The sequence below is a fragment of the Bufo bufo genome, chromosome 8, assembly GCF_905171765.1.
Source record: "Bufo bufo chromosome 8, aBufBuf1.1, whole genome shotgun sequence".
Classification (NCBI taxonomy): Eukaryota; Metazoa; Chordata; class Amphibia; order Anura; family Bufonidae; genus Bufo; species Bufo bufo.
In genome coordinates, this window is record NC_053396.1 from 41,752,673 (window position 1) to 41,896,851 (window position 144,179).

General features: G+C 43.5%; 1 protein-coding gene across 1 annotated transcript; it reads right to left on the reverse strand.

Moving 5' to 3' along the window:
* Positions 1-5,272: 5,272 nt before the first annotated feature.
* TNFSF8 (TNF superfamily member 8) lies at positions 5,273-102,156 on the reverse strand. Its single transcript, XM_040406038.1, has 4 exons — positions 102,086-102,156; positions 23,351-23,401; positions 16,794-16,844; positions 5,273-6,292 (listed from the first exon to the last, which is right to left on the reverse strand). The coding sequence occupies exons 1-4, from the start codon at positions 102,117-102,119 to the stop codon at positions 5,892-5,894; spliced, it is 537 nt and encodes a 178-aa protein (XP_040261972.1). The 5' UTR covers positions 102,120-102,156; the 3' UTR covers positions 5,273-5,891.
* Positions 102,157-144,179: the final 42,023 nt, after the last annotated feature.

Sequence of the window (144,179 nt, forward strand, 5' to 3'; positions counted from 1 at the left end):
CGTATGTGTTGCGTTTTTCTTGCGGACCCATTGACTCGAATGGAGCCACGGAACGTGATTTGCGGGCAATAATAGGACATGTTCTATCTTTCAAAGGAACAGAAAAACGGAAATACGGAAATGGAATGCATACGGAGTACATTCCGCTTTTTTTACGGAACCATTGAAATGAATGGTTCCGTATACGGATCGCAAAAAAAGGCCCGTAAACGAAAAAAAATAAAAAACCTGGTCGTGTAATAGAGGCCTTATGCTTAAGGCGTCCCGAGGGCATTCCAGTTGCATCCGGAGAATCCATACTGCAGAAGTGAAGCTAGCCTTAGATATTCATTTAAATACCTCTAACCCCTTAAGCTACAGTTCCCAATGCAATGCACTCATTGTACCCTGGCACCTACAGCATTATCTGGATTCTGGAAACAAAGCCTGGTCATTTTGATTTTTAAATTTATAAATTGATCCACACCTTCTCCAATGGAGGTCACCTACTCTGTCTACCTCTCATCCTGGCAAATGCGGTATAAATTGTTTGAGCCTTGAAATTGTGTGAGGGCTGGCCATGCAGTCACATAAAAGAACTACAAGGACAGCATTTCTTTCAATCTAATGTGTATCTACTGAACATATTAATAGGAGAATTATGTCATTTCAGGCACCAAGCATCTTATAAAGGTTTTCCCATTAAAGACCTTAAAGTATAACTCTTGTTTCGGATTATTTTTTATATAGTTTAACAGGGCCGGATTGGGAACTTAAAGTGGGCCTGGATAAAATGCTAAAAGTGGCATTGTTTTGTAGCCAGGTCCAGAATGATGGAAGGCGGGGCCAGCAATACCATATTGTGGCACACTATACCACCCAAAAGAGCCAAATACCACAGTTTATCGCAAAATACTGCCAGCAGGACAAAATGCATCCCGAAAAACTTCCACTGGCCGGCTAGGAAGAGGTCCCAGGCGGCCCCCTGGGCATCAGCCCACTGGGAAGTTTTCCTGGCCAATCCACCCCTGTAGTTTAAAGGGGTTCTCCTGGAATTATTACTTTATAAAAAAATATTTTCCCAAATATCTCATCAGTTATAATGGCTCATTTTGTCTGGGGAGCAATCATTAGGAGAAATAAAATGGCTGCCGTCCTATTAGTACACACAAAACCTGTCCTAATCACACAGCAGGACATAGCCACATCTCCACCTCCTCTCTGCACCTCATGTCTCCTCATGAACTCCAGTCCTACAGAGATTCAGCTGAAGATCATATTAAACTGTATTCAGGATCATGATACCTGACAAGCAGAGCAGAGAGGAGGATGAGGTAGCTCTTTAGATCAGTGTTGTGAAGTAACTTGTCCTCCTGTGTGATTAGGACAGGTTTGTGTGTACTAATAGGACGGCGCCCATTTTATTTCTCCTAATGATTTGCTACCTAGAGAAAACGAGCCATTATAACTAATGAAAGGTATTTGAGAATTTATTTATAATAAAGTAATATTTACGTATTTTCATTTTCTTAATTCCTGGAGAACCCCTTTAAGGACAGAGATGTTAAACGTTTTTGTAATATACTTTATTAGGGAAAGATGTTTCTTTGTTCCAGAAAATAGGATGTAAAGAGTCTTCTTAGCAAAGCTCTAACTGAGCATTTCTAAGAAAAGCCTGTCTTCAGTGTTTTACTAAGCCCTGAAGATGTGAGCCTGCTTTTTGTCACTACCCAGTCCCTGACTATATTCATATGCCTTAACTATCAATGCCCATCATCTTAAAGCAGGGATGCTCAAACTGCGGTCCTCCAGCTGTTGTAAAACTCCCACCATGCCCTGCTGTAGGCTGATAGCTGTAGGCTGTCCGGGCATGCAGGGAGTTGTAGTTTTGCAACAGCTGGAGAGCTGCAGGTTAAGCATCCATGCCTTAAAGGCTATATACACCTTTAGGGGGCATTTTATAATTATTATTATTGCATTTTACTAATTTTGAGCTAAAAATATTTTTTAAATTGGTCTTTTTTCTGTACAGAGCTGACATGCTCTAGTAGCACCCTTTGGATTTTCTGTCTTCTCTGTCAGACAAGGAGAACACCGGCTTCTTATCTCTGCTCTATGACCTCCTAAACACTCATTATAGCTCAGTTCCTATCTTACTGATAAGAATGTGGATTAAATAAGTGTTTATGACCTCTGAGTAGTTTAGAGATAAGGGTTATTAGATGACCGGCACAAAGTGAAAGTGCCAGTCAGACAGCTAGAAAAACAGATAACCCTTTGTGACAGAATGTCTCAATATTTTTAATAAAGGCCAATTGAAAAAAAGATTTTTAGCCAAAAATGAGTAACATGCAATCATAAAAAAAAATTGCCCCCGAAGGTGTACATAGCCTTTGACTTTTTACACACAGACAGATCTTCAGCGCTCAGTAGGACATTGAGAATTGATGGCAGACACTCCTTAGCAACTCTCAGTTAGAGCTTTGTTAAGAAGACACTTTGAACTGAAATGATAGTTAAAGAAGACCTTTCACTAGAATAAAACATCTAAACTAACTATACAGACGCGTAGAGCGGCGCCCAGGGATCCCCCTGCACTTACTGTTATCCTCGGGCGCCGCTCCGTTCTCCGGTTATAGCCTCCAGTATCTTAATAGTTAGGCTCCACCCAGGGGAACCTGCCGGCGTCTCATTCTCCCATGCTGTAGCGCTGGCCAATCGCAGCGCTCCGCTCATAGCCTGAGAGGCTTTTTTTTCTCTCAGGCTATGAGCTGAGCACTGCGATTGGCCAGCGCTACAGCACCAGAGAATGAGACTCCTGGAGGTTCCCCTGGGTGGAGCCTAACTATGAAGATACCGGAGCCTATAACCGGAGAACGGAGCGGCGCCCGGGGATAACAGTAAGTGCAGGGAGATCCCTGGGCGCCGCTCTATATGTCTGTATAGTTAGTTTAGATGTTTTATTCTAGTGAAAGGTCCTCTTTAAGCTTTAAAGTTGAATTGCCAGTATTATAAGCAGCCCTAGTTAAAAGGTTCCTGCCATAAACTACTTTTCACTCTAAAGTGTATTACTCTAGCAACTATTCCTCCTTGGATTGATTTAAAATTTAGCTCATTTGCAGTTTTCTCTTATCCCCCATGGTTGAATCCTACTTCCTGGTTTGTCATGTGACTGCTGTCTCATCATGCCTTAGGGCAGTGACATGTGTCCTCCTGACATCAGCAGGACATGTGACACTAACCACGCCCTTTGTTCTTACCAGTGATGCTTGTGCGTTCTACATTACAAGGCTCCAATGCAATACGTAACCTACAGCAACTGAATATTAAAAGGAATTTGCCACAGGTTGCAATGATAGGCAAATAGCTTTAGAATAAGGCAATTCTGATAAATGTTGATATTTGGGGAAAGTAATAAAATAGCGATATCTGTTGGGCAGGATACATTTATATTAGTGGCACAATACTTTAAAAGCTAAGTCCAGAGGATGACTATGACCAACAGCACAAAAAATACTGGAGGGGATTTGTTATTAAAAAATTGTGCCAAAAACCTATATATATTCTTTTCACCACATTTATCTGCCAGTTAAAACCAGATAGCAGCACATCTTCTATTTTCTAATCTGTTTTTATTCTATGATTGTAGATTTTTTAAATTCTATATTCTGAACATGATTATGGGGGCGGCCATCTTGTCTGAGCTGTTCTTAACAGCATTTAGGAAGCATTAAAAAAATTGCTTTATGGCACCTCATTGACTTCTATGGGAGACTTTTCTAGGCATGCTCTGTGACCTGTGCAGAGGTCATTGTACAAGAAAAGAATATATTTAGCCAAGCTAAAATTGACTCTGATAACAAGTTTCAGTGTTATCTCATGCCATCTTGTGACAAAAGCTATTGAAAAATATTGAAAGAGTTAGTTATCCTGTTTGTGAAATGTTTTACTTAATGTGTTAACTATCAAGTTAGCTCCGCTGCATCTGTAAACTCTGACAATCACCTATTGTTAATGGAGGATCCTGTCTTATCCATACACAGAGGTGATATCATTACAGGCAGGATTAGAATGACAGATAAACTGATAACTGCAGTAAAGCGATCTGTACAAACCAAGAAGTGGCGCCAATTACTAGGCTTAGTGGCCAGTGACAAAACTGCAGGATTTTTTGCTTTAGTTGAAGTATAAAAAGTAAAATGGAAAATTAAAAATAACATCATCAAATATTATTAAAAAAATATATTAAAAGTGAGTTAAACAGCAGGTCATTTTATGATGACACGTTTCCTTTGAGTGTTTTAGACATTATTTTTCCCCTTGTCCAACATGGCGGCATGGCTTAGCAGGAAAAGGGCTTATGATTTGACAATGTGCCCAAAAAAAATGTAAAAATTTTGTCACAAAACTTTGGCGTAAAATAAGTGAACTTATAGTTGGTATAATCTTAGGCTAGGCTAGATTTATCATCCAGCGTCAGCCACTTTGAAAATCTGGTTCAGTTTTCGATTGTCCTGTCTACGGGAGGAATTTATCATCAGGGTATATGTTGAGTTTTCCTTAGTCTGCATTGGTTTTACTTTGCAACAAATTTATCAAATGTCGCACATTATTTGTTAAGTTTGGCACATCTTTACTCCAGTTACTCCAGTTTTTTGCATGCCCCCAGTGACTTTTTTTTGCAAGGTGATAAATCTGTAGGGACACTAATTACCGTAGCTAACCACACTCACTTTTCTAAACACATTTCTAAAGTAAAGGGAGCAGTGTAAAACTGCTTTCATTTACATAGAAAAGTCTCACATTTTGGTGCAAAATGGGACTTGCTCCAAATTTTGTCACTTTCCTACATACTTTGATACATTTACCCCTTTAGGTGACATTGACTAAATCTTAGACAGTATTAGTAAATATTCCCCGATGTGCTGTTTGCCTAATAGTCTTCACAGAGGGTGCTTATAAGTCCAGGATATTCAGGACTAGATCACTAACTCCCCTCCCCCTGCTCCCTATCTTCTAACATCTGACTGGGGAACGGACCCATTGACTTCAGCTATAGCTAGCCCTGCCAGATGAGGGTAGCTACACATTGTTTGTATTACACAGTGTTTCTTTAAATGAATTACTGACCTTTTAACATACTACAATTATAATATACATGTCTAGTACAATATTGTATGATAGACATACTGTATATCTTACGGTTCAGCACTGGGGATCAGTAGGTACTCAGTGTGTCACCCTATGATACTTTCATACTTGCATATGGCACTATATTCTGAAGATCCTGAGAACTATGTTTATAGGGCATAAGAGGTATGTTTTATGGGTACTGTTCTATGGTTCTATAAAATTGTATAGAATTGTAATGTGACCGGATACATAAGGCCTATGCAAGATAAAGTCATAGATATGATATGTCCTTAGTTTAGTTAGTTTAGTTAGTATGCTGTACATTGACATCTTGCAGCTCTGACTGTAATGAAGAACACTGCAGGCTACATTTTCAATAAAATATACACAAGATACCCACATAATGTAACTGTGAAATTAGGGCTATGCAACAACAGCAGCAAAAAAGGGGATAAATGATCACATAGATGGTAGATTTCCTACTTGATAAATACAGCGCCAATCAAAGGAAGCACTTCAAGGAGCTGCCGCTTTAAATAAAATCCAGTTATATTTTGCATTTGATTATTCTGTGTATCCCAATCTCTACTATTGCAAACAAAATAGAAACTTAAAGGGGATTTTTTTATGGCTTCCACCTCTGTCCATATATTTCATCTCATACGGATGTCATAGACATCATAGATAACCTCCTCTATGAGCCAGAATGGATATTACTGCATGTATTTACCTATTAAACCTTATAAATATAGTCAAACTTATAAATCATTTGTTTTCTTTCATTTATATTGTATCTTGAATGCCTCAAACAGAATACTTTCAGCTAAATGCTCTTCATTAAGCCATTCAGGATGTCTTGTGTGGACAGACAAATTGTCAGAAGGGTTTAGCTCTATGTGAAGACTAAGATGTTGATCTTTGTAGATCCTGCAGTACGAACTATTGGTCGGTAATACAGTAGTCAGCACTTCATATACTGCTATTCCGTTCAAGACCAACTTGGTGTATAAGTCAAAGTCATGTGTCTCTAAACATTTATTAATTATAAAGTGAAGTCGGCAATTAATAAAATATAGACCTTTACTTAGAATAGTGAGATTTCCATCTTGGTATTTCATTCCATTTCTTAGGCTTCCTTCTTTCCACAAGATCAGGTCGGAATTTGTTTTCTTGCGACCCCCTAAATGAAAAAAAGTAATTCAGCAACAATTAATCAGGAACATATACATTGAAGTAGGTGTATAGCACTGTATGTTCATTCCCGGATGATAAGAACTAGTAGAATATCTTGAGGATGTGTATTGGACTGTTTAGTGGACTGTCTAGTTCAGGGGTGCACAACGTTTTTTGGTCTGGGAGCCGCATTATCACATTGCTCTATTTCAAGGGGCCGCAACAAAAAAAAAAAAGTTAATCACTGCTTGTGTGCATCAGCCTATTACCCCAGGCGAAGCAAAGTGAATGGGGAGGAATGATCGCTACCACGGTCACTGCTCCCTCATTCAGTTCTATTGAATATCGGTAGCCCATCCCTGCTGACGATAATCATACATCTTTCATCCAGACAAAATATGCAAATCAGCCAACAAACGAGTGATTCCTTGTTTATCAGCTGATCGGCGGCACAATTATACCGGAATGAGCGCTCCTATGAAGACTTGTTCCCAGTAATTGTCACGAATATTGTGCAGTGTAATGATTTTTAACACATTCCTGCAGCATGGCCTTGAAATAGAAGATTCATACTTACCTGCTTCCTGCCTCTGTCTCCATCTTCCGGTCCCGCTGGCTATGGGTATAGTCGCATGCTCCGCTCCAGCCAATGACTGGCTTCAGTGGTGATGTGGCCACAAGCAGGGTTTCACCGCTGAAGTCAGTCATTTGCTGGAGAGGTGCTCCGGGACCGGAAGATGGAGACAGCGAGACAATAACCAGTAAGCACTTTCTTTCACCGCAGAGGTCAGCGCTCACTGGTTATTTTTCGCGGCTCGGATGTGGACCCATTCACTTCAATGGGGCCACGAAAGATGCAGACAGCACTCTGTGTGCTGTCCACATCCGTTACTCCATTCCACAAAATGCAGAACACACGTGGCTGGTATCCGTGTTTTGTGGACTGCAAAACACAGCACTGTCGTGTGTATGGGGCCCTACTAGTGGGGAACACACTTATTGGTTAACCCTTTAATGATCAGGCCTGAAAAGGCCTTAATGACCAGTCACTTTTTTGTGGTTTAGCGCACGGGGTTCAAACACTTATAACTTTTATTTGTTGGACTACCAAAATAACTTGCAGCTTTTTATTATCGTATTTTTCGCTTCATAAGATGCACCTGATAATAAGACGCACCTAGGTTTTAGAGGGGACAATAAGAAAAAAATATTTTTCATTAGATCTCAGATCAGGCCAGCAATCAGACAGCAAATGTTAATGAGACCTCATCTGACAACCCGAATTAGACCCCCCCATGCCTCAGATCAGCCCCCCATGCCATTTATGAGCCCCCATGCCATCTATGAGCGCCAGTGCCATTTATGAGCCTCCATTATGAGCCCCCATGCCATTTATCAGCCCCCATTATGAGCCCCCATGCCATCTATAAGCCCCAGTGCCATTTATGAGCCTCCATTATGAGACCTCATGCCATTTATGAGCCCCCATTATGAGCCCCCATGCCATCTATAAGCCCCAGTGCCATTTATGAGCCTCCATGCCACAGATCAAAAGAAAAAAAAACACTTACCTCTCCTGCTCTGGATTCTGCCGCTCCTCACCTCCAACGCGCTCTGTCTTCTTCCTGCTGCGGCTGTGATCCGACGCGCACAGCGTGAGGTCACATAGCGCCCTCAGGCTGTGCGCAGTCACAGCACAGCCGACAGCTGAGGACCAGGAAGCAGTGAGTACAGAGCCTTCACAGCTTCCTGCTTCTCCGGTGCTAATGAGCGCTTCCATAATGGAAACGCTCACTAGTATTCGCTTTATAAGATGCAGGGCCATTTTCCCCCCACTTATGGGGGGAAAAAGTGCGTCTTATAGAGCGAAAAATACGGTATATGACACAGGGCTTTTTAATATATTTTTTCGTTTTATATTAGTTTATTTAATATTTTTTGTACAGGAAACTGTACAAAAAAAATTATTTAAGTTATTTTTATTCAAACTATAGCTCATTCTTTAATTATGCAAATTATTATAATTACTTCCCCATTTTGTTTTGGATCGTTTTATTATATAATATGTATAGTTTCATGTGAATGGGGTGATAATAGTGATGGTTTTGGTTAATGTGGGTATTTTTTTTTTCATTTATGTATTTTGTAATTTTTGCTTATTTTTTTTACTTATTTTTAAATAGATTTCTGCTACAAAAAGACCCTTGGGGGACACTGACTTTTTTTATTTTGCACATTTTCCTTTTTTTTCCTTTTGTTTGTATTTTATTTATTTTTTTATAATCACTTTATTACTTTTTTTAAAATATTTTTTTGCCACATATATCCCCCAAGAGGTCATAAAAAGGTCATTGGGGGACAGTAAACAATTTTATTTTGCACTTTTTCCTTTTTATAGTATTTTATTTTTTTACAATATTTGTTAAAATTCTTTTTTATTTTAATATATTTTGCAACACTATGTATTTTTGTAACAATGTATGTATGTTAAAAAGACCTCTGAGGGACACTGACTTTTTCTTCTCACTTTATTCCTTTTATTTGCATTTTTTTAATTGTGTTTTCAATTTTTTTTATTTTTTTTACTTTTTTTTTCATATCCCTCTCTCTTTCTCTCTCTCTCTCTCTCTCTATATATATATATATATATATATATATATTTATATATATATACAGTCAGGTCCATAAATATTGGGACATCGACACAATTCTAACATTTTTGGCTCTATACACCACCACAATGGGTTTGAAATTAAACTAACAAGATGTGCTTTATCTGCAGACTGTCAGCTTTAATTTGATGGTATTTACATCCAAATCAGGTGAACGGTGTAGGAATTACAACAGTTTGCTTATGTGCCTCCCACTTGTTAAGGGACCAAAAGTAATAGAACAGAATAATAATCATAAATCAAACTTTCACTTTTTAATACTTGGTTGCAAATCCTTTGCAGTCAATTGCAGCCTGAAGTCTGGAACGCATAGACATCACCAGATGGTTTTCCTCCCTGGTGATGCTCTGCCAGGCCTCTACTGCATCTGTCTTCAGTTCCTGCTTGTTCTTGGGGCATTTTCCTTTCAGTTTTGTCTTCAGCAAGTGAAATGCATGCTCAATCTGATTCAGGTCAGGTGATTGCCTAACATTCCACTTCTTTCCCTTAAAAAACTCTTTGGTTGCTTTTGCAGTATGCTTTGGATCATTGTCCATCTGCACTGTGAAGCGCCGTCCAATGAGTTCTGAAGCATTTAGCTGAATATGAGCAGATAATATTGCCCAAAACACTTCAGAATTCATCCTGCTGCTTTTGTCAGCAGTCACATCCAGGGCCGCTGATAGAAATCATGGGGCCCCGTACAGCATACATGATGGGGCCCCCTTCAGCTCCACCCCCTGATCCCTCCTTCAGCCACACCCCTGGCCCCGCCCTTGGCCCCTCCCCAGACGCCGCCTTGAAACAACATGCAGATTTGTCTACAAGTGATATTTATTTTTCTCCAGCCAGTTATAAGTTTTATTATCCAAAAAAACATAAGTAATGTGGATGACACTTATGGGGGGATCTGTGGATGACACTTATGGGGGGATCTGTGGATGACACTTATGGGGGGGGGGTCTGTGGATGACACTTATGGGGGGGGGGTCTGTGGATGACACTTATGGGGGGTCGTCTGTGAATGGCGCTGTTATGGAGGGGATCTGTGAATGGCACTGTTATGGAGGGGATCTGTGAATGGCACTTTTATGGAGGGGATCTGTGGATGGCACTGTTATGGAGGGGATCTGTGGATGGCACTGTTATGGAGGGGATCTGTGGATGGCACTGTTATGGAGGGGATCTGTGGATGGCACTGTTATGGAGGGGATCTGTGGATGGCACTGTTATGGAGGGGATCTGTGGATGGCACTGTTATGGAGAGGATCTGTGGATGGCACTGTTATGGAGGGGATCTGTGGATGGCACTGTTATGGGGGGATCTGTGGATGGCACTGTTATAGAGGGGGATCTGTGGATGACACATACCGTATATAGCATCTTATGCTATGTGTCATCCACAGATACCCCTCCATAACAGTGCCATTCACAGATACCCTCCATAACAGTGCCATCCACAGATCCCCCCCATAACAGTCATCCACAGATCCCCCCATAACAGTGTCATCCACAGATCCCCCCATAACAGTGTCATCCACAGATCCCCCCCATAACAGTGTCATCCACAGATCCCCCTCCATAATGGTGCCATCCACAGATCCCCCCCATAAGTGTCATCCACAGACCCCCCGGCCCCCCCCATAAGTGTCATCCACATGACAGACCCCCCCTCCCATAACAGTGCCATCCACGGATCCCCCGCCCTCCCTATAACAGTGCCGTCATGACGTCATCCATATAGATCCCCCCCCGCCACTCACAGTAGTATACATTAATAAATCAGTGCAGCCGTGCAGGCTGCAGACAGTAACTTTAATTTTAGCACAGGCACAGCGCTCATCTCTTTACTAAAATACTACCTTACATTCAGCTCCTGCCTCCTCCCTCGACCCTCCAGCCTCCAGTAACAAGTGCGGGCGGCAGCGCTCACTCACTGACGTCACGCGCCTGCGCCGCCTAGTGGGAGGAGCAGGCGTGTGACGTCAGTGAGTGAGCGCCGCCCCCACACTGCCTGCTGTTACTGGAGCCAGCCCACTGACAGCAAAAAAATTAAAATGGCTCGGGAGTCGGCAGCCCGGGCCCCCCTGCCAGCCGGGCCCGGTACAACTGGGCCAGCTGTACTGGCCTATCAGCGGCCCTGGTCACATCATCAATAAATACAAGAAAACCAGTTCCATTAGCAGCCATACATTCCCACGTCATGACACTACCACCACCATGCTTCACTGATGAGGTGGTATGCTTAGGATCATGAGCAGTTCCTTTACTTCTCCATACTCTTCTCTTCCCATCACTCTGGTACAAGTTGATCTTGGTCTCATCTGTCCATAGGATGTTGTTCCAAAACTGTGAAGCCTTTTTTAGATGTCGTTTGGCAAACTCAAATCTGGCCTTCCTGTTTTTGAGGCTCACCGATGGTTTACATCTTGTGGTGAACTCTCTCTATTCACTCTGGTGAAGTCTTCTCTTGATTGTTGAATTTTACCACACATACACCTACCTCCTGGAGAGTGTTCTTGATCTGGCCAACTTCTTCGGTCATCCACCACAATTGTTTTCCATGGTCTTCCGGGTCTTTTGGTGTTGCTGAGGTCACTGGTGCGTTCCTTCTTTTTAAGAATGTTCCAAACAGTTGTTTTGGCCGCACCTAATGTTTTTGCTATCTCTCTAATGGGTTTGTTTTGTTTTTTCAGCCTAATGATGGCTTGCTTCACTGATAGTGACAGCTCTTTGGATCTCATCTTGAGAGTTGACAGCAACAGATTCCAAATGAAAATAGCACACTTGAAATGAACGCTGGACCTTTTATCTGCTCATTGTAATTGGGATAATGAGGGAATAACACACACCTGGCCATGGAACCGCTGAGAAGCCAATTGTCCCATTACTTTTGATCCTTTAACAAGTGGGAGGCACATATGCAAACTGTTGTAATTCCTACATCGTTCATCTGATTTGGATGTAAATACCCTCAAATTAAAGCTGACAGTCTGCAGTTAAAGCACATCTTGTTAATTTTAATTCAAATCTGTTGTGGTGGTGTATAGAGCCAAAAATGTTAGAATTGTGTCGATGTCCCAATATTTATGGACCTGGCTGTATATATATTTTCCACATAATTTGTCCACAAAAGGTCCATGAAAGACCTTGGGGGACATAGACTTTTTTTTGTACTATTTCCACTGTAACTGGAGCATCCAAAGGAGCCCCAGTTACCGGGGAAACCAGGCTGCTGGGTGGAAGGGGGGCTTTGTACAGGGCAGAACCGATCAGGGTACTGAACCTGCAGCTCTGCGCTCCTCTGCCCCTTAGACACCCTGCGATCACACGATTGCTGGGTTTAAACTGCAGAGCATTCCTTGAGGAGAAGGCAGAATCGCTGATAAACTGCGACTGCCTTCTCCTCGGCTCCCCCACTCTCAGTAATAGCCGCGGACAGTGCAGGAGCTGTCATCCTTCACTGTGGGGCACTCCAGGAAGAAACACCTCTGATTGCACGATTAGCTGTGTTTCTGTCCAGCAGGATGGGTGCCGCAAACCATGGCTCTGGGGGCCGCATGTGGCCTGCAGGCCGCAGGTTGTGCACCTCTGGTCTAGTTCTTTATGGGTAATAATTAGTGTTGGGGGAATCAAAGTTATTGAAGTGGAATTCCAACAAAATTTCAGGAAAAATTTGATTTGCCATAAATCCAAATTTTCTCGCTCTTTGTGGTTGCGAATCATTTTTTTTCTAAAATGGATGCTGCACATGTTAAAAGGTGGAGAAAGAAGCCCGGGAATAAAGGGTTCACCCATAATGTCATGCAGCCAGTCAGTCAGCAGATAGCCAGCCCCTGTGATGTCCCAGCCCTATTAAACGCTCATCCTGCCCGGTCTCCGCCATTTTTCTGTAAATTTAGTGAAGAGAGAGAAGTAACAGGCGCTAGAGAGAGTGATTAAGAAAGCCTTTAATTGTAAAATATTGGATAGGAAGAGTTCAGAGACAGATTAGGGACAGTGTAGGGAGATCATAGGAAGACTTTATACACACTATAGGGAGAGTATAGGGAGAGTGCAGGGTCTAATTGAACAGTGTCCCCCTTGGTTAATAGATAAGCCATTCTATTACACCTTGATGAACTAATTTGGATGAAAAAGCTGTCTAATACTACTGCTAGTGTGGTGTCCACATTGTTTTATACATACATAATTCTATAATGCCCTGATTCTCTAATTGGGGTTAAAAAGTGGCCTAATACTACTGCTATAGGGGTGTCCACAATGTGTTATAGATAAGTCATTCTATAACGCTTTGATTTTGTAATTGGTTTGAAAAAGCGTTGTTTTTTTTCTCCAGTTATTTTGTTTTACACCTTGCTTCAAGTAATTCCATTAGGTCTGATACTGTAATTGGGGTGAAATAGCAATCTAATACTACTGCTATTGGGGTGTCCACATTGTTTAATACATAAATAAATCCATTAGGCCTTGATTATGTAATTGGGGGTAAATAGCTCTCTATTTGTACAGTTATTTGTTTTCCCACGTTGTTTTATAGATAAGTAGTTCCATTAGGCTTAGATTCTCTAAGTGGAGTGAAAAAGCAGTCTAATACTACTGCTATTTTACACTTACAGTTACTGTTACAGTACAACATGTCCGACAGATAGGTGCCACGGCCTTCCAAGAGAGCGGCAGTGGCAAAAATGTTTCTGGAGCTGGCAGAAGTAGCAACAGAAGAAGGGGGAAGGGTAGCAGCAGTTGCAGCAACAAGTAAGAGCTGCCAGTGTCATCCAGTGGTTGTGTTTTGATCATCAACCCAGCTGGCCCTAAATGGTTCACTCGTCTTCAACATCATCTCAACTGACATCAGACACCCACAATGGTCTGGGAAAACCATAGCCATAATGTTGTGGTACAGCCTGAGGCATCTCCTAGTGGCCCGCAACCCTACTCCTCGTCATGCATTTCATCAGCAATCGATCACAAAAGATAACAGTGATTGCAAAAAGATAACAGTATGCGTGCACTCATCCTACAGCACAGAAGCTGAACATGCTCCTGGTCAAGATGCTGGTACTACAGTCCCTCCCTTTCCATGTGGTTCACTCTACACCTTTCCTAAGCCGTCATTACTTCTCCAAAATGGCTGTACCAGCCCTGCACATGTACTGTATGTTGAGCAGAAGGTGGGCTAATCCTTGAGCCTGTTGGTGTCTGCTAAAGTTCACGGCAGCACTAACGTGTGGAGTTGCAACTATGGTAGACAATATCTGTCCTTTGCGGCCCACTGGATAAATGTGGTGTAACGGATCTCCTGGCACCCCGACCGGGTACCTCCGTTGATTGGATGCTCCTAGTGCTTTCCGAGGACTCCAAGCACTCCACTTGACACCGTACGCACTGCAGACCCCACAAACCGCCAAAGCTTGGTTGAGGTCTCGCCGTCTCCTACCCACCCTGGACCTACGACAAGGCTCCAGGCTCCAGTGGGTGAACCTCTCCTAAAACCAGAGAGCAGGAACAGCTCTTAAAAGAGCTAGTAGTAAAGCCAGGGGAGTATAGCAAATCTTCAGCGTATAGCAATCCCCCAGTGTTGATCAGTTACCCAAACACCAGCCTCAACATGATGAAGGATAAAACAGGCACAATACATCCCCATAATGCATCATGGTTTCCTCCTCTCTGCCCTGGAGACACCCGAGGAGTAATCCAATTATCTCTCAAGACAAAGGGAAATCGCCAATACACATGTGGGGACAACAGGACAGAAATCACCATTTAAACATGCAATGTCACAACCCTTACAGTAAACACAGACATTTAACATATCCCCAGATAGCTCAAGTCTGAGTGCATATTATTAGGTGAATAGCACTCAGACTACACGAATACAATAACATTAGCTATCTGGGTACCCTCACATAACATAAAATACAATTCCAAAGACAGATTTAAGCTGTGCGGCCGGTCTGTCTTCTCCTTTAAAGTTAGTATGGGCCATAATCCTAAAGGCAAGAGGCTGGTAGCCAGGCCCCTCCGAAACCCAGTGGCGAGGTTAGTTTCGCCACATGTGGTTTCTGCCCAGGGACACCAGCAACTTGACCAGGTGACACCAATGCCCTCTCTGCGTTCTTAAGCTGTGATTCTTGCGACAATGTCCTCCTCTGCCGCCTCATCCTTAACCTTGTCCTCTGCCTCCACTGAAGGCAAAATTCAGGCAGGCAGCCATATTTACTGAGGGCTTAAGGAGGTTTTTCCAATGCCATTGACCGGTTTCTGCAGACCGGCCCATCACAGCTCCGGATGGTTTTTTAACCATTTATGGATATGCAGGAGGGTCGTACAGGGGTGACGGTGCCGAACTAGTCAGCACCTGTCTCCCCCGAGGTCATGCAAGGGACACCAGTGTTTGGGGTCCCCTGCCTGTGCTGCAATTGGCTGGAACAATGCTACAGCCAATGACAACGCTATAGCAACACAGAAAAGGGCTGAACCTCTTTGCAGGCAGACATTCTAGCTGGTGACTGCATGCAGAGAGGTTCTGTGCTCCTCTGTGCTGTTTGTTGGCTTGCTGGAACTTAGGGCGCACCACCACAGCTTTTCCTGCTAAAAGAGAGAAGAAAAAAAGAAAAAGAACATCTGGAACTGCTACATTGATTATTTTTTTCATTTGCAGCAGTTTCAGATCCCTAAACTACCCCCATCCCCATCCCTGTCAATACTGTGCTCATTTGCATCTACTTATTTTTGAGGAAAAATAAAATAAATTGTGGGAAAAAAGAACTGCAGTTAGGGCTCAGGCCCACGAATGTAAGGGCTCCATGCCCATGCTGCGCTCCGCAATGCACAGGCACCGACCGTGGGGCATCCGCATGCAGATCGCAGACCCATTCATTTGAGTTTTTTTGCGGTGCGGAGGCACGGCCAGAAACACCACAGAAGCACTCCGTAGTGCTTCCGTGGGGTTCCGATCCGTGCTTCCGCACCGCATCTCCGGATTTACGGACCCATTCAAGTGAATGGGTCCGCATCTGTAATGCGGAATGTACGCGGCTGGTGACCCGTATATTGTAGAACCGCCATATGCACCGTAAGCACGGAGCCCTTACTCTGTGTGTTTCGGTCCCAGAGATCATAGTGCTCCTGGAAAGAAAGCTGGGATGCGGTGGTCACAATTAATCACAGTATATGTGGGGTTAAATGTCCATGATCAGTAATGTTGCCAATCACAGACTTTTCCTCTGGGTGTTTGCTATGGTGTTCGTTCAGCTCCTGGGAGGGTGCCATATTTATAGACCCGACTTGTTCTGTACATGTACAGTGGATCTCAGGAAGGGGATCATTCAATCTCCCTAACTAAATGTATCCTCCCTAACGCTATCCATTGAATTTCTCAAAATAGTGTCAGCCATCAGAAGACAGGAAAGATAAAGAAAGAGGATCACTTTACCCCAGGTGGTGTGCATTTGCAGGCGTTTGCCAGCCACAAGCAAACATTTTTCAGACCATTAAAATAAAAAGAAACAAAAAAAATCCTACATTGCTCTTGAGGAGCCTGTCTGCAGCCATGCATTTACCCATAACCATATATCCTGTTGTCACTTTAAGATTAGTGATAGTGGCTTGGCCATAAAGAGCTGGAAATGAATTACATACAGTCCTAGAAGACCCCAGAATGTCATCCACAACTTTTCAGTGCAAATGGAACATTTTAGATTTGGTTCAAATTTATTTGGCCCAAATTGAATCACCCAACCGATTTGGCTGACTTGAGTCTGACTGGAATTTCAAGAAAGTCACTCGTCACTAGTTTCATGGTATTTTTATGGCCACACTTTGCATTAATTTTTTTTTTTTAAATATTGAACTTACATTTGAGTTGTACATAGGCTACGCTATTACAAGGATATTGATCACAGTTACCTGAAAGGAAATGAAAGATATAAAGGTTAAATTGCAATTATCAAAAATCACTTTCATATAGAGCAATGGTATCTTCTCAAACTTCAGGGTCTGGTTGTCATAAAAAGATATGCAAATACATAATGGGAAAAAAAACTAATATGTAAATAATATTAAATATACAAATTACTGAATAAGCACATCAATAAAAATACAGTATATACTGTATACAATATGTGGGAAATTTATGAAGGTTACACGCCAAAATTTTGCGACTTTTGGCTTTGTACGTCACTTTTAGAAGTGGAGTGAGAAGGTCTGTTTTGGAAAAGAGATCACTTTTTAAGGTGCATTTATGATGTGCAACATTGGTCGCACAAACTGTTGCAAAGTACAATCACCTAAAAAGGCAAAACCATATTACCAAAACCAAAGGCTGACTAAAAGTGCCAGAAAAAAGTGATAAATGCTCCTCCCCCCAATGTACTTATTTAGCAAATCTCTCACCAACAAGACCTTATGTGATTCTCTATATCAGGGATGCCCAACCAGCGGCCCTCCAGCTGTTGCAAACCTACAACTCCCAGCATGCCTGGGCAGTCCACAGCTATCAACCTACAGCAGAGCATGGTGGCAGTTGCAGTTTAACAACAGCTGGAGAGCTGCAGGTTGAGCATCCCTGGTCTATATTATAGCTTCTTTATGGTCCCAGGGTAAAATTAGAAGGAATTAGCATATAATTGATAATAACTAACAGAAAGTTTAAGAGAAAGTAACTAATAAAAAATATGTTAAATCTGTGGTGCTTGTAGCTTTGGTGAGAGATTACCTTAAAGGGACACTGACAGGCGAAATCAGCATATATAGTTATATATATATCACATTACAGGTCTTATAGAGTCTTTTAAAAGCATATAACTATCCCCCCTGTCCACCTTATAAAGAGCGAAATATAAAGTTTTATAACCTGCTTCTTCGGTCAGCAATCTGCCCAAGGGGCGGCGTTTCATGTGAAAATGCGCCCAGCCAGCCTTCCCAACTGCCGTTCTTAAGCCCCGCCCAGCTCATCATTATTCACTTCGCTGGGCGGCGGCTAGAACTCTCCCCAGTCCCGATCCTGCGCCTGCGCAATTCAATCCTCCCGGCATCGTTCATGCCCAATCTTCTGCGCCCGCGCCCCGCCGTGCCGTCGGACGCACTATAATTAACCCCTTATATGATGTGAGTGAGCAGCGCTCTGAAGCGCTGCTCTGAACAGTGCATGGCTGAGGCTGCAGCTGCCTCGAAGACGCAGGCTGGTGTGTGTACGCAGGCGCGATCTAACGGCACAGCGGGGCGCAGGCGCAGAAGATTGGGCATGAACGATGCCGGGAGGATTGAATTGCGCAGGCGCAGGATCGGGACTGGGGAAAGTTCTAGCCGCCGCCCAGCGAAGTGAATAATGATGAGCTGGGCGGGGCTTAAGAACGGCAGTTGGGAAGGCTGGCTGGACGCATTTTCACATGAAACGCCGCCCCTTGGGCAGATTGCTGAACGGAGAAGCAGGTTATAAAACTTTATATTTCGCTCTTTATAAGGTGGACAGGGGGGATAGTTATATGCTTTTAAAAGACTCTATAAGACCTGTAATGTGATATATCTAACTATATATGCTGATTTCGCCTGTCAGTGTCCCTTTAAGCTTGCTCAGCGCCCAGCCGGATTACAGTACTGTGATAGGCTGGTGGCGCAGCACCGGGAATAGGCATCAGAAAGAGGAAAGGCTTGTAATGAGGAGGCCAATGAATGCTTTTCCTATCAGACTAAGGGCGCATTCACATGAACATAGTGTTTTGCGGTCTGCTAAACACGGATACCGGCCAGTGTGCGTTCCGGTCTAAGTTTTGGGGTCTGAGGTCTGTATTTATATTGTGGCGTACAGCGTTCAGCAGTCTCTACCAGTCCCATGGAGTTGAATGGGCAGCATGATAGCTCAGTGGTTAGCACTGGTGCCTTGCAGCGCTGGGGTCCTGGGTTTGAATCCGACCAAGCTCACCATCTGCATGGAGTTTGTATGCTCACTCATGTTTGTGTGAGTTTCCTCTGGGTACCCCGATTTCCTTCCACACTCCAAAGACATAATGATAGGGAACTTAGATTTTGCGCTCCACTGCGTACAGCAAGTGATGATAATGTATATAAAGCGCTGCGCAAAATGTCAGCGCTATATAAAAGGTGAAAATAAATAATGTAGTAGCCTTGTGCATGCTCAGCATCAGCTCCATTCATACAGGAGGACAAAGAATCTTCATAACCATTGGAGGTCTAAGGAGTCAGAACACCAATGAACAGACATTAATTCCCTATCTTTTGCATAGGTCATAAGTAGTGTCGAGCGAAGCCGGTTCGGACTGCTCTGTCCGAAGTCAATTCATTCCTAAACTTCATTCATAATATGCACGCCGTACAGCAATTACATTTCAAAATCCGAATCATTAATGACCATGGCGCAAGCCACAAACCCAAGTTCAGATTTGGATTAGAAACATTAATGTATGCACAGAAACTAACTGTAGCGGCACAGGCATGAGGCTAAACAAGTCTCGCGTTTCTGGTGGCGATAAGATTGCCTTAATGGAACCCATACACTGTAATGCGGTACAGAGCGCATATTATGAACGGATTAGATTCGAATAGGGCAGTCCGATCCTGATTCGCTCAACACTAGTCATGAGTTTAAATCTCTAAGTTTAAAGCCCTTCAACCTCTTCACAACATGCGACGTAATGGTATGTCACATGTCAGGCCTTTAAAGATGGTGCCCACTCAGGAGTAGAGCGAGCAATATAGAAACCGGGTGTCTGCTCTTTCACACAGCAGACACCCAGGACTATCTCCACAATCGGCGGTAATGCCGATTGTGGACATTTAACCCCTCAGATGCCATGGTCAAATGTGACACAAGCATCTAAGAGGCTGAAAACCCTGGAATTTTGTGCTTGCTGGGCTGGAACACCTACCTTGCGAAGAGATTGGGAAGCATTCCATTGAAGTAATAAGCCACAGCCTGTAGGCTTCTAGGCTTATTACTTCTATATTACAATTCAGGCCAGCATGTGGCAGCATTGAATTGTTGTATACAGATCTTTGTATATGGTAACGCTTCTATATTGGGGTCCTCAAAGTGTAAAAAATAAAATACAAATTTAAAAAAGTTGAAAGAAAATTTTTAAGTGTGTGACAATTTAAGGCTACTTTCACACTCGCGCTTGGTGCGGTACCGTCATGGATCTGCACAGACGGATCCGTTCAGATAATACAACCGTCTGCATCCGTTCAGAACAGATCCGTTTGTATTATCTGTAACATAGCCGTCTTGAACACCATTAAAAGTCAATGGAGGACGGATCCATTTTCTATTGTGCCAGATTGTGTCATAGAAAATTGATCCATCCCCATTGACTTACATTGTGTGTCAGAATATGACAATGAGAAGAAAAATTTTTTTTTTTCAAAAGTTGTAATTTGTTTCAGTATTAAAACACAAGAAAAACTATACTACGTAACCAGGGGAGACCAAAGACAACATCAGGTAAGAGGGGACTTATTTTCTAAAAAAGGGTGGGAATTAGGTAATAAAATGTATTTAGAAAAATTATCACTGTCAAATCATTAACAGATTTAACAGTGATCATTAAGATGAGAATACCCCTTTAACCACATAGGGAACGCCATAAAAACAAAACCCATAAAGCTGTGGCAGAATTGCTTTTTATATTATACAACATTAAATGGTGCCATTAGAAAGTACAACTTGTCCCACAAAAAAACAAATCTTCATACAGCTATGTGAATGGAAAAATAGAAAAGCTATGGCTCCAAAAAGGCAAGGAGTAAAAAATGAAAATGGAAAATCGGAAGGGATTAATTTTGGGGTCGTAATTATTCGGCCTGTGACTGCACCTTTTAAAATGTGTTACTAAAAGCACATTTAGATGAGCATTCAGATGAGCAGCAGAGTGTCAGGAAGGTAGCGTTCCTTCCCAAAAGTCGGCTGCTTGTTAAGTGGAGGCGACGCACTGCATTTACATACATTGATCCCCTCCACAGTATGAGGATGATTCTGAACAATCGCTGCTGCTATCATTTGTCCCCATACAAAATCATTGCTCCAGGGCTGCAGAGTGCTGTTTGGACAACACGATCTGCAGCTCAGGAATGATGATTGAGGTGCCTAAACCTCTGATCACTTCACTCAATGAATGAGCATTTCCCTTGTTCATCGGGTTACCTGTTGTTTCTTCACACGGGCAGATTGTTGGGAACGAGCGTTCATAGGAACGTTCGTTCCCGATAATCAGCCCTGAATATTGGGCCATCTAAATCCAGCTTAAGCAATTGATTCTGCTGGGAGCAGAGGAGAAGGGAGTTTGATTGAGGGATTTTCTGCATAATCTGTCTAGGGCACCAAATTACCTTGTCTCCTTTACTGCTCAAGAGGTATCCCCATCGATAAGACATGCCATAAATGTCTGATACATTTGGGTCCCAACTCTGAGATTCACTCCTATCTGAAGAAAAGGTCCTGAAGTGTATGGAGAGCTAGCCACACATGTAAAGCCCCCCTTCATTCACTTTTATGAGACTCATGAAAATAGCCAAGCTCTGGTTCGGCTATTTTTGGAAATCCTATAGTGCTGAATGGAGTTGTGGCTATGCATTCACTCCTTGCTCCTCATTCACTGCTATAATATATTATCCAAGCCAAGCTCATTCAATGGATATTTTCTAAATTCCCAGAGCAGTTAAAGGAGCAGAAGTGCACCTTCATGAACACAACACTTGGCTATTAACAGCAGTCCCGTAGAGATGAAAAGAGCAGAAGCGTGCATGCTTGACCTAGTGTTTCGTTCATTTAAGGGGGACTTTGGGGTGTTGGGTCCCCATTCAGTGATTGTGGAGGTCCCAGTGGTCAGATCCTGACTGATCTAATAGTTATCCTCCATCCTGGGTATAAGATATACCTTAAAATAATCAGAATACCCCTTTAAAGGGCTTGTCTGGGTTCAGAGCTGAACCCGGACATACATCCATTTTCACCCAGGCAGCCCCCCTGACTTGAGCATTGGAGCAGTTCACTTCTTTGCCCTGCGAGATTTAAAAGCATTTTTTGGAGATTCGGTGACATACCGGGCTCTCCATGGGGCTGCCAGGAAGCCCGGTGGCCTCACTGTCACTGATGGGCGGGCTTTAGCGCTGCCCTAGCTAGTAAAACGGCTAGGGCAGCGCTAAAGCCCGCCCATCAGAGCCGGTGACGTCACCGGACACAGTGCCGGGCAGAAGCTTCCGCCCGGCAGTGTGTGATTGTAAACAAAAGAGCCCTTGCCCTGCGCGATGTTCAAGTCAGGTGGGCTCCCGGGGTGAAATTATGGGTATGTCTGGGTTCAGCTCTGAACCCAGACAACCCTTTTAAGTATAAAAAAAAGTTCAGTGCTAAAATACAGTAATCTATTCCTGCTCAAAAGGCATGTGAACACTATAAGAACGTGTTGTCACGTGTCCTACACTAGTGATCGGATGTATTTGTTCAGAGGCCATATGTGTTTCTTCAGACGACGTACAATGTAACAATTAGAAACTTAAGGAGCGTGAGAGCACAACATAATTACATTATCTATGGGAATAATAAATAGTGTTGATCGCGAATATGCTAATTGCAATTTTTTTTAAAGCGAATATCAACACTTCGAGAATTTGCGAAGATGTAGAATATAGTAATGTATATATTCGTAATTGTGAATATTCTAGATTTTTCCATCAGTAACCTCCCTTCTTGCCTGTGGGCCAATGAGAAGGCTGCAATATCTTTGTCTGAGCTTAGCAACATCCCTAACAACCAATAGGAAAGTTGTCTACCTGTTACTATATAAGAAACTTCCCAGCAGCCATTTTCTGCCGTTTTATTTGGCAGTTCTGAGAGAGAGAGCAGTGACATTGCTGTGCTCTGTGCTTTCATCTGGATCCTATTCCTTATCCAATTACATTAGATAGTTAGTTAGCTCATATATATATAATACAGATAGTTAGTAGGAGATAGTCAGTGTAGATTAGATAGTGATATAATGTAGCTGATAGGTTCCAGTGCAGGGTGTTAGGTAGTGTGATAGGAATTACTGTTTCTCTGCTGTCCATACATACATGCTACAGACATAGTGCACTAATCAGTAATATCTACTCAGACCTGATAAAATGTGAAGTTGCATGTATTGCGCCAAAAATATTTGCATCATTAGTGCCGATTTGCACAATCGCGAAAAAAATGACTGGGGATCAGAAATTCTAGAATTCGTGAATTTATTGCGAATATTATGCGAAAAATTCATGAAATATTGCGAAAACGAATATTGCCTATGCCGCTCATTAATAATAAATATCTATATTGGCATGATAATTCATGAGGATAATAAGAAACAACCCTTAGTATCTTTTATAGTCACACTTTGCCTTTACATTTGCCATTCCGTTTTTTTTATTTATATTGAACTTACATTTTAGTTGAGCAGAGGCTGTGATGTTACAGGGATATTGTACACATGTACCTGAAAGGAAGTAGAAAATATTCAGGTTACAATTAAATTATGTAATATGAGATGATGTTATAATGGAAAAAAAAAAACTGTTTATATTATTTAATAAATTATAAAGAATGTCTGGTATGGGAACGCATCCAAACGAAACGGCATGCATTCTGGTGCACTGCATTCCGTTCATTTTATTTTTGTCCCATTAACAATGAATCGTTTTCCTGTGGTATTGAGATCCTCTGCCGGTGAAAGTAGCCTTAGGTGGAATTCCATCGAGCTAGAATGTTGCAGACCAAACGATGCAAAGGCAGACCATTCTGTAGCTGCAAGTTACAGTTACTTAACAACATAAAAATGACTGAAATACACAGACTCTTTCCTGGACATGGCCATCCCCTTCTGTAAGCCACAATACTTTTTTAAAAAGATTGCACCAATTAATGTATCATGTGTGCCAAGCAGGGGACATGTGTTATTTACCCAAATGCAGTGCAGCCATGATGTCCTGCCATTGACACTGTGCCCAGATGTAGTTCACGGGGAGACCGCTTTGGAATATTAGGGTACTTTCACACTTGCGGCAGAGGATTCAGGCAGGCAGTTCCGTCGCCGGGACTGCCTGCCGGATCCGGCAATCCGGACGCAAACTGATGGCATTTGTCAGACGGGTGCGAGTTTGTCTGACAAATGTATTGAAATACCGGATCCGTCTCTCCGGTGTCATCCGGAAAAACGGATCCGGTAGGAATTTTTTTGGCCTTTTTAAAGGTCTGCACATGCGCCGGATCTATTTTGACGGAACACTTAATGCCGGATCTTAATGCCGGCACTAATACACTTCAATGTAAAATAATGCCGGATCTGGCATTCCGGCAAGTGTTCAGTATTTTTGGCCGGAGAGAAAACTGCAGCTTGCTGCTGTATTTTCTCCGTTCAAAAAATGTAAGAGGGAATGAACTGATGCATCTTGATGCATACTGAACGGAATGCTCTCCATTCAGAATGCATTAGGATAAAACTGATCAGTTCTTTTCCGGTATTGAGCCCCTGTGACGGAACTCAATAACGGAAAACAAAAACGCTAGTATGAAAGTACCCTTTAGCTGCTTGATGCACTGATCCAGAAACTGATCCAGTGACCCATTGTGTGGATACTCTCACTCAGGTTAGTCAGTTCTAAGACAGCATGGCACCACTTCAGTTTACACACAAAAAAGTAGGTAGGGGGACAGGAAGCAATGCACTGGCCTGTGTCTGTTGGGGATGGGAGGATGTCCATTTAGGAGGATGTTGAGTAGGTGGATAAGCGTCTGATGTGATATCAGGCTGGCCAGATTCAAACATGGAGGTGTCAATAGGACCCGGGCCTCGTTGCTGTGGTGCAGCATTGCTGTTGCAGCACAAAACATTGACCCAGTGGGCTGTACTGTACATGTACTGTCCCTGTTCGTTACAGATGCTCCACATGTCCATGAACCTTGCCACACAGCAACTATTCAAAAAAAAGTGGCTCGCATTCTTGAGCACATGAGAGTACAAGGCAGACATGGATATTACTTTAAAAATCATGGCAGCTAGGTATTTTCTATAGAGGCTGAGCACATGCCATCAGTTCTCTAAAAGCAGTATGGTAGCAACTGCGCTGGCAGCAGCTTGCTGGGCACATATAGTGGTTTCCGGGCCACACATTCCTATATCAATGACTGATGTGGGAGTGGATTATGTAGTATCTGAAAGGGAAAAGCAATATTTGGTGATGATCTTGACAAGACACCATACTGCTTGTTGATGCGGCAAAAGAAAACCGGGAGAAGGAAGAAAGTCTTGTTCTAATTGCCGGATAGTGTTGATCACGAATATTCGAATTTCGAATTTTTATCGTGAATATAAGCACTATAGCTATATATATTTGTAATTTCGAATATTCGGGAAAAAAAATTTCCCTTTTTTTTTTTTATTAGATTTTTTTTTAAATCAGTACACATGATCCCTCCCTGCTTCTAGCTTGTGGACCAATAAGAAGGCTGCAATATACTTGACTTTAGGAGTAGTAGTGTTTACAAATTTTGCTCTATTTTCGTTTTTTCGAATATTCGCTATATTGCTATATATTCTTGTTTTAGAATATTCCGAATATTCGAAAAAACTAAGTTATAGCAATATAGCGAATATTCGAAAAAACGAATATAGAGCAATTTAGCTAATATAGTGCTATAATCTTTTTTTTTTATAGTTGTCATTTTTTTCCATTCTGAACTTCAGATGAGAAAAAAATTACAACTATTAGACAAAGAAGATTATAGCACTATATTAGCTAAATTGCTCTATATTCGTTTTTTTTCGAATATTCGCTATATTGCTATATATTCTTGTTTTAAAATATTACGAATATTCAAAAAAACTAAGTTATAGCAATATGGCGAATATTCGAAAAAAAACTAATATAGAGCAATTTAGCTAATATAGTGCTATAATCTTCATTGTCTAATAGTTGTAAGTTGAAAAATTCGCAAACAAATTCGAATTACAAAATTCGAATTACAAAATTCGCATATTACACAATCATTACCTTGCCGATTTTTTGGGAGTTAAAAAAAAAAATCGCTAATTTTCGAACTTTCGAATATTCTACAAATTTTCTACAAAATATTCGCGAAATATCGCAAATTCGAATATGGCTCCTGCCGCTCATTACTATCGCCGGACACTTCTATTTTCCCATTGGATCTAGTGATGCCATCTCATGTGTGGCAATAGTGCAGTGGTGACCATGTTTGTGTTTTAACCTCCATGGCTTATTTTCATTCTGCAGATACTGCATAAAGCAATGGTATTGACCGCAGACACTGGTGGGAAAAATTGTCATATGGGAGATACCCACACAGTGCTTTCATCAGCTAAACTTGGCCGAGAGCAGGGACATTTCACCTGCGCCAATGGTATTAGCAGCAACACCAGCTCCTGAATAGAAGCAGATCTGGCCCTGGCAGTTTTTTGGGATGTTTTGGCTGGAAGCTGTCTCTTCTCTTAATTGCCGCCATGGCCACCACCCTCCTCCTCTGATGTCACCTCCTTCTCATTACCTTGATTCCAGGTCCTGTCCAACACACAATCATCATCATAGTCCTCACCCTCCCCTCCACTTTTATTAGACTGTGACATATCATGGGCTCCTTGGCCCATCACAATTTCCTACTCTTTATTTGCCTCAAGTGCCACTGTCGCCACGGCTACCCATGCTCCTACCACCACCACCACCATGACTACAAATACCACTACTATTACTACTACCACCAATCAGTTATGTATTTAAGTCATCGGGTCCCTTGCCTGAACCTCCTTCTCTTGGCATTCCAAATGCTGATTCTTCTCACACAACAGGAAGACTATCTTGAGTATTTCCCATAGCCCATGGGGTATTATTGGCTTTTCTTAAAAAGGCGCATTACTAGGATGGTCAGTAAAAACATAGATGATGCCAATGAAAGACTTCCCTTGGGCTACAAGATGATGCAGCAGGAGGAGCATGCTGAACCCTGGCTCAGAGGCACAGTGTAAGACATTGACATCCTCCTGCTGCTGTGACTAAGAGTCTTAAAACATAAGTGGGCCTTCTCGTCCACAATGTCATCCTTTTTGTAATCAATAATAATCTGGTGCCTACCAAAAGCAAGGGAGAACTGCGGCTTTCTGCTACTACTGGCCGGACCACTGGTGCCAATTGCGCTGCTACTTTTGTTTGCACTACTACAGCCATCCACACTCTCATTTATGTTTCATTTTCCACTCTGTCATTTACCAGACGTTTTATCATGAAGCCTCTTCACACAATGATAAGTCACAGGTTTGGTACACTGATTATTAAATGAGAAAACTTTGCAACACGTTTTCGAGAAAAAGAAAGCACAAATGGACAACTCCTTTAACTAAAATAGATGCTGCTGTTGTTAACACACTAAAATATGCTTATTTGCACATTTACAGACTGGAAAAAGATTGCAACAGGCTTTTTGGAAAAAAAAAATACAGGCAAAGTTGGACATCCCCTGAGTGTGACAAAAATATATGCTATTACACTCAAGAATCCAGTGCACAAGAAAAATTAAATTGCGGCACTCACCTTCGGATGTAAAAAAAACTTTCTTTATTCTTCCATTATTAAAAGCTGGGTCAGCGGGACAGACAACATAGAATGCAAATGTAAAAAATCGGCAACAGCCGTTTCGCACTTGTATGCGCTTCCTCTGGCCTCTGTCTGTATGTGTGTGCAATGCAGGTCTTAATACCACACCTGGTGCTCAACATGCCCACAGATTAGGTCATCACTCCCTACACTGGGAGGTTACTAACAGTAAAGACCAGAGTGCACCACATATATCCACAGACCCTTTACACAAAAGAACGCCAACCTGATATCCAAAACCAACACAGAAAGACAATCTACAAAAACACTCCAATGTCCAATTTGTCATTAAGTCCCAGGGGTCCCGTCGCTTCGGAATGGAGTATTCACCTTCCTTCTCTCCTCAGTAGTTCCCGCTCTCTGTCGCTCCCTTGCGGTGGAGGTGGCACTACCTCCACTCCTACAAAACTCAGAACTCTACGATCTCCACCGTGGGCCTCATTCACATGTTGTATGAGATGGGGGAACCCTCTGCCAGTATTTAAGGTATTTAGATGTTCATGGAACCTCTCAAACATACTGCGGATGGTTTTCCCAATATAGAATCTCCCGCATATACAAGATATTATATACACCACAAACTTCGTTCGGCAAGTAATCAATGTGTTCATCCTGTGCCTCGAACCCCCAAAGGACAATACGTTCCACTGGGGGTTAAAGGCACAGAACGAACAATTTCCACAGTGTCTATTGCCCTTAGGCTGATGGCTGTCTAGCCACGTAGTCGTCCCACGTACAGTGAAGCGACTATGAACCAACCTGTCCTTCAGAGTATGACATTTTCTAAACGCAATTAACGGGCGAATATCCCTTATACTCTCCAAGCCCTCGTCCTGCTTCAGCGACTCCCAGTGGGTCCTCACTACTTTTTTTATAAGAGCCGCCATCGGACTGAACTTAAATGAGAAAACAAAAGTAACACGACCTTCTTTTTTAACTTGTCTTTCTGCAGATTTTTCTGAACTCACATCAGTAACCCTAGAAAAAGCCTCATTCAATAGGGCTGAGGGATAGACCCTAGCAGACAGGCAGCCCCTTAGGTCCAAAGCCTGTCTCCTGAAACCCTCCTCGGTCCCATTGATGCGCCGCAGTCTGACAAACTGACCATAGGGGGACAGCCTTTTTTACGTGAATCGGGCTTGCGATAGCCCTCGGCAACCAACTCTCCCCCCTGTGTGGATATGAGGACATCCAGAAACACTAACTTGTCACCTCCATATTTGTATGTGAATTTCATGTTCATGGCATTTACGGTGTTAAGATGTTTAACGAAATCCATAAAAAGGACCTCTGTCCCTGACCATGCCATGAACACGTCATCCACATACCTCAGGTATAACTTAATATAAGGGAGGAAAGGGTTGGTTGTGGAGTAGATTTAACGATCCTTGAACCTTGCCAAAAATAAATTGACAGGATTCCCCATCGCCGTACCAGACTTTTGAGTGTACCAGGAATCCCCGAAAACTAAGGCATTATTTTTCAAATCCAGGCCTAAGCCTTCTCTGATAAAATTCAGGTAGGCTTCTCTTTTATCCATATTTTTTAAAATCATGACTACGGCTTCTATGCCTTTGTCTTGGGGGATTCAAGTATATAGGCTTTTCACGTCTAGGGACACCAACGGTACTCTCCCTGCCACACAAAGGATTTCAGTGTCCGGAGGAGATCAGCAGTGTCCCTGAGGTATGAAGGGGCCTCACTGACCATAAGCCTTAGCAACCAATCAAGGTATTTTGAGAGTGGTTCGGTCACCGACCTGACCCCCGAGACAATGAGTCTGCCCGAGGGCCGGGTCGGCGACTTATGGATCTTTGGGAGGAAATACCACGCTGGCTTTCTGGGGAACAGTGGGAGGAAATATTCAGCTTTTTTCCTAGATAATATACAGTACCTCCCACAACCTGTCTGTGCAAAAAAAAGCGTTGTGTGTTCTGGATCTTAATGGTCGGATCTGACTTAAATTTTACGTAGACGCTCATGTCTTCGAGTTGCCTCCTCGCCTCTTTAACGTAATACTATTTTGAGAGCAGAACCACGTTACCCCCCTTGTCTGCCGGTTTTACAACAATGGGCCAGATTTATCATTACTCTGACAGCTCACTGCACTTTAACATATGGCTAAAGTCAGTTTTAGCCAAGTCAGATTTATGATCGGCCCTTTAAGACTGTAATAAATGTGGTTTGACGGTAGCAGTAAGCAGCTTTACAAAAGTCGCACATCTTTACGAAAAAGTCGCACATCTTTACGAAAAAGTCGCATGTTCTATTAAAAAGTCTCATAAGATAAGCATGGTCCTCACTGGAGTGAAATTGCGACTTTTTTGTGACTTTTTTGCGACTTTTTAAATAGTCCCAATAGTTAATCTGTCTAGAGATTCATTTACATAAGAAAACACGCCCACTTTCAGAAAACTGGCGAGCATAGTGCAGAGCAGAAAAAAGTCGCAAATTTGTGCGCAGTTTTAACGTTTGGGACTTTTTTGGGGACTTTTTCACTCCATTATTCTGACCTGAGCTAATGATAAATCTGGCCCAATGTCTTCACAATTTTTCAACCAACTATTTTTGCCTGTGCGGGGATATACCAGTGCTTTAACATCTTCTAACACCATTTTTTGGAAAACTTTAATGCTGCTCCGGCAGACAAGGGGGGATTAAATGTGGACTTAAGGCCACCAGTAAAAAACTCCCCAGGAACTTCACAAGATCTACCTCCTAGATCCGACTCCATTAACCCCCAGTGGGACGGGTTGTCCTTTGGGGGTTTGAGGCACAGGGTGAACACATTGATTACTTGCCTAACGAAGTTTGTGGTGTATATAATATCTTGTATATGCGGGAGATTCTATATTGGGAAAACCATCCGCAGTATGTTTGAGATGTTCCGTAAACATCTAAATACTTTAAATACTGGCAGAGGGTTTCCCCCGTCTTATACAACATGTGAATGGGGCCCACGGTGGAGATCGTAGAGTTCTGAGGTTTGCAGGAGTGGAGGTAGTGCCACCTCCACCACAAGGGGGCGACAGAGAGCGGGAACTACTGAGGAGAGAAGGAAGGTGGATACTCCGTTCCGGAGCAACGGGAACTCTGGGACTTAATGACAAATTGGACATGGGAGTGTTTTTGTAGATTGTCTTTCTGTGTTGGTTTTGGATATCAGGTTGGCGTTCTTTTGTGTAGAGGGTCTGTGGATATATGTGGTGCACTCTGGTCTTTACTGTTAGTAACCTCCCAGTGTAGGGAGTGACGACCTCACCTGTGGGCGGGTTGAGCACCAGTTGTGGTATTATGACCTGCATTGCACACACCGACAGAATGAGGCCAGAGGAAGCGCATACAAGCGCGAAATGGCTGTTGACGATTTTTTACATTTGCATTCTATGTTGTCTGTCCCGCTGACCCAGCTTTTAATAATGGAAGAATAAAGAAAGAAAGATTTTTACATCCGAAGGTGAGTGACGCAATTTTCTTTTTCTTGTGCACTGGATTCCTGAAGATATTGCCTGTCAATGCAGAGCACCACCGGGTGTTTTATTACATTATATATGCTTTGGTTTGCATTTGTGACGCTATCAGTAGAAGACTGTCATGACATCCACGTAGTGCCACTCAAGCTTTTTCTACGGTCTGATATATGCTATTACACTGTTGCGTTGACACGCTATATTACGCTTGCTGCAATACACACTTAGAAACAACATTTTTGGGAAACAGAAAAATTTGCAATTGGACATCCTTTGGCTGCAATCAAACTATACACTGTATATAATGCCCTAAGATAGTGGAGCATAGGATGTCTGAGAGACCTGCTGTAATTTATATGGAAGCAATTACATCAGTACCTGAAAAATAACCTTATTACATAAAATGCAATCCATGTAAGTACAGTAATAAGTGCCTAAAACACCTGCTGCTGACCTCAGATCAGCAATTGTCCCATTACTGTTCCCCACAAACCTTTCATGTAATGCATTGGGAGGACTTATTAGGATGCACACATAGCAGACAGGACTGTAGGAGACCTCCTCTCAATGCATTCTAGGTTCAGTTTGTGGATGCACATGGGGGATAAGGAGGGTGAGTATCAACATATAAATTACTGATCTGAGGTCAGTATTAGAACAACTTATGTTGAAGTGACTGATCAACAGGGGTCCGACCACCGAGACCTTAACTGGTCATGAAAATGGGGGCGGTTTTGCTCAATTCAGCTCTATGGGACTGCCATATATAGCAGGGTACAAGCGCTTGGCTATCTCTGGCTTCCCCTACAGAGTTAAATAGAGCAGCAGCATTCATGCATGTCTATCTCTCCATCTGTGTAGGGGAACACAGGCCCCCTTTCTCATGATTGGCCACAGCATTTGGACCTCTGTCAAGAAGACAGGATAAGATATAGGTTGTTGTAATGGGACAACCCCTCTAAGAGAGCTTGCAGGAAGTGACAGATTCCCTTCAAAGGGGTTTTACAGGTTCAGAGCTTTCATGCTCCGATGCTCTTCCCTGCCCTGCGCTGTATCGTGCAGGGCAAGGCCTTTTTTGTTTACATTGGCACACTGCTAGGCGGAGGCTTGCACCCAGCAGTGTTCCTGGTGACGTCATTGGCTCTGATGGGCGGGCTTTAGTGCTGCCCTAGCCGTTTTACCGGGCCTCCACCTGGCAGTCCCTATGGAAGGCCCGGTACATCACCGGATCTCCAAAAAATGCCTTTTCCCTGCGCGATTCAGCATCATATCAGGGGGACCGGAGGGGCGAAGATGGGGATATGTCCAAGTTCAGCTCTGAACCCAGACAACCCCTGTAACAGATGCACCTGACTGCAATCCTGCTTACGCTGCAAACAAATGCTTACATCTCATTACAAAATCTACAAGGTTAAAACATTAAAGGGGATTTCTGGGATTTTGATACTAATGACCTATCCTCAGGATAGGTAATCAGTATTTGACCGGTGGGGATCCGAAACCAAGGACCCCCGTCAATCCGCTGTTTAAGAGGGCACTGATGCTCCTGTGAGCTCTGTGGCCTTCTCCATACTTACCAAGCACATCACTGTACATTGTATGTATCACTAAAGTGAATAGGGCTGACCGCGATACCAAGCATAGCTGCTATACAATGCATGGCGCTGTGCCTGGTAAGCTGCAAGGAGGCTGCAGCTCTCACAGGAGCGCTGGTACTTCTCGAACAGGTGATCGTCAGAGGTCCCAGGTGTCAGACCACCACTGAACAAATAATGATGACCTATCCTGAGGATAGGTCATCAGTATCAAAATCCCGGAAAACCCCTTTGATAGAACCCTTTCTTCCAAGTGGAGTAGGTAAAAGGGTCTTCCAGGATTTTTTAATGATGACCTATCCTCTGGATAGATTATCAGTATGTGATCGGTGGGGGTTTGACACCTGGGACCCCTGTCGATCAGCTATTTGAGAAGAGACAGGTGCTCATAGTAGTGTCGTGGCCTACTTGCAGCTTAGCCTAGGCCATGTGACATCACGTTCATTGGTCACGTGGTCTCGGTGCAGCTCAGCCCCATTGAAGTGAATGGGGCTGAGCTGCTATATCAAGCACTGCCGCTATACAACGTATGACACTGTGCTTAGTAAGCTACTGCGAGTGCCTGTGCCTTCTTGAACAGCTGATCAGTGGGGGTCCCGGGTGTCGGGCCGAATCAATCAGATACTGTCCTGGAACAAAGTCCTGGAAAACCGCTTTAAATGCTGCAAATTGATTATTTATAGGTGAAATAGTGAATCAACTATCGTATGTATCAGGATTTACATTTGATAAATTAAATAACTGGTGCACTTAGATATTGCAAACCTTTCTTTAAAATGTACATCAAATTCACAGTGTAGTTCACATTCACAGTTTATGTAGAAGTGGAGCACTTACCATGTGGGTCAAAACAGTACAAAAATGCAATGGCAAAACAGTCTATGGTCGATGAAACACAGAGACAAGACTGAGACACATCATGGGCAACTATGATGTTTTGGGGGCATTCCCCTTCTGCAGGCTCCCGAACACTGCCCTTGCAAGTGATGTGTCTCAGTCTATCTCTTTCTATCATCGATCATATGGAGATTTTCCATAGGATATCAGTCACTGTCTTGGACTTTTTTCGTATCCTGGGTGCGGCGTTGCTAGGTTAAAACATTCGGGCCTGGCCCTGAATGTACTGCCTGCCATACAGATACAACTGTTGTGCCCTCCTCAGGAGGGCAATGCAATTGAATCTAATACCATGCAAGAGCTGATGACATCACAGTCCATGTGATCAGTGCTGAAGACAGTGGTTGAGAAGGACCTGCAATGATGTCACTATCATGTGACCAGTGCAGGAGAGGATGGCGCTCAGCAGTGAAAAGGAGAAGTCCTGGGGAAGAAGCTGTGGTGAGGTCTGCTAAATGAGGAGAGGTAAGTGAAGGGATAGATTCTCAGTGTGAGAGGCAGAGTAATGCTGGGAGTTGTGGTTATTTAACTTGTACTGTATGTTAGTGCAGAAGGGAGGAATGTTATTTACATAGGACTGTATGTTGGAGTGATGTTATTTACATGGGACTGAATGTTGAGGGGGTGATGTTATTTACATGGGAATGCATGTTGAAGGCGGCTGAGGGAGGGGGTGATACTGTTTTTTGGAGGTGGTTGAAGGAAGGGAAGTGATGTTATTTACATGGGACTCTATATTGGAGGGGGCTGGAGAGATGGTGTGATGTTATTTACATGGGACTGTATAGTAAAGGGGCTGAGGAATTAGAATTTCTGAGTACAGGAAGGGAGGAGTATAATTACAGGGGGCACTGCAGTGGGCATTCTAAATACTGGAGGCACTTCAGGGCAAGCATTATAACAGTAGTGGGCAATATAAATACTGGGGGCACTGTAGGGACATTTTTAATCCAGTGGACACTATAAGCATTCTTATTAGTACTGGCTTTATAGGAGGGACTTATAGTACCGCCTTATTTCTACTAAGAGCTCTGTTTATTAAGAGCTCTCTTTATTAACACTGGTGGAACAATAGGGGGGCCTTATTTCTACTCGGAGCTCTGTGAGGGTATTAGTAATACTGGAGGGCTCTTTTACTAATGGAGGCACTCTTGAGGAGTATTATCACTGCTGGGGCACTGTAGGGGGCAGTATTGCTAATGAGGGCATTCTAGAAGGGAATTTCTATCGGTGTGACTTTGAGGAGCACTATTACTATTGGGGGAGACTATCTGTATGCACTCATTTTTATTCAGGATAGTATTTGGAGGTATTGGGGAGCACAGCGAGCAGCAGGATAATGCTGTCGGGACTCGAGGTCGGGGGATGATGATAGAAATGTGAGGAAGCTAAGATGTCTGTGTGTCACACTCTGCACAGACGAGGCACTGCTGAAAGAAGTTGTCCGGACCGAATGGAGAGGATGAAAGAACAGATCTACATCAGAAGAGACATCACATGGGAGGCTCTGGATGTGAGAGGCATGTGCTGCTGTATAGCATGTATAGTAAAATGCAGTGTTTTATTGGGGCACTGTCAGGACTCGAGGTTGCGGGATGATGATAGAAAAGTGAGGAAGCTAAGATGTCTGTCTGTGTGTCAAACTCTGCAGAGATGAGGCGCTGCTGAAAGAAGTTTTCCGGACTAAATGGAGAAGATAAAAGAAAAGATCTACATCAGAGGAGACGTCACCTGGGAGGCTCTGGATGTGAGAGGTGTGTGCTGCTGTATAGCATGTACAGTAAAATGCGGTGTGCGGGGGGAGGGTCGACTTAGAGAATTGGGCCATATTCATTGGGGCTTGGGCCCTGGATCTTTTGAGACCCGAGCAATGCACCTGGTTCGTGGTATTCATGTATAAACTGGGGATATGAACTACTTTGTGAATTTGATATGTAAAGAAGAGTTTGTAGTATTTGAGCACACCACGGGTTTGATTTATGAAACCTCTATGAAGGATAAGAGAGGACCTTGTGTGTCTGGCTGGTCAGTGAATACTTACTTCTTGTTATTTTTCTATCAGAATTGAATTTATAATTTGCTTATTAGAAGAAGATACAGAAGATTTTGTCTATTATTTTGAGGGACATTAAAAACTCTGCATGTTGTTTCTTAGCAACAGACTACAGATTTTTGCTTTCCTAGTAACTGTACAGTCGTGGCCAAAAGTTTTGAGAATTACACAAATATTAGTTTTCACAAAGTTTGCTGCTAAACTGCTTTTAGATCTTTGTTTCAGTTGTTTCTGTGATGTAGTGAAATATAATTACACGCACTTCATACTTTTCAAAGGCTTTTATCGAAAATTACATGACATTTATGCAAAGAGTCAGTATTTGCAGTGTTGGCCCTTCTTTTTCAGGACCTCTGCAATACGACTGGGCATACTCTCAATCAACTTCTGGGCCAATTCCTGACTGATAGCAACCCATTCTTTCATAATCACTTCTTGGAGTTTGTCAGAATATTAGTGGGTTTTTGTTTGTCCACCCGCCTCTTGAGGATTGACCACAAGTTCTCAATGGGATTAAAATCTGGGGAGATTCCATGCCATGGACCCAAAATGTCAACGTTTTGGTCCCCGAGCCACTTAGTTATCACTTTTGCCTTATGGCACGGTGCTCCATTATGCTGGAAAATGCATTGTTCTTCACCAAACTGTTGTTGGATTGTTGGAAGAAGTTGCTGTTGGAGGGTGTTTTGGTACCATTCTTTATTCATGGCTGTATTTTTGGGCAAAATTGTGAGTGAGCCCACTCCTTTGGATGAGAAGCAAACCCACACATGAATGGTCTCAGGATGCTTTACTGTTGGCATGACACAGGACTGATGGTAGCGCTCACCTTTTCTTCTCCGGACAAGCCTTTTTCCAGATGCCCCAAACAATCGGAAAGAAGCTTCATCGGAGAATATGACTTTGCCCCAGTCCTCAGCAGTCCATTCACCAAACTTTCTGCAGAAGATCAATCTGTCCCTGATGTTTTTTTTGGAGAGAAGTGGCTTCTTTGCTGCCCTTCTTGACACCAGGCCATCTTCCAAAAGTCTTCGCCTCACTGTGCGTGCAGATGCGCTCACACCTGCCTGCTGCCATTCCTGAGCAAGCTCTGCACTGGTGGCACTCCGATCCCGCAGCTGAATCCTCTTTAGGAGATGATCCTGGTGCTTGCTGGATTTTCTTGGACGCCCTGAAGCCTTCTTAACAAGAATTGAACCTCTTTCCTTGAAGTTCTTGATGATCCTATAAATTGTTGATTGAGGTGCAATCTTAGTAGCCACAATATCCTTGCCTGTGAAGCCATTTTTATGCAACGCAATGATGGCTGCACGCGTTTCTTTGCAGGTCACCATGGTTAACAATGGAAGAACAATGATTTCAAGCATCACCCTCCTTATAACATGTCAAGTCTGCCATTTTAACCCAATCAGCCTGACATAATGATCTCCAGCCTTGTGCTCGTCAACATTCTCACCTGAGTTAACAAGACGATTACTGAAATGATCTCAGCAGGTCCTTTAATGACAGCAATGAAATGCAGTGGAAAGGTTTTTTTTGGGATTAAGTTAATTTTCATGGCAAAGAAGGACTATGCAATTCATCTGATCACTCTTCATAACATTCTGGAGTATATGCAAATTGATATTATAAAAACTTAAGCAGCAACTTTTCCAATTTCCAATATTTATGTAATTCTCAAAACTTTTGGCCATGACTGTACGTGTTAACAATATCATTTTCTCAGCCTGTGTTAAAGGGAATCTGTCAGCACCTATCTCAGTCATTGGCGGATTACAATAGGGGTGCTTGGGTCGGCAGCCCCGGGCCCAGCATCGCCGACCCGAACGCCCACATACTGCGGCGGGGCACGGGAGTGCATAGTTCCCTGCCCTGCCACGATCACTGCATAGGCTTCAGGCCTGAGGCCTATGCAGTAGTGAAATCTCGGCACAGGCAGCCTTGATGACATCATCGCGCGCCTGTGCCAGGACGCATCACAGTGACGTATGCGTGCCTGCCATCGCACGCCTCGAAGTAGGTGAGTATTTAGCTTCTTTTTTTTTTATGTGCCAACTTTGGGGGACATGGGAGGGGTACACACAGGAACACATGTGAGGAGACAGTACATCGGGGAGGAATTACTATAATGGGGCTGACTGTATAGGGGAAAATTACTATGTGGGGGGAAATTATTATGGGGGATTACTGTGTTGAGGGAAATTATTATCGGAGGGATTACTATGTGGTGGTAGTGTGCTGACAAATTATTATGAGAGGGATTAATTTGTGGGGGCAAATTATTATGGGAGGGATTACTATGTGGGGGCAAATTACTATATGGGGCAGTGTGAGGGAAATTACTGTGTAGGGGGAGTGTGGGGGAAACTACTGTGTGAGGGCAGTGTGGGGGGAAAATTACTATATGGGGCAGTGTGGGGGAAATTACTGTGGGGGGGAAACTACTGTTTAGGGGCAGTGTGGGGGAAATTACTGTGTGGGGCAAGTGTGGAGGAAATTAATGTGTGGTGGAAATTATTATGTGGGGGCAGTGTGGTGAAAATTACTGTGTGGGGGCAGTGTGGGGGAAATTACTGTGTGGGGTAAGTGTGGAGGAAATTTCTGTGTGGGGGCAGTGTGGGGCAAATTACTATGTGGGGGAAAGTACTGTGTGGGGGGAAAGTACTGTGTGGGGGCAAACTTCTATATGGGGGCAGTGTGGGGGAAATTACTGTGTGGGACAGTGTGGGGGAAATTACTTTGTGGGGGCAGTGTGGTGGAAATTACTGTGTGGGGCAAATTACTATGTGGGGGAAGTTACTGTGTGGGGGCAAACTACTATATGGGGGCAGTGTGGGGGTAATTACTGTGTGGGGCAAGTGTGGAGGAAATTTCTGTGTGGGGGCAGTGTGGGGCAAATTACTATGTGGGGGAAGTTACTGTGTGGGGGCAAACTACTATATGGGGGCAGTGTGGGGGAAATTAGTGAGTGGTGGGCAAATTACTATGGGGGGATTACTATGTGGGGGTAGTGTGGGGGAAATTACTATATGGGTCAGCGTGGGGGGGCATATTTTGGGGGGTACTATGCAGGGATTACTACCTGGAGCACAATATAGGGTGTTATTACTGGGGGCACTCTAGGGGACATTATAACTGCTGTGGACACTACAGGGACATTACACCATTACATTCTACTTTACACCAGTTTGATAAATGAACCCAATTATGTCTACTAGGGTCACTAGGGAGTGGCAGCAGGATATCATTGTCTGGACACCTGGATGGGGAGGTTGATGGAAAAATTGAGAAATCTAACTTTTCTGTGTTACAAGCTCTGTAGAGATGAGATGGGGCTCAAATAATTTGTCATGGTGGTCTGGGTCAAACAGAGGAGAAGAAAAAAGAGAAGTTTTACATGACAGGAGATGTCCCTGGATGTAAGAGTTATGTGGTGCTGTATTCGCCTCCAAATCTTTTTTTATTATAATTATATGTATTTTAAATTTGGCGACCAAATTTTTCAGTTTAGGAGCCAATTTGGGATAATTTGGGGTATTTTCTTTTGCCTGAAGATGGCACATAGCCTAGGAAGAGACAGTGGCGCTCATGAAGCAAAAAAAACTAAATTAAAATGGAGGGAGGGGCCCAAGTTGGATAGACAGCCCCGGGCCTATCATGCACTTAATCAGCCCCTGATCTCAGTATTAGTGCTCATGCACATGACCATATATATTTTGCGGTCTGCAAAACCCAAATCCGCAAAAAATACGGGTGATATCCGTGTGACGTCCGTATTGCATCCGTTTTTTTGTGTGGATCCATTGTAACAATGCCTATCCTTGTCTGCAAAACGGACAAGAATAGGACATGTTCTATCTTCTTTGCGGAGATGCCATGCGGACATGCGAAAACAGAATGCACACAGAGTAATTTGCGTTTTTCTTGTGGACCCATAGAAGTGAATGGTTCCACATATGGGCCCCAAAAAAACAGACACGGAAAAAAAAATATGTTTGCGTGCATGAGCCCTAATGGGGTTGTCTCACTTTAGTAAGTTGCATTTATCATGTAGAGGAAGTTAATACAAGCCACTTACTAATGTATTGTTATTATCCATATTGCTTCCTTTGCTGGCTGGATTTACTTTTCCATCACATTATACACTGCTTCTTTCCATGGTTACAGGCCACTCTGCAACCCAGCAGTGGTGGTCGTGCTTGCATAGTATAGGAAAAAGAGTCTGCTTCTCTGGTGGCTGGGACCATGGGAGCGCACATAGGCTGGTGCTTTGTCCTATATTGTGCAAGCACGACCACCACTGATGGATTGTAGTGTGGTCTGTAACCATGGAAACGAGCAGTGTATAATACACACCTGAAGAATAAAAAGACAATAAAACTAAAACTGTTGAGCGAATCCAAACTGTTGAGAGTATCCAAAGTAGACTTTGATCCAAAATTCTGGGAAAATTCGATTAGCTGTGAAGCCAAATATCTTGTGCTTCGTGATAACGAATCAATTTTCCCTGAAATGGTGTAAAAAAAAAATATATAATCACTTTGTCCATATGAGCGTGAAATCTTGTGCGCATTGACGTGTGACATCACCACGTCGACCAGTGTGATGACATCTTTACATACTGTGTGAGATTTCGCATGGCATCTTTAATCAAGAAGACCACCATGGCCTCATCGCACTCAAATGGATATGGTGAGTATTATTATTATTTTATATTGTTTTTACTTATTAACCCCTGAAAGTACAATTTTTTTTAATCTCAGATGCAGCAATCAGTGATGAACACGGCATCTGAGGGGTTCAGTGAATTCCCCGTCATTGCACCAACTACTTCCAAAATTTTTTTGTGAAATTCAGCGAAGCAGCCAAATCGAATTTTTGTAAACTTTGCTCAACACTAACTATGACCACATGGGGTGGATTTGTACAGGTACATTCCTGCCGTGCCATGATTCCTTATATGTGTAGCACAGTGATGCCATGCAATTTGCTGCAGATTTGCCATGGATTTTACCCTATGCATTGCAAAGGGTGAAATCCGCTATGGAAATCTACAGCATAAATTGCTGCAGATTTAAAATCCTCATGCCAGATCAATTTTCACTTTGGATTTGATCCACACACAATACCACTAATCCACTTAGCTACGGATTTTCTGCCATGTGTCAACGCACCCAAAGAGTTCGGCAGAAGCGTAACTATTTAGGAAAGGTGACTAAATGTTTTTAATGTGAGGGATTTTCTTTTCAGCAAAAAGATCACGTAATAATCTCTGTGGAATAAAACGATTTGAATAGCTGTAAGAAGCACAGTATAAAAGGCACGACGCATCTAGAATACTCCTTAACATTCAAGGCAGATCTCATTCTTGTTTTTGCAGGTTTAATCTCATGAAACAAAGTTATTATTTCATTGCACTGTTGATCTCAGACTGAGGTTTTGCCACCTGTTTCTTTAATTCAATGACGGGAGTGAAATCTCTGTGGAAATTGACTGCAAATTTCGATTGAAAAAAAAAAAAAAAAAAAAAAAAGTAAGAAAGTGACTATTTAATGTAATAAACATCTCCCCCTGCTGGACTCCCACCAGAAATAACACCATTGTATTTTCCCCTGTAATCATAATTGTTTTTGCTTTTGTCACTTATGAAAAGAACTGAACAGTGAGAAAGGAAGCCATTAGTGCTTAGAAACCGCTCACACACAAAAGAATGAATGATACCAAGCTAAGAAATTGTGCGCCTCCAGTATTATCTTTTAGAAAATGTGATTTTAACAGTCGAGTTATACCAATATTATTTCAGAAAAGTCTTTTTATAGGCAAGTTCATAATTAATTGCATGCAGTTTTTGCTTTGAGGCTTCAGTTTCTGTCTGGTATTGTTGGCTAAAATAAAATCTAAACTGATGCAATATTACAAAAATGATCATAATTTGCCATTTGATTGGCTTAAGATCTATAACTGGACCCCACTTACCATGTGCCATTTATAAAACTAATGTATTTGCCCCCCTTAAACTCCAAGTCCTTGGTGTGACTGATGGCTCTGCATCCATCCATAATTAGGCCCCTGTAGGGGACAACAGACTAGAATGCAAGACATTAGGGAGACAGATGAAGGAAAGAGAATCATTGCACCAATGTGAATGAGCCCATGGCAAGTAAAGGGTGTGTCCAGTGGAACTCTTTTTTAAGGGCCAGGATAGGTTAAAAATATAAAAATAATCATTACAACCTTAATGACCCCCTACTGTTGCTGTGCTAATGCTGCTCTGGTGTGCACTGCTGGCTTGATACATAGGAAATGGCTAGAAATGCTGCTCAGTCACTCACTGGCTGTGGCTCATCACTGTGGCCAACGGTTGGCCTAGTGAGCATTTACAGCCATTTTCTGTGTGTCAAGCTGGAGCCAGGATGTAGAGAGCAGCATGGACTGGAGAAACATCAGAGCAGCAGTGTCAAAGGGTTGTTAAGGTGGCTATCCTGACCCTTTTTAAAGTTTTTTTCCAAGACTTTTCCACTGATGACCTCTGAATACCCCATCAGTATCTGATGGGTGGGGGTCCAATACCCGGGAAACCTGCAAATCAGATGTTTGAGAAGGCAGTGCCACCATGGCCTTCTCTCAGCTCACCAAGCACAGCACCGTACATTGTATAGAAGCTGTGCTTGGTATCGCAGCAAAGCCCCAATAACTTCAATAGGGCTGAGTTGCGCCTAGTTCATGTAACCGATGTCACATGGGCTTGGCAAAGCTAGGGAAGGCTGCGGCACTACTGCGAGTGTAAGTGCTTTCTCAAAGAACTGATCGGCAGGGGTCTCAGGTGTTTTACCCCCAATGAACAGATATTGATTATACCAGAGGAAAGGTCATCAGTAAAAAAAAACTCTCAGAAACTACTCTCAGCTCCTTTAAAGCTCTGTCACTAAAATCAACCCTATTAAACCAGACATACTTTCTGATAGGGCTCATCATGCTGATTCAAACAGTACCTTTCTTTTGTCTGTGTGCTAAATAGCTGCAAAGAAATATGAGTTTTTATTCATATGCAAATGAGCACCTGGATGCGGGGCTCAACCCATTGAGATGTAGAATATAGTGCTATATTTTCATAATCGTGACTATTCTAGATTTTTTTTTCATCAGTAACCTCCCTTCTTGCTTCTGGGCCAATGAGAAGGCTGCAATATCTTTGTCAGAGCTTAGCAACATCCCTAGCAACCAATAAGAAAGTTGCCTACGGTTTTACTATATAAGAAACTTCCCAGCAGCCATTTTCAGCTTTTTTTTTGCAGTTCTGAGAGAGAGAGCAGAGACATCATTTGGATCCTATTCCTTATTCAATTACATTAGATAGTTAGTTAGCTCATATATATATTACAGATAGTTAGTGGGAGATAGTCAGTTTAGGTTAGATAGTGATATAGTGTAGCTATAGTAGTGTAGATATAGTGTAGTGCAGGGTGTTAGGTAGTGTGATAGGAATTACTGTTTCTCTGCTGTCCATACATACAGTCAGGTCCATAAATATTGGGACATTGACACAATTCTAACATTTTTGGCTCTATACACCACCACAATGGATTTGAAATGAAACTAACAAGATGTGCTTTAACTGCAGACTGTCAGCTTTAATTTGAGGGTATTTACATCAAAATCAGGCGAACGGTGTAGGAATTACAACAGTTTGCATATGTGCCTCCCACTTGTTAAAGAACCAAAAGTAATGGGACAATTGGCTTCTCAGCTGTTCCATGGCCAGGTGTGTGGTATTCCCTCATTATCCCAATTACAATGAGCAGATAAAAGGTCCAGAGTTCATTTTTTCAAGTGTGCTATTTGCATTTGGAATCTGTTGCTGTCAACTCTCAAGATGAGATCCAAAGAGCTGTCACTATCAGTGAAGCAAGCCATCATTAGGCTGAAAAAACAAAACAAACCCATCAGAGAGATAGCAAAAACATTAGGCGTGGCCAAAACAACTGTTTTGAACATTCTTAAAAAGCTCAGCAACACCAGAAGACCCGGAAGACAACGGAAAACAACTGTGGTGGATGACCGAAGAATTCTTTCCCTGGTGAATAAAACACCCTTCACAACAGTTGGCCAGATCAAGAACACTCTCCAGGAGGTAGGTCTATGTGTGTCAAAGTCAACAATCAAGAGAAAACTTCACCAGAGTGAATACAGAGGGTTCACCACAAGATGTAAACCATTGGTGTGCCTCAAAAACAGGAAGGCCAGATTAGAGTTTGCCAAACGACATCTAAAAAAGCCTTCACAGTTCTGGAACAACATCCTATGGACAGATGAGACCAAGATCAACTTGTACCAGAGTGATGGGAAGAGAAGAGTATGGAGAAGGAAAGGAACTGCTCATGATCCTAAGCATACCACCTCATCAGTGTAGCATGTTGGTGGTAGTGTCATGGCGTGGGCATGTATGGCTGCCAATGGAACTGGTTCTCTTGTTTTTATTGATGATGTGACTGCTGACAAAAGCAGCAGGATGAATTCTGAAGAGTTTCGGGCAATATTATCTGCTCATATTCAGCCAATTGCTTCAGAACTCATTGGACAGCGTTTCACAGTGCAGATGGACAATGACCCAAAGCATACTGCAAAAGCAACCAAAGAGTTTTTTAAGGGAAAGAAGTGGAATGTTATGCAATGGCCAAGTCAATCACCTGACCTGAATCCGATTGAGCATGCATTTCACTTGCTGAAGACAAAACTGAAGGGAAAATGCCCCAAGAACAAGCAGGAACTGAAGACAGTTGCAGTAGAGGCCTGGCAAAGCATCACCAGGGATGAAACCCAGCATCTAGTGATGTCTATGCTTTCCAGACTTCAGTCTGTAATTGACTGCAAAGGATTTGCAACCAAGTATTAAAAAGTGAAAGTTTGATTTATGATTATTATTCTGTCCCATTACTTTTGGTCCCTTAACAAGTGGGAGGCACATATGCAAACTGTTGTAATTCCTACACCGTTCACCTGATTTGGATGTAAATACCCTCAAATTAAAACTGACAGTCTGCAGTTAAAGCACATCTAGTTCGTTTAATTTCAAATCCATTGTGGTGGTGTATAGAGCCAAAAATGTAGAATTGTGTCGATGTCCCAATATTTATAGACCTGACTGTACATGCTACAGACATAGTGCTGTGATGTCACAACAATACTTAGTGCACCAATTAGTAATATCTACTCAGACATGATAAAATGTGAAGTTGCATGTATTGCGCAAAAAATATGCGAATCATTAGTGCCGATTTGCGCAATCACAAAAATAATGACAGGAGATCATGAATTCTAGAATTTGTGAATTCATTGCGAATATTATGCGAAAAATTCACGAAATATTGTGAAAACAAATATTGCCTATGCCACTCATCACTAAAAATAAAATATACATATTACTGCTTTATTCAAACAAGCACAATATATGATTATAAATAGAGATGAGCGAATCGAAGTTGACAAAGTGGAATTTGATCCGAATTTCAGGAAAAATTCGATTCGCACCAAATCCAAATTTCCTGCTTTGTGGTAACGAATCAAATTTTTTCCTAAAATGGCTGCTGCCCATGTGAGGTCATGGAGCAAGGAACTCTGGGAACGTGGGATCACCCATAATGCCATGCATACAGCCAATCAGCAGCCAGCCAGCCCTGTGATGTTACAGCCTGTGAGTGGTCACTCTTTTATTGGGGTCACGCTCACAGATATCTTCACAGACAATGGATTTTCATGTTCAAACTGTGCTTTATTGTGGCAAAAGAACAAACATAAACAGTACAAAATAAAAGCCTGCCCGTCTGGGCACTAACTAAAACATAAGTCGTGTCTCTCTGACTCACCTACAGTATACATCACAGTTCACACAATGTTTCAGGTGCGGCTTTCTCAGCCCAATAGTCCATCAATCCCCAGGCAGCAGCACGGTCAGGATATCTCCCAGCCTCGTGGTCTCTCAGCCTTGCCCAGCTGAGACAACAGAGCCTCACCAGGCCTCTGTTTGAACACTCCCCCCTTACTGGGAGGTGCTTTATGCCAGCCTGAATACCTCCAGCTGGTCTCACCTGTGGTGGAATAGGGGTGTGGGCTGCACTGTCCACTCCTTCATTGCCTCTAACCTGTGTGAGATCTGTCACTGTCTCACAAGCCCTATAAATACTGTAGCCTTAGCCATCTTGGATTCTGCCATTTTCCAGTGTACTTAGTGCAGGGAGAGATGTCCGCAGGCGCTAGGGACAGTGCTAGAAAAAAACTGGTGAACAAAACGTAGATCACCATAGGGCATACTTGCATATTCTCTTGGGTTGTTTAGGACGTACACGGATTTCATAGGATCCAGTAGCCTAGAAATGAGAGAATTTCTCAAAAATTCAATTCGGGCCTTTCGCTGAATTTTCCAAAAAGATTCAATTCGATCCGAATTTATTTGTTGCAAATTGCATTAAAAAACAGCTTTTTCCTGGCTGCAGAGAGCCTGTATAGTGGTGTAGAACACTGTCGTTCAGTAAAACACATAGGGAGTCTGCTGTGGTAGTGAAACAATACTGTGACTCAGTATGACACGCAGATGACAGGCCTCGCTCTTAGAATCACTGCACGCTTCACTAACTCAAGTGTGAACTCAGCCTTACAGGTCAATGTTAGTGCCAGGTATAAATAACCGTGCAGATGCCCAAGATCCTACTACAGCATGAAAGAGTGCACTCCTTTTACACCTTCGTCAGCTGATTCCACATAGATTTCTACAAAACCTGTTCTATTAAATGCTTATACAAGTAGAGCCCCACCTGACAGAGTGCAAGAGGTGTCAGCAGTACGTTTGTGTTGATGCCACTGATTATTTTGCCCTTCCTCTGATCCGTCAGAACAATAACCCCCAAAACACGGATCCTGTCTGTTGAGCATCCGCCTTCACTCAGTAAGCAGTTGATCAGTAATCCATCAGTATTACTAAAGCCAAAATAAAAACAGGAGTGGATCCAAAACAGAGATGACACGTGAATGGGATATTTGCATATCTTTTGTGTTTTGTATCCACGCTTTTAGCTACCAAATCATAAGCCAATTCTGGTGCAAAATAGGGCCCATGTCATACAGGCCTTACAGCTGCAACATAGATAGGATCCGTTGTGCGTCTAATTTTTGCTTCCTTCTGACAGTTCAGAAGAAGGGTCAAATAAACTATGATGGCAACCAGGCCAAAAAGGCTAAATAGTGGCCCAGTTATGTAGTGGGGAGGGTGGGAACAGCATGAGGAGACCACAGAGTGGCCCAATGACAGACTGGTGAGGTGGCAGCAGCATGAGGAGACCACAGAGTGAAACAGTGATAAAGTGGTGAGGTGGCAGCAGCATGAAGAGACCACAGCGTGGCCCAATGACATAGTGGTGAGGTGGCAGCAGCATGAAGAGACCACAGAGTGATGAGGTGGCAGCAGCATGAGGAGACCACAGAGTGGCCCACTGACAGAGTGGTGAAGTGGCAGCAGCATGAGCAGACCACAGAGTGGCACAGTGACAGAGTGCGGGGGTGGTGGGAAAATAACAGTACCAGCTGAAGATGGTGGGTGGCAGTAGGATCAACTGGTGTGGCATCAGGCGGATGGCAGCATCAGAATAGTAGCTGAAGCAGGTAGCCAGAAGAAACAGGTCTCTTTTGACAAAGTTTAGGTGTGGCACCATGGATGATCTAGTCTGATGCATCAGACACTGGTGTTTAAAAAACCTGGCTGATCCATGGTGTAACTATGCCCCCTGTCGCACTAAACACCAGCTCTGATGTCACACTGCTGGCCGGGCAGGAAAGCTTGTCTAGGGCAAACTCAGCCAGTTGCGGCCACAAATCGAGTCTGGCTGCCCAGTAGTCCAGTGGATCTTTGATGTGGGGTGGCAGGGTGCACTCCAAGTATGGTTAAGGTTCTGCTTTATGTCTACCTGCTGCTGCTGGTGAGTAGTTTCTTCAGTAGGCGGGTGAAGAAAACTGCTCATCAGCGACTCTAGGCTTAATTTGCTGCTGATGAAGTTAAAACTGCTGCTGCCCCCCCCCCCCCACCCAGCAGCCATGGCAGTGGAACATGAGTGCAGAGGGCCCCCGCAGTCAGACCTGCGTGAGGATGGACAATGGCGCACATAGGCAGCGGCCAACTGTTTACATAGGATGTCTCAATATTAGTTCAGTTTGTCCTTCCTCTCAGTAGGTGTAAAAAAGGCCCCCATTTTGGACCGGTAGCGAGGATCGAACATGGTGGGGAGCCAGAAGTCATCCCTCTGCTGAATGGTGACAATTCGGCTGTCACTATGCAAGCAACTGAGCATGCATCAGGCCATTTGCGCAAGAGACTCGGAGGAACTCCCTGTCTATATCTCCACTGCATACTGCCATGGTGTGTCTGGGTCATCTTCCCTCACCCCATCTTCCTCATCGCCCTGGAGCTCCTCCGGCTGCTCCTGCTCTTTCTGCTCCTCCTCTCCTGTCACCTGTGTAGAAAAAACAGCCATTTCTCTACACATTGCTTGTGCTCGAATGTCCTCCTCCTCTAGTTCAGCCCCCACAGGGCTCATGTGGCCATCAGATAGTCGCCACGTCTCCTGTCCCCTGGCCAGCCAGATTTAGCAGCATCTGTTCCAGGACATGAATCAGTGGAATGATGTTGTTCATCTAATAGTCCTGGCGACTGACAGTTTGTTGTGGTTGGTGCAGATGTCCAGGACTCCAGGTCGATTGAAGTACTCGGCCCTGGAGGTCCTGCCCATCTGCTCAAATTAGAGAAGGAGGGGATTGGGATGGAAATGGTCTCCAGACAGATTCTGTTCTTTTTGTCTTTCATATGATGTTGCTGAAGAATGCTAGCCTTGAGATAAGATGCTGCAGAAGCACGTAGTAAGGAAGAAAGAATGCAGACAGGCAGTGAAAGACATCAGGAAGCTAATAAAAGGCGTAGACATGCCCTTGTATTCTTTGCTGACCGTGCCCTGATCACTGTCCCCAAAGACACCCACGTTGTTAGGGATGGCTGGTCAAGATTAGGAAACAGGCAATTCGGTATCGGCTGTGCCCCTAAACATTTTAGGAGATTCAATTCCGGCCCCAATGATATCCCTCACTCTGGGTGATAAAGAAGTAGTCCCGTTTTTGATTGATAATGGAGCAATCAAGACAGTTGTGCACAGCAAATATGTCCAGTCCTTGGGTAGAAGTGGATGGGAAAGTAGTACACTCCCCTTTTAACAGAACCCACCCGGATTGGATTTGCTCTTACCCAAGAAGTGCTTGCCCGGTTGCTGGTCAGTGATATCCCAGTGATAACCCAGTGATAACTCTTGGCTAGGGGTGTCTGATGTCACTTGCATTGAAGTCAAAAACCGAGTTAACCATTCAAGCACCTGTCAATACACCCCGTAAATGGCTGCAGTACAATGTCACTTCACCACAGAACGGCAATTAAGATTCATTCTTTTTCCTATTAATACACCCCAAAAAAAGAAATATAACAATCACAATTCACCGCAGAATGGCTAATAGGACGCACGTATATTTCCTTTTAATACACCATGTAAATGGCTGTAGAACAAAGTAACTTCACCGCAGAGCGGCAATCAAGACATATATTTTTTCCAATTAATAAACCCCCCCAAAAAATTGAACAATCACAATTCACTTCAGAACAGCTAATATATAGGACGTATATTTATTTCCTTTCAATACACCCCGTAAATGGCTGTAGTACAATGTAACTTCACCGCAGAACAGCAATTAAGAAGTATTAATACACCCCAAAAAAAGAAATATAACAATCACAATTCAACACAGAATGGCTAATAGGATGTACGTATCTTTCCTATTAATGCGCCACGTAAATTGCTGTAGTACAATGTAACTTCACCACTGAACGGAAATTTTGACATATTTTTTCTTATTTTTCCTATTAATACACCCCCCATAAAATGTAAAACAATGTCAAATCAGCGCAGAACAGCTAATAGGATGTATGTATCTATCCTATTAATACACCCCCTAAATAACTGTAGTACAATGTAACTTCACCACAGAACGACAATTAAGACATATTCTTTTTACTATTAATAAACCCCCCAAAAAATTAAAACAATAAAAATTCACAGCAGAACAGCGAATAAGACGTACGTATCTTTCCTATTAATACACCCCGTAAATCGCTGTAGTACAATGTAACTTCAACGCTGAACAGCAATTATGACATATATTTTTTCATTTTTTTTCTCCTATTATTACACCCCCCACAAAAAAGTTAAACAATGGGGGAGTTGCAGAGAGCGATGAGGAGAAAGCAAAGCTATTAAATATTTTTTTCTCCACTGTATTCACTAAGAAAAATAAGCTGTGAAATGCAGAATGTTAAAGTAAATTCTCCATTAAAAGTGACCTGTCTGACCCAGGAAGAAGTACAGCAGCGTCTTAAAAAGATTAAAATAGACAAATCGCCAGGACCGGATGGCATACACCCCCGTATCCCAAGAGAATTAAGTAATGTCATAGCCAGAACCTTATTTCTGATATTTAAGGACTCTACAGTCATGGCCAAAAGTTTTGAGAATGACAAAAATATTAGTTTTCACAAAGTTTGCTGCTAAACTGCTTTTAGATCTTTGTTTCAGTTGTTTCTGTGATGTAGTGAAATATAATTACACGCACTTCATACGTTTCAAAGGCTTTTATCGACAATTACATGACATTTATGCAAAGAGTCAGTATTTGCAGTGTTGGCCCTTCTTTTTCAGGACCTCTGCAATTCGACTGGGCATGCTCTCAATCAACTTCTGGGCCAATTCCTGACTGATAGCAACCCATTCTTTCATAATCACTTCTTGGAGTTTGTCAGAATTAGTGGGTTTTTGTTTGTCCAACCGCCTCTTGAGGATTGACCACAAGTTCTCAATGGGATTAAGATCTGGGGAGTTTCCAGGCCATTGACCCAAAATGTCAATGTTTTGGTCCCCGAGCCACTTAGTTATCACTTTTGCCTTATGGCACGGTGCTCCATCGTGCTGGAAAATGCATTGTTCTTCACCAAACTGTTGTTGGATTGTTGGAAGAAGTTGCTGTTGGAGGGTGTTTTGGTACCATTCTTTATTCATGGCTGTGTTTTTGGGCAAAATTGTGAGTGAGCCCACTCCCTTGGATGAGAAGCAACCCCACACATGAATGGTCTCAGGATGCCTTACTGTTGGCATGACACAGGACTGATGGTAGCGCTCACCTTTTCTTCTCCGGACAAGCCTTTTTCCAGATGCCCCAAACAATCGGAAAGAGGCTTCATCGGAGAATATGACTTTGCCCCAGTCCTCAGCAGTCCATTCACCATACTTTCTGCAGAAGATCAATCTGTCCCTGATTTTTTTTTTGGAGAGAAGTGGCTTCTTTGCTGCCCTTCTTGACACCAGGCCATATTCCAAAAGTCTTTGCCTCACTGTGCGTGCAGATGCGCTCACACCTGCCTGCTGCCATTCCTGAGCAAGCTCTGCACTGGTGGCACTCCGATCCCGCAACTGAATCCTCTTTAGGAGACGATCCTGGCGCTTGCTGGACTTTCTTGGATGCCCTGAAGCCTTCTTAACAAGAATTTAACCTCTTTCCTTGACGTTCTTGATGATCCTATAAATTGTTGATTGAGGTGCAATCTTAGTAGCCACAATATCCTTGCCGGTGAAGCCATTTTTATGCAAAGCAATGATGGCTGCACGCGTTTCTTTGCAGGTCACCATGGTTAACAATGGAAGAACAATGATTTCAAGCATGACCCTCCTTTTAACATGTCAAGTCTGCCATTTTAACCCAATCAGCCTGACATAATGATCTCCAGCCTTGTGCTCGTCAACATGCTCACCTGAGTTAACAAGACGATTACTGAAATGATCTCAGCAGGTCCTTTAATGACAGCAATGAAATGCAGTGGAAAGTTTTTTTTGGGATTAAGTTCATTTTCATAGCAAAGAAGGACTATGCAATTCATCTGATCACTCTTCATAACATTCTGGAGTATATGCAAATTGCTATTATAAAAACTTAAGCAGCAACTTTTCCAATTTCCAATTATTATGTAATTCTCAAAACTTTTGGCCACGACTGTATACTGACAGGGAGTGTTCCACAGGATTGGCGCATAGCAAATGTGGGGCCAATATCCAAAAAGGGTCCAAAAACAGAGCCCGGAAACTATAGGCCGGTAAGTTTAACATCTGTTGTGGGTAAACTGTTTGAAGGTTTTCTAAGAGATGCTATCTTGGAGCACCTCAAGGGAAATAAGCAAATAACGCCATATCAGCATGGCTTCATGAGGGATCGGTCATTTCAAACTAATTTATGAATGTCGTATATATGGACTTCTCCAAAGCATTTGACACTGTACCACATAAAAGGTTAGTATATAAAATGAGAATGCTCGGACTGGGAGAAAACGTCTGTATGTGGGTAAGTAACTGGCTTAATGATAGAAAAAAGAGGGTGGTTATTAATGGTACACATTCAGATTGGGTCACTGTCACTAGTGGAGTACCTCAGGGGTCAGTATTGGGCCCTATTATCTTTAATATATTTATTAATGATCTTGTAGAAGGCTTGCACAGTAAAATATACATTTTCGCAGATGACACTAAACTGTGTAAAGTAATTAACACGGAAGAGGACAGTATACTACTACTACAGAGGGATCTGGATAGACTGGAGGCTTGGGCAGATAGGTGGCAGATGAGGTTTAACACTAACAAATGTAAGGTTATGCACATGGGAAGGAATAATGCAAGCCACCCGTACATACTAAATGGTAAAACACTGGGTAACACTGACATGGAAAAGGACCTAGGAATTTTAATAAACAGCAACCTAAGCAGTAAAAACCAGTGTCAGGCAGCTGCTGCCAAAGCCAATAAGATAATGTGTTGCATCAAATCACTAGTCAGAGTACTGTGTACAGGAGTACTGCGTACAGTATTGGGCTCCTGTGAACAAGGCAGACATAGCAGAGCTGGAGAGGGTTCAGAGGAGGGCAACTAAAGTAATAACTGGAATGGGGGCACTACAGTACCCTGAAAGATTATCAAAATTAGGGTTATTCACTTTAGAAAAAAGATGACTGAGGGGAGATCTAATTACTATGTATAAATATATCAGGGGTCAGTACAGAGATCTCTCACATAATCTATTTATCCCCAGGACTGTGACTGTGACGAAGGGACATCCTCTGCGTTTGGAGGAAAGAAGGTTTGTACACAAACATAGAAGAGGATTCTTTACAGTAAGAGCAGTGAGACTATGGAACTCTCTGCCTGAGGAGGTGGTGATGGTGAGTACAATAAAGGAATTCAAGAGGGGCCTGGATGTGTTTCTGGAGTGTAATAATATTACAGTCTATTGCTACTAGAGAGGGGTCGTTGATCCAGGGAGTTATTCTGATTGCCTGAATGAAATCGGGAAGGAATTTTTTCCCCTTAAGGCCTCATGCACACGACAGGTTTTTTTTGTGGTCCGCAAAAACGGGTTGCATAGTTCCGTGATCCGTGTCCGTTTTTTCTTCCGTGGATCTTCCTTGATTTTTGGAGGATCCACGGACATGAAGGAAAGTAAAAAAAAAAGTCGTTTTGGTTTCCGCCTGGCCGTGCGGAGCCAAACGGATCCGTCCTGACTTACAATGCAAGTCAATGGGGACAGATCCGTTTGACGTTGACACAATATGGTGCAATTGCAAACAGATCCGTCCCCCATTGACTTTCAATGTAAAGTCAGGAGTCCCTATTTTACCATCGGATTGGAGTTTTCTCCAATCCGATGGTATATTTTAACTTGAAGCGTCCCCATCACCATGGGAACGCCTCTATGTTAAAATATACCATCGGATTTGAGTTATATCTGAAAACTCAGATCCGACAGTATATTCTAACACAGAGGCGTTCCCATAGTGATGGGGATGCTTCAAGTTAGAATATACTAAGAACTGTGTACATGACTGCCCCCTGCTGCCTGGCAGCACCCGATCTCTTACAGGGGGCTATGATCCGCGCAATTAACCTGAGGGGTTAATTGTGCATATCATAGCCCCCTGTCACGGCCATGGCTATGACCGTGACTCCTGTACCGCATGCGGTTGTCAGCGGTTTTCTTTGGTGTTCAATCACAGGTGAGGGCTGTGGTATTTGCCTCACCTGTGGTTGCCGCTGGCAACAGTGTGTATGTGGCAGCGTAGCAGGCTGAGCTGTGCCATTGCAGCTCGCTACGTTGTGCATGCGGTTTTGAGTTGTGTGTATGTGTGCACTTCCTTTTTATGTTATTGTGTGCACGTCTCCTTTAAGTGGTGTTTTCCCTTCCCTGGTGTTGGAAGGGTTAATCTCCTTCCTAGTGTGTGTGTGCACTGGGTGTGTCCGGCTGTGGGGTGTGGCTTCTTGGCCTATAAAGCCTCACTGCTTTTGCAGGCCTTCAGGTTGCTTCAGCCATGCTTAGCTGAGAGCAGCCTCCTGTCTTTATTACCTGCCAGTAAGAGCCACCCCCTGTGGTCATAACCATAATGTCTCATTAAGTTATTTCTAGTTATGTGTGATGTCCGTGTGATGTTTTATATGTGATTTTGTGCAGCTATGGATCTGGGTCCCTGTGTGGGGATGCGATTGTGATCTGCACCCTGCTAACACAGGGATCCAGTCAGCAAGGCTGTGGCAGGTAGGTGGAACTCTTTGTTCACCTGCCATATCCATAGAGCTGTTTATGTCTCCCCTTTTCCTGCAGCTTGGCCGTTGAGACTCCTGCTCCTCCGTGTCTAGGAGGAGTGGGCTTGTCTTACTCAGCTCCTAGGTGAGGGTCATCTTGAGGGCTAGCAGGGACTTTTAGGTTCCGGAGCGTTCCCTCGAAAGAGGGTAAAGCATGCACTGCTGTCTACGGATGGGGTGCATGCGCGTTCTCCGGAGGGAGAGCGTTATGGGGCTTTCACCATTTACGGCGCGGTGAGTGGCATTCCCAGCTCACCGTTGTCCGTGTTGGTGTCCCCTTTTTGTTTGTCTTTCCCCTCCCCCCCTCCCATTGTTTCTTATGCCTCACCAACTTTCCCCTTTTGTTGTTGGGAGGGGCTTTGAGGGGTGGGAGTATGCATCCCTCGAAAGAGGGTGAAGCATGTACCGCCCTCTGCGGAAGGGTTACATGCGCGCTCTTCGGAGGGAGAGCGTTCTGGGGGTTTCGCCTCTGACGGCGCGGTGAGTGGCGTTTCCCCGCCTTCCCTTCACCGTTGCCTCATTTGGCGTCCCCCTGATTTTATAGCACTAGGGTGTTTGTTTGGTGTGCGAGTTGCACACCTTCGAAAGAGGGTACAGCATGCAGTGCCATATCCTTGTGGCCTGCATGCGCGTTCTCCGGAGGGAGAGCGTTCCTGGGGGTTCTCCGTTAACGGCACGGTTGGTGGCTTATTCCCCGCCACCTTACCTTCCGTGTCCGTGTTGGGGATCCCTCGTCCCTCTCCATGTTCCCATCTCTGGTCGTCTGCTGGCAGCACTCCGTAAGTGGTCCGGCTGCGTGCTGGTTAGGAGTGTCTGCTGGCAGCGACTGGAGTGGGGACGTGAGTGGAGAGTCCCCTCGTCCACTCTCAGTGGTTCCATTTCCGTGTCGCTGGTGCGGGCTGCAGGCCTCGTCGGACTGGCTGTGTTGTGTGCTGGGAGAGGATGCAGCTGACAGCGACTTTCTGGGAACCGTGTCTGAGAGTGGACGTCCCCTTCTCTCATCCCCTTGTGTGAGTCCCTCACGTGTCTTTTTTTTGGTGGGGGGGCTTTGAGGGGTGGGAGTGTCACGGCCATGGCTATGACCGTGACTCCTGTACCGCATGCGGTTGTCAGCGGTTTTCTTTGGTGTTCAATCACAGGTGAGGGCTGTGGTATTTGCCTCACCTGTGGTTGCCGCTGGCAACAGTGTGTATGTGGCAGCGTAGCAGGCTGAGCTGTGCCATTGCAGCTCGCTACGTTGTGCATGCGGTTTTGAGTTGTGTGTATGTGTGCACTTCCTTTTTATGTTATTGTGTGCACATCTCCTTTAAGTGGTGTTTTCCCTTCCCTGGTGTTGGAAGGGTTAATCTCCTTCCTAGTGTGTGTGTGCACTGGGTGTGTCCGGCTGTGGGGTGTGGCTTCTTGGCCTATAAAGCCTCACTGCTTTTGCAGGCCTGCAGGTTGCTTCAGCCATGCTTAGCTGAGAGCAGCCTCATGTCTTTATTACCTGCCAGTAAGAGCCACCCCTGTGGTCATAACCATAATGTCTCATTAAGTTATTTCTAGTTATGTGTGATGTCCGTGTGATGTTTTATATGTGATTTTGTGCAGCTATGGATCTGGGTCCCTGTGTGGGGATGCGATTGTGATCTGCACCCTGCTAACACAGGGATCCAGTCAGCAAGGCTGTGGCAGGTAGGTGGAACTCTTTGTTCACCTGCCATATCCATAGAGCTGTTTATGTCTCCCCTTTTCCTGCAGCTTGGCCGTTGAGACTCCTGCTCCTCCGTGTCTAGGAGGAGTAGGCTTGTCTTACTCAGCTCCTAGGTGAGGGTCATCTTGAGGGCTAGCAGGGACTTTTAGGTTCCGGAGCATGGGCCCTCCTACCATCAAGGTTGGCTCATGTAGCTAGGAGCCAGGGTCAGGTTAGGGATGCGTTTAGGAGGTGACCTGCTCCCTAATCCTGTCTTCATGGCCAAGCAGCCGTAACATCACCGGGCTTCACACGGCTGAGGATTTCCCCCATCCTCAGCCGTGACACCCCCTGTAAGAGATCAGGTGCTGCCAGGCAGGAGGGGGCAGACCCCCCTCCCTCCCCAGTTTTAAATTCATTGGTGGCCAGTGCGGGCCCCCCTCCCTCCCCTGTATTACATTCATTGGTGGCCAGTGCGGCCTCCCCTCTCCCCCCCTCCTAATTAAAATCCCCCCCATATACTATGGCCCCAGTTGTGCCCCCATCTTTATATTATGGCCCCAGTTGTGCCCTCATACATATACTATGACCCCAGATGTGTCCCTATACATATATTATGGCCCCAGTTGTACCCCCATACATATATTACGGCCCCAGTTTTGCCCCCATACATATACGATGGCCCCAGTTGTGCCCCCATACATATATTATGGCCCCAGTTGGTGGCAGCGGAGAGTTCTGATCGGAGTCCCAGTTTAATCGCTGGGGCTCCGATCGGTAACTATGGCAACCAAGACGCTACTGCAGTCCTGGCTGCCATGGCTACTTAGCAATTTTAGAAGCATTATACTTACCTTGCTGTCTGTGGCCGGCCGGGCGCTCCTCCTACTGGTAAGTGAAAGGTCTGTGCGGCGCATTGTCTATAGCACAGACCTGTCACCTACCAGTAGGAGGAGCGCCCAGCCGGTCACAGACAGCGCAGGTAAGTATAATGCTTCTAAAATTGCTAAGTAACCATGGCAGCCAGGACTGCAGTAGCGTCCTGGTTGCCATGGCTACCGCTCGGAGCCCCAGCGATTAAACTGGGACTCCGATCGGAACTCTCCGCTGCCACCAACTGGGGCCATAATATATCTATGGGGGCACAACTGGGGCCATCGTATATGTATGGGGGCAAAACTGGGACCGTAATATATGTATGGGGGCACAACTGGGGCCATAATATATGTATAGGGACACATCTGGGGTCATAATATATGTATGAGGGCACAACTGGGGCCATAATATAAAGATGGGGGCACAACTGGGGCCATAGAATATGGGGGGGATTTTAATTAGGAGGGGGGGAGAGGGGAGGCCGCACTGGCCACCAATGAATGTAATACAGGGGAGGGAGGGGGGCCGCACTGGCCACCAATGAATTTAAAACTGGGGAGGGAGGGGGGTCTGCCCCCTCCTGCCTGGCAGCACCTGATCTCTTACGGGGGGCTATGATACGCACAATTAACCCCTCAGGTGCGGCAGCTGAGGGGTTAATTGTGCGGATCACAGCCCCCTGTAAGAGATCGGGTGCTGACAGGCAGCAGGGGGCAGTCATGTACACAGTTCTTAGTATATTCTAACTTGAAGCGTCCCCATCACTATGGGAACGCCTCTGTGTTAGAATATACTGTCGGATCTGAGTTTTCACGAAGTGAAAACTCACCTCTGAACAAGCTTTTATGCAGACGGATCTGAAAGTAGCCTAGGGACACGGATCACGGACGCGGATGACAATCTTGTGTGCATCCGTGTTTTTTCACGGACCTATTGACTTGAATGGGTCCGCGAACCGTTGTCCGTCAAAAAAATAGGACAGGTCATATTTTTTTGACGGACAGGAAACACGGATCACGGACACGGATGAACAACGGTGCATTTTCCGAGTTTTCAACGGACCCATTGAAAGTCAATGGGTCCGCAGAAAATCACGGAAAATGGAACAACGGACACGGATGCACACAACGGTTGTGTGCATGAGGCCTAAGTGGGGAAAATTGGCTTCTACCTCACATGTTTTCTTTTTGCCTTCATCTGGATCAACTTGCAGGATAACAGGCTGAACTGGATGGATAGATGTCTTTTTTTGGCCTTATAAACTATGTTACTATGTTACTATGTAAAATCAACGCAGACCGGCTAATAGGACTTACGTATATTTCCTAACAATACACCCCATAAATGGCTGTATCACACAGAACTTGCACCCCAATAACAAGCAAGGTTTGCTGGAATTACTGATGTATCTTATAGTGCAAACAACCTAAAAGCATCAATATAACTGCAATTTGGATCCCCAATTAGTGCAGCAAGGTGTAATAGAATTACTCCTATTACCCAGGCTGTACATTCTCCTATTGCACTCGGTTCTCCTGTTATAGTGTAAATGATGCCTCCCTATCCTTTCCCTACACCTTGAATAATATTTCCATGAACTTATAAATTGTTTTTTCAGCACAATGAACTCTTTTCTTGAACTGTCCCTAGCTCCTGCTAATGTCTCTCCCTGCACTAAGTACACTGGAAAATGGCAGAATCCAATATAGCTATCAGCTGAGGCTATTTATAGGGCTGTGACATCACAGGGGCTGGCTGCTGATTAGCTGCATGCATGGCATTGTGGGTGATTCCTCATGTCCTCACATGTGCAGCAGCCATTTTAGGAAAAAATGTGATTCGTTTTACGAAGTCTGAGGAAATTCAGCTTCGGTGTGAATCAAATTTTTCCTGAAATTCGGATTGAATTCCTCTTCGATTCGCTCATCTATATCTGAGCCCCCCTCCCCCACCGAGTTTCCCAGTATTCATGTGTCAAAAATTCCCAGGCAAAGAAGAATGTACAGCACAACTCCCCGGATTTCTGTTGAGTTCCCTTTTTTTTTTATTAAGTGGCAGAAATTTTTTATAAATAAAAACTTTATAATCTGTATGACTTTGTATTGACCATTACATAAACCCAATGTACCCAACTGCATATGATCCAGACCCCATAGTGCAGATTAGATGTAAGAGAATAGGGCAAAATAAGGGGAATAAAGGAGTGCCACTGTGTAGGAGAAATGTCGAATGGGTATTTGTCCAGTCATTCTCCAGATTGGCAGGGGTTCTCAGAGGTTGGAACTCCTACTGATCAGAACATTATGGCACATCCTGGAAATATCCTAATTATCAGTATATTAAGAAGATGCTTATCATATCTTCTACATCTTATTTGCCCTTGTGTGGTGCAGTTATATATTCTAAAGCATTTTTTGGCTTGTATTAGTGAGAAAAAAGGGCTTATTAGCCGTTGTGTGGTGAAGTGCTAAAATTACAGCACTTTTTGTCATGTATTAATGGCAAAAGTAAAATAGATTTGCTGTTTAGCGGTGCAGTTATATGTTCTAAAGCCTTTTGTGGGCCACAAAAGGCTTTAGAACATATAACTGCACCGCTAAACAGAAAATATATTTTACTTTTGCCACTAATACACGCCACAAAAGGCTTTAGAACATATAACTGCACCGCTGAACGGCAAATATATTTTACTTTTGCCACTAATACATGCCACAAAAAGCTTTAGAACATATAACTGCACCGCTGAACGGTAAATATATTTTACTTTTGCCACTAATACATGCCACAAAAAGCTTTAGAACATATAACTGCACCGCTGAACAGCAAATATATTTTACTTTTGCCCCTAATACATGCCACAAAAGGCTTTTGAACATATAACTGCACCGCTGAACAGCAAATATATTTTTCTTTTGCCACTAATACACACCACAAAAGGCTTTAAAACATATAACTAAAGTGGGAAAAAAGGGCTTATTAGCCGTTGTGTGGTGAAGTGCTAAAATTACAGCATTTTTTGTCATGAATTAATGGCAAAAGTAAAATAGATTTGCTGTTTAGCGGTGCAGTTATATGTTCTAAAGCCTTTTGTGGGCCACAAAAGGCTTTAGAACATATAACTGCACCGCTAAACAGCAAATTTATTTTACTTTTGCCACTAATACACACCACAAAAGGCTTTAGAACATATACAGTTGTGTTCAAAATTATTCAACCCCCACTGAAATTGAGTGTTTTGGCCAGTTTGACATTGATTTTGATCATTTCAGTCATCTTGTTTACAATTAAATCAAAGAGGCACTTGTAAGTCAGACAAATATAACATAACATTTATAATGAAATAACCACAAATGTATTTTCTGTGCTCACATCATTATCAGTTTTATTCAACCCCCAAGTGACATTCAATCTTAGTACTTAGTACAACATCCTTTTCCAGTTATAACAGCTTTTAAACGTGAAGCATAGCTTGACACAAGTGTCTTGCAGCGATCTACGGGTATTTTCGCCCATTCTTCATGGGCAAAAGCCTCCAGTTCAGTCACATTCTTAGGCTTGCGGGCTGCAACTGCTTTCTTTAAGTCCCACCAGAGGTTCTCAATCGGATTTAAGTCTGGTGACTGCGATGGCCACTTCAAAATGTTCCAGCCTTTAATCTGCAACCATGCTCTAGTGGACTTGGAGGTATGCTTGGGATCATTGTCCTGTTGAAAGGTCCAACATCTCCCAAGCCTGAGGTTTGTGACGGACTGCATCACATTTTCATCCAATATCTCCTGGTACTGAAGAGAATTCATGGTACCTTGCACATGCTGAAGCTTCCCTGTACCTGTAGAAGCAAAACAGCCCCAAAGCATGATTGACCCCCCCGCCATGCTTCACAGTAGGCAAGGTGTTCTTTTCTTCATAGGCCTTGTTCTTCCTCCTCCAAACATAGCGTTGATCCATGGGCCCAAACAGTTCTAATTTTGTTTCATCAGTCCACAGAACACTATCCCAAAACTTTTGTGGTTTGTCCACATGACTTTTGGCATACTGCAGTCGATTCTTCTTATTCTTTGGAGACAGCAAGGGGGTGCGCCTGGGAGTTCTGGCATGGAGGCCTTCATTACGCAGTGTGCACCTTATTGTGTGAGCTGAAACTTCAGTACCCACATCTGACAAATCTTTTTTCAGTTTCTCAGCAGTCACACAGGGACTTTTTTCCACTTTGCGCTTCAGGTAGCGCACAGCAGTCGAAGTCAGCATCTTCTTTCTGCCACGACCAGGTAGCGTTTCAACAGTGCCCTTTGCCTTGAATTTGCGAATGATGCTTCCTATGGTGTTTCATGGTATGTTTAACATCTTTGCAATCTTCTTATAGCCATTGCCCTTCCTGTGAAGAGAAATCACCTCTTCTCTTGTCTTCCTGGACCATTCTCTTGACTTCACCATGTTTGTAAACACACCAGTAAATGTCTAGAAGGAGCTGAGTATCACAGTCCTTTTAAATCTGCCTAAATGGTGCTTATTATGCTTGATTGCTGCTCCTTGACATCCACAGGTGTTTTCAATACCTGATCGAAAACACTTGAATGAACCTCTGTTCTTAAGAGTGGTAGTCTTTAAGGGGTTGAATAATTGTGTCAATGAAGAAATCACAAAAAAAAACATTTAATACTGTATTACAAAAACAATTGATGTCATTTTAGTTGCATTTGGTTCTTTAAAAAGTCCTTGTAAGATTTCAGTCTCAACACAATTACAAATGTACACTAAATTCCCTAAAACCCTTTACAGCATTGGGGGTTGAATAATTTTGAACACAACTGTAACTGCACCGCTGAACGGCAAATATATTTTACTTTTGCCACTAATACATGCCACAAAAGGCTTTAGAACATATAACTGCACCGCTGAACGGCAAATATATTTTACTTTTGCCACTAATACACGCCACAAAAGGCTTTAAAACATATAACTGCACCACTGAACAGCAAATATATTTTACCCCTAATACATGCCACAAAAGGCTTTTAGAACATATAACTGCACCGCTGAACGGCAAATATATTTTTCTTTTGTCACTAATACACGCCACAAAAAGCTTTAAAACATATAACTGCACCGCTGAACAGCAAATATATTTTACTTTTGCCCCTAATACATGCCACAAAATTGTATTGAAGCTGGAAACAACTGAAATTGAATATGGAAAGTAATAGCAAGTTAAGTACAATTGCTTAAAGAGTAACTAAACTTTTAATTAAGTTTTTTGTAAAATGTCCTTAAATGCCCTAATAATACTTTTTCTATTATACATTAAAACTGGCATAGCACATGGTTACAGGGTACCCATGTGCTATACCACAGCATTCAGTAAACCTCTAGGGGGGGGGCACAGGGAGGAGAAGCAATGTGTGCTCCTGCCCGTACTCCGTGTGATGCGGTCCCATTCATAAAGTGTATACTCTGTACTCTGTACACCGCTGAGAAGTCAGTAGTGTGCAGAAAAGTGGATATAAAGAGCACAGGAAAAGGCGCACTTTAGGGAGAAAAAACTCTATAAAAAATCCATTAATAAAGCTTGTTAGAAAAAGTATTAGTAGGGCATATAGGACATTTTACAAAAAACTTAATTAAAAGTTTAGTTACTATTTAAATAATTCTTAAAGACAGAAAATCTGAGATTGGTACTTGTAAAACTGTGTGGTGCAAAATCAAAAGACTCTTCTGTAATATATTGACATAAGGTTGAATGGAAAACAGACAAAAATCTGATCTTTTGTTGTATTGTATTAAATATCACAGGTTATAAATTAGCATAATTCTTTCATGAGCAGCTTTGAGATTTCTCTTTAGAATGAATATGCATATCCAACCTAAAAATTAAAAAATCTACCTGAAAGACTTACCAGCCATTTTTTTCCCTTAACCTATTCAGGGTCAGTTTTAAAAAATGTCCTCAAAATTTTTTAGACTAGAAAGATAAATCGTGACAATTAGTATTTCTACCACTAGATGGCGAAACTTCATACAACCTAATATGCAATGAGACCAATGGAGCAGGTGTATATTATGTTGCAAACATATTTCCCCTACTGACTAAACCTAGAATTGCATATTAAAAAAATTCACCACAATCTACTACAGTTTAATGAGTATGTCCTAAAAATGTAAAATAATTAGTAATTTAATGTCAGTTTGTTATCTTTCTTTTACATTTGCTCTGATCTCTGCTTCTTGCCTTCTGACATACACTGTTTATAGGGTTATACAGCTCATTTATTTAGCATACGCTCACCAGAAGTGCATAAAAAGTAAACCAGATGTTTAAGCAGGTTTTAAACTTAATATCATTTTTTATAAAATATTCACAGAATATGAGATGTATTTTTGTTTGGAAAGGATCTGCCTGTTGGAAACACAACTAGTAACAATAAGGGGTGTCCCGTGTCCTTATTTTCATAAGATCAGAAACTGGGAGGAGAAGACCACAGAGAGGGAGAAATAGAGAAAACTCGGTAGAAAACTGTCAGTCATCAGCAGGTGGGCGGGAGAGCAGGAATTTATAAATAACCAGGACTCTTCTCAGTTGGCCGTGACTCTTTTCCAGGCCCAGTCTGCAATGATTGTGATGTTGGTTCTCAGCAAGCACTTACTTTTAACTTTTAAATGACAGACCGCTGAAATCAACTCACCTATCTCTACTTTATACTGCTGTTAGTAGGGGCAGCATAAAGTTGATGACAGGTTCCCTTTAAAGTCTATCTATGAAAACCTCCTTAGGCAGAGAGCTCCATAGTCTCACTGCTCTTACAGTAAAGAATCCTCTTCTATGTTTGTGTACAAACCTTCTTTCCTTTAGACATTGAGGTTGCCCACTTGTGATTTCTGCAGTCCTGGTTAGAGATGAGCGAATAATTGAAAAGTTTGATTCAGTTGATTCAGCAAATTTTACCCAAAAATTTGCTTTATGAAGAATTACTTTGACACGAAGCACATTTTTTTGTAAGTAACAGGAGCAATCACAGGGAGCTGCGATAGCGTCGCCCCCGTCATTGTACCTCTCAAATGCGGAGTTCATACATGATCGCGGCATCTGAGTGTAAAAATTGTGTAAAATTAACAATTCAATTTTTTTTTATCAAACTTACCGCCTCCATTTGCTCATGACGGGCCGGCTGCCACCATCTTGTTTGAAGATCTAGAGCGAAATCTCGAACGGCACGAGATTACGTCATCACAACGGCCGGCATGGTGACGTCATACGTCACTATGCACGGGATTTCGGTCGAGATCTTCAATCAAGATGGAGGCGGACAGCCCTTCGGGAGCAAATGGAGGAGGTAAGTTTTATTTATTTATTTATTTTTTTACACTATTTCAGGTTAAAACGATTCGCTGACACGAAGCACGAGGAAATTCGGCTTTGAGGCAAATTGAATTTATCCCGAATTTCGGATTGAATTCCACTTCGAGGGATTCGATTCGCTCATCTCTAATCCTGGGTATAAGCAGACCATTGGTTTTTACCTACTCATATATTGTCTTTTTTTATGCTTCAGTTTTTTTTTTTACCAGATCAGGAATGGGGAGGTTTAGGTTAAGGGGGAATATGGACTCAGAATGTTATTTTTTTATGTTGATTTTTGTATGTTTGTACTATTTAATTAAGATTAAGCATCAGAATGGTAATGGTACGGAATCTATTTTCTCAGCATTCTGAGCTAAAAGTATTGGCCAGACAACCCTTTAAACAATAAATGCAATTATAAATGATAAAGATTAGTATTTGCGGTTTTTATTATTTTATAAAATATAAAACAATAGCCTCTTATTTTAGTAAATAGGCAATTTATCATTGACACAACACCACTGTGTCAGCAGGTATGGGACACCAAACCATTAGATCTGACAAGTCTTCATATTTCTGGGCAATGATAACATAATGATGTGTAAGGAAACTGATAGTAAACCACAGACCACAAAAGTGATAGTAAATGAAGCAAACATGGTGTGAAGTGAATTGCATGTCTACATGAAGTGCATATGATGCAGTATAAGCAGATGGCATGATTCATCTTGTAGTGGTTGCTATCATCTGCACATCATATGTTTGTTATCTGCTGTTCATTGTTTTACCATCAGTTGTCATGTCACTGTAAGGGTGGGTTCACACTAGTGTTATGGAGTCCGTTATGGCTTTCCATTATAACAGGGTTATAACGGAATCCATAGGATGGAATGAAAAATGGAAGCCTTTAAGAGGCATTCCGTTTTGCTCCGTCCTAATAGAAGTCTATGGGAAAGCATAACGGATCTGCCTGGTTCCCGTTATGCCACATGGAAAACAAAGTCCTGTCGACAGGACTTTGTTTTCCATCTTGCATAACGGGAACCAGACAGATCCGTTTTGATTACCATTGACTTCTATTAGGAAGTCAAACTGAATGCCTTTTAAATGCGTCCGTTTTGCATCCCGTCATAATGCAAGTCTATAGACAGCAAAACTGATACGTCCTTCCGTTTTATGGATTCCGTTATGTTCCGTTATGACCCTGTTATAACGGAAAGTCATAACGGACTCCATAACGCTAGTGTGAACCCACCCTAAGGCTGCTGTTACACATACCGGCCGCTACACAGATGAGTGGCAGGCGTGATTGCAGGTAACATTGCTAATGAAAGAAGTGGTAACTCATTGCGGCTTGTTAATGGCTGTGTGTTTTTTCAGCAAACCGCCCAAGGCATGAACAAACTGCAAGACTACACCATGTCTCTCATTAGCAATCTGAATGGCCCTGCTGATTTTGGCCACATTTTGGCCAACATTCAGCAATGCACCAGCACCCTGAGGCCTAGTTCATACTCCAATGTTTTGGTCAGTGATTTCCATTAGGGATTTTGAGCCAAAACCAGATGCAGGTTAGGCTACTTTCACACTCGTGTTTGGTGCGGATCCGTCATGGATCTGCACAGACGGATCCGTTCAGATAATACAACCGCATGCAGCCGTTCAGAACGGATCTGTTTGTATTATCTTTAACATAGCCAAAACGGATCCGTCTTGAACACCATTGAAAGTCAATGGGGGACCGATCCGTTTTCTATTGTACCATATTGTGTCAGTTAAAACGGATCCGTCCCCATTGACTTACATTGTGTGTCAGGACGGATCCGTTTGGCAAGCAGCGTTTTGGTGTCCGCCTCCAGAGCGGAATGGAGGCGGAACGGAGCCAAACTGATGCATTCTGAGTGGATCCTTATCTATTAAGAATGCATTAAGGGCAAAACTGATCCGTTCTGGACCGCTTGTGAGAGCCCTGAATGGATCTCACAAACGGAAACCAAAACGCTAGTGTGAAAGTAGCCTTAAAAACAAAGAACAGGTGCAGATCTTGCCCTAAGGCCTCCTGCACACCAACGTATTTTTTTGCGGTCCGCAAAAACGGGTCCCGTTTTTCCGTGATCCGTGACCGTTTTTTCGTCCGTGGGTCTTCCTTGATTTTTGGAGGATCCACGGACATGAAAAAAAAAGTCATTTTGGTGTCCGCCTGGCCGTGCGGAGCCAAACGGATCCGTCCTGAATTACAATGCAAGTCAATGGGGACGGATCCGTTTGACGTTGACACAATATGGTGCCATTTCAAACGGATCCGTCCCCATTGACTTTCAATGTAAAGTCCGGAGTCCCTTTTATACCATCAGATCGGAGTTTTCTCCAATCCGATGGTATATTTTAACTTGAAGCGTCCCCATCACCATGGGAACGCCTCTATGTTAGAATATACTGTCGGATATGAGTTAGATCGTGAAACCTCATTTCCGACAGTATATTCTAACACAGAGGCGTTCCCATGGTGATGGGGACGCTTCTAGTTAGAATATACTACAAACTGTGTACATGACTGCCCCCTGCTGCCTAGCAGCATCCGATCTCTTACAGGGGGCCGTGATCAGCACAATTAACCCCTCAAGTGCCGCACCTGAAGGGGTTAATTGTACTATCATATCCCCCTGTAAGAGATCAGGGCTGCCAGGCAGCAGGGGGCAGACCCTCCCCCCTCCCCAGTTTGAATATCATTGGTGGCCAGTGCGGCCCCCCCCCCTTCCTCCCTCTATTGTAATAATTCGTTGGTGGCACAGTGTGCCCCCCCCGCCCCCCCCTTCCTCCCTCTATTGTAATAATTCGTTGGTGGCACAGTGTGCGCCCCCCCCCCCCCTTCCTCCCTCTATTGTAATAATTCGTTGGTGGCACAGTGTGCCCCCCCCCCGCCCCCCCCCTTCCTCCCTCTATTGTAATAAATCGTTGGTGGCAATTATTGGCCCCCCTCCCTCTATAGCATTAACAACATTGGTGGCCAGTGTGCGGCCTCCCATCTTGCGCCCCCCCCCCCCCCCCCGATCATTGGTGGCAGCGGGTTACTAGCAATAGTACAAGATTCATACTTACCTGGGAGCTGTGATGTTCGTGTCCGGTCGGGAGCTCCTCCTACTGGTAAGTGACGGTTCATTTAGCAATGCGCCGCACAGACCTGTCACTGTCACTTACCAGTAGGTGGAGCTCCCGGCCGGACACGAACATCGCAGCAGCAGGTAAGTATGACTCTTCAACTATTGTACTATTGCTAAGTAACCATGGCAACGAGGACTGTAGTAGCGTCCTGGTTGCCATGGTTACCGATCGGAGCCCCAGCGATTAAACTGGGACTCCGATCGGAACTCCGCTGCCACCAATGATGGGGGGGGGGGGAGATGGGAGGCCGCACACTGGCCACCAACGTTGTTAATGCTATAGAGGGAGGGGGGGGGGGCAATGGGGGGCGCACACTGTGCCACCAACGATTTATTACAATAGAGGGAGGAAGGGGGGGGGGGCGCACACTGTGCCACCAACGAATTATTACGAGGGAGGGAGGGGGGGGGCGCACACTGTGCCACCAACGAATTATTACAATAGAGGGAGGGGGGGGGGGGCCGCACTGGCCACCAATGATATTCAAACTGGGGAGGGGGGGGAGGGTCTGCCCCCTGCTGCCTGGCAGCCCTGATCTCTTACAGGGGGATATGATAGTACAATTAACCCTTTCAGGTGCCGCACCTGAAGGGGTTAATTGTGCTGATCACGGCCCCCTGTAAGAGATCGGGTGCTGCCAGGCAGCAGGGGGCAGTCTTGTACACAGTTTGTAGTGTATTCTAACTAGAAGCGTCCCCATCACCATGGGAACGCTTCTGTGTTAGAATATACTGTCGGTTCTGAGTTTTGAAAACTCAGCTTTGAAAAAGCTTTATGCAGACGGATCTTCGGATCCGTCTGTATAAAAACTAAACTACGGCCACGGATCACGGACACGGATGCCAATCTTGTGTGCATCCGTGTTCTTTCACGGACCCATTGACTTGAATGGGTCCGTGAACCGTTGGCCGTGAAAAAAATAGGACAGGTCATATTTTTTTCACGGCCAGGAAACACGGATCACGGATGCGGCTGCAAAACGGTGCATTTTCCGATTTTTCCACGGACCCATTGAAAGTCAATGGGTCCGCGAAAAAAAACGGAAAACGGCACAACGGCCACGGGTGCACACAACGGTCGTGTGCATGAGGCCTTATACCTTATGTCTGTGAAGGCTCCAATCCTGCTTTGGGCTCATTATAACTGATGGAAATCACTTGATCAAACACTAACTAAGGCCTCTTTCACACGAACGATACAGATTGTGTCAGGATCTGTTCAGGAAAAACTGATGGTTTTGCAGGCAAGATCAGTCTGTCTTAGGCCTCTTGCCCACGACCGTATGCCCCCCATGACCATTAGGCTGCTCATGTCCGTGAGCAGAACATATGTCCCGGAGCGACGTTGATTGTGCTCACGGGAGTGCACAGCATCATAGATTACAATGATGCTGTGGACGTCGGGGCTGTCCGCGGGACTATTGTCCCGCACTCATATGATATTATGAGTTCGGGACAATAGCCCCGCGGGCGGCCCACTGTCCACAGCATCATTGTAATCTATGATGCTGTCTGCTCCTGTGCGCTCCCGCGCTCACGGACCGTATGTCTCGGAGGGTATACGGGCGTGGGCAAGAGGCCTTATCTGCAATTGTGTTCAGTGTTTCCGTTTTTTCCACGCAGGTGCAATCAGTTTTGGATACGTTTTTCTCCTAGCAACCATCAATTAAAAACGCATTGCATCTGGACTGCATTTGGATGCCTTCTGTTTTTCACTGAAGCCCCATTCACGTCTATGGAACCAGAGCTGCGATTTTTCCTGAATGCAGAAATGATGTGTGAAAGACCACGCTCATATACACAGACCCATTAAAATGAATGGGTCAGGATTCAGTCTGGATGCTATGCGTCTGCTTCATGCATTGCACCCGGACAGAAAACTCGCGGGTGCAATGGGTGAATGGAACGCGTAGCACCCGCACTGAATCCTGACCCATTCATTTCTATCAGTCTGTGTACATGAACGTTGTTTTTCACACATCATCTCTGAGTTATGTGAAAATCGCAGCATGTTCTATACACTGCAATTTTAACGCAGCCCTTAACCGATAGAACTGAATGGGGCTTCCATGAAAACCACATTACACTCAGATATATAACAGTCCGGATGCAAACAGTTTTTCGCTGATGGTTGCTAGGAGATATAGTTTGCAATTCTTAAAGGGGTTTTCCAAGCCCAAAAATACCCCCCCCCCCCCCCCCCCCCCCCAAGTACCCAGGCATACACAAATTATATTTAACTCATTCCCCGGCACCCACATTGCTTCTGATCCGGCATGGCCGCTGCTGCATTTCTCCATCGCGAGGATCAAAACATCCGTCACCGGCGGGGCAGTTGGTTCAGCCAAAAGCAGGCCACGATGGGAATGAGCCTCATATGCGATGCTAGGAAGGCTCGTTCCCGTTGCGGCCTGCTATTGGCTGCTCCCCATCTCCGGATGTTTTGATCCATGCACGTGTAAAGTGCATCAAAACTGAAAGCATCCAGGTGGAAAAAACTGAAACACTAAATGCAGTCGCAGACAAGACTTGCCTGCAAAACCATCCGTTTTTCCTAAACAGATCCACACACAATCTGTATAGTTCGTGTGAAAGGGGCCTAAGGGCTCATGGACTCAACAGCGCCCTGTGCACAGAGCATATGTGGTAGTGCAATGAGGTCCTACAACTCTAATATACTGCTATAAGGCTAAATCTGGTGCCATACACGGCATATGATGAATTACAGCATGTCTCTGTCTGCCTCCTTAAAAAATCCTGTACAAAAAGAGGGGAAAATCAGTGCTGTAATACAGTCATATACACTCACCTAAAGAATTATTAGGAACACCTGTTCTATTTCTCATTAATGCAATTATCTAGTCAACCAATCACATGGCAGTTGCTTCAATGCATTTAGGCATGTGGTCCTGGTCAAGACAATCTCCTGAACTTCAAACTGAATGTCAGAATGGGAAAGAAAGGTGATTTAAGCAATTTTGAGCGTGGCATGGTTGTTGGTGCCAGACGGGCCGGTCTGAGTATTTCACAATCTGCTCAGTTACTGGGATTTTCACGCACAACCATTTCTAGGGTTTACAAAGAATGGTGTGAAAAGGGAAAAACATCCAGTATGCGGCAGTCCTGTGGGCGAAAATGCCTTGTGGATGCTAGAGGTCAGAGGAGAATGGGCCGACTGATTCAAGCTGATAGAAGAGCAACGTTGACTGAAATAACCACTCATTACAACCGAGGTATGCAGCAAAGCATTTGTGAAGCCACAACACGCACAACCTTGAGGCGGATGGGCTACAACAGCAGAAGACCCCACCGGGTACCACTCATCTCCACTACAAATAGGAAAAAGAGGCTACAATTTGCACGAGCTCACCAAAATTGGACTATTGGAGACTGGAAAAATGTTGCCTGGTCTGATGAGTCTCGATTTCTGTTGAGACATTCAAATGGTAGAGTCCGAATTTGGCGTAAACAGAATGAGAACATGTATCCATCCTCTGATGGCTACTTCCAGCAGGATAATGCACCATGTCACAAAGCTTGAATCATTTCAAATTGGTTTCTTGAACATGACAATGAGTTCACTGTACTAAAATGGCCCCCACAGTCACCAGATCTCAACCCAATAGAGCATCTTTGGGATGTGGTGGAACGGGAGCTTCGTGCCCTGGATGTGCATCCCTCAAATCTCCATCAACTGCAAGATGCTATCCTATCAATATGGGCCAACATTTCTAAAGAATGCTATCAGCACCTTGTTGAATCAATGCCACGTAGAATTAAAGCAGTTCTGAAGGCAAAAGGGGGTCCAACACCGTATTAGTATGGTGTTCCTAATAATTCTTTAGGTGAGTGTATATATGAGCCCAAAAAATCACCATGTTATATCCTAGAGATAATTGACAAAGAAGTAGATAAAAAGGAACCCAAGGCAATATAAGGTCCCGCTTCATAAGTCACAAGAAAGATTCCCTTGGACAATGTCAAAGTCTCTTGTTGCCACAAAGTTGCCAATTACCGCCAGGGTCGACCTTAGGATGGTTCCCTGGGCAAAATACTCTACTGATGCTTCCTGCCCAAATAATGCTCTCCCATGACAGGGGTCAGAAGATCTAAGAGACTGGCTGCCTCTTTGGTTTCACTTGTTTCTGTGTTGTTGCTGGTTATGAACACACCTTTTGTCTCAGGTGTAGCTTAAATGGTCATTCCAACTCCTCTATTTAGTCTGGTCTCACCCATCAGGCTATGTGGTTGATAGCTCCTTTCTGGTCGTGGAAGTGCTGGTGTTTGGCTCTCCTCTGAGTTCCTGCTCGTCCACATACTTCGGAGCGAAGTGTCTTCTTCCTATTTCTAGTTTGTCGTATTCCCATATCTTTTGGTATTATACCTGAGAGAGTCTCCTGTTTCTTTCAGCTGGAAAGGAACAGGTTCTCTTTTGTCCTGACACTATTTCCAGAGCCCTTTAGGGTCAGATAGGGCTTTAGGCTCCTGTGTATGAAAATTCCTACCATCGAGGTCTGTATACTGATAGTAGTCAGGGCTCAGTTTAGGGATTCACTAGGTGGTGACCTTTCCCCTTTCCCTAGTTTCCAAGCCTAGTACCTTTTCCATCCTGTGTTCGGTGTTGAGTTTACCACCCACACCGCGCAGTGACATTATCAACCGCCATAAACCGTCATTTTGTTTGCGTCAGTGAGGCTATGGATCCAATTGCTGCACTGGCTAGACAATTGCAGTGTCTGTCTATAGAGGTAGCTGATCTCCGCATGCAGATCCAGGGATCACAGGCTGCTGGTGCCAGTAGTAATTACCAGGCCTGTCCTGAACCTCAGGTTGCACTTCCGGACAGATTTTCAGGGTGAAGCGATAATTTAATTCGGTTCAGAGAGTCGTGTAAATTTTACTTTAAGTTATGTCCGCTCACATCTGGGGATGAGAGTCAAAGAGTGGGTATTATCATGTCGTTGCTTAAAGGAGACGCTCAGTCTTGGGCTTTTTCTCTACCAACCGGATCACAGTCCCTCCGATCTGTAGATTAACTTTTCATAGCTCTAGGTCTTATCTATGATGACCCAGATCGGATCGGATCTCCCTGGCCGATACCAGGTTACGTGGTTTACATCAGGGAGAGCGTTCAGTGGAGATCTATTGCTCTGAATTTAGGAGATGGGCTATGGATATGGAGTGGAATGATCTAGCTTTCCATAGCCAATTCTGTCAGGGATTATCTGATAGGCTAAAGGACGCTTTGGCCTTTCATGAAAATCCTGAGTCATAGGAAGTGGCTATGTCCCTTGCTGTATGTATGGATAGACGCCGGAGAGAGAGAGAGATCTAAGGTCCCTCACTCTCAGGATGAACTATCATATAACGTGGTGGCTTCCTCTGACACCTTGGATGGAGAGACACCTGAGTTTATGCCTGGTGATGAACCTATGCAGTTAGGGGGAGCTACCCCTGGGCCTGATTGCAAGAGTTTTAGTCATAAGAAGGCTTATTTCTGTTATTTCTGTGGAAAAAGGGGACATTTTGTTAATGTTTGTCCTCACAACCAGCGTCAAGTGGAGAGAAAAATTCCCATCTTACTCTTGGTGGGGTGGGTGGGGAGTCAGAGAACTTACTTTTGTCATTTACTGGTAGTACCTTATTTCTCCTGTCTGCTCAGCTGGTGCTAGAGTCCAAAACTGTGGGAATTGAGGTGTTTATTGATATTGGGGCAGGGGTTAACCTAGTTGATGGTCAGTTTGTCCATTTGCATGGGTTCACAACAAGTGCATTAGAGAAAAATTCGTATGAAATTTCGTATGGATCCAGAGAAGGTCTGTGCTGTGTTGGACTGGGATCGACTTGAAAATCTGAAATCGCTTATGCGGTTTTTGGGCTTCATTAACTACTACTGTAAATTAATTTTGAACTACTAGACTGTGGTTAAAGCTTTAACGGACATGACTAGGAAATGTTTGGATGTCTCAGTCTGGTCTGATGTGGCATTACAAGCTTTCTCTGCGGTGAAGGAATGTTTTGCTTCTGCTCCTATACTGGTGCAACCGGAAGTTTCACAGCCATTCATTGTGGAAGTTGACGCATCTGAGGTAGGGGTAGGAGCAGTCTTGTCGCAGGGTCCTTCACCTAGTAAATGGCACCCATGTGCATTCTTCTCTAAGAAAATCTCGGCTGCAGAGAGGAATTATGACATGGGTAATAGATAGTTGCTGGCCATTAAGTTGGCTTTTAAGGAGTGGCATCAATGGTTGGAAGGAGTAATTCATCCTATTACTGTGCTTACTGATCAGAAAAATCTGGCATACCTGGAGTCGGTTAAACGACTGAACCCAAGTCAGGCCAGATGGTCATTGTTTTTTACCAGATTTAATATCGTCACCTATCGCCCTGGGGTTAAGAACATCAAGGCTGATGCTTTGTCTCGTAGCTTTCCTGGGGGAAGTGATTTGGAAGATCCTGGTCCGATATTGTCTGTAGGGGTAGTTATATCTGCCCTATATCCCGACCTTGAGGCAGAGGTGTTGGAGGCCCAGGGAGATGCACTGGATTCTTGTCCTCTGGGGAAGTTGTTTGTTCCTTCTGAATTATGTCAAAAGGTGTTCGATGAACATCACTGTACGGTTCTCACAGGACACCCTGGGAGCAGATCCACTGTCGATCTCATGTCTTGTAGATTCTGGTGGCTGGGGTTGTGTAAGTGTATTGAGGACTATGTGTTTGCTTGCAGTACTTGTGCACATGCTAAGGTGACACATACTCGGCCTTCCGGATCTTTGGACTCATTTATTTATGGATGTTATCACAGATTTATGTAATTTTTCAGGAAAAACTGTGATTTTGGTGGTTATTGATCGCTTTAGTATGATGGCGCACTTTATAGCATTGCCAGGTCTACCTAATGCTAAAACTCTTGCACAAGTGTTTGTCGATAACATCGTGAAATTACATGGTATTCCTTCTAATGTGGTGTCTGATAGGGGGACTCAGTTTGTTTCCAAATTCTGGAAGGCGTTCTGTACTCGTCTGGGGGTACAATTGTCCTTCTCTTCGGCCTTTTATCCTCAGTCGAACGGACAGACTGAATGCACTAATCAGAAGTTGGCGACTTACCTGTATTTGAGATGTTTTGTCTCGGAGAACCAGGAGGAGTGGTCTTCATTTTTGTCTTTAGCCGAGTTTGCCACAAATAACCGTAGACAGGAGTCCACTGTTAAGTCGCCATTTTTGGGGGCATATGGGTTCCACCCGCAATTTGGCACATTTTCTTAAAGAGAGACTTCTGGTATACCTGAAGAGGAACGATTTTGCTCTTCTTTATCATCTATTTGGCAGAAAATTCTAAATAATCTAAATGGGCAACAAGTATAAACGTATGGCTGACAAGAGACGTATGAGTGGTCCAGACCTGAGAATGGGTGATTCTATGTGGCTGTCCACAAGAAACATTAAGTTGGAAGTACCTTCTTGGAAGTTGGGTCCAAGGTTTATTGGTCCATATAAGATCACTGCCATTATTAACCCAGTAGTCTTTCGTCTTGAACTTCCTCAGGCTTTGAAGATTCATAATGTGTTCCATAAGTCGTTGTTAAAGAGATATGTCGAACTTGTTCAACCATCCTAATTGCCTCCTGCTCCTGTCATGGTGACCGGTAATCTGGATAGTGGACTTCCGAATTCTCCGTAGATCCCTCCAGTATCTCGTTCACTGGAAGTGTTATGTACCAAAGGAGAGGATGTGGGTTCCAGCGGCCAACGTTAACGGTAGTCGTCTGGTGAAAGCCTTTCGCAGAGCTCATCCGGATAAAGTCGGTCCTGAGTGTCCGAAGGCCACCCGTAGAAAGGGGGGGGGAGTACTGTCACGGTCTCTCCCGTGACAGAGGTCAGATGTAAGAGACTGGCTGCACGTGATGTGATCTGACAGCCTCTTTGGTTTCACTTGTTGTTGCTGGTTATGACCACACCTCTTGTCTCAGGTGTAGCTTAAGTGGTCATTCCAACTCCTCTATTTAGTCTGGTTTCACCCATCAGGCTATGCGGTTGATAGCTCCTTTTTGGTCGTGGAAGTGCTGGTGTTTGGTTCTCCTCTGAGTTCCTGCTCATTCGCGTACTTCGGAGTTAAGTGTCTTTTTCCTATTTCTAGTTTGCCGTATTCCCATATCTTTTGGTAATAGGCCTGAGGGAGTCTCCTGTTCCTTCAGCTGGAAAGGAACAGGTCATCTTTTGTCCTGACACTATTTCTAGGGCCCTTTAGTGTCAAATAGGGCTCTAGGTTCCTGCGTATGAACATTCCTACAATCGAGGTCTGTTCATATTGATAGTAGTCAGGGCTCGGTTTAGGGATTCCCTAGGTGGTGACCTTTCCCTAGTTTCCAGGCCTAGTACCTTTTCCCTTCCCTCCTGTGTTCAGTGTGGAGTATACTAACGACACCACGCCGTGACAAATGCATGTACAAATAACATTGCCATAATGTCAGGACCAGTCCTAGGTCCAATCCCCCCGCCTGAGATTCAGGCCAAGTTACATCTTGCATAAGGATGAGCGAATCGACTTCGGATGAAACATCCGAAGTCGATTTGCATAATACTTCATTTGAATACTGTACGGAGCGAGCGCTCCGTACAGTATTAGAATGCATTGGATCCTATGAGCACACCTTGGAACCGAACCAGAGTTTGGGAAATGTTTTTTTACAGTAGAAATTGATTTATGAAATTATTATGCGAAGTCTCGCGATACTTCGCTAAGTAATAACTTCGGCTCATAGGAGCCAAAACATTCTAATACAGTATTCAAACAAAGTATTATGCGAATCAACTTCGGATATTCCATCCGAAGTCGATTCGCTCATCCCTAATTTTGCACCATGTTTCTTTTTTATTTTTATTTTACTTATATAGCGCCAACATATTCCACAGTGTCTTAAAGACATTGGGAGAGATTTATCAAACTGGTGTAAAGTAGAACTGACTTAGTTGCCCATAGCAACGAATCAGATTCTACCTTTCATTTTTCACAGCTCCTTTGGAAAATGAAAGGTAGAATGTGATAAATCACAATCTAACTCCATATAAGTATATCTTTGGGAGGAAACCCACACAAATAAAGGGAGATCATACATACTCCATACAAATGTTTTCCTTGGTTAGATTTGAACCCCAGGACTCCAGTGCTGCAAGGTACCACAGCTAACCACTGAGCCACTGTACTGCCACTTAATGCATGTTATTGCAGTCATGAGGCGTACCGTAGCTAAGCCTGTCTCTCCCTTTGATGCTTCTCAAGCTGGCCAGAACCATAACTTTAACCCCTTTTTCCTCCCCATGTTCGAATAACCATAACTTTTAAATTTTTCCGCTATATGAGGGCTAAGGTATTTTTTGTTTTACTAATTAAAAAAAATAAAAACCTTTGAAAAAAATAAAAAAATTTTTTGCATTGCCATATTCTGACAACTTTATTATACAGTATTTAGATCTACATAGCTGTATGAGGACTTGTTTTTTGCGTAACGAACGTTTTTTTTTTATCACTGTTATTTAATATTTGGGGGGGGACAGGATGACAAAAAAAATGGCGAATTGCAAATTTTAAATTTTTTTTCATTGCAGCGTTCACCGTACAAGAATTTTTTTTTATATTTTAATAGTTCAGACATTTTTGAATGCGGCGATACCTAATATGTTTATTGTTTATACTGTATATTTTTATATGTAAAAGTGGGTGATTTAAACTTTCAATATATAGTGTTTTTTTTTTTCACTTTTGTTTTAAAACTAATAGCCCCATGAGGCCTAGTACTTGGGATCTTTTGATCCCCTCTTCTATTCACCCTAACAGATCTCTTTTAGGGTGAATAGGATTTTCACACTGTCCCCATCCCTCTGCCTTCACTCACAGGGGTTAAATGACAGGGGCAGCGCGATCGCCGCTTCCTGTCAGTTGGGGGTGGGTGCCGGTTGTCTGATACAGCCAGCACCCGCCGTGTATGGAGTGGGCCCACTGCAGAGGCCGACTCCATTCATCCCTTTACACATTATGACGTACAGGTACGTCATACTGTGTGAAGGGGTTAAAGGCTATGTACACCTTTGGGGGCAATTTTTATTATAACACTAGCAGAAGGACTCGGCTTCGCACGGGTATATTTCATTTATTTCATTTAATGTTTCTGTGTGTCGTTAAAAGATATCCACAGTATCCCCCATAACTGTGACCTCCACAGTGCCCGCCCCTTAACAGTGACCTTCACAGTAGCCATCCCTTAAACAATGACCTAAACAGTGCCCATCCCTTTAAGTGACCTCCACAGTGCCCGCCCCTTTAACAGTGACCTCCACAGTGCCCGCCCCTTTAACAGTGCCATACACTGTAACTTCCCCTTAAACAGTGACCTCCACAGTGCCCGCTCCTTTAACAGTGACCTCCACAGGGCCCTGCCCCTTTAAGGCTAGGGGTACACGACGACATGTGTTGCGCAACATTTTGTCTCAACAATTTTTATAATGATAGGCTGTCGCACCGCCACGACAGTCTCAAAAAAATCCATCCAAGATGGATGCATGTAGCAGTGTAGTTGTGCCCTATGTGTCATACGACTTGAGTTCGCTGGGTTGTTATGGAAACCTGGAGTAAAGCTGTGTGTGTGGAGAGTAAGCGCCTGCAAGCTTCTATTGGCTGATAAAGGACATGTGACCGTGTGTATGGCAGTTGGGATTTGAAGAGAAAGACTTGCAGGCTTGTATTGGTGAATGCAGGTCATTTTTTGGTAATATCTCAGGAACGGTACATCCTAGACAGCTGAGACCCCCACAAGATTTCATTCCAGGTAGCAAGGGATAAGAACACCAAGTTTCGTTGAAATCAATGGTTGCATTTTTGAGTGATCAACATACATACATACACACATATATACATCCTTTTTGGCTTGAGGAAGGCTCTTGTGAGCCGAAACGTCGCAAGTTTGCATATTATGGGTGATTAAAATCCTTCACTTTACCACTATTTCGGAGTGCAGTCCTACTTTTTTCGTCTCTACATCCTTTTTTTTATATATATATATATATATATATATATATATATAGATTGTACTAATTTTGAGCTAAAAATATTTTTTTAAATTATTAAAAATATGGCATACTTTTTCCTGTACAGAACTGACATGCTGTAGTAGTACCCTTTGGATTTTCTCGCTTTTTCGTCAGTTGCGAAGCTGATGGGCTCTTTATCTCTGCTCTCTGACATTATAAATACTTATTATAGCTCAGTTCTTATCTTACTGGTAAGAAGGAGGCTTAAATAAGTGTTCATCACCTCTTAGTAGTTTAGAGATAAGGTTTATTAGATGACCGGCACAAAGTGAAAGTGAAAGTAACAGTCAGACAGTTAGAAAAGCAGTTAACCCTTTGTGACATAACAGCTTAATATTTTTAATAAAGGCCAAATGAAAAATGACTTTTAGCCAAAAATGAGTAACATGCAACCTATTAAAAAATTTCCTCCAAAGGTGTACATAACCTTTAAAATAAAAAATGCATTAAGGGTACACCCACAGCAGAGAGATACGCTGTGGATTTGTGTGTAGCAAATATGTAATGTTTTACAGTATCTTAATTTATGTTGTGGATGTCTACTGTGGACTTCAGCCTTTGCAATGCATAAGGTAAAAGTTGCAGCAAAATTAGTGACCAATCTGCAGCAGAATCTTTGCTGTGGAAATGCGACAAAATCCACTGTGGAAGTTCCTCCCCCTGCGGCTGTGCACTCAAAGTAAAAATCCTTTAATGAGACCAAAACTGCATTTATTTAACAGATAATTTATGCTAAATAATAGTTGCTAAACAGTTAAACATATGCACATATTTGGCATCCCCATAACAGTAACAATCTGCACAGTACAGTTGAAGGTTCAATTTAAAGAGGACCTGTCACCTCTCTGTCACCTCTGATATGTCTGTTTTAGTAGCTACTTGCATTCCTCGTGTAATAACAATTCTGGAGCATCTTTTCCTATAAGTGTATTTTGTACCTTTCCTCCATGAATACAACTGACTTTCTCTGCGCAGTCACACTGGCTGCACTGATTGGACAGTGTCATACAGTGTATACACACCCCCAACTGATAAAGAAAAGGCCTTTGTCCTGACCAGCCACAGCACCCCTTCACTTTTTCAGCCATATGGAGCTAACAGCCACTACAATGTAAAACACAACCTACCCTGCGCTTTCTAGTCAGAAGCAAATCTAGTCAGAGAGCCCCCATGGGAGTCGGTGTAGAAGATGGGAGCGGTAGTGGCCCTGATGTAGTGTAGTTGTGTCAAAGGTGTCCTGCCTAAGGCCTGGACTCCCTGCAGTGAAAGTTGTAATACCGAAAAATAAGGCCAGAACTGAATGTAACAAAGTCCTTTTACTAAGTGCAAAATAGAACTTGAAAATAGAAACAGTAGTAGCAGGATTTTGTGAAATTCTCTTGTGGCACCAACAAGGATATATGGTGGCAGGTGGGTTAGCGATAATTCTGCACTTAGATAATACTGACTTAACAATGGTTTGGTGATGAGGGTGTCTTCAGCCCGTTTTCCCTCACTTCACAGCAGTGTCTGTAGAAGCTGGATGTAACAGTTCACTCTGATGTCTTGGTCCTTACTTCAGCTCTGGGGAGTTGGTGCTCTAAGAGCTGCTTCCTCACTCCCTCTGACAGGAGAGGGTCCACACACCTCCTCTCTCCGCCTAACTCCCCTCTAGACTGACTCTCCCTAGCTCAGCTCCACCCTTGGCAGGAAGTTGGCTTGGTCCACTTCTACCAAAAAAGGGAGGAATGGAGTGAAAAGTTCCATTCCTGTTGCAAAACACTGCCAGACATACTCTACCTGCTGGTAAACCAAGTGCATAACATGTTATTACAATGAGATTATGTAAGAGATTCATAAAACACAGTAAACTATTGTAAAAATAGTAATACCCCTAACTCTGGGTTATTACACAAACAAAAAAGGCGTTGTACTATAAGCCTAGCCTGCCACAGAGGAACTAGTACAGTGGGGACAGTGAGGGAATACAGTATATACAGAATGGAGGCAAAGTCAGACAGTGAGCGTATCAGGGCTGCCATCTATCCCAACAAAAATCCCGATCAAGTTTTAATGGGAAAAAAGGGGAATTTATTTAATGCCTGTTACATCTGCATCTGTAGATACCAATATATTATGGAGTGAATACATTATGCTGTGATTAATACTACAGAGTTTTTTAGTCAGAGAAACATAGTAACAATATAAAAAAAGAGAATAAAAGATAAATATACAGGGGTATCCCCAGGCACTGTTAGCATTCTGACAGTGCTTGGGAATGCTGACAGTGCCTCGGGATATTGCTCCTACCTTCATTATCACAGTGCTGACACAGCTAAAGTATGGGACTCCTAACCAGAGCAAAAGTATAGAGCAAGGACTCCTAAGACAGATGAGGGACTCCGACCCAAGCAGTGCAAGGAAATGACTACTAATTACCAGCACTTCAAATACCAGCACTGGCCTCCTGCCACAAATACTGGCTGGGCAAACTTCAACCCTCGAAGACATACATATAGTATACACAGAGAGGCAAACATGGAGAGACCAGTTAAGGTCTTTATACCCTCACTGACCCCTATCACTGACAAGATATTAGGATCCATTTTTTTTCTTGGTGGGGGGTGCTGCAGAACCTAGCATTCGCCACTCATACAATATTTTTTCATGTTTTGATTTTGGTACGGCAGCAAGTGTTTTTTAGAACACCATTTTAGGTTGGTGTTTGCTCTTAAAACGTATTTTAAATGGAACAAAACACCCTGGAGGTTACAAAGTCTTGCCCAGGTGGAATACATACAGCTTTCCCTGCTAGGGTGACAAGTTGTCTGATTGGGTCATCACTCCCATTGGAACACCGGATCCAGGGCATGAGCCTTGTTGTATGCTAGCTTGCTTATACTATCAATAGTCTAGGTAGGCCAAAAGTGAGAGTGTCAACCTACACAAAGCCCCAGAGGGACGGAGGAACCCACTTCATATGTGGCTAATGTTGGACCTTTACCTCTGGAACATACACTGGCAGTGAGACTTTTTCCAGGGTATGTGGTAACTATGCAGTTCAAACCCCTCTGGTTACCAATTAATGTTCCACTGGAAATAGTATTGCAGTATATAAGGATTTTATAATTATCCAACAAGCCCTTAAACAGAACTTGTCATCAACTTTATGTGGACCTCACCGAGGGAAGCATAAAGTAGTGACAGACATGCTGATTTCAGCGGTGTGTCACTCATGAGCTAAAAGTAAGTGGTTGCCGAGAACCAGCATCATAATCATTGCAGCACAGGCCTAGAAAAGAGTTGAATCTACCTGAGAAGAGTCATGGTTATTCATAATCTCCAGCTTTCTCTGCCTACCTGCTGATAATCGTCAGTTCTCTCATAGAGAGAAAGAGAGAAAACTAGGTAGTAGACTGTCAGTCATCAGCAGGTGGGTATAGAAGCAGGAGCTCATGAATAGCCATGACTCTTCTCAGGCAGCCGTGACTCTTTTCCAGGAACGGGCTGAAATCATTATGATGATGGTTTTCGGCAACTGCTTACTGCTTATAAATGACAGACCGCTGAAATCAACTCATCTGTCACTACTTTATGCTGCTGTTAGTATGGGAAGCATAAAGTTAATGACAGGTTCCCTTTAAAGGCTTAACCAAAGTGGTATGATGGCAGGCAATTGTGTCAAAAGGAGGCGGTCAGGGCAAAGAGGGAGCCCTACCTCTGTCTAGCTGCTCAGATGCGAGGTTAAAGGGGGTGACCAGGCTTTTACGGTTGATGACCTATCCTCAGGATAGGTGATCAATACCAGATCGGCAGGGGTCTGACACCGCCCCCCCTCCCCCCCCACCGTGTGTATATTGTCAGACTGCTTGAGGTGCCTGTTGGTGACCAAAGTACCTATTAGACCTAAAGTTGCCTACTGTGAGAGATCAGTAAACTGGAGGCTGGACTGAATTCTGTAAAGACCCAGACTACTGGAAGAGACATTCTGATACCCACATCAAGGCCTGAAAACAGATTAATTTCAGGGGAGTACAGGGCCCCCATTCTCGTGATCTGTTAGGGTCCCAATGGTAGGATCCCCTTTAACCCCTTAAGGACTTGGCCATTTTTTGCAAATCTGACCAGTGTCACTTCATTTTTATAAAAAAATACCAAATTTACCCAAAATTTGTAAAAAAATTGCAAATTTCCAAGTTTCAAACTTTCTACTTCTATAATACACTGCTCAAAAAAATAAAGGGAACACAAAAATAACACATCCTAGATCTGAATTAATTAAATATTCTTCTGAAATACTTTGTTCTTTACATAGTTGAATGTGCTGACAACAAAATCACACAAAAATAAAAAAATGGAAATCAAATTTTTCAACCCATGGAGGTCTGGATTTGGAGTCACACTCAAAATTAAAGTGGAAAAATACACTACAGGCTGATCCAACTTTGATGTAATGTCCTTAAAACAAGTCAAAATGAGGCTCAGTAGTGTGTGTGGCCTCCACGTGCCTGTATGACCTCCCTACAACGCCTGTGCATGCTCCTGATGAGGTGGCGGATGGTCTCCTGAGGGATCTCCTCCCAGACCTGGACTAAAGCATCTGCCAACTCCTGGACAGTCTGTGGTGCAACGTGACGTTGGTGGATAGAGCGAGACATGATGTCCCAGATGTGCTCAATTTGATTCAGGTCTGGGGAACGGGCGGGCCAGTCCATAGCATCAATGCCTTCGTCTTGCAGGAACTGCTGACACACTCCAGCCACATGAGGTCTAGCATTGTTTTGCATTAGGAGGAACCCAGGGCCAACCGCACCAGCATATGATCTCACAAGGGGTCTGAGGATCTCATCTTGGTACCTAATGGCAGTCATGCTACCTCTGGCGAGCACATGGAGGGCTGTGCAGCCCTCCAAAGAAATGCCACCCCACACCATTACTGACCCAATGCCAAACCGGTCATGCTGGAGGATGTTGCAGGCAGCAGAACGTTCTCCACGGCGTCTCAAGACTCTGTCACGTCTGTCACATGTGCTCAGTGTGAACCTGCTTTCATCTGTGAAGAGCACAGGGCGCCAGTGGCGAATTTGCCAACCTTGGTGTTCTCTGGCAAATGCCAAACGTCCTGCATGGTGTTGGGCTGTAAGCACAACCCCCACCTGTGGACGTCGGGCCCTCATATCACCCTCATGGAGTCTGTTTCTGACCGTTTGAGCAGACACATGCACATTTGTGGCCTGCTGGAGGTCATTTTGCAGGGCTCTGGCAGTGCTCCTCCTGTTCCTCCTTGCACAAAGGCGGAGGTAGCGGTCCTGCTGCTGGGTTGTTGCCCTCCTACAGCCTCCTCCACGTCTCCTGATGTACTGGCCTGTCTCCTGGTAGCGCCTCCATGCTCTGGACACTACGCTGACAGACACAGCAAACCTTCTTGCCACAGCTCGCATTGATGTGCCATCCTGGATAAGCTGCACTACCTGAGCCACTTGTGTGGGTTGTAGACTCCGTCTCATGCTACCACTAGAGTGAAAGCACCGCCAGCATTCAAAAGTGACCAAAACATCAGCCAGGAAGCATAGGAACTGAGAAGTGCTCTGTGGTCACCACCTGCAGAACCACTACTTTATTGGGGGTGTCTTGCTAATTGCCTATAATTTGCATATGTATCAAATTGTTTTTTTCTACACAATAAAAGCACACAGAGCTATGGGGACTGGGTATTGCGAATGTGCTAGCGGCCATCTAGCAACCCATGTCCTCAGCTCTATACACAAAATCCAGGTGACAGGTTCCCTTTAAGTGTTCCCTTTATTTTTTTGAGCAGTGTACAGGGTGGGCCATTTATATGGATACACCTTAATAAAATGGGAATGGTTGGTGATATTAACTTCCTGTTTGTGGCACATTAGTATATGTGAGGGGGAAAACTTTTCAAGATGGGTGGTGACCATGGCGGCCATTTTGAAGTCGGCAATTTTGAATCCAACTTTTGTTTTTTCAATAGGAAGAGGGACATGTGACACATCAAACTTATTGGTAATTTCACAAGAAAAACATGGTGTGCTTGGTTTTAACGTAACTTTATTCTTTCATGAGTTATTTACAAGTTTCTGACCACTTATAAAATGTGTTCAATGTGCTGCCCATTGTGTTGGATTGTCAATGCAACCCTCTTCTCCCACTCTTCACACACTGATAGCAACACCTAAGGAGAAATGCTAGCACAGGCTTCCAGTATCCATAGTTTAAGGTGCTGCACATCTCGTATCTTCACAGCATAGACGATTGCCTTCAGATGATACGAGATGTGCAGCACCTGAAACTACGGATACTGGAATCCTGTGCTAGCATTTCTCCTGCGGTGTTGCTATCAGTGTGTGAAGAGTGGGAGAAGAGGGTTGCATTGACAATCCAACACAATGGGCAGCACATTGAACACATTTTATAAGTGGTCAGAAACTTGTAAATAACTCATGAAAGAATAAAGTTACATTAAAACCAAGCACACCATTGTTTTTCTTGTGAAATTCCCAATAAGTTTAATGTGTCACATGACCCTCTTGCTATTGAAAAAACAAAAGTTGGATTCAAAATGGCCACCATGGTCACCACCCATCTTAAAAAGTTTCCCCCCTCACATATACTAATGTGCCACAAACAGGAAGTTAATATCACCAACCATTCCCATTTTATTAAGGTGTATCCATAGAAATGGCCCACCCTGTACATAGTAATACCTCCAAAAATAGTTATTACTTTACATTCCCCATATGTCTACTTCATGTTTGGATCATTTTGGGAATGATATTTTATTTTTTGGGGATGTTACAAGGCTTAGAAGTTTAGAAGCAAATCTTGAAATTTTTCAGAAATTTTCAAAAACCCAATTTATAGGGACCAGTTCAGGTCTGAAGTCACTTTGCAAGGCTTACATAATAGAAACCACCCAAAAATGACCCCATTCTATAAACTACACCCCTCAAGGTATTCAAAACTGATTTTACAAACTTTGTTAACCCTTTAGGGGTTCCACAAGAGTTAATGGCAAATGGTGTTAAAATTTCAGAATTTAGATTTTTTGGCAAATTTTCCATTTTAATCCATTTTTTCCAGTAACAAAGCAAGGGTTAACAGCCAAACAAAACTTATTATTTATGGCCCTGATTCGGTAGTTTACAGAAACACCCCATATGTGGTCGTAAACTTCTGTACGGGCACACGGCAGGGCGCAGAAGGAAAGGATTGCCATACGGTTTTTGGAAGGCAGATTTTGCTGGACTGTTTTTTTTGACACCATGTCCCATTTGAAGCCCCCCTGATGCACCCCTAGAGTAGAAACTCCAAAAAAGTGACCCCATTTTAGAAACTAAGGGATAGGGTGGCAGTTTTGTTGGTGCTAGTTTAGGGTACATATGATTTTTGGTTGCTCTATATTACACTTTTTGTGAGGCAAGATAACAAGAAATAGCTTTTTTGGCACCGTTTTTTTTTTTGTTATTTACAACATTCATCTGACAGGTTAGATCATGTGGTATTTTTATAGAGAAAGTTGTCACGGACGCGGCGATACCTAATATGTATACAGTTTTTTTTATTTATGTAAGTTTTACACAATGATTTCATTTTTGAAACAAAAAAAATCATGTTTTAGTGTCTCCATAGTCTGAGAGCCATAGTTTTTTCAGTTTTGGGGCGGTTATCTTAGGTAGGGTCTCATTTTTTGTGGGATGAGATGACGGTTTGATTGGCACTATTTTGGGGTGCATATGACATTTTGATCGCTTGCTATTACACTTTTTGTGACGTAAGATGACAAAAAATGGCTTTTTTTACACCGTTTTTATTTTTATTTTTTTACGGTGGTCCCCTGAGGGGTTAGGTCATGTGATATTTTTATATCAATGATTTCATTTTTGAAACAAAAAAAATCATGTTTTAGTGTTTCCATAGTTTTTTCAGTTTTTGGGCGATTATCTTGGGTAGGGTATGATTTTTGCGGGATGAGATGACGATTTGATTGGTACTATTTTGGCGTACATGCGACTTTTTTTATCACTTTTATTACCTTTTTTGGGAAGTAAGGTGGGAAAATTTCAATTTTCTCATAGTTTTTATTTTTTTATTTTTATGGCGTTCACCGTGCGGGGAAAGTAACATGACCGTTTTATAGATCAGGTCGTTACGGACGCGGCGATACCTAATATGTGTAGTGTATTTTTTTTTTTTTTTTTTTTATTCAGTGATAAATGTGTTTTTTTATCTTTACTTTTTTCACTTTTTTTAAAAAAAAAATTGACACAGACCCACTTGGTTCTTGAAGATCCAGTGGGTCTGATGGCTGTATAATACAGTACAGTACACTATATAGTGTATTGTACTGTATTTTACTTACACTTTGTCTAAACAGATCTATGCCTTTAGCACAGATCTGTTCAGCACCATGGACAGCAGGATGCCTGAGAAGGCATCCTGTTGCCATGGGAACCTTCCCCGTCTGCTCGGTTGTGGCCACAACTGCGCAGACGGGGAAGGGTAAGGAGAGGGGCTCCCTCCCTCTGTCACCCCATCCTGTCGGGGGGCTGCAAAGGCACAGCAGCCCCCCGATGGGAGAGGGAGGGAGCTCCCTGACCCTGACAGTTAACCTTTTCCATACAGCGGTCTGTACGGACCGCTGTATTGAAATGGTTAAACGGCTGACATCTGCACAGATGTCAGCCGTTTATACCAGAGTGTCAGCAATGTCCTGACACTCTGGTATAACCACTGGCCACCAATGAGTTTTCAAAAGGAGGCGGGCGGGGGATCGCGATCCCGCCTGCCGCACCGCCCGCTTCCTGCACCGCCCGCAACCCCCCTCCTGCACCCCCCTTGCACCGGCATAAAATCATTCAGGGGTGCAGGGGGGGGGTGCAAAATCGACATTTTGGGCATTTTAGGGACCGCGGGGATCAGAAACTGCAGAAAGCGCAGCAAACCGCAGGTCTGAATTGATCGCCGAGGGGGAGGGTCACATGACCCCCCCTGGCGTTGTGACAGGATGCCGGCTAAATGATTTCAGCTGGCATCCTGTTCGGATTAACCCCCGCGGCGCCGCAATCGCGATTTAAACTTAGGACGTACCGGTACGCCCTGAGTCCTTAAGGATTTGGGAAAAAGGGCGTACCAGTACGCCCTAAGTCCTTAAGGGGTTAATGTCTCTGAAACTATCCAACCAGTAAGCTATGAAATTTACTAGCTCCGTATATACAGTGAAATACAGTATACAGCAGGAAGCAGTTGTTTGTAGGGAAGCAATGACTCCCTTACCTACTGGGCCCTTGTGCAACTGCACAGGATATTTAGGATGTCCACCCATGTATACAGTGGATAGTAGTTGCATAACTTTGATTGTTTTGTGAAATACGACTTCTCTATGAAACTGCTGAATGTAGTCTATAGATTTTATTAAAACATAACATAGGGTTTACCACAAGACATATGCATCACTTCTCCTTCTTCTGCCAGTAGGGTCTTACAGAATATGGAATTGGCAATATATAAAATTTCCTATTTGTACAGGAATATAGAACTTCTGCTGCTTCACTCTTAATTGATTTGCAATTTTTTGTTCCATATCTTCTATAAGGTCTCATAGAGTATTTGTATTACCAGCTGATGAATAGAAGCAGAATACTTATGTAGCTGGTTCCTACACTGCCCTGAATATTGTAGGCTTAGGTAAGTCTAAAGAGAGGCAGTATACTAGTGTTAGGGACCCATATGCGGAAGCCACCTTGACGCCTGGTAGATGGGCCCGACACACGTTAGATCAAATATGTGCGCTAAGAGCTTCCATTAACTCATTTATAGTCTGTATTGTACCACTTTTATTTAGAATTACCCCCATTTCTTAGCTCTATTGTTTGTATGTATAATGGTGTGCAGCCATTTTCTTTTTTATCAGCCGATGAATATGTCAGGACTTCTGCAGGAGTCTCTGGTACCTCACTAGGCTAGACTGCTCCAGCCAGCTATAAACACACACAGGTCAGTGTCTTCCTCAGAAGGTACCCTTTTTGTGTCCTCACCAAGTATACCTTTCTTTTTAAGGAATTTTATGTAACAATGAACATAGTGTAAAAATGACATAGAATCTGTTACTGGTGACATCCAGCAAGATCCTTATGCCGGGGGGGGCACATAGGACCCTCAACATAAAAGAGCAAAAGTGCTATCAAAGGACAGTGCAGGGCTCCTATGATAGAACTAATTATGCTAAGTAATATAACGCTACTGTTCTCCTCAAACTCAAAGTGATCAGTGACCACACCCCTTTTCTGTCCATGAACCCGTCCACTCCGCCCATAACTCCGCCCACAATCCTGCCCCAAACCATGCCTGAAATACCGCCCATTCAAATCCCCTTTTATTCTTTTAGATCCTATAAAGCGTCAGTAATTCATTTAAAGGGTTTCTGTTATCAGAAAAATGGGTATTAACCTGGCTGATATTAGCGATGTACTAATGTCAGCTGAACATAACTATATTAGTCCCATGTCACTATGTGCCGCCGTTATTTAAAAAACCGAACTGGACCAAACTTTTATATTATGCAAATAAGCCTATAGGACCGGGGGGGGGGGGGGGCATTGCACCTGCTCCTAGAGGCTCCGTTCGCTTACCTCTTTCCAAGCCCTTCTACACTTGATTGACAGGGCCAGGCCAGGGTTGGTCTCCAGGCGCAGTGAGGGAAGGATGTTCCTCACTGTGACATATTCAGTGCAGGCGCAGTGAGGAAGCCGGCTGACGGCAAACGTCCTTCCCTCACTGCGCCTGTGGCGAATACTGAACGGGACGGCGCAGGCGCAAGATTTCCCCGGCAGACAAAAGACAAAAGACCAACGCTGGTCTGGCCCTGTCAATCAAGTGTAGAAGGGCGTGGAAAGAGGTAAGCGAACGGAGCCTCTGGGAGCAGGTGCAACACCCCCCCCCCCTGCTCCTAGAGGCTCATTTGCATATTATAAAAGTTCTTTTTTCTAAATAACGGCGGCACATAGTGACATGGGACTAATATAGTTATGTTCAGCTGACATTAGCACATCGCTAATATCAGCCAGGTTAATACCCTTTAAGTTTAATATGTTCAAAAATAAAATGATATTAAGCTTGTATTAAGCCTATATTAACCTCTTATTAAGCTATTATAAATATTGACAATAGTTATTTGATCCGTCTAGCTTTGCTAAAGCTAAATGACCTTTGATGATGTCACCAAAGGTCCTGTTCTAATTAATATTTATCTAACCCAAATCTATCGTTCAATAGATAAATATTTTATCTACTGTATCTATCTAACAATCTATCCATCTATCTAGCTAATCTAGTATCTATCCAGCATCTATCTATCTATTTTATCTAGGACCTTTGATGAGCCCCTTTCCCTGCCCATAACCCCGCCCCACTACTCCCACAAACCCTCCCAGCCCCAACCCCCAAAACTGATGTCATCCCAGTCCTAGGTACATTTCTATCTAGTCCAAATCTAACGTTCAATAGAAAAATATTTTATCTATTATCTATCAATCAATCTATCTATCTATCTATCTATCTATCTATCTATCTAATCCATCTATCTTTCTAACTAATCTATCTATGACAGGTGACATGTTCCCTCTTAGTCCTGGAGAACTTACCGGTCGAGGTGGTACTAGGGTTGCCTTGGCTCCGATTACACAACCCCACTATATATTGGTCCAAGGGGGAGTTGGTGAAATGGGGACCCAAGTGTGACTCGTGCTTGTCCATGGTACAGGCTGGGGTCTCAGTAGAGTCTGATACATTCCCCACAGTCATTAGGGAATATTCTGATGTGTTCTCATCACCTACCCCGAAGGTTCTACCACCCCATAGACCTTATGATAGTGCCATAGAATTAGTAGAAGGTGCCAGGTTTCCTAAGGGGCGTATTTATAATCTTTCTAAGCCCGAACGCAAGGCCATGGAGGATTATATTAAGGAAAGCGTTGGTAAGGGTCACATTAGACCTTCGGTCTCTCCTATAGGAGCAGGGTTTTTCTTCGTTGAGAAGAAGGATGGTTGTCTTAGGCCGTGTAACGATTACTGAAAATAAGATCACTATCCAGAATAGATACTCTCTCCCATTGATTCTGGATTTATTTAACCAGGTTCTGGGGGCAACCTGGTTTTCTAAAATTGACTTGAAAGGGGCATATAATCTAATCCGAATCAAGGAGGGAGACGAATGGAAGACGGCATTCAATACTCCGGCAGGACACTTTGAATACCAGGCTATGCCTTTTGGACACAGCAATGCCCCGGCGGTGTTCCAAAACTTTATGAACGATATTCTTAAGGAGTTCTTGGTAAATTTGTCATTGTCTATCTTGACGACATTTTGATATTTTCTCCTGATTTCAAATCTCATGTGTCTCATGTTAGACAAGTATTGGAGGTGTTGAGGGAAAATCAGTTATCCGCTAAACAAGAGAAATGTGTCTTTGGTGTACAGGAGATACTGTTTGTAGGGCATGTCCTGACTCCTCACGCCTTCAAAATGGATCCTGGTAAGGTACTTGCAATTAAGGAATGGGTAAGGCCTTCATCCTTAAAGGCCTTACAACGGTTCTTAGATTTAGCCAATTATTACCGTAAATGTATTAAGAATTTTTCAGTAATTGCTAAACCGCTGACCGACCTCACTAAGAAAGGGGCAGATTTGGAGGATTGGTCTACTGAGGCCATTACTTCATTTGAAACCCTTAAGAAGGCATTCAGTAGCGCTTCCATTCCGATCCAGCAAGATCAGGAGAGACCTTTTATTGTGGAGGTGGATGCATCCGAGGACGGCGCAGGAGCACTCCTTTCACAAGGTCCTGCTAGCCTTACTAACCTGAGACCTTGTGCCTTCTTTTCCAGAAAATTTTCTTCCACTGAGAGAAACTACGACATAGGGAATCAGGGGTTGCTGGCTTTTGAGGAGGCATTTTCTGGGGGGGCAAAGCATTGTGTAACTGTTGTCACTGACCATAAGAACCTTATGTTTCTCGAGTCTGCTAAGAGGTTGAATCCCCATCAGGCCAGATGAGCACTGTTTTTTACTCGTTTTGACTTCTCCATTACTTTCAGGCCTGGAAGTAAAAACGTGAAGGCTGACGCATTATCTTGAAGCTTCCATGCTTTTCAGCCTACAGAGGCACCACCTGAATCCATCCTACCAGCAAATATCTTCATAGCAGCCTTAACCCAGGATATCTCGGCTCTCATTAAGGTTGAACAACATCTGGGCTGGCATCTACCCCCACAGATAAGTTGTTTGTCCCCATACAATTTCATCTCCAGCTGTTGGGTGAGTGTCATGATTCTGCCTTTTGTGGACATCTGGGTTTTGAGGGCACTAAGGAGCTGGTTTCTAGATCTTATTGGTGGCCCATTCTAACTAGGGATGTCAAGTCCTAGGTGTCAGCCTGTGAGGTTTGTGCTAAGTCTAAGACACCTAGGACTCGCCCTGCTGGTGACCTACGACCCCTACCCATTCCCAGTAAACCCTGGTGCCATATCTTGATGGACTTTATTACTGACCTGCCGCCGGCGGAGGGTAAGACTGGTTTGGGTAGTGGTCGATAGGTTTAGCAAGATGGTTCATTTCATTCCCCTGTCTAAACCCCCGAATGCCAAAACTCTGGCGTCTATTTTTGTGAAAGAGATTGTACGATTACATGGTATCTCGGAAAATATTGTATCTGACAGGGGTGTGCAGTTTGTGTCCAAGTTTTGGAAGGCTTTCTGTCAAAGATGCCAGATTTCGTTGTCTTTTTCCTCCGCCTACCACCCTGAGAGTAATGGGCAGACTGAACGCCTCAATCAATCTGTGGAACAATTCCTGAGGTCATATGTTGCTGATGACCAGCAATTATGGGTTAAATACCTTCCGTTGGCTGAATTTGCTTTGAATAACCGTGTTAATTCTTCTGCTGGGGTCTCCCCTTTATTTTGTAACCATGGTTTCCATCCCCGTTTTCATTATGGGTCATCCGTCGCCTCCTCTAACCCTGAGGCGGATAGGCTCTCCTCTGAACTGTGCACAGTTTGGGCCCAGGTTCAAACGAACCTAGAAAAGGCTCAAAGTTCTCAGAAACTCAAGGCCAATAGGATACGTTCCAAGGGGGTGAACTTTCAGGTTGGGAATAAGGTGTGGTTGTCCTCCAAGAATCTCTCTCTCAAGGTAGCTTCTCGAAGATTTGCTCCTCGTTTTATTGGACCGTATAAGATCACGGAGGTGATTAATCCGGTATCGTTTAGGTTGGAGCTGCCCGAATCGTTCCACATTCATAATGTGTTTCATAAATCTCTACTTAAAAAATATTTTGAACCTGTTGAACCATCGAAAGCATCGCCTCCGCCGGTTCTTGTTAATGATGCTGTCGAGTATGTGGTGTCTAAGATAGTGGATGTCAGGAGAGTGCGTAATTCCTTACAGTACCTGATTCACTGGAAGGGGTATGGACCCGAAGAGAGATCTTGGATACCTGCTAGGGAGGTTCATGCTCCTAGACTGGTTTGAAAATTTCATTTAGAACATCCTGAAAGGCCGTTGCCTGAAGTCTTGGGTCTGGTGGCCCCGCATAAGAGGAGGGGTACTGTCACGGGACGCCGAGGCGCTCGCTCTCCTCAGCGCCGTCGGTGTCCCGTTTCTGTGCAGGAGCGAGGACGCGCACAGCGTCCTCGTCTCCTTGGTGATAGGGGGCGGGACAGACCGGCCCCGCACGTCTCCTCCACGCGGCCGGCGTCCTCGGTTCCCCTGGCAACCAGGGGAGGTCTGAGCACTGAGCTGGGCACTCGGTGCTCAGCTATACTTCCTAGTGCGGGTAATGTGGTGCTGGCCACGTCACATGACCCCAGCTGGCCAGTATTTAACAGGCAGCCTGCTGGCCACAGGTTGCCTGTTAATTAGGTTCTTGGCGATTTTTGTTACCTGGCATACTTACCTGTTCCTGTTGTTCCCTGACGATCCTCTGCCTGCTCCTCCTGTACTGCGCTGCTTTCCTGGTATTCTGACCCCGGCTTCTATTTGATGATTCTTTGCGGACTCCTTTGGTACTTCATTACTCTCCTGGTATTTGACCCCGGCTTCTCCTGACTATTCTCTGCTTTATCCTTTGTACTGTGTTGCTCTTTTGGTATTGACCCGGTCCGTTCACTATCCGTCATTTGTCTTGTCTGTCCTCCCAGCACATATTCTAAGCTAGGGATTGCCGTCCAGTTGTCTCCTGTCATTAGGACTTGCGAGGCAAGTAGGCAGGGCTAGAGGTGGGGGTGGAGCGCAGTGGTCACTATCCTCCCCCCTGTGTGTGTGTGTACGTGACCGTTACACTTGGTCATATGACCCTTATCAGCCAATTGAAGCTCGCAGGCTAGTCTCCACACACACACACAGCTTTACACCAGGTTTCCATAACAACCCAGCCATTTTTCTTCACTGCTGTAGGTGAGCTTTAAAGAAAATCTGTCACCAGGATAATTGCTATTGAAGTAAAGCCATGGCCTAATAGCACTTAGTATCTTATTCCAAGATGTGCCTTTGTTCCAGCAATAGATGTTTTTATCCTCTGAAAATCCAGTTTATTTGGTATGCAAATGAGCCAGTAAGGTGCCCAGAGGGGCGTCACTCTTGCAGTAAGAAGCCCAGACACACCCCCTGCCACAATGTGTCCATCCTTTAAAAGTCAAACTTAAAACCCCACTCCCAGGTCCCGCTAAGCCATGCCCTGATCCGGTTAGACCACGCCCCCTCCCACTCCTGAGCCGACGGGGATTGAAAAAATGAAGAAAAAAATCAACTTCTGTGGGCGGGGTTATGGAAGAAAAGGGGCGTGGTCACATGTCACTTTGAGTTTCACAGAACAGTAGTGTTATACTACTATGCTAGCTTTAGATGATGCAGATATTAACTTGACCTTTTTAATGGCATGTGTTGTATTAAGGGGTTGCACCAAGTTCCAAACATATTTCGTATAAAAAGGAAAGTGTATAAGTTTCTGATCAGTAGGAGTCTGACCTCTGGGACCCAATGTCACCGCCAGTTCTGTGAGAAGGTCTGGCAGACGTCCTTCTCTACCTCTTGCATGACGTTCTTTGTTTTGGTTTCACTTTGTCATCTCCTTAGGTGTCACCTATTTAGACTAATTGTCTCCCTTTATATTCCCTCCCATACTGCCTCACTTTGCGGTTTATACTACTTCCTGGATGAAGTGTTCACTGCTGGAGGCTGCTGCTGCTGTTTGCTCAGATAAGTCTTTCAATGTATTGTGTTTCCTTGCTGGCTTGATTCTAGGTGACCCTGACTCCGTCCGTATTAAATGCAGGGAGCCGGTGGTCGTGTCCCCTCACTATTATAGGATTTTCAGGTGTCACACAGTCTTAGGTACGTGGGCATGCAATCGTCTATCATTGAGACCCTTGCATGGGCATAGCAGTCAGGGAGAGCTCTTAGGGTTTTATAGGGCTCACCTATATGCTCCTTAGTTTGGGATCAAGCCAGTTGGACGTTTATTCATAAGTTCCAGCTATCTGCAACATCATCCGTGACACGCAAGTGATCACAAGAACATTGGTGGTTGAGCAGGGTTGTAGCTAAAGGCACATGGGCTCTGGTGCAAGATTTCAGCTTGGGCCCCCCTTCCCTCAGTGCTTTGCGGCCAGGGGCAGGGAAGCACATAGCCTTTGTGCTGCATGTGACAAAAATTGAAAAGGCACCCACCCCCATGCCAAATTCTTGACCTAATCCCTTTTCTCCAGGCAGAGATGTAACTTGACCAGCATGCACTTTCTATCATACCGGTGTCTTCTTATGTAGAAGAAGGGTCTTTGGGCCCCCTCAGGCTCCTGGGCCCGGTAGGGACTGCTGCCTGTGCACTAGAGATTTTTGGAAAAATTTGGTCCGATCCGAATAAATTAGTGGCATATTTTGTTAAAAAAAATGCTATTTCCTGGCTGCAGAGAGCCTTTATAGTGGTGTAGAACATTGTGCTTTGCAGTAACACACATAGGGAGTCTGCTGTGGTAGTGAAATAATACTGTGAGTTCGTATGACATGCTGATGACAGGCGTTGCTCTTAGAATCACTGCACACTTCACTTATTTGGGCCAAAACTGATCAAATAACTCAAATATGAACTTTGCCTTACAGGTCAATGTTAGCGTCAAGAAGAAGCGCACTCCTTTTACACCGTCATCAGCTGATTCCACAAAGATGTCTTCAGAACCTGTTCTATTAAACGCTTATACAAGTAAAGCCCCCCGACAGAGTGGAGAGGGTGTCAGCAGTAAGTTTGTGTTGACGTCACTGATTAATTTGCCCTTTCTCTGATCTGTCAGAACAATAACCCACAAAAAATGGATCTCTGTCTGTGGAGCATCCTTCACTCGGTCAGCATTTGGTCAGTATTGCTAATACCAAAAAAAACAGGAGTGGATCCAAAACAGAGATGACACGTGAACGGAATAGTTGCATGTCTTCTGTGTTTTGTACCCACTCCTGCTTTTGGCTACCAAATCATAAGCCAATTCTGATGGGACCATACAGGCCTTACAGCTGCTACACAGACAGGATCCGTTGCACATCTCATTTTGTCTTCCTTCTGACAGATCAGAAGAAGGGTCAAATAAATGATGATGTCAGCCAAGCCAAAAAGGCAAAATAGTGGCCAGTCATGAAGTGGGGAGGGTGGGAACAGCATGAGAAGTCCACAGAGTAGCCCTATGACATAGTGGTGAGGTGGAATCAGCATGAGAAGGCCACAGAGTGGCCCAATGATAGAGTCTGTAGGTGGCGGCAGAATCAGGAAGGCACAGAGTGGCACAATGACAGAGTGTGGAGTTGGCGGCAGCATGAGGAGACCACACTGTGGCCCAATGACAGAGTCTGAAGGTGGCAGTGGCATCAGGAGGCCACAGAGTGGCACAATAATAGAGTGTGGAGGTGGCAGCAGCATGAGGAGGCCACAGAGTGGCAAAATGACAGAGTCTGGAGGTGGCGGCAGCATCAGGAGACCACAGAGTGACACAATGACAGTCTTGAAGTGGCGGCAGCATCAGGAGGCCACAGAGTACTGTCCCTGACCATACAGCTTCACACGTCGGCGCTGCCGTGCACTTTGGCAGACACCGACAGGCTCAAGGACTGGCCCACCTTCTGTTCTACATATTTGTGCAGGGCTGGTACTGCCTTTTTGGCAAAGAAAGGATGACTTGGGACTCTCCACCTCAGCTCGGCACAAGCTATCAGTTCTCTGAAAGGTGCAGAGTCCACCACTTGGAAAGGGAGGGACTACAGCACCAGCAACTTGGACAGGAGCACATTCAGCTTCTGTGCCGTTGGATGAGTGCACACATACTGTTTCCTCTTGGCAATCTCTTTGGTGATCGATTGCTGACGGAACGAGTGATGAGGAGTAGGAGGAGGAGGAGCAGGAGCATTGGGACCAGCAGATGATGGGAAGGACAGACAGCTCCTTTCGGCTGAAATGGTGAAGCCTTGACTGCCTGAAACCGGGTGCGTGTCACTGGGTGATGCAGCGGTTGCTGCATCAGGCTGGACCACATCGGAGACACAGTTCTCTCAGGCTACTGCATGGCGACGCTGCATATGTTGACGCAGGGCCGTAGTGCCAACATTGGCATCCTGGCCACTCTTCACCTTCTGCCCACAGATTCTACACATGGCCACGTTCACCTCCCCTGGTGGCTTAAGAAAAGCTGCCACACCGCCGAGTAGGTGATTTTACCACCAACACTACACACTGACTGAATGCTACCGCTGCTGCCTCCTTGAACCCCTGCACCGCTACTTCTCGGGCAGGTAGGCTCCCGCAAAGCTGGTGGTCTACCCCTGGCATATTTGGCTCCCGACCTCCCACTGCCACCACCCTGCTGACTCCCGGCCACGCTAGCGACTTGCTGCCTCTGCCGCTTGCTCAAGGGCAAGCTGTCACCCTCTTCTCCCTATGATGATGAAGCCCCTTTATCACCCAACTACCAAGTGCAATCAGCTACATCATCATCGAGTACTATCTGCACATCACTGATGTTCTGCTCAACGGTCTCTGGGTCAGGAGCCTGACCGCTCGCAACACCAGTTCCCACACCACTCTCCTCATCACTACTTGCCCGCCTAGTGGAGGAAGCGGCGGATGTCTCCTTCAGACCTTGGCTGGGCAGTAGCTGCTGACTGTCCTCTAGTACCTCATCCTTGCTGTATAGTGTTGCTGAGCCCACATCATACAAAATTTCTGTGGCTCTGGTAACAGAAAAGGACAGAGGCAGGTTGAGGACAGGTGAGGGAGCAGGGCCTGCTTCAGGGCCATGCCAACTAAGCATTGTGTCTGACGAACCCACTGACTCTTGGCTGGGGGTGTCTGATGTCACTTGCGACGAAGTCGAAGATCAAGTGAACCACTGAAGAACCGCTGGGTTACTGGTCACGACACGACCGCCATCTGAGACTGGGAGCTCAGGCTTCTCAAAGTGACCCCTGCTGCCACGGCCCCTTACTCTGCTGTGACCTCTGCCTGCGCCAGAAACATTATGGCCTCTGCCACTCTTCTGTTCAGGGCCTGGCACTTTTCTGCCTGACATACTGTTAGATCAAATAAATAAAAAGGAACAGTGGACAGTTTTAAAAACGGTTTAGATGAATTCTTAAAAGTAAACAACATTAACTGAATAACTGCACCGCAGAGGGCAAATTTATTTTTTATTTTTGTGCTAATACACGTCACAAAAGGCTTAACAAGAAAATAACTGCACCGCAGAGCGGCAAATGTATTTTTTTTTCACGCTAATACAAATCACAAAAGGATTAACAAGAAAATAACTGCATCGCAGAGCGGCAAATGTATTTTTTTTTTCACGCTAATACAAATCACAAAAGGCTTAACAAGAAATAACTGCATCGCACATGCCCTTCTGAATTCAACTTCTGTGGCCTGCATCTCACCTCCTAAGGCCCCTACTCCATAACTTAATCAGAGATAACTGGAGGACAGACAATGGCAGCTATTGATGACTACCACAGTTGGACAGCTTTTGGGAAACTATATTGTGCTGTGCTACATTATTTTGTTCTGCTGGGATGGTATTTTGCACTAGTGTTGCCCCGCCTTCTGTCAATTTACACTCACCTATAACATGGGGGCACTTTATTTTTTACCAGGGCCATTTTAATTTCCCAGTCCACCCCTGAGGAGAGTAGTCAGAATAACTGCATCCTCTGACATGACAACCTGTCCTCCCATTATACCCTTTGTCAGAATCCCTGACCAAATGGTGATCTTGGAATAGGCCGGTTGATGCTCTCTATCCACAAGCAGGCTGGGTGGTGTCCACGGCTTGTCATATTGAGGTTGTGTAGGAGGAGCATTTGGAGGAAGCAGAAAGGGAATGATGGAGGGTGTAGCACTATGAAGTTTGATGACTGCTGCTCATCTATGCCCACAACAATCGAGGGCAGCAGGAGCATGGAGATTGAAGTGAAGACTTAGGCCTCTTTCACACGAGCGTGTCCGGATAAGGTCCAGATGCATTGCAGAAAACCCACGCGAGTAGGTACGCAATTGCAGTCAGTTTTGACTGCGATTGCGTTCCGTTGTTCAGTTTTTATCGCGCGGGTGCAATGCGTTTTGCACGCGCATGATAAAAAACTGAATGTGGTACCCAGACCAGAATGTCTTCATAGTAGTTCAGGTTTGGGTTTAAGGTTGTGTAGATTGTATTATTTTCCCTTATAACATGGTTATAAGGGAAAATAATAGCATTCTGAAAACAGAATGCATAGTACAATAGGGCTGGAGGGGTTAAAAAATAATAAAAAATAATTTAACTCACCTTAAGCCACTTGTTCGCGCAGCCGGCATCTCTTCTGTCTTGTTCTGTGAGGAATAGGACCTTTGATGACGTCACTACACTCATCACATGGTCCATCACCATGGTAAAAGATCATGTGATGGACCATGTGATGAACGTAGTGACGTCATCAAAGGTCCTATTCCTCAAAAAAAGAAGACAGAAGAGAAGCCGGGCTGCGCGAGCAAGTGGATTAAGGTGAGTTAAAAATTTTTTTATTTTTTTTAACCCCTCCAGCCCTATTGTACTATGCATTCTGTATTCAGAATGCTATTTTTTTCCCTTATAACCGTGAAAAAACGCACAAAATAGAGCATGCTGCAATTTTAACGCAACGCACAAGTGATCCGTGAAAATCACCGCTCATGTGTACAGCCCCATAGCAATGAATGGGTCCGGATTCACTGCGGGTGCAATGCGTTCACCTCACGCATTGCACCCACGGGGAAAACTCGCCTGTGTGAAAGGGGCCTTAGGAAATGTTGAATGGAAAACTACACTGCTCAAAAAAATTAAGGGAACACTTAAACAACACAATGTAACTCCAAGTCAGTCACACTTCTGTGAAATCAAACTGTCCACTTAGGAAGCAACACTGAGTGACAATCAATTTGACATGCTGTTGTGCAAATGGGATAGACAAAAGGTGGAAATTATAGGCAATTAGCAAGACACCCCCAATAAAGGAGTGGTTCTGCAGGTGGTGACCACAGACCACTTCTCAGTTCCTATGCTTCCTGGCTGATGTTTTGGTCACTTTTGAATGCTGGCGGTGCTTTCACTCTAGTGGTAGCATGAGACGGAGTCTACAACCCACACAAGTGGCTCAGGTAGTGCAGCTTATCCAGGATGGCACATCAATGCGAGCTGTGGCAAGAAGGTTTGCTGTGTCTGTCAGCGTAGTGTCCAGAGCATTGAGGCGCTACCAGGAGACAGGCCAGTACATCAGGAGACGTGGAGGAGGCCGTAGCAGGGCAACAACCCAGCAGCAGGACCGCTACCTCCGCCTTTGTGCAAGGAGGAACAGGAGGAGCACTGCCAGAGCCCTGCAAAATGACCTCCAGCAGGCCACAAATGTGCATGTGTCTCACTCAAACGGTCAGAAACAGACTCCATGAGGGTGATATGAGGGCCCGATGTCCATAGGTGGGGGTTGTGCTTACAGCCCAACACCGTGCAGGACGTTTGGCATTTGCCAGTGAACACCAAGATTGGCAAATTTGCCCCTGGCGCCCTGTGCTCTTCACAGATGAAAGCAGGTTCACACTGAGCACATGTGACAGATGTGACAGAGTCTGGAGACGCCGTGGAGAACGTTCTGCTGCCTGCAACATCCTCCAGCATGACCGGTTTGGCATTGGGTCAGTAATGGTGTGGGGTGGCATTTCTTTGGAGGGCCGCACAGCACTCCATGTGCTCGCCAGAGGTAGCCTGACTGCCATTAGGTACCGAGATGAGATGCTCAGACCCCTTGTGAGACATTATGCTGGTGCGGTTGGCCCTGGGTTCCTCCTAATGCAAGACAATGCTAGACCTCATGTGGCTGGAGTGTGTCAGCAGTTCCTGCAAGACGAAGGCATTGATGCTATGGACTGGCCCGCCCCTTCCCCAGACCTAAATCCAATTGAGCACATCTGGGACATCATGTCTCGCTCTATCCACCAACGTCACGTTGCACCACAGACTGTCCAGGAGTTGGCAGATGCTTTAGTCCAGGTCTGGGAGGAGATCCCTCAGGAGACCGTCCGCCACCTCATCAGGAGCATGCACAGGCGTTGTAGGGAGGTCATACAGGCACGTGGAGGCCACACACACTACTGAGCCTCATTTTGACTTGTTTTAAGGACATTACATCAAAGTTGGATCAGCCTGTAGTGTGTTTTTCCACTTTAATTTTGAGTGTGACTCCAAATCCAGACCTCCATGGGTTGAAAAATTTGATTTCCATTTTTTTATTTTTGTGTGATTTTGTTGTCAGCACATTCCACTATGTAAAGAACAAAGTATTTCAGAAGAATATTTAATTAACTCAGATCTAGGATGTGTTATTTTTGTGTTCCCTTTATTTTTTTGAGCAGTGTATAATGCTCTGATACTAGACAAAGTTTACACAATTAAATGACATTTTTTAGGATTCTGCACAATCCCTTTAAATTAGGCTAAGATGCAATACTAGGCATAAATCATGGACAAGAGCGGTGCTGTTGTTGCAAGAAGACAGCCATGTTTTTACTACTAGGGTTGTAATATTGAAACCTGGCCAGGGGCGTAACTACCATAGTGGCAGACCATGCGACTGCTATGGGGCCGAGTTGGGATCATCCCCTCTTCTACTGGGCGTAAAAACTTGTTTAGGACTCTAACCTCTAAAGGAACAACTTTTAGCAAATGAGGCAGTGGAAAAAATGGCCTAAGGATCATTGAATGGGGTTTAGACAGAAACCCTTCTATCCTGTGTGGGGGGCCTGGTTTGATCCTTGGTAAAGGTCCCTTACTTCTCTATGTACGCCACTAAACCTGGCCAAAATTTTGGATGTTGTCTTCCACAAACAATGCAGCGTTCTTCAGACATGACAGTAAAGGAAGTAGGCCAATTTTACAGTGCCTCAACAATTTAGAGGAAGGGAAGTGAAATTGGGACAGTGCCTAAAAACTTAATCACATGAAACCCTGACAAGCCTTTCTTTATTACTGATATAAGGACCTCCCTGAGAAAGTAGGTACTTATATAACAGGAACTCTTACCTTGTGTCTGGGATTGATGGTGTTGTGTAGTCATTTCCGTAGAAGATCCGTAAATTGTGCATAAAAGGAAAAAAAAATGCATTACTATGTATCATTGACTGTAAATACAAGGAAATATAAGAACAGATCAGCCACTTCAAAGTCCAAAGTTTATATAGAGGGACATTTTCTTAGCAAAGGAAGCACTGTCAATATGCTAGAAATGTGTACAACACTTGCCTTGTCATACCGTGATGCCTTTGCTTACATGATATAAGATTGGTGTTTTTTTTGTGTTAGATCTTTTTTCTTTTTTTTTGTATAGACAAAATGCATTCCTTTTCTAGGACACCTCGGTGAAGTCACCGTTTCTGTGGTTAGAGTGATAACACAGTCAGCTCCTGCAGTGTTTGCAGTTTTGTGGTTTCCTTTGTTTTTTTACTTTTTAAGTTATATACAGGACGTGAAGGAACAAGAACCAGAAGTCTGTACATGTCTCTACATGTATTTTACCTGTCTACGTGCAGAAAGCTGTTCAGTTTCTAAGCAGCTTCTGTTCAAGAGCCTGAATAGAGAGTATAACACATCTCTCATAACTTTCATTAGTGCAAGTGGGAAGGATTTCTTTTCTTTTCTCTGGTAATGAATAGAAATGAGAGAAGTTTTGAAAAATTAGATTCAGCAGCTTCGCCAAAGTTCACCAAGAAATTAGATTTGTTTCAAATTAATTAGTCACGAATCACTATAAATCAGGTATACCCAGGCCACTCTGCCTTAGGGTACGGCCAGGTAGAGCTGTTGTGCTGTGGGTGAGTTGTGGCCATGCTGCGGTGTAGAACCACACAACCAACTAGCCTTTCATTTAGTAATGAAGACCACACTGTATAGTCAGTCTTCATTGTTAATGGCCACATGGTACCTTTAAACAGGGGCTGTTGCTGGCATGGGTTTTGGCTGGTTAGGTGGGGGACAATATGCTGGCATACCCACTTCTCTAACCCCAGCGCTCTCCTGCCCTACAGATGGGAGCCCTTCTTCTGCCATCTGATTTTCCTCCTTTTCCAAATCATCTAATATTGATGAGATTATGTCATCAGGAACTTTCTCTGCATCTTACTGACTTTTCTAGGGAGTAAAGCCAGCAAAAGATAAGGATGGTCATCATTACGATTTGGCCTCCCTAAGGGGTGCAGACTGGATGGTATTGGGTGGCACGCTGGGCACCGGGATAATAAAGGCTTTCTATCTTATTGGTATTGAGTTCTTCTATTAAATGTTTTAAGCAACAATGTCCCTATTGCATGAGTACTTGTATGTTCAGCTCACAGGACAATGGCAGAGGATGGATGAGGGTTTTATAGGTCTGTGACCTGATTCGTTACCATGAAGCGCGAGGAAATTCGGATTTGTTGCGAATCGAAGTTTTCCTTCTGGTTTTCCTTCTGCTTCAAATGCTTTGCTAGAATATAGGCCAGATAAATCAAAGGAGTAAAACTGACCAAAAAAAAGGGAATCCTGGAGCCATGCTGTTTAGGACTAAAAAATATTTATTAAAACAACAAAAGTCATAAAACCATTAAACAAGGGAGCCTAAAATGACTAACAGGTTTCGAAGGTGCAATACCTTCTTCCTCAGGCACCTGTATAGATACACATGATCCACCATTCACAATATGTGATATCAGAGCTTATCTACCCCCTCCTGACCTCTGCACAGGTCACAGAGCATGCCTTGAAAAATCTCCCAGGGAAGCCAATGAATTCGGCTCCTGTCCATTGTGTCCATGGCTCACGTAGCTGCCCTCAAAGGACAGGAAGTCTTATCATATTTTAGGCCTAGTGGCCTATGTGAAAACTGTATGATTTTAGGATTTCATTTTTAAAATATAGATAGGGACATCAAAAAAGAATACAAAATTCTAAAGAAATATATGTTTAATATAAAATTTTTATTTAAACAATAGGTCATTTTCCAACGACACATTCCCTCAGAGACACAATTCACATAGTCTTATAATGTGTTTGTTTTGTACAAATTTGTAGCAGAGCTTCCTTCTAGTGCATGGGGCCTTTGCTGTACCTCCATATGCAGGGCACCTCTAGCTTTATGTTGGTCGACCTATTATACAGTAATATACAATTATACAATAATGCTGCCACTCATGTTTCATCCTAGTTATTGCTGCATTTTTCATATTTTTCAGCACAGATTTCATATATATATTTCCTTATAAATTTCCCCACGGAACACCCAAAAATATTGCCACATGTAAACTATAACTTCTTTATGTTTAAAGGGAATGTGTTATCAACATTTTTTTTCCTGTCAAAACCAGAGAGCAATATATAATTTTTTTATAAAATGAATTGCGGTACCAGCGCTGGGATAAAGGAAAAATGTTAAGCGAAGGGTAATAGAAAGTACCTGTTCCGATGAATGGCAATTAAATACTGCTATGATGTACAGGAATTATTCAGTCCATCGGTGATGCAGGGTAAGTAGCAGTGCTTCTTGCTCGACTTCGAGAAGCGCGCGCCGGTAGCTGGCGCGCGCGCGAAGGAGCCTGTTGGTATGGGATTCCGGAGCGTGGAGTGTGACGTCACAACGATCCTACGGCAAGTTCCAAGGACCAAAAAAACAATCCTACGCTCTTCGAAGCCTACGGAGTTGGAGCGGCTCTGTATACTATTTGCTTACAGAGATAGGAAAGTGACCCACTGACAGAGCAGGTACAACCATATTATACTTACTATATATATTTTTTTAACCTGTTTTTATTTTCAGATTTTCTCGTTCTAAGTTTTGAACATAATTATAGGGGAAGCCATCTTGCCTGAGCTGTTCTTAACAGCATTTAGAAATATGCTTTACAGCAGCCCCCATGGGTCATAGACACACTGGACAGGAGCTGAATCTATGGGAGAATTTATCATGAGGGGAATATTTGAAGTCAGTTTTGCTGGGGTCTGTGTTGGTGTACTTTATGCCACATTTATCAGTCTAAGGACTGTTTCACACGAGTGTGTGCAGCCCAAAATGGAGCGTGATCCTCCATTCTGGACACTGCTCTTGCAAGAACGCACAGCATTATAGTGATTTATAATGGTGTGTCTCTGCATGACTTTATTTTCACAGAATCATAGTGACAGCTTTATGTCAGTATGATTCCGTAGCAATATGGTCATGCAGAGACACACAGCATTATAAATCAGTATAATGCTGTGAGCTCCTGCAAGATGAGCAGTGTCCAGAGCAGAGGATTACGCTAACACACGGAGCGTGATTTCTGGACTACACGCTCGTGTGAAATAGCCCTTATTCTTAAACCAAGCACTTTTGTTTAGAAAAGCTCCTCCAGTTTTCTTACTCTACCCTCCTATTGGAGTGAGATTGGGACATTTTTGCGACTCAGTGATAAATCTGGAGTGAAATTCATTAACATAACTAACTCCACAACTTTCCCATCTATATTGAAAAACTGGAGTGAGTGGTGTACAAATGCTAAAAGTTTTGAAGTCAGAATTCTAGGCATGATAAATCAAGCCCATTGACTTCTATAGGAGAGTTTTCTAGGTATGATCTGTGACCTGTGCAGAAGTCAGGAGGGAGCTGATAAACTGTGATATCACCAATTGTGAATGGTGTATACAGTGTTATCTATACAAAAGTAATGTCATTGTGATCCTTTCTGCAATGATAAGCGGATAACTATAGTAAAATGATCTGTACAGAAGAAGTAAAGCCTTTTTATTAGGCTTAGTGGCCAGTGTCAATATCTATATTTAAACAAAAAACATATAATCCTGCAGTTTTTGCACTGGCCACTAGTCTAGTAATATTCAACACTTCACATTACACTGCTGTGCACATCACATAACTACAGTCCCCTGATTATCTGTACACAGAGGTGATATAATTACAGGCAGGATTAGAATTACAGATAATACAGGATCCACCATTCAAAGCTTATCTATTATTTCCTTGTACAATGATCTCTGCACAGGGCACAGAGCATGCCTAGAAAACTCTCCCATAGAAGTCAATGAAGTCCCCTCCTGACCATTGTGTATATGGCCCATGGGGCTGCCGTAAGGCAATTTTCTTAATGCTTTCTAAATGCTGTTAAGAACAGCTCAGTCAAGATGGCCGCCCCCCATAATCATGTTCAGTAAATAGAATAAAAAAAATCTACAATCAGAAACTAAAACCAGATTAGAAGAAAAAGATATGTGCTGCTCTCTGGTTTTAGATACCATGTTGGTGACGCATTTCATTTACGTTATATGTCATTTTTGATGGCACATTCCGTTTAAGTAGATGTCACTATGTGAGGTATGGCAGATATGCTGTAGTTTTTTGTAAGAAGTATTTTGCCATACACATTTGATTTATATTAACTTTTATTATGGTTTAAAATTCTGAAAAATGCAGTTGCACCATTTTTATTAGCCAGCATTGACGGGCTAATAAAAACTGGCTAATATGTTAAAAAACATACAATGTGATTTCCTGAATTTTTTTATTTTTTATTCTGTCTCTCAGAGTGGGAATGCACCTACAATGTGAATTTCAGACCCCTCCATGATTTCTAAGTGGGAGAACTTTCAAAATCCCAGGGTGTTTAAATACTTTTGTAAATTTTAGGACAATTAGAAAACTGAACATTTTTATGCAGCCCTCCTAAGCAGTGAGAGAAGAGTTAGGCCTCTTTCCCACTTGCGTTGTCCGGATCCGGCGTGTACTCCACTTGCCGGAATTACACTCCGGATCCGGAAAAACGCAAGTGTACTGAAAGCATTTGAAGACGGAACCGTCTTCCAAATGCGTTCAGTGTTACTATGGCACCCAGGACGCTATTAAAGTCCTGGTTGCCATAGTAGTAGTGGGGAGCGGGGGAGCGGTATACTTACAGTCCGTGCGGCTCCCCGGGCGCTCCAGAATGACGTCAGAGCGCCCCATGCGCATGGATGACGTGATCCATGTGATCACATGATCCATGAGCTTGGGGCGCCCTGACGTCACTCTGGAGCGCCCGGGGAGCCGCACGGACGGTAAGTACACTGCTCCCCGCTCCCCACTACACTTTACCATGGCTGCCAGGACTTTAGCGTCCCGGCAGCCATGGTAACCACTCTGAAAAAGCTAAATGTCGGATGCGGCAATGCGCCGAAATGACGTTTAGCTTAAGGCCGGATCCGGATCAATGCCTTTCAATGAGCATTAATTCCGGATCCGGCCTTGCGGCAAGTGTTCCGGATTTTTGGCCGGAGCAAAAAGCGCAGCATGCTGCGGTATTTTCTCCGGCCAAAAAACGTTCCGTTCCGGAACTGAAGACATCCTGATGCATCCTGAACGGATTTCTCTCCATTCAGAATGCATTAGGATAATCCTGATCAGGATTCTTCCGGCATAGAGCCCCGACGACGGAACTCTATGCCGGAACACAACAACGCAGGTGTGAAAGAGCCCTTAGCTGGCATACCAAAAAAAAAATATTTCAATTTTTGCCACCCTAATGATAATGATCTAGGTTCGCAGGTCCCCCAAGCCATCCAACAAAACTCAAGCAACTTTGAGGCTTACTGGCTCTCAGATGAGAGCTGGTCTTGAATGTCTCATAGTGCACAAGGCTGCCATTGTAAGGTATGATGACTGTACCTGTCTCATGGATAGGTTGTTGACTTGCACATACCTGGCTTTTGGCATACAGCCTTTGTGTGATTGTCTGTTGTTTATTGTGAGTTATAGGTAATGATTTATTTTAAAAATAAAATAATACAGCATCTATAAAAAGAAATTATTAATAGGTAGGAAAATACTTATAATAAAAGTTAATTAATGATCGGTAAAATAATAACTATAAAAAAAATAGGTATGATGATAGATAGCATACTAAAGATTAAGAGTAGCTAAATACAATAAGTGAGAAAAGATTATAAGTTTATCTAGTGATACATTTTTTTTTGACAATACGCTATTACGAAGATATAGCAATATATTCTAGATCTTCGCAAAATTGAATTGAAGTGCCGATATTCGCGCTCAACACTACTCAACACCCCTGATGCAAATTATTCTATAAAGTTGATGGATAGGTATATTTAAAATGTAACCCTTATTTGACAGTTCTAAGAGAAAATCACATATAAATTAAAAATAAAATGGAGTTTCCCCCAAAAAATCTGATAAGACAGCATGTATTGTTAATACATCTACTAGCGATACTCAGACTTAGTGGAAATGCAAAATGCCATCAGTCCGAGGGGGGTATATAATAAGAGTAGATTGCCTTACCGGTGCAGAAGAGATGTTTTTTTATATACCATGACCAATAAGACTAGCACGTTCTTGTTGGTAGGGTGGGACTGTATGGTGTCTTCCACTGTTCTATGGAATCTATGACAGTAGCATGCCCTTTCAGAGCTATTATGCTCTAAAAGCCCCCAAATATGTAGTGATAAGCGGCAGGGGCTATATTCGAATTTGCGATATTTCATGAATATATGGGCAAATATTCGCCAAATATTCACAAATTTGAGATTATTTTCTTGATTGCGAAAGATCTGCAATGTAATATTCGCGTAATGCACGCAAAATACAGGCGTGGGTCACTTTTGCTACATTTTCAAATCTGCTAGAAGTTTCCTGAGACTGGAGAAAATGGTTGGCACAGCAGAAGATTAAAAATTTGTTAGAGTGCTCCAATATATTCATGATTGCGCTAATCGGCACTAATGATGCGAATAATTTGGCGCAATACGTGAAACTTCACATTTTAGCAGGTCTGCATGTATGTATGGACAGCAGAACCTATCACACTACATAACACTCTGCACTGCAACAGCTACACTACAGTCAGGGCCATAAATATTGGGACATCAACACAATTCTAACACTTTTGGCTCTGTACACCACCACAATGGATTTGAAAAGAAACGAACAAGATGTGCTTTACCTGCAGACTGTCAGCTTTAATTTCAGGGTATTTACATCCAAATCAGGTAAACGGTGTAGGAATTACAGCAGTTTGCATATGTGCCTCCCACTTGTTAAGGAACCAAAAGTAATGGGACAATTGGCTTCTCAGCTGTTCCATGGCCAGGTGTGTGTTATTCCCTCATTATCCCAATTACAATGAGCAGATAAAAGGTCCAGAGTTGATTTCAAGTGTGCTATTTGGTTTTGGAATCTGTTGCTGTCAAATCTCAAGATGAGATCCAAAGAGCTGTCACTATCAGTGAAGCAAGCCATCATTAGGCTGAAAAAACACAACAAACCCATCAGAGAGATAGCAAAAACATTAGGCGCGGCCAAAACAACAGTAGAACCTTACTTACAGTAGTAGAACCTACGTGATGCTTTGTTTTTTGCACTTGTATTTCCAAGTGATAGTTGTGAGTGGAATTATAAGAGACCAGCAATTATTTTTTAGTTAAAGTAAATGTGTACTCTTTATCATTGTCGTTTTTAGCTCAGAAATTCTTTGCTGATTAATTTCTTGGAGACATATTAGTGGCCATGTTTTGCTTTTCTGATACAGTGCTCCAAATCACCTGAACAAGTATAGAATTAAAGCCTGCAGCCATCACAAGAGGCAAATTAGATTTGAACCTATTTAGAAAAAAGAAATACTATTCAAGAGTAGCCATTATCCTTAAGGTTTTATAAAAAAAATTAAGATGAGAGATTGTCCCCAGCATTGCCCATTGATTTCAGAGTCCAGGGTATTTTTGAAATTACTTCATCAGGTATCAGGACTGGATCAGCCCCTACTTCAGGTAGAGGAAAGCATTTGCATCAAGGCATTTACGTGTCTTGTGCTCCCCCAGCACAGCACTCAAAAGTGAGTGTAGTCACCTAACAAACCTTCACCTAACAAATTGTTTTACCCTATGAAGCAAAGTCTCTGTTTTCTGCTCTTTTTTTTTATACTAATTCTTCTTAAAGAGGTTGTCCAACAAAATTATGCTAGAGTTTTCAAACCAGCACCTGGATCTGAATTCTTTTGTATTTGCATGTAATTAATAATTTAGCATAGTCATTGAGTTATTCAATAAAATGTATCTGTATAGCGCCACCTGCTGTTTGTTTGTTTTTCTTATTTTATTGTCCAGCTCACTGAGATGGCCACACATGCTCAGTTTCATCCTTCAAACTACTAAGTTGTGATGGACATGCTGCCTTAGCTGCAGCAGCATTTTTGCATTTGAGACTGGAGATCTTAACACTGCACTGCAAAAGTTGCCATGTAGAACTAGCCTCAATGACTCCTAATTCCTCATACATGTACCACTATACATACAGTGCTAAAATCCTTACAGCTTCAGAATGTATTTTCTTTTGGCTGCAACAGGTCGGGTGGAGCACACCTCAGAATATCAGGAGGGGATGCACACTACAGTAACTGGAGACACAGAATGTTCTTGCTGCAGAATAACATTTAGAAATTAGCATAAAACTCATCTCAGTGCACTGAAAGTTGATTCTTTACACACACTTATCTTGTGAGATGGCACCTGGTTTGGGGGCTTTTTGGTGTCACTACTTCTTGTCTCTGGACAATTAGCTTAGCTGTAGGTCCCCTAGTGCTGTGGCCACACAAGGTCAGCCAGTACTCTTTACTATTGTTTTGCCATGTCACCAAAAGGCGAAAAAAATGCCCCATCCTGTATTCCCTATCTCCAGTCCTGATGGGTGATGCTGTGCCACATGCAGTAGCGTCACCATAAGGGTGACAGAAGTAAGCGGAGCCATGTTCTGTATCAATAACAATGAGTTGCAATGACTTTCCCCAGCACCATACTGATGGGGTGTGCCCCTGCCAAGCCTCTCTAAACCCATTAATCAGCAGGCTACTTTCAGTCTATATGTCCACCAACACAGTGGCTATCGCACATACATCACATTTCACATATCAAGATAAACATTAATATTCCCAGCATCGGACGGTCCCACCAGAGTACTGGAGGATCCTTTAGTGAGCTCAGGCTCTGAAACCAAACTAAGCCCTGAAGGACCAGGAGAAAAAAAACATTTAAACTTGCCTTTGACAACTCCTAGTGGAAATCACTTGTCACTAGGGTCTATTTCTTTGAATAAAAACCTACTATATGTTACTGATGATAATGAGGGTTGAGTCTCAAGAATAAGTTCCTCTGGTGGGTCCAAGGAACCCCTGTCTGACCCTCAACATTCCCATTAGATAAAGTGACCTTTAAACTTTAGTCTACTTTCACACTAGCGTTTAAGTTTTCCGTATTGAGTTCCGTCATAGGGGCTCAATACCGGAAAAAACGCTTCAGTTTTGTCCCCATTCATTGTCAATGGGGACAAAACTGAACTGAACAGAACGGAATGCTCCAAAATGCATTCCGTTCCATTTAGTTGCGTTCCCAGACCGGTGAGCAATCTGACACACTAGAAAACGTATCCGTCCCCCATTGACTTTCAGTGGAGTTAATGACAGATCCGTCCTGGCAATGTTAAAGATAATACAACCGGATCCATTCAGAGCGGATGCAGACGGTTGTATTATCAGAAGCGGAAGCTTTTTTGCTGAACCCTGCCGGAACCAGCAAAAACGCTAGTCTGAAAGTAGCCCTACGCGTCATGACCATTCTAAGAGTCAGGAGGCTTAAAGAGGACCTTTCATTACAATAAAAAAATCTAAACTAAGCATACAGACATGGAGAGCCGCGCCCAGGGATCTCCCTGCACTTACTGTTATCCCTGGCGCCGCTCCGTTCTCCCGGTATAGGCTCTGGTATCTTCATATGTTCGGCTCCACCCAGTTTAACCTGCCGGCATCTCCTTCTCCCATGCTGTAGCGCTGGCCAATCGCAGCGCTCAGCTGATAGCCTGAGAGTTTTTTTTTCTCCCAGGCTATGAGCCCAGGGAGAATAGTTAGTGCAGGGAGATCCCTGGGCTCCGCTCTCCATGTCTGTGTGCTTAGTTTAGATTTTTTTTATAGTAATGAAAGGTCCTCTTTAAATAAGTTTAAAGGGAGTCTGTCACCACATTTGAGCCTATTAGACAGATCCAATAGCGTTAATAGTGCCACCCAGAAGTTTAAAACGGTACCTTTGTTGCATATACCGGAGTCTTGTTTGAGCCAAAAATGAACTTTGTAGGTTCTGTAAATGCGCCGTCTCAAGTGCCCAGGGCGGCGTCTCAATCTTCCGAGCCCAAGACCGGACCTCCCCAACGGCTCATAACCCCGCCCTCCTTGTGCCTCTGCCCGCCCGTTTACACTCCTCCTCTCTCCTGCGGCGCAGTGGAAAAGGAGAGAGGAGGAGTGTAAACGGGCGGGCAGAGGCACAAGGAGGGCGGGGTTATGAGCCGTTGGGGAGGTCCGGTCTTGGGCTCGGAAGATTGAGACGCCGCCCTGGGCACTTGAGACGGCGCATTTACAGAACCTACAAAGTTCATTTTTGGCTCAAACAAGACTCCGGTATATGCAACAAAGGTACCGTTTTAAACTTCTGGGTGGCACTATTAACGCTATTGGATCTGTCTAATAGGCTCAAATGTGGTGACAGACTCCCTTTAATATTCATTATTTATGGGACATACCCAATGTCAGTATGAGATGTCTACATGTGTTTTATTCTCACATAGTTCATTTAATATATGACTCGTGTACATGTCAATTGTCTAGTTGAACATTCACTCCCACCATGTAGTCCCATTTCATGTTGGAAGCACTTTGCGAGCCTAATGACTCATAGCAAATAAGTTAATGATGAAAACTGCACAGTCAATGAAAGAAAAAAATCAAGCAAATGTAACAATTGTATTGTAATTATTCCACTCACACTCAGCTCAAACGTCTTTATTTTTTGACCGCATATTCTAGAATAAATTCACATTCTAGAATAAATTACCTTCAGAATTCCTTGCTGTTATCACTCTATTTGTGTCCTATGCTGCGGCTGCTTATGCTCATGCATATTAACCATCACATGAGTACTGTAGGTTAGCAAATTACCATTCACGGCAGGAACATATTTTAAATAACGATATCACCATAGTGGGCTGCTACCACTCAGCTTGCTAATGTGACATGTTCTCCCTGTGAATGACATGTAAACAGAGACCCAAGCAGCAGCAGTTAGGGAGAATTCACAAGGGAATTTATGCCTCTGGAATTTTGGAGTGTACTCCACGCCCAAATTTCTGACGGCTGCGTGGTGTCTCCCTCCCATTGTTTTCAATGGGAGGCAGCACTGCAGTTTGTGCAGTTGGCGGTTTAAAGCTACAACAGCGCCAATATAGGACATGTCCCAGATACTATGAAGTTCAAAGGTCTCTAGGACCTAAGCGTAGCATTTGCACACCTCTCTGACTAGTATTAAATAAAAAACATAATTCTTTATTGTGTACTCTTAAAATCACATAGAACTCTTTGGGAACTAATTAAAATGCCTCAGGAAGGACAGGAGGGAATTTGTGTCTTTAAATATTATGGTTGTATCCTGTATTCAGATAAACCATATTTTGGTGGGGTGCCTGATTGTTTCTCAGGTCTCTCACCCTTGCTCATCCCTGAGGCATCTGTGAAGAAACAAAAAAGAAAATAAGAAAAAGATATAAAGGTCATAGCAAAGGAAAAAATGGCCAAGAACAACAAAAGCTGGAGAAATAAAAGGAAAAGAGAAATCTATAGGGCACTCCACACCAAGTGCAAGTAAAATAACTTAAAGACAAATAGGATGACACCCAATAATAGACAAAAAAGAGAAAGTAACTGACAACAAGAAATGAAGGATACAAAGACCAAAGAACAACGTACAGCACCCAGTATGGAGTATCAAGAATAATAAAATAGAATAGCATGATGATGCTAACATGGATTTATCCGAGTGAGAATGATAATATAGGGGCTCTACTAGATGCTACTTTTTGGAAGGGCAAGTATGGATATCCGACAGTATCAGAGAAAGAAAGAGCACAAGTCCCGAAATAAGAATACATGGGCATTTTCGACATACCCGGAATAAGCGCAGGAGAATAACAACAAAAAATCCTTTAAGTGGGGACGCATGTGCACCGAATATTATTCGGAGTCAGGTAAAAGGTATGATTAGCGCAGGCGCAGTACCTGGAGAGGCGCCTATTATGTTCTAAGTCTTAGCGCAGGCGCGACATATCAATGCGGTGACGTCATCAACGGGAGTCGGAAGACGCAGGAGGGACACGTCATAGGAGCGAGACATCACTTCATTAGCGCAGGACAAATGACGTCTCTAGAGGGCGCCGGTACTTGTAATTGATTGGTCAGCAAAACTGTCCTTCAGATATATGGCACTTGGTGATAGGATGGAATAATCCCGCCCACAGAAACCGAGGGTTTAAAGCCCAGGGACCGCCCCCACATGTCAAACCTGCACGCCATCCCCTGAAGACGCCGAACTAAACGGCGAAACATGTAGGGATGCAGGCAAAGATTTTTAGTTCAGGTTAGACAGGCAGGGATCCCAGAGTGGAAGAATCTATTCAGATAGTTATAGATAGAATAAATGAGCAAGGGTGAGAGACCTGAGAAACAATCAGGCACCCCACCAAAATATGGTTTATCTGAATACAGGATACAACCATGATATATAAAGACACAAATTCCCTCCTGTCCTTCCTGAGGAATTTTAATTAGTTCCCAAAGAGTTCTATGTGATTTTAAGAGTACACAATAAAGAATTATATTTTTTATTTAATACTAGTCAGAGAGGTGTGCAAATGCTACGCTTAGGTCCTAGAGACCTTTGAACTTCATAATATATTAAATATAGCGTCGCAACCTCCTGAGGGACCTATATGTTTGTTGGTTGAATGTCCCAGATACCGCTTGAAGCCATAGCGGGTGTCAACTTGCGGTTTAGCTCCATTCATTGGAGCTAAGACACAAATGGGTCCACTCCACAGCATTCAAAGTGAACAACTGTGGCAGATACAGTTTCTGCCGCCGAGAAAGAGAAAACATAATGATAGATTCACACAGAGCTGAAGATGATTGGGAACAATGTATTTTTTGACTACCGAAATAACCAGTGCTATTAATTGTTTTTTTTTTCACTGAAGGTGCATCCACAAGATCATTATGAAAGCCCAGCTGAGATTGACAGCTACTCTCCCACTGTAACAGCCCTATGTACCACTGGATAATGCTCCATTCTCAACTCTTTGATCCCATATACTGTATGCCACAATCATTATTAATGATACTTTATTTCATTCTGTCAGACCCATTATTTTGGCATGTATGCTTTAACTGATGTTTGTGCATTTTTTAGATGTGAAGGCAATTATATATTAGGATATAAAGGTATAAATCACTGTGAAAAAAAAAGATCAAAACTGAATGTCTCCTAAAAATGTAAATAAATAAATGACTGAATTAATTTTTATGCACTCCGCTATTATAAAAATATTGTATATATTAAAAACAAAGACCTCACACAGATACAAAAATGTCTGTCATCATCATCAGAATACAGGGAAATACAAATGAAAAATGTCTCCAGTGCTTAGGGTACCGGTACACGAGTGCAGCTTTGGTAACAGACAATCCGCACAGATTTCCCTGCGGTTTTCTGTGCGTTTCTGCACTAAAATCACATTAAAAACCACTTGTGTTATTTGTGAGTTTTGGTGCAGATTTTTTTGCGGTTTTGATGCAGATCTCCCCCTTGCATTGAAAAGAGTGAAATTTGTGGATTTTGAAATTTCCACGCTGAAGTGTACAGGAGGTTTGTCTAATCTCATACACTTTGCTGGTACTGTATTACACTGCATTTTTTCTGCACAAGAATCCTCTCCGAGTACAGTGCGAAATCCGTTCAGGTGCGCTTTAACATCAAACATACATGCAAACTAGAGATACACAAACCAGTTCATAACTTTTTGAAAAAAAATTCTGCTAACTTGAGCCGAACCAAGACTCGACAGGTTCGCTCATCTCTAATGCAAACATACATAAACAAGAATAACGTTTTTTGATGATTAAATTGAAAAAAAAAGTCAATAGGCAGGCAGGCTTTAATTCCAGAATAATGTGTTTAAAAAAGATAATAACTGATTACGTTCACAATAACTATATACTAATTGTATAAAAAACGCTATATATAAAAAGATCCCAATACTTCCGTGCTCCAACCACACTTCCTATTGCTAACTCAGCACTTCCCTGAAGACTTTAAGTGCGTCTGGTGAATCCACTAGTACGTTTTACTGATTCTGGAACAATTTAGGAAAGGCATTTTATTGCATATCGTTAAATCTAAAATATATGTCATGATTGCAGCAGATTCCAATTTGTCATGGAATGTTTTCTGTTACACACACTAATTTGTAAGTTTACCTGGAATCCTATCAGATACCATTGCGATAGAAAAGTAAATGATATGTCTAGTAAAATTTAGATGAAAATTGATTTTGGATATATTTAAGGTATATATACCATATTTTTGGACTTTCTAAGCTCTACAGGGGTTTATTGCATATAGTAAAACCTAAAATATACAGTACGCTGTAAATGTAACAGAACCAAATTTGGCAAAGAACTTTTTAACTGAGTTAAACAACTGCACTCTTGTCAGATATTATTGGGATAGCATAGCCCATCATATAAGAAATGTATAAAAACATATTATTTTAAATCCAAAAGTTTATATTAAAAGCTTTCTTACCGTTCTGTGGCTTAGAAAAAGCGCCAGTGTGGTAGCTAAGCAGACTAGACACAGTGCACAGACGGTGCTGCTGATATAGCATAGTCTCTTTTTGATGGCTTGCAGCTCGCGGCCAGCAAGATCTTGTGGTTCCATCGTTTTCTGCTTCTGAAGGTTTTCTGTGTTGCAGGAACTGTTTTGCAATACATAGAGCTAGTGTAGTATCATCATATGAACTCCCACACTATATGTTATCTACTCAGATCATTTGTCTGTTAGAAAGAAATCAGAGCACCTTTTCCTTATTAGTTATCATCCCACTCATTCTCAAAAATTTGTCATCTACAGTATAAAGGCACTCTTAGATCTCTAGCCCAATCTTCTGACAGGACCTATGAGTAACCTTGCCACAAAGGAAAAGAAGAATCACGTTGGCCAGAAAAGCACATGCTGTATAAGTGACTTTCAGTGTTAAATGTTTTTCCATGTTTGTTTGTGTTTTACTTTGTATCTGTCCTTTGGTGTGCTATTTTAGTACATTGTTGTATTGAGTTTGATCTATCTCATGTACGATTTAATAACAGAGACTTTCCTATTGTCATCTCCTCATTCAGACTAAAGGTCCCTTTACACTGGTCGAACATTGGCCAGATAATCGCTAACAAGCATTCGTACCAACGCTCGTTAGTGATTATCTGCCGTTGTAAAGGTGCCACCGATTACCCGATGGATGAGCGAAACGCTTGATCATCAAATAATATGATTGTTTGTGCGGTCACATAAGTCATCGTTTGTTGGCAGCAGATCATGCCATCTAAACAGCACTCAGCTTCCGGAAAACAATAATTCTGTATGGCGACGAGCCATGGCATTAGTGATTGCTCTTCCCCATACTGTGCAGGTGATCACTGCATGTAATAGCAGCGGTCTCCTCCGACGACGAGCAGGTGATTGCTGGGAAGGAACACTTCCGTCCAGACAATCGCTTGCTTTATTGAACAAGTTAAATGGCCTTAATAAATCATAGTAAGCTGAAGTAAAGGATAGTTAACTATTTAATAATCATCGTCTGTCCACCTTTTTACCTCACAATCTATTCAAAGAAATTGAATTTACCTTATGGGCAGCTTTGGAAACAAACTAGGGCCAAGGATTAAAGTGATCTGTCAGTCAGGAGCTCAAAAATAATATGTAGACCAGTACCTGTAGGGGTGAGTACTGCTATTTATTTTCCTCAGGATAGGGACTCAAGAAGTAGATATGGAAGATACAATGCTTGATGGGGGGTCTTCATATCAAGAAGGTTTTGACCCAAGAAGGGAAGAATGGCTTCCTGAGTAAAATTGACTATGTAAGAGATAGCTAGAACTCAACGAAGATATAAGTTTCGAGCCGCACCAGGGAGCGTAAAGATTATGTATCTGTTATTAATGTTGTTGGTTCAAGCCAAGAAATTATTTATTTTGGAACTACTATAAAAATATTATAAAAACGTTACCTGCATTGAATATTCTTCCACTTGGAAATGGAAACTGGCAAGTCCTTGTAAAAAGAAAGGAATTCAGAAACAAAGGAGTTATCAATGGAGAGACATTGTTGGTCTTTTTTTAGCAGCTAACATCAATAGATCTTGACTTTCTAGGAGGAGAGTTACGAAAGTGGATTATTAGTGGTAGAAACTGAAATCCAGAAAGTTCATCTATTTATATAACATTACGTATGTAGACCACACTGTCAGAAGCAAAGGGTAAATCCCCAAAAGAAAGTAAAAGCTGTTCTACAGTTCAAGACCCCATCCTCATTAATGAAGCTTCTTGAGACTAGTTGGATACTACTGGTCGTTCAACATGGATTTTGCATTGATACACCAGAATTTATGTACGTGTACTTTTGTTTCAAAACATCAGTAAATTGATTTCTAAATATAGTTAAGACAATGCAAAAGTTAATTCCTTTATACTCACTTTTATGTAAGGGAAACAAGCAGCATATCGAAGGGCAATGATCAGAGTTAAGATTTACAAGCTGAGACCAATACTCCTTACAACAGCATATAATAGTAGATTTGAGCATTTAAAGAGGAACAAAGCAAGCAAAAAGATGTAGAATGCAGAAATCTTGCAGCTGTGTCACAACAAACTTAAATGCTAAAAGACCAAAATAATAAAGTCTATTATTTTAATAATTATATTTTTATTTAAAACATGCAATAGAAATAAGAAAACTTTGTCTAAAAAAAGTACAGTAAATGTGATACACAGACCCACTCTGAGCATCTGCCCTACTGGGCAAATTCCCAGTGGGCAGCACGTTTTAACAGTTAAGTGGGCAACCAATGCTGGCAGCATTGATGATATGTGAGTGGCTGGCTAGGGCTGCAGTCTACGGCCTCCTTTTCATTCTCCCTATAGTGGATGCTGAATTGTGGGTTGTAGCGACATGGCCCTACCTTCTGTATTCTAGCCCTACCCAGGCCGCTGTCTGTGAAGATGGAGGTATGGCTCCTCCTCTCCTGACACTGGTCAATAGTTTTGTGACACTAGGTGGCCCTAATGTAGCTCCAACTTACCCACTCCCTAAGCACAGCAACCCTGCCTTCAGATGACAGATGTCCATGGACCATTGAAGCACCCAGCTTCAACTCCCGGTTCTCTAGTCTTTTGCCCAAGCAGGACCTGTCCACTCCTTATGTCAACTAGTCCAGGTCTGGAATGAGGGAACACCTCAGTGGCTAACATTTTGCATCTGCAGCTGAAAGTGAAAGTAGGTAAAAGTCATTAAGCACTGAGAGGAGGGGGGGGGTTTAGGACCACAGGCAGACTAACTGCAGCAGCTTTTAGTAGTTGTAATGACCGGCATCACGCACAGGGAGGGAAAAGGGAAAGCCCTGCCCAAGGGAGAGGGAAAGGTGGTGACCCCTGACTCACCTTGCGGCTGGCACCTGACTGCCCTGACGTCCCTAGACGGGTTCCTCACCCGTGCGGCGATCACGTGCCTAAACCCTGGCTTTCCCTAGAATGAGCCCTAGATAGTGAACGGGCCGGTGGGATCGCTAGTCCGCACCACTGACACTAAGAGGGAAACACCAGGGAGAGGACAGACAATACAGACAAACACATACACCCAGGTGGGCGACCACAGCAGACCACAAAGGTCCAACAGGGATCCGGAGGGTAACGTTCTGGACCAACAACCAGAGAACGCAGCAACACAGCTCCAGAGGGTCAGAATAGAAGTCCAGGCAGGAAGCTCTATATCTGGCAACCAGAGAAGTGTGAGAGGGGAATATAAGGAGGTTGGGAGTGCTGTACAAGGAACAGCTGAGGAGAAGGAGCTACGGATCCACTGAGTGAGCCAAAAAGGGTTGCAAAGCAAACCCAGAAAGCTACCATAAGGAAACAGCCCTATCTTACATAGAGCGCACAGCCAACCGCTGCGACTTCCTGACCCCGGGTATAACGGAGTCAGGCGTGGTTCTTGACACCCTCGTGACAGTAGTTGGGGTGGCTGCATTACTAAAGTTTTTGTAGTTTACTCTTTTTGGGGGGTGGGGGTGGTTGGCTGCTGGAGTTAAACTAACTGCAGCAGCTTTTATTATTTGAGTGGGCACCTAGCTGCTCTGGGCAGCTTTTGGCTAAATGCTCACAATTTTTTCATTTATGTATATTTTCTGTGTGGTTTTCGCTACGTTTCTGTACCAAATCAACACAAAAATCTGCATGTGTTACTTGTGGATTTTCCCAAATCTTACCCTTAAATCTGCACTTAAAATCTGTGCAAAGAATTGACATGAAGCAGATTTCAAAATGAACACAGCAGGTTAACTATCTTGAGAATTTCCACACAGTGTAGGTAAGATTTTAATAATCTAATCTACTTACCTGTAGTGTTGAGCGCGAATATTCGTATTATGAATTTTTATCGCAAATATCGTCACTTCGAGAATTTGCAAATATTTAGAATAGTGCTATATATTCGTAATGACGAATATTATTATTATTATTATATTTTTTTTTTAACACAGTACACATCGGGTGATCATCCCTCCCTTCTTCTAGCTTGTGGGCCAATGAGAAGGCTTTGTCAGAGCTTAACAACATCCCTAGCAACCAATAGAAAAGTTGCCTACCCCTTTAGTATATAAGAACCTCCCCAGCAGCTATTTTCTAAAGTCTATTGCAGTTATGAAAGAGACAGCAGTGTCATTGCTGTGCTCTGTGCTTTGTTGTATTACATTACAGTTAACTTATATATATAATTCAGATAGTTAGGGGGAGATAGTCAGTGTAGGTTAGATTGATTTATAGTGTAGCTGATAGGTTTGTCATGGTCTTACCTTCTTGCTGTTCTCCTTCGTTTGACATGTGCTGGCGGCCATCTTGGTTTCTGGGTTTCTTGTAGCCTTCCACCCTGCGGCTCCTCCTTCCCACTGGGAGGAGCTGGATGCCTAGCTCAGATATATAGGAGGTCTGTGGCTTCAGTTCCTTGCTTGGTCCTCCTGTGTTCACATGCTTCTAAGACTGCTGCTGCTCCTGGTTCCTGATCCTGGTTTCGTCTGACTACCCTGCTGGTTCCTGATCCTGGCTTCGTCTGACTACCCTGCTGGTTCCTGATCCTGGCTTCGTCTGACTACCCTTCTGGTTCCTGATCTCTGGCCTCTCAAAGACTCTGCTTCGGTTTCACCATTCGTTTGGACTTTTGCTTTACAGCTTTATTTTCAATAAAGCCTTCTTATTTTCACTTATCTCTTGTTGTACGTCTGGTTCATGGTTCCGTGACATTAGGACCAAGCCATGAGTTCTGACGGTACAGGGCCATCCTCGCTACCCATGCTGGTTGCCAGACTTGATCAGCAGGATCACCTGTTGGGTCGGTTCGCTGTGGCGTTGCAAACCCTGCTTGAACGCACGGCTCATTTCGCTCCCGTTGTGTCACGGCTGAGGATGGGGGAAATCCTCAGCCGTGTGAAGCCCGGTGATGTTACGGCTGCTTGGCCATGAAGACAGGATTAGGGAGCAGGTCACCTCCTAAACGCATCCCTAACCTGACCCTGGCTCCTAGCTACATGAGCCAACCTTGATGGTAGGAGGGCCCATGCTCCGGAACCTAAAAGTCCCTGCTAGCCCTCAAGATGACCCTCACCTAGGAGCTGAGTAAGACAAGCCCACTCCTCCTAGACACGGAGGAGCAGGAGTCTCAACGGCCAAGCTGCAGGAAAAGGGGAGACATAAACAGCTCTATGGATATGGCAGGTGAACAAAGAGTTCCACCTACCTGCCACAGCCATGCTGACTGGATCCCTGTGTTAGCAGGGTGCAGATCACAAACGCATCCCCACACAGGGACCCAGATCCATAGCTGCACAAAATCACATATAAAACATCACACGGACATCACACATAACTAGAAACAACTTAAAGCGACATTATGGTTATGACCACAGGGGTGGCTCTTACTGGCAGGTAATAAAGACATGAGGCTGCTCTCAGCTAAGCATGGCTGAAGCAACCTGCAGGCCTGCAAAAGCAGTGAGGCTTTATAGGCCAAGAAGCCACACCCCACAGTTGGACACACCCAGTGCACACACACACACTAGGAAGGAGATTAACCCTTCCAACACCAGGGAAGGGAAAACACCACTTGAAGGAGACGTGCACACAATAACATAAAAAGGAAGTGCACACATACACACATAACACAAAACCGCATGCACAACGTAGCGAGCTGCAATGGCACAGCTCAGCCTGCTACGCTGCCACATACACACTGTTGCCAGCGGCAACCACAGGTGAGGCAAATACCACAGCCCTCACCTGTGATTGAACACCAAAGAAAACCGCTGACAACCGCATGCGGTTCAGGAGTCACGGTCATAGCCATGGCCGTGACACGTTGCCGATGGGTCGGTTGTCGCTCCTACTGCCGCTCCGGTTGTTGCGCCAGAGTCTACCCCGACACCTGTTGTTGCGCCTGCGGTGTTTCGGGGTATGACCGGTTCTGCCCCTCTTCCACAGCGCTTTGGGGGAGAGCCAACTCAGTGCCGAGGTTTCCTTAACCAGGTGGGCATTTATTTCGAGTTGCTGCCACATGCCTTTCCTACTGAGAGATCAAAGGTGGGCTTCTTGATCTCGCTGCTCTCGGACAAGGCCTTGGCCTGGGCCAGCCCTTTATGGGAGAACAACAATCCGGTGGTTGCCGAGTTTTCCGGTTTTGTTGCTTCTCTTCGGAAGGTATTCAATGTGCCGGCTCGTGCTGCCTCTGCTGCGAAGCTCCTTATGTCCATCAGACAGGGTTCACGATCCGTAGCTGAATACGCCATTGAGTTTCGTACCCTGGCAGCAGAGGTGGGCTGGAATAATGAGGCTCTGGTCGCTGCTTTCTCTCATGGTCTCTCGGATGCCTTGAAGGATGAGGTTGCAGCTAAGGACCTACCAGTGGAGTTCGAGTCTCTTATTTGTTTCCTGATTTTGATTGACACCAGACTCAGGGAGAGACCTTCCTTTAAGGAGAGCCTGCGGAGGTCTGCTAACAGATTGGCGCCTACGTTTGCTGTCCCACCCGTGCCTCCCTCTCCTCCCACGCCTCCTGGGGATGACTTGTCTGGGGGTGGACCCATGCAGCTGGGGTTTGCTCGCCTGTCCGAGGGGGAGAGGGTACTCCGGAGACGCGAGGGTCGATGCATGTACTGTGGTCTCGGTGGGCATTTTCGGTTGGCATGTCCGAACCGTCCGGGAAACGCTCGTACCTGAGATCCTGTCGGGGGCAGATCTTGGGTGGAGTCTCCTCGTCCCCGGTTTCCCGTGTTGAGAAACCACTGATCACTGTTGTCCTCTCCTGGGTCGGGGGCTCGGTGACGACCCAGGCGTTGGTGGACTCTGGTGCTGGTGGTTTGTTCATTGATAGTGTGTTCGCTGCCGCCAATTCCATTCCTCTGCAGGCTCGAGGTTCCCCACTGGCTCTTGAGGCGATAGACGGCAGACCCCTTCTGTCGTCACACGTGACTCATGAGACCCTTCCAGTGGGGATAGCCATTGGTGCCGTTCACAGAGAGTCGGTCTGTCTCCAGGTTATTTTGTCTCCACACTACTCGGTGGTCTTGGGGTACCCCTGGCTCCAGAAGCATAATCCGACTTTCGATTGGAGATCGGTCGAGATCCTCTCGTGGTCACCGCAGTGTGGGGCTAGTTGCATCCATGGGTCTGTCAAGTTGCTGTGTACTTCCTCGGACTCTCTGTTGCCTCCTGAATACGAGGAGTACCGGGATGTATTCGATAAGGTGCGCGCGGTTGCCCTACCTCCGCACCGCCCATACGATTGTGCCATAGTGTTACAACCTGGTGCCGTTCCTCCTCGTGGCAAAGTCTATCCACTGTCGGTAGCGGAGAATGAGGCCATGGAGGAGTACGTGAGGGAGGCGCTTTCACGCGGACACATTCGCAAATCCTCGTCCCCGGCAGGGGCTGGATTTTTCTTTGTGAAAAAGAAGGGCGGTGAGTTGAGGCCTTGCATCGATTACAGGGGTCTCAATCGCATCACGATCAAGAACGCTTACCCGATACCCTTGATTTCCGAGCTGTTCGATCGCCTTAAAGGGGCCACGGTCTTTACCAAACTCGACCTGAGGGCGGCATATAACCTGGTAAGGATCAAGGCGGGCGATGAGTGGAAGACCGCGTTTAACACCAGGACCGGTCATTATGAATCCTTGGTTATGCCCTTTGGGTTGTGCAATGCGCCCGCAGTCTTTCAGGAATTCATCAACGATGTTTTCCGTGACCTGTTGCAGCAGTGTGTGGTGGTCTATTTGGATGACATCTTGGTATATTCTGAATCCAGGGAGGCCCACATTCTGGATGTCAGACGAGTGTTGCAACGATTACGAGATAACAAGCTGTTCGGTAAGCTTGAGAAATGCGAATTTCACCGATCCCAGGTAACCTTCTTAGGTTACATCATTTCCGCTGAGGGGTTCTCCATGGATCCTGAGAAGGTTTCGGCTGTCTTACAGTGGCCCCAGCCCAGTGGTCTTCGTTCCCTGCAGCGCTTTTTGGGCTTCGCCAATTATTATCGGAAGTTCATCAGGGACTTTTCCATGCTGGCCAAGCCTCTCACGGATCTGACCAGGAAGGGCAGTAATTCCCAGGTCTGGCCGCTCGAGGCCATCCGAGCTTTTGAGGCCCTAAAGTCCGCTTTTGTGTCGGCTCCGATTCTGTCGCATCCCAACCCTGGGTTGCCCTTTGTCCTCGAGGTGGACGCGTCTGAGACGGGAGTAGGCGCCCTTCTGTCTCAGCGTAGAACACCAGAGGGTCCTCTGCTTCCTTGTGGGTTTTACTCCCGGAAACTGTCTTCCGCGGAGTGCAACTATCAGATTGGTGACAGGGAGTTATTGGCCATCGTGCAGGCCCTTAAAGAATGGAGGCACTTGCTCGAGGGTTCGGTGGTTCCGGTTCTCATCCTGACGGACCATAAGAATCTGACCTACCTTTCTGAGGCCAAGAGATTGACACCACGTCAGGCCAGATGGGCTCTGTTCTTGTCACGTTTTAATTACGTGGTCTCCTACCTACCCGGTTCCAAGAACATCAGGGCGGATGCCCTATCACGGCAGTACTCCGAGCTGTCCAGGGAAGAGTCGATTCCGACTTCGGTCATACCTCCGAATCAGATCCTGGCCGCCATTCGCACCAGCCTGACCTCTCCCCTGGGTGAGCAGATTTTGGCGGCTCAATCTGGTGCTCCCTCTGGGAGACCCAACGGCAGATGTTTTGTGCCTGAGGAGTTGCGCACTCGGTTGTTGCGAACCTACCATAACTCCAAGACCGCGGGGCATCCTGGAAAGAATCAGCTGTCCTGGGCTGTTTCACGTCTGTTCTGGTGGCCTTCCCTACGTTCCGACATCGCCGCATATGTAGCGGCATGCTCCGTTTGTGCCCAGAGTAAGTCCCCTCGGCACCTTCCGTTGGGCCTTCTGCAACCCATAGCCACCGGGGAGCGCCCTTGGTCACACCTGGGGATGGATTTCATTGTGGACCTCCCTGCATCCCGAGGCCATACGGTCATTCTCATGATTGTGGATCGGTTTTCCAAAATGTGCCACTGTGTTCCTCTCAAGAAGTTACCCTCTGCACAAGAGTTGGCCACGATTTTTGCCAGGGAGGTCTTCCGGTTGCACGGTTTGCCCAAGGAGATTGTGTCGGATCGGGGGAGTCAGTTTGTGTCCAGGTTCTGGCGCGCCTTTTGCTCCCAGTTGGGGATTCATCTCTCCTTCTCCTCGGCCTACCACCCTCAGTCCAATGGGGCCGCAGAACGATCCAATCAGGCCTTGGAGCAATTCCTTCGTTGCTATGTCTCCGATCACCAAGACAATTGGGTTGACCTTCTGCCTTGGGCTGAGTTTGCCAGGAACACGGCGGTGAACTCTTCCTCTGGGACGTCTCCCTTCATGGCCAATTATGGGTTCCAACCTGCCGTGTTACCGGAGGTATTCTCTCCCCAGGATATTCCGGCGGTGGAGGATCACCTTTCCGTCCTACGTGCTTCTTGGGTACAGATCCAGAAGTCCCTTGAGGCCTCTGCGCAGCGCCAGAGACTCCAGGCTGATCGCAGACGAGCGCCTGCTCCTTCCTACCAGGTCGGAGACCGTGTATGGTTGTCCACCCGCAACCTCAACCTTCGAGTGCCCACTCCCAAGCTGGCGCCTCGCTTTGTTGGTCCCTTCCGAGTGCTTCGCAGGGTAAACCCGGTAGCCTATGCCCTTGCGCTTCCTCCTGGCATGCGGATCTCTAACGTGTTTCATGTCTCCCTGTTGAAGCCACTGGTGTGTAATCGTTTCACTTCCTCGGTTCCTCGACCTCGTCCGGTCCGAGTGGGCAATCATGAGGAGTATGAGGTGAGCAATATCCTGGACTCATGCCTGGTCCGCGGTCGGGTGCAGTTTTTGGTCCATTGGCGTGGTTATGGTCCAGAGGAGCGTTCCTGGGTTCCCTCCGCAGATGTCCATGCTCCTGCCTTGCTCCGAGCCTTCCACGCACGCTTCCCTCAAAAACTGTTTTTTGCTCCGCGGAGGAGGGGCCCTTGAGGGGGAGGTACTGTCATGGTCTTACCTTCTTGCTGTTCTCCTTCGTTTGACATGTGCTGGCGGCCATCTTGGTTTCTGGGTTTCTTGTAGCCTTCCACCCTGCGGCTCCTCCTTCCCACTGGGAGGAGCTGGATGCCTAGCTCAGATATATAGGAGGTCTGTGGCTTCAGTTCCTTGCTTGGTCCTCCTGTGTTCACATGCTTCTAAGACTGCTGCTGCTCCTAGTTCCTGATCCTGGTTTCGTCTGACTACCCTGCTGGTTCCTGATCCTGGCTTCGTCTGACTACCCTGCTGGTTCCTGATCCTGGCTTCGTCTGACTACCCTGCTGGTTCCTGATCCTGGCTTCGTCTGACTACCCTTCTGGTTCCTGATCTCTGGCCTCTCAAAGACTCTGCTTCGGTTTCACCATTCGTTTGGACTTTTGCTTTACAGCTTTATTTTCAATAAAGCCTTCTTATTTTCACTTATCTCTTGTTGTACGTCTGGTTCATGGTTCTGTGACAAGGTTCCAGTGCAGGGTGTTAGGCACTGTAATAGGTTCTGCTGTCCATACATACGTGCTACAGACATAGTGCTGTGATGTCACAAGTTGCAGGTATTGCGAAAAAATATGCGCATAATTAATTGCCAAAAACGAATATATTGGATCACTCTATCTGCATATAAAGCTATTCTAATGTTCTGCCGTGCCAACCATTTTCTCCAGTCTCAGGAAATTTATACCAGCTTGAAAAATGTAGCATAAGTGACCCACGCCTGTATTTCACGTGCATTATGGCAATAGTCCATTGCCGACTTTCGCAATCAAGAATATAATCTCCAATTCGCAAATATATGACGAATATTCTACAAAATACTCGCAAAATATCACAAATTCGAATATTGCCCCTGCCGCTCATCACTACTTACCTGGTACTGTATTACACTGCAGATTTTTCTTGCAGGAATGAAAATTTCTGACATATGTGCAGGGGGTGGACTGATAACACGATAGTACTGGGTGTAGGGCTGCAAGAAAAAATGACCATGTCTAGCTCTCTTATTTGGGTGAGGGGTTACCGGACTGATAACACAATAGTGGGACAATGCATACCAGATTTTCCTTTACTGTCTATTTAGGTACTGGATGGTACCTTACATGGGCTCACTTAAAGGGGGAACTACTAGATTGTCAGGGTCAGGAGTTGTGGGGTTGCCCTTTTCATGGATAATGCTCCACTGTTAAAGGCATGGTCTGAGACAATTAAAAATCTGGATATAAAAATAAAAATTGCATATTCACTCCTTATTCGAGCATTGTTATTCATGGCACGGGTCTGGCTCTTTTAATGCTGTTTGTTTACAAACTGCAGAGGGAACATGCCAGGATACGTAACGTGACCGCTGCAGCCAAACAATGGCCTCAGCTGTAGACCACTGAGGGCAGTAATTAGCTGAAGCAGTCATGTGTTGTATCCCAGCATTTAGGAATATAGCGGGATCACAGTAAGGAGAAAATACACCGGCCAGGACACTTGTAGTAAAGATGAATCAGTTCTTCTTTATTAAATAGTGCTCGTCAAGTAAAACAACTCGTTTCGGGGATACTTAGGTCCCCTTTATCAGGTTAAGAGACTTAATGTAAACATAGAGGAGAGATGTGTATCGTGGCTCACCCGTATCTGATGTACGATGATGGTTCTATATTTTATGGGTGGTTCACCTGGCCACCCAGTAAAAAATGGTTAAAATTAAGAAATGAATAAAATAAGCACTCACCACCTGGTATAATATCAATAGTTTATCTGTTCAAATTTTTTAAAAATGGTAACAACACATATAACATTAAAACATAATTACATAGAGAGCGACGTTCTTATATATTGGTGAATATATCTGATGAATATAGCTGATAAATATAGTTGATGAATATAGCTTATCTCTTGGTATCTGGAATAAATATCCTGCCTTAGGTATACCTAGTACATTTGCACCATGTGTATCAACTAACAAGGTAATAAATAAATAAGTATAAAAATATCAAAAGGTATCAAAAAATATATATCCAAAAGTGTCCGTAATGTGGCAAAAATATTCAAGTGTTTCCAAATGAAAAAATACTGTTTCACAAAATCAAGTGTCAAGGTAAGAATCAAAGTGTCAGGGTAATATTCAATGTGATAAGAATCCTCGTGCAGTATTAAATATCCAGACAGGCAAATTGAGAACTTAGGATAGATGTTTAGATCTCCCAATATCCGTCAGTATTTCCAATAATGGCAATCAATATAGCTTGGAGGTTAGATGTTAGTATATGGGGTTAGGTATTAGTATATAGGGATTACGTCTGGGGCGTCCCCCTGATGCTCACCCTCTTACCTTCCCCTGCGTGATGTTCACTGCTTTAGGTGGTCAGCTTCGGTGCGACTCGCTGTGTATCACCGCTGGATATGGTAAAAGTCCGATAGTTGTTCACGGGATCTTTCGGCGTTGTTTGTTAGTCTCGTGGCCTTCCTCTGACGTCATCAAACCTCGTCTGGTTTGCGTGTCATTCTCCCGGCAACTCTCGTATTAGCTCGCGATATATTCGAGCCCCGCTCCTGATTGTGGATAAGTGTATATGTTGGTCCGTATAAGGAGCGATTTGCTCAAATACACTTTCTTTAAATTCTCTTTTAGGTTTAGATGGGTAGTTGGTCCTCTCCAAATCAGGCCAGACGCGTTTCGAGGGTTAATCCTCTTCCTCAGTGGCTATAGTGTGGGATCCAACTACCTCCTCCTTATATAGTATATGGTTCCCAACCACCCACCTAAAACCTGGCACGGATTTATGCTACACATATATTCATTTTGATACTTTTCTAAAAGTCCCAAGTTCTTCGGTTTATATATAACAATCAGAACTATATAATAAAATCTTAGATTTATTTTTATTTTAAAAAATTTGTAATCCATAACACTCATCCCCTTATTTCATTTCATTTCATTAAATCGTCTCTCCACCTTTTGGTTGTTTCCCAATGAATATTTTTCAAATAGGAGAAGTGAAATGGTCTCTCTCTAACAAGACATATTCAATCATAATCAGTTCTCTATATATCTATTTATTTTTATTACTTTTCATTGGCCTCTTTATAGTGACACCTTCTTTACCATACACACATCAATTTTTATCTCTTTTTAAAGAAAACCGCATCTATTCCCCCAAAAACGCACCTGCGTTTCTTGTGCGTTTTGGCTGCGTTTTTTCCGGAAATCACTCAGAAATCATTCCAAAGGAATTTCGCTTTGGTGGCACCCTCTCAATATGCTCCCAAATAGATTTGAATATCAGCATTTATCAATATGTTTTTATTATTTTATTTTGATTTTATTTTCCGTTTTTATGGTTGAGGGCACAGAGATTTCATCCTCTATTGGTCCTATAACTCCCCACCTGCTGTGTATTTGAATATTCACTTAATAATATTCTATCTCGTTGTAAAATAATGTGGTGTATCCCATTGTAGAGTATTGTATCCTAGGTTCAGTGTTGCAATAGAGGATGAAATCTCTGTGCCCTCAACCATAAAAACGGAAAATAAAATCAAAATAAAATAATAAAAACATATTGATAAATGCTGATATTTAAATCTATTGGGGAGCATATTGAGAGGGTGCCACCAAAGCGAAATTCCTTGGGAATGATTTCTGAGTGATTTCCGGAAAAAACGCAGCCAAAACGCACAAGAAACGCAGGTGCGTTTTTGGGGGAATAGATGCGGTTTTCTTTAAAAAGAGATAAAAATTGATGTGTGTATGGTAAAGAAGGTGTCACTATAAAGAGGCCAATGAAAAGTAATAAAAATAAATAGATATATAGAATACTGATTATGATTGAATATGTCTTGTTAGAGAGAGACCATTTCACTTCTCCTATTTGAAAAATATTCATTGGGAAACAACCAAAAGGTGGAGAGACGATTTAATGAAATGAAATGAAATAAGGGGATGAGTGTTATGGATTACAAATTTTTTAAAATAAAAATAAATCTAAGATTTTATTATATAGTTCTGATTGTTATATATAAACCGAAGAACTTGGGACTTTTGGAAAAGTATCAAAATGAATATATGTGTAGCATAAATCCGTGCCAGGTTTTAGGTGGGTGGTTGGGAACCATATACTATATAAGGAGGAGGTAGTTGGATCCCACACTATAGCCACTGAGGAAGAGGATTAACCCTCGAAACGCGTCTGGCCTGATTTGGAGAGGACCAACTACCCATCTAAACCTAAAAGAGAATTTAAAGAAAGTGTATTTGAGCAAATCGCTCCTTATACGGACCAACATATACACTTATCCACAATCAGGAGCGGGGCTCGAATATATCGCGAGCTAATACGAGAGTTGCCGGGAGAATGACACGCAAACCAGACGAGGTTTGATGACGTCAGAGGAAGGCCACGAGACTAACAAACAACGCCGAAAGATCCCGTGAACAACTATCGGACTTTTACCATATCCAGCGGTGATACACAGCGAGTCGCACCGAAGCTGACCACCTAAAGCAGTGAACATCACGCAGGGGAAGGTAAGAGGGTGAGCATCAGGGGGACGCCCCAGACGTAATCCCTATATACTAATACCTAACCCCATATACTAACATCTAACCTCCAAGCTATATTGATTGCCATTATTGGAAATACTGACGGATATTGGGAGATCTAAACATCTATCCTAAGTTCTCAATTTGCCTGTCTGGATATTTAATACTGCACGAGGATTCTTATCACATTGAATATTACCCTGACACTTTGATTCTTACCTTGACACTTGATTTTGTGAAACAGTATTTTTTCATTTGGAAACACTTGAATATTTTTGCCACATTACGGACACTTTTGGATATATATTTTTTGATACCTTTTGATATTTTTATACTTATTTATTTATTACCTTGTTAGTTGATACACATGGTGCAAATGTACTAGGTATACCTAAGGCAGGATATTTATTCCAGATACCAAGAGATAAGCTATATTCATCAACTATATTTATCAGCTATATTCATTAGATATATAAGAACGTCGCTCTCTATGTAATTATGTTTTAATGTTATATGTGTTGTTACCATTTTTAAAATATTTGAACAGATAAACTATTGATATTATACCAGGTGGTGAGTGCTTATTTTATTCATTTCTTAATGTGAACATTCTACATTAACTCCTAAACCCCTTAAGGACCCATGACGTACCGGAACGGCATGGTTCCCGAGTCCTTAAGGACCCATGACGTACCGGTACGTCATGTATAGCTCTGATTACCGCCGCCCAGCGGGCGGTGATCGGAACACGGTGCTTGCTCAAATCATTGAGCAGGCACCTTGGCTAAATGCGCGGGGGGGTCCCGTGAACCCCCGTGTCGGCGATCGCCGCAAACCGCAGGTCAATTCAGACCTGCGGTTTGCGGCTTTTACCTGGTGCAGCGGCGGTGGCGGTGGCGGTGGTGACATCGGGTCCCCATGGGGCTGTAGGGGGGACCTGATGGCATGGAAGGCAGCGCAATGCCTTCCTGAAGCATCGCGCTGCCTTCCGGTCACGAGCCTGTGAGATCCAGCCCCCTGGATCTCACAGGCCGGAAGCTGTATGAGTAATACACTAAGTATTACTTATACAGCCAATGCATTCCAATACAGAAGTATTGGAATGCATTGTAAAGGATTAGACCCCCAAAAATTCAAGTCCCAAAGTGGGACAAAAAATAAAGTGAAAAAAAAAAGTTTAAAAAATAAAGTTTCCCCCCCAAAAATTAAGTTTCAAGTAAAAATAAACAAAAACGTAATTTTCCCAAAATAAAGTTAACAAAAATTGGTAAAAAATAGGGGGAATAAAAAAAGTATACATATTACGTAAAAATAAAAAATAAAAACTGTGCTAAATAAACAATTTTTTTGTCACATCACATCACAAAAAGCACAACAGCAAGCGATCAAAAAGGCGTTTGCCCACCAAAATAGTACCAATCTAACCGTTACCTCATCCCGCAAAAAATTAGCCCCTACCTGAGACAATCGCCCAAAAAAAAAAAAAACTATGGCTCAGAATATGGAGACACTAAAACATCATTTTTTTTGTTCTAAAAAAGCTGTTATTGTGTAAAACTTACATAAATAAAAAAAAGTATACATATTTAGTATGTCCTAACCCCTCAGATGAACACCGTAAAAAATAAAAAATAAAAACTGTGCTAAATAAACAATTTTTTGTCACCTTACATCACAAAAAGTGTAATAGCAAGCGATCAAAAAGTCATATGCACCCCAAAATAGTACCAATCAAACTGTCATCTCATCCCGCAAAAATGAGACGTTACCTAAGATAATCGCCCAAAAACTGAAAAAACTATGGCTCTCAGAATATAGGAGACACTAAAACAAGATTTTTTTTTTGTTTCAAAAATGATATTATTGTGTAAAACTTACATAAATAAAAAAAAGTATACATATTAGGTATCGCCGCAACAGTGACAACCTGGTCTATAAAAATATCACATGATCTAACCTGTCAGATGAATGTTGTAAATAACAAAAAATAAAAACTGTGCCAAAACAGCTATTTCTTGTTATATTGCCTCACAAAAAGTGTAATATAGAGCAACCAAAAATCATATGTACCCTAAACTAGTACCAACAATACTGCCACCCTATCCCGTAGTTTCTAAAATGGGGCCACTTTTTTGGAGTTTCTACTCTAGGGGTACATCAGGGGGGCTTCAAATGGGACATGGTGTCAAAAAAACCAGTCCAGCAAAATCTGCCTTCCAAAAACCGTATGGCATTCCTTTCCTTCTGCGCCCTGCCGTGTGCCCGTACAGTAGTTTATGACCACATATGGGGTGTTTCTGTAAACTACAGAATCAGGGCCATAAATAATGAGTTTTGTTTAGCTGTTAACCCTTGCTTTGTAAAAGTAAAAAAATATTAAAATTGAAAATCTGCCAAAAAAGTGAAATTTTGAAATTGTATCTCTATTTTCCATTAATTCTTGTGGAACACCTAAAGGGTTAACGATGTTTCTAAAATCAGTTTTGAATACATTGAGGGGGGTAGTTTCTTAGATGGGGTCACTCTTATGGAGTTTCTACTCTAGGGGTGCATCAGGGGTTCTTCAAATAGGACATGGTGCCCCCCCAAAAAAACCATCAAAATCTGCCTTCCAGAAACCATACGGCGTTCCTTTCCTTCTGCGCCCTGCCGTTTGGTTATACAGCAGTTTACGACCACATATTGGGTGTTTCTGTAAACTGCAGAATCAGGGTAATAAATATTAAATTTTGTCTGGCTGCCCTTGCTTTGTTACTGGAAAAAACGTTTTAAAATGGAAAATTTGCCAAAAAATTGCTGTTTTGGCACAGTTTTTTTTGGACCGTGTTCATCTGAGGGGTTAGGTCATGGGGTATTTTTATAGAGCAGATTCTTACGGATGCGGCGATATCCAATATGTCTACTTTTTTTCATTTATTAAAAGAGTCATTTCTTTTGTAGTTTTTAGCAGATTATCTTAGGAAGGGGCTCATTTTTTGCGGGATGAGAGGATGGTTTTATTGACACTATTTTGGGGGGCATATGACTTTTTGATCGCTTGCTATTACACTATTTGTAAAGTAAGGTGACAAAAAAGGGGTTAGGTCATAGGGTATTTTTATAGAGCAGATTCTTACGGATGCGGCGATACCTAATATGTCAACTTTTTTTATTTATTTTAGTTTTACTAAATAATATTTTTTTGTGTCTCAAGTCTGAGAACCATAGTTTTTTTTTACGATTGTCAGTGGCGAAATTGCGGAAGGGAAATATAAATTTAGTACTCCATGGAAGTGTGGTACTCCCTGAAGCAACCAATAATGCAGAGGCACGTGTCACACTGATTGGTGGTGTCCTTCCGTATATCTCTCCTGTGACACACTCTGCACCTTTTTTGGGTCCGTCCCTTCTTTCCAGTATGGGGGACCACACCTGGAAAGTGTTGGCCAGGGACGTTCCGTGCGCCTCCAGTTCCCAAGGTACTCCGGCCTGCTCTTTCCCGGTCAGAAAAGATCAGGTCCTTGAGGACTGCCTCATAGAACTGAAGGAATTTCCCTGTGTTGCCAGCGCCCCGGGACAACACAAAAGAGTTGTACAAGGCAACCTGTACCAAGTAGACTGCAACTTTTTTGTACCATGCCCGGGTTTTGCGCATGGCACTATATGGCTTGAGGACTTGATCAGAGAGATCAACTCATCCCATATGCCGATTGTAGTCGACGATACAATCGGGCTTGAGGACCGTTGCCACGGTACCTTGCACAGGGACAGGAGTGATGCCGTTACCGTGAATTGTGGACAGTACAAGGACATCCCTCTTGTCCTTATATCTGACCAGCAACAGATTTCCACTGGTAAGGGCACGGGTCTCACCCCTGGGGATAGGTACCTGTAGGGGTTGGGTAGGGAGGCCGCGTTGATTTTTCCGCACAGTCCCACAAGCGGACGTGGATCTGGTGGCGAGGGACTGGAACAAGGGGATACTAGTATAAAATTAATCCACGTACAGGTGGTAATCCTTATCTAGCAGTGGGTGAATATGGTCCCACACAAGTTTCCCGCTAACACCCAGAGTGGGGGGACATTCTGGGGGTTGAATACGGGAATCTCGCCCCTCGTACACACGAAACTTGTAAGTGTACCCTGAGGTACTCTCACAAAGTTTGTACAGCTTCACGCCATACATCGCCCGCCTAGAGGGAACATACTGGCGGAAAATGAGTTTTCCTTGAAAGCAATGAGAGACTCATCAACCTCGACCTCTTTTCCAGGTACATAGGCTTCCAAAAATTTGGCCCCAAAGTGATCAATGACCGGCCTGATTTTGTACAGACGGTCATAGGCAGGATCACCTTGGGGGGGGGGACATGCTGCATTATATGGCCTCAAACCGGGAGCGTGTCATGGCCGTACTGTAAAGTGGGGTCTGGTAGAGGACGTCCCCACTCCAGTAATGCCTGACACTAGCTTTTTTGACTAGGCCCGTGTGCAGCACGAGGCCCCAAAACGTCCTCATCTCGGCAGCACTGCCCTAAGTCCAGCCACCGGCCCTAACCAAAAAGGAGCCTGGGGGTTTGCTCCACCATCAGATTTACAAAGTGGTCACGGAAAAAAAGACTAAAGTAGTCGTATTCAGTGAAGCCCACTGTGGAAATCTGGATTCCTGGTTGGCCTACAAAATCAGGAATCGCGGGCTCAAAATGCTCTGGGGTACAGCATGCAAGTTCACCAGTAGGGAGCTCCGGTGGACTTAACTGGTGGGCCGGAAAACTAGTATGAGCCTCAGAGATCAAAACTAAAGTCCCTTTAGAGACCCTCGGGATGTGTTAGCATGTTAAAATTAGGAAGCTAATAGAAGAGCTAATAGCTCGTACTAGTGTGGGCCACAGGGTCCCTAGCATGGCGGTCCCCTTGCTCTGCCTGGCGGTGTCTCCGCCGCCTTGGGGGCTCATCATCATCGCTAGATGATGAGGAGGATGCGGATGACAAAAGGAAAGTGGAGTCATTCTCATCCTCACTGGGGCTCTCGGAGTCGGAGGCAAGCTGGGCGTATGCCTCCTCGGCCAAGAACATCTGGCGGGCCATAGGGGAGTGTGTGTGAGTGCGTGGAAATCTTTATTTGGTGTGAGTGTGTGTGGGGGCACAGGTGTTCTTGGACTTACCCTAAACCTAATAGACAAAAAAAAATTAAATTACATTTAAAAAAGCCCAAAAAATGAGAAAAAAAATTACAAAAAAATTCTAACTCGCTGATCAACCGTCCGAAGTTGATCAGTGGTGAGGTGTGCAATGTGCTAACAGTGGACGGACGCTAAGAGTGCCGGCCACAGTCAGCGTACGCAGAAAAAAAAAATATGCTTGTACCCCCCAAAAAGTTGTGGGGGGGGGCAGGGGGGCAAGCTGCAGCACCCCTGGGGGGGGGTCTAGGGTCATACAGCTGTGCTGTGGACCCCAGACACCCGATTTAGGGTGATGAAACCAAAAACAGTTTTTTTTTTCAACTAAGCTTTCCCTGAATATCCCTGCCTAACCTAACCTGTCCCTAACCTTTCCCTAAATACCTTTTAGTGAAGGTGAAGGCTGTGCTGGGCACAGATGGGGGTGCTGGGGTGCTGGCTCTGGAGATCCGTGCAGCTCCCGGACACAAAAGGAGGAGGAGAGGAGCGCTGCAACAATCAGAGCCGATCCTGAGAGGTGATGTCACCATCACCTCTTAGGATCACAGGATAGTGGTTAGTGGTGTATTATCACACCACCGATCACCATCCTGTTCCGGGTTATCGGGTCCCCAGAGACCCGAATAACCCGGAAACGCAGCAAACCACAGGTCTGAATTGACCTGCGGTTTGCTGCGATCGCCGACACAGGGGGTCACAGGACCCCCCGCCCATTGTCCCAGGGTGCCTGCTCAATGATTTGAGTAGGCAACCAGTTCCGATCACCGCCCACAGCGTGGCAGTTATCGGAACTACACATGATATACCGGTAAGTCATGTGTCCTTAAGTACCGGGACATCATGCCCACAGCGCGGCGGTTATCGGAACTACACATGATATACCGGTAAGTCATGTGTCCTTAAGTACCAGTACATCATGTGAACAGTACATCAGTGAAGTAGTGGCTACAATTACAAACATCATATAGAAATTCAACAATCAAAGCCTACATAGCATAAACAAAAGTGGAAGGAAACATAGTATGCAAATCAATGGAGGAGACAAGACAAGACAAACGGAAATCAAAGGGGAAATGAGTAAGAAATATATGAATTATAAGATGGTATCACAGGCAACAATAAAGTCAACATATAACAATAACAATATTCAACAGTCGTTGATAATACAGTAAGTATCCCTTGGACCCCACATCGCTTCTAGGAGGTCTTCTCATCCATAGCTTTTGGAGGGAGATGACATCTGTTTGACATCTCTAACAGGTAGGGTGAAAATATTGTTAGATGGGTTTTCTGGAACTTTAAAAGGACACTACAGGATTCATTCAAAGGCGATAATATGATAAATTGAGGATATTCGTCCATAACAAAAGGCCCCACACAGCAAAGTCTACCAAAAGGACAAAGAGATGACACTTCAGCAGATTCAAATCAAACCACCGAGAATAATAGAAGCTAAAGCAGTGATCATTGAATTCTGTGTATGTAAAATAAAGAAGACAGAAGCAGTGTCTCTTCTTCAGGGTTCCCAGCCATCTTTCATAGTGGGTGACATTTGGCTGTGTGATTGCTGTTTGAAGTCAGCAAACTCAGCATTGTAAATATACTATAATTTGGGTTTTAGGGTCCTGTGAGAAATTGCTGTCCTTAATAAGCTAATATTCTTTTTTGAAGACATCAATCCCAAAAAAGATTTGGATGCTGGTTGCTTCTGGAGCCTGCAGTCGCTACCACTTTGAAGCCTGTGAGACTTGAGATATCTGTTTTTGAGTTGTGCTAAACATCATGGTAATTGAAAGGTAATTGGGGTAATTGGCATTCCTGTCTGTGACTCTGAATGTTTAACTAGTTCAACAAGTTAATACTATCTTAGAGGTGCACTTTTTTCTCCTCCTCTCTACCTATTTTGGCTGTCACTTCTGAAAGAAAGAACATTGTACAAGTAATATTCCTTTAATTTGGTATCCAATAGTCCAGAAACTTGAATAACCCAGCCCTTGTTTCCAGCATAGTTTGGTCGAGACCAAGGAAAATGTTCCGAAGATTTCTGACCAAATGAGCCGAGTTCTGACGAGAGTTCTGTCCCATTGTTTTTGTTTTCTAATCTAAATATCAGAGGCATTTTATTACATGAATATTTTTGGTCTATCCATTGTTTTCATCCTGGTTGTCATAGTTATGCCCAGGTTACCATTTTTCTTAACTTATATATAGATACAAAGAATATATACAGTAAATCCCCTGCAATGTAGCCATGGTAACCTACATGAAAATATACACGCCGTACAGCAAATACAAGAGCCTGGAAAAAGGCAGATAAAAATAAAATAAAATCTTTAGGACCTATTTATCATAGTCCTCATCATGGGAAGGAAATTGTAATGTTTAAATGTAGTAATATAACTTCTGCATCCTGTAGTTTATTCTGAGTAATACCAATCTTCCTCCCAAGAGCTACAATAAAACACTCAAAGTCGATTCTGAGAAGTCCAAGCCATAAAATACATATGAATATACAATATTACCTGACAATTTGGTAGGGAATTTACCAGAATGTTTTTTAGCATAACCATCAGCATCAAATTATTTCCATATCTGTACATAGCTACCAGCAGCTGCAAAGTTCCCTTTGGCAGTTTAGAAAACACAAATAACAAGCAAACAACCTTGAATCCATATTAATTAATTGAAGTAAAGAAATGTTCAAGATGAAGCGATACACTTTTTTGATTACTTAAAGCAGGCATGCTCAACCTGCGGCCCTCCAGCTGTTGTAAAACTACAACTCCCACAACTCTCTGCTGTAGGATGATAGCTGTAGGCTGTTCCGGCATGCTGGGAGTTGTAGTTTTGCAACAGCTAGAGGGCCGCAGATTGAACATGCCTGAGTAAAGCATACCACCACTAAGGAGCTCCACTTCTCAACAGTTATTAGGAAATTTAGAGTCGAAGCTAGGCTTTCCTGTTCCCCTGAATGACTACAATTCTGTTTGCTAAGATTTATGTGACACTTACTGTATATTCAGTACTACATAACTAAACCCCTGGCATTTTAAACTTTAGCAGTTCTTGCCCCTCTGACTACAGACTTTTAGAACCATATGACTGCAGTTTGAGATAGCTAATGGATTTTCATAAAAATCAGCATGGCCATAGTCAAGAAATGAAGTTATACTTGGAATTCTGTGACCCCTATGTTGGTTTACAAGATGAATCAGGTCGTTATTGACATGTCCATTCAGCACAACCCATGTACCTTACTTACCAATTCATATGTGAACCTAAATAAGAAAAACATGAACAGACACACAAGCTTCTGTTATAGGAAATCCCCAGTATAGTAAATCATAAGCTCATCTGCTGGTAGCTGCCATATATACTGTCAAATAGGTGTTTAGACTGTGATTTTTCATCAAACCCGACAGAAGCTGAGTTCGAAAAATATACAAATAAAGTTCACATGTAAATAAGGCATCGTCAAGTATACATTAAAAAAAGCCCAAATGCAGTTTTGAACTGGGGTGCCTAGGGCCCACCAGTAAAATTTATTTTGGGTGCCCACCATATGGATACATTTGAATATTACCTGGTCACACAGCACCAAGATGCTACCAGATGAAAAAATATGGGGGTCCTTGCAGCACGTTTGAGAAGGTAGGTCCTGGGGAAAAGAGGATACTGGCTAGCTTTCCTCTATACCTAGAAGTCGTCTCAGCTATCTGATCGTGTCTATATTAATAATCTAATTTATTTAATAATCTGTTCATTTTTTTATATGAATATAGGCTGGTTGAAGTGCTGTACATTGAATATACAGTACAGACCAAAAGTTTGGACACACCTTCTCATTCAAAGAGTTTTCTTTATTTTCATGACTATGAAGGCATCAAAACTCTGAATTAACACATGTGGAATTATATACATAACAAACAAGTGTGAAATAACTGAAAATATGTCATATTCTAGGGTCTTCAAAGTAGCCACCTTTTGCTTTGATTACTGCTTTGCACACTCTTGGCATTCTCTTGATGAGCTTCAAGAGGTAGTCCCCTGAAATGGTCTTCTAACAGTCTTGAAGGAGTTCCCAGAGATGCTTAGCACTTGTTGGCCCTTTTGACTTTACTCTGTGGTCCAGCTCACCCCAAACCATCTCGATTGGGTTCAGGTCCGGTGACTGTGGAGGCCAGGTCATCTGGCGCAGCACCCCATCACTCTCTTTCATGGTCAAATAGCCCTTACTTTCAAAGTTTTCCCAATTTTTCGGCTGACTGACTGACCATCATTTCTTAAAGTAATGATGGCCACTCGTTTTTATTTACTTAGCTGCTTTTTTCTTGCCATAATACAAATTCGAACAGTCTATTCAGTAGGACTATCAGCTGTGTATCCACCTGACTTCTCCTCAACGCAACTGATGGTCCCAACCCCATTTATAAGGCAAGAAATCCCACTTATTAAATCTGACAGGGCACACCTGTGAAGTGAAAACCATTTCAGGGGTCTACCTCTTGAAGCTCATCAAGAGAAGGCCAAGAGTGTGCAAAGCAGTAATCAAAGCAAAAGGTGGCTACTTTGAAGAACCTAGAATATGACATATTTTCAGTTGTTTCACACTTGTTTGTTATGTATATAATTCCACATGTGTTAATTCATAGTTTTGATGCCTTCAGTGTGAATCTACAATTTTCATAGTCATGAAAATAAGGAAAACTCTTTGAATGAGAAGGTGTGTCCAAACTTTTGGTCTGTACTGTATGTATGTAGTGCAATAAGTCTACAATGTGCCACTTGTGCAGGGGGTGGGAGACCAGGGGTTCACCAGGGGATTCACCTGTACCCCTGTGGTCCAGTCCGAGCCTGCCCAAATGATCTTTATAGCATGAACAAGTGGCATAATCATAAGTGCTGAAATGCTACAAAAAGCAGAACAATGTATAAAATGTAGAGGAATTTCCACCTTTGTGCATAGAGAAGCTGTGTTTCCAACTTTGCACATGATGACTTAAAACTTGGATATGCTATAACTTCCAGCTGGGACAGGGTATGAAAGTTGGTACAGATGTAGCAAGAGTTAATTTGACACAAGCTGCACCACGATGAAAAAGGGGTAAGTTGCATTACTGTAATGTGTTTTAATTGCGCTAACATGTTAAAGCGGTTGTGACATAAAAATATTCTAAATTTTTCAAATCAGCACCGATATTCCGCGAATATTTTGTAGAATATTCGTCATATATTCATGAATTCACAAATTCAGGATTACAATCTTGATAGCAAAAATCGGCAATGTGGGGTAGGCAACTTTTCTATTGGTTGCTAGGGATGTTGCTAAGCTATGACAAAGCCTTCTCATTGGCCCACAACCTAGAAGAAGGGAGGGATGATCACCTGATGTGTACTGTGTTAAAAAACAAAACAAAAAAAAATAATATTCGTCATTACGAATATATAGCACTATATTCAAAATATTAGCGAATTTTCGAAGTGCCAATATTCACAAAAAAAAAATTGATTTTTAAATATTCGCGCTCAACACTAGTTCTGATCCAGGGACTCAGTGCTCTATTTAAATCTACTCCTGACCATACACCATGGCCAGTGATAGTCTTTGGCCTCACTAGCTTGGATCTTTGATTCCGGTTCCCTCTTTGACCTTCCATTGTCTCTCATTTTTGGTACCTCGTGGCCCGTCTGGTTCTAACCTATTTATGTATTACTCCGCTATTGTGCTTGTTTGTCCGTTGGTATTTATCAGTATCTGCACTTATGTTAGAGTAGGGACCATGGTCCAGTTGCAGTTCTGCCATTTAGGGCTTATACTGTAAGTAGGTGGGGAAAGCGGGCTGGGCTTTAGTTAGACCTCACTGTTCTTGTTTGCCTCTACCTACAGGCATTAAAGGTCCATTTGTAATTAATAGAATGCCTAGAGGGACACGTTAAGCACTGCAGCTGCTTGACAGGAAAAGTAGGGAAAAAGCCGAAGAGCCTTTGTCCCATTCATTTATCTGGTCTTGGTGGTTCTAGAGGTCAGACCTCCTACTGATCATGGAGTTATGGCATATCCTAGTTGTATTGTAAGGTTATTTTTTAAGTACTGATTGGTTCTGTCCCTTTAATTCTGTTCCCTATTATTATTATTATTATTATTATTATTATGTGTAATGATGTACCTTGTAAATGCAGTACCCATCCTCCATTGTGCTGATAAGACCACATTCCTGAGTGATCTCAGACACATGCTTATTGCACACTGGAGGAGGGACTGATGGGAATAACTGTGATCTGCACTAACAATTAACTGGGATTCCACCTGGTACTTCATCCTTTCAAAGAGTGTTTCTTCAGGGAGGAGCAAAAATATCAAACTTAAAAAAAGCTACATTTAGCCAGCTAAGAGAGGCCATTGGCTTAACTAACTGGGACAAAGTCCTCAAAAATACAAATAAAAATACATATATTTTTAAAGATATCCTAAACTCTAATTGTGAGAGGTACATACCTTATGGGAATAAAAGGGTAAGGAACAAGAAAAAAATGTGGATAAATAGAATTGTAAAGAAAGCAATAAATGACAAAAAGAAAGCATTAAAATCACTAAAACAGGAGGGTAGCGAGGAAACATTGAAAAATTATAAGGGAAAAAAATAGAATATGTAAAAGACAAATAAACGCAGCCAAACTAGAGACAGAGAGATTCATTGTCAAAGAGAGTAAAACTAACCCTAAAATGTTCTTCAGTTATATAAATGGTAAAAATTATAAATCTGAAGGTATCAGCCCTTTATAGAGTGATGAGGGGAGAGTTGCAGACAGGGATAAGGACAAAGCAAAGCTATTAAATATTTTTTTCTCCACTGTATTCACTGAGGAAAATAAACTGTTAGATTAAATGTAGAATGTAAAAGTAAATTCCCCATTAAAAGTGCTCTGTCTGACACAGGAAAAAGTGGAGCTACATCTTAAAAAGATGAAAATAGACAAAGCGCCAAAACCAGATGACATACACCCCTGTATCCTAAGAGAATTAAGTAATGTCATAGCCAGGGACTTATTTCTAATATTTAAGGATTCTATACTGACAGGGAGTGTTCCACAGGATTGGCGTATAGGAAATGTGGTGCCAATATTCAAAAACAGAGCCCGGAGACTATAGGCCGGTAAGTTTAACACCTGTTGTGGGTAAACTGTTTGAAGGTTTTCTAAGAGATGCTATCCTGGAGAACCTCAATGAAAATAAGCAAATAGCACCATATTAGCATGGCTTCATGAGGGATCGGTCATGGTAAACTAATTTAATCAGTTTCTATGAAGAGGTAAGTTCTAGACTTGACAGCGGCGAATCAATGGATGTCATATATCTTGACTTCTCTAAAGCATTTGACACTGTACCACATAAAAGGTTAGTATAGAAAATGAGAATGCTCGGACTGGGAGAAAATGTCTGTATGTGAGTAAGTAACTGGCTCAGTGATAGAAAACAAAGGGTGGTTATTAACGGGACACACTCAGATTGGGTCACTGTCACTAGTAGAGATGGCCTTGCGGTTCGCCCGGCAATCGTTTCACGGCGAGCTTTGTGTGTTCGCGATTCGCCGAACATGCGAACATATGGAGAAATTCTTTTACATTGTGAAGATCTTTGACCCATGACAC

Bases quoted from the DNA above. Each gene is read 5' to 3' on its own strand.
- TNFSF8 (XM_040406038.1), bottom strand. From the start codon at position 102,119: ATGACTACACAACACCATCAATCCCAGACACAAG. The intron at 16,845-23,350 runs GTAAGTTCAATA...ATTTCCTTTCAG, and splicing joins AGCCTCTGCTCAACTAAAAT to GTAACTGTGATCAATATCCT. The intron at 6,293-16,793 runs GTAAGTTCAATA...TTTTTCATTTAG, and splicing joins AGCCTATGTACAACTCAAAT to GGGGTCGCAAGAAAACAAAT.